Source organism: Mytilus trossulus, chromosome 14 (assembly GCF_036588685.1).
Source record: "Mytilus trossulus isolate FHL-02 chromosome 14, PNRI_Mtr1.1.1.hap1, whole genome shotgun sequence".
In the NCBI taxonomy this organism is placed as follows: Eukaryota; Metazoa; Mollusca; class Bivalvia; order Mytilida; family Mytilidae; genus Mytilus; species Mytilus trossulus.
In genome coordinates this window covers 33829087-33973265 of record NC_086386.1, presented here as the reverse complement: position 1 = coordinate 33973265, position 144179 = coordinate 33829087, and the positions used below count along the sequence as shown (strand labels likewise).

The following is a 144179-nucleotide window of genomic DNA, read 5'->3' as shown; positions in this document are numbered from 1 at the left end:
TATCAAAATTCAAACAAAATAAATAGAAACATATACAAAATACATACAGAAAAGTCAGATTCAAACTGCCAAAGTTGGTCAGCCTTATCATAAGTTTTAGAGCTACGCAGCATTCTCAAGGTGAAGGTCATTTTAGGATTCTCTATACATGATACAGATGACTGATATAGAGAGTCTACAAAATAGTAAATCATAAATCATAAACTAGTAATTAGTATTGTCATTGGTTGTACTATATATCATAGGCACTGTACCTACTTTATGAACAACATATAATAATTGTTAAACAAAAGGTAATAGTATAAAATTGAGAATGGAAATGGGAACCAGATGCTCCGCAGGGCGTAGCTTTATACGACCGCAGAGGTTGAACCCTGAACGGTTGGGGCAAGTATTGACACAACATTCAAGCTGGATTCCGCTCTAAATTTGGATTGTGATTAAATAGTTGACACAGCATAGGTTTCTGACACAGAATGAATGTATTCAAATGAACTTAACATTTTTGTTTTCTCTAAGAGCAATTCACTATGCTGTTGAATATTAATCCTCTCAAAAAAATGTTTGAAGAAATTTTCTTTTTATTTATGAAATTTCAAATGAGAAAAATTGAACCCAATTTTTTAATCACATCCCCCTTTCCCTTATTCCAAAACTAACTTCAATTAAAATATTCTAATGGAGTTTGCAACAATTACTACTCATTTAAATACATCATAAAATATTAAGATGTAAAAAAACTGCTTGTTATCACTGAATGGTAAAGATTATTTAAATTTATCAGTTGGTAGTAAAAAGTGAATATACATTGTATATTGTATATAACAAAGATTTAAGTTGATTCTGGACAAAGAAAGATAACTCCAATTAAAAAAAATTCTTGCAGATATTTCTTGCTTACTATACTGGACAAAGAAAGATAACTCTTAATTAAAAAAAAATTTGCAATTTCACAATATTGTGAAATTAGATATTTCTTGCCATTGCACAATACTGTGCGCAATTGAAAAGACTTGCTATTGCACAATACTTAATATAATAATTTTAGATCCTGATTTGGACCAACTTGAAAACTGGGCCCATAATCAAAAATCTAAGTACATGTTTAGATTCAGCATATCAAAGAGGCCCAAGAATTTAATTTTTGTTAAAATCAAACTTAGTTTAATTTTGGACCCTTTGCACTTTAATTTAGACCAATTTTAAAACTGGATCAAAAATTAAGAATCTACATACACAGTTAGATTTGGCATATCAAAGAACCCCAATTATTCAATTTTTGATGAAATCAAACTATGTTTTATTTGGACCTCGATTTGGGCCAACTTGAAAACTGGGCCAATAATCAAAAATCTAAGTACATTTTTAGATTCAGCATATCAAAGAACCCCAAGGTTTCAATTTTTGTTAAAATCAAACTAAGTTTAATTTTGGACCCTTTGGACCTTAATGTAGACCAATTTGAAAACGGGACCAAAAATGAAGAACCTACATACACAGTTAGATTCGGCATATTAAAGAACCCCAATTATTCAATTTTGATGAAATCAAACAAAGTTTAATTTTGGACCCTTTGGGCCCCTTTTTCCTTAACTGTTGGGACCAAAACTCCCAAAAATTAAGAATCTACATACACAGTTAGATTTGGCATATCAAAGAACCCCAATTATTCAATTTTTGATGAAATCAAACTATGTTTTATTTGGACCTCGATTTGGGCCAACTTGAAAACTGGGCCAATAATCAAAAATCTAAGTACATTTTTAGATTCAGCATATCAAAGAACCCCAAGGTTTCAATTTTTGTTAAAATCAAACTAAGTTTAATTTTGGACCCTTTGGACCTTAATGTAGACCAATTTGAAAACGGGACCAAAAATGAAGAACCTACATACACAGTTAGATTCGGCATATTAAAGAACCCCAATTATTCAATTTTGATGAAATCAAACAAAGTTTAATTTTGGACCCTTTGGGCCCCTTTTTCCTTAACTGTTGGGACCAAAACTCCCAAAATCAATACCAACCTTCCTTATGTGGCCATAAACATTGTGTTTAAATTTCATTGATTTCTATTTACTTTAACTAAAGTTATTGTGCGAAAACTAAGAATAATGCTTATTTGGGCCCTTTTTTGGCCCCTAATTCCTAAACTGTTGAAACCAAAACTCCCAAAATCAATCCCAACCTTTCTTTTGTGGTCATCAACCTTGTGTCAAAATTTCATAGATTTCTATTAACTTAAACTAAAGTTATAGTGCGAAAACCAAGAAATTGCTTATTTGGGCCCTTTTTGGCCCCTAATTCCTAAAATGTTGGGACCAAAACTCCCAAAATCAATACCAGGCTTCCTTTTATGGTCATAAAGCTTGTGTTAAAATTTCATAGATTTCTATTCACTTTTACTAAAGTTAGAGTGCGAAAACTAAAAGTATTCGGACGACGACGACGACGACGACGACGACGACGACGCCAACGTGATAGCAATATACGACGAAAATTTTTTCAAAATTTGCGGTCGTATAAAAAGTGTCAAAGAGACAACAACCCGAACTTAGAGCAGACAACAGCAGAAGGTCAACGACAGGTCTTCAATGCAGTGAGAAACTCCCGCACTGGGGCGTCCTTCAGCTGGCCCCAAACAAATATGCATCAAATGACAAAACATTTAGAAAACCAACTTTTTTTTTCTAATAATTCTTTATGTTCTCTGAGAATCTATCAAATTTAAGACCTGCAATTAATCCCTCGTTCCTTGGTTATGGTTATTTTCTAAAATCCATTGCAACCGTTTTCTCATCCATACAAGTTAGGTATAGTTCATTAAGAAATCTTAAAAGCATAAACAATTGTATGTTCATTGGTGTTTCCTTTTTCAAATCTTTTCTTTATTTTAAATCTGCCTAATCATATTAAACTAGTGGTATTCAATTTGCTCACCTGTTCCTGTTAAAAAGAGTATTTGAAGTTTAATTCTATATTCATTATTCTGTATGTGTGTGCCTATCCCAAGTCAAGAGCCTGAAATTCAGTTGTTGTCTTGTGTTCCTGTGATACATATTTGTTTTTTGTTCATTTTATTTTTGTAAATTAATTAGGCTATTAGTTTTCTCAATTGGATTGTTTTACATTTCTGATTTCCGGACCTTTTGACTATGCATGTGATATGGGCTTTGCTCATTGTTGAGGGCTGTACAATGAAATAAAGCTGTTGAATTTTGTGTTATTTCGTCTCTTGTGGAGAGTTGTCTCATTGGCAATCATACCACATCTTCTTTTTTATATTTATGTTCATTAAAAATATATCATACACCATAACATTTACTGCATTACTTACCAGGATAATTCATAACAAATTGTCCCCTGAATCTAGCCTTTGTTCTGAAGGTCACTACCAAACGGTTGTTAATAATTTTCATACTAGCAGGAAACAATGACCCTTCCAACCCATCTGTGTCAGATGACCTTGAAGACGATATCCCATCATCCCACATAACAGCTGTATTATATACAAAGGTCATCTCTAATTCTGTCTGTGTGTCTATATGTCTCCATCCTCTGTCTCCAGACAAAGCATGGAAAACGTATGACACATATAATGGTAGTCTCATAGTCATGAAGGACTGCTTGATATTAAGGGGCTGAAACATAAAATATAGAGAGGTAATCACATGGTCTTAAAGAATTGCTTGATATTAAACGGCTGAATCATAAAATATATAGAGGTAATGGAATGGTCATAAAGGATTGCTTGATATTAAGGGGCTGAATCATAAAATATAGAGAAGTAATGGAATGGTCATAAAGGATTGCTTAATATTAAGGGGCTGAAACATAAAATATATGGAGGTAATGGAATGGTCATAAAGGATTGCTTAATATTAAGGGGCTGAAACATAAAATATATGGAGGTAATGGAATGGTCATAAAGGACTGCTTCATATTGGGAAACTATTAAAAACACATAACATTCTGTTACATAAATATATGTAATGAAACAGAGATGACCAACACTTTTGTTCTTGACAGCAACAAATCAATAAATGCATCAAATATTTTGAACCTTTACATGAAGGCATTAGTTCAAAGGCAATTTTTTTAAACTTATAACTTAATTTTGTTATCAAGGTGTTCCTTGATGAAATCTCATGTTGCTAATTGGTTGAACACATTGCCTTTTTTCAAATAAATTGTATAAATGATGGGGGTAGACCAGAGACATAGACCATTAAGGCCCTGACTAGGTAGAATAACAAAGCTAATGCTAAGATCATATTATGGGTTTCATAAAACTTCCATCTTTCTTATGAATGAATATAGTTATACAGAAAATCTAAAATCACTTTATGACACCCTTTATTACTAAGTAGTAACAAATAAGGCCTCTTGGATCAAAATCAAAACGAAATATAATAGTTTACCTGTCCATCTGCAGCTATTTTACCCTCACAAACAGTCACAAGAGATGTCATATCAAATATACCCTGGAACTTCCACTGGCAGGACTCATAGTCTAAATTACTACAAAAATAAAAAATAAAATTAATATCAAATATACCCTGGAACTTCCACTGGCAGGACTCATGATCTAAATTACTACAAAAAATAAAAAAACTTGATATCAAATATACCCTGAAACTTCCACTGGCAGGACTCATAATCTAAATTACTACAAAAATAAAAATAAAAATTAATATCAAATATACCCTGGAACTTCCACTGGCAGGACTCATGATCTAAATTACTACAAAAAATAAAAAAACTTGATATCAAATATACCCTGAAACTTCCACTGGCAGGACTCATAATCTAAATTACTACAAAAATAAAAATAAAAAAACTTGATATCAAATATACCCTGGAACTTCCACTGGCAGGACTCATAGTCTAAATTACTGCAAAAAATAAAAAAAAACTTGATATCAAATATACCCTGGAACCTCCACTGGCAGGACTCATGATCTAAATTACTACAAAAAATAAAAAAAACTTGATATCAAATATACCCTGGAACTTCCACTGGCAGAACTCATGATCTAAATTACTACAAAAAAATAAAAAACTTGATATCAAATATACCCTGGAACTTCCACTGGCAGGACTCATAGTCTAAATTACTACAAAAAATAAAAAAACTTGATATCAAATATACCCTGGAATTTCCACTGGCAGGACTCATAGTCTAAATTACTGCAAAAAATAAAAAAAACTTGATATCAAATATACCCTGGAACTTCCACTGGCAGAACTCATGATATAAATTACTACAAAAAATAAAAAAACTTGATATCAAATATACCCTGGAACTTCCACTGGCAGGACTCATGATCTAAATTACTGCAAAAAATAAAAAAAACTTGATATCAAATATACCCTGGAACCTCCACTGGCAGAACTCATGATCTAAATTACTACAAAAAATAAAAAAAACTTGATATCAAATATACCCTGGAACTTCCACTAGCAGAACTCATGATCTAAATAACTACAAAAAATAAAAAAAACTTGATATCAAATATACCCTGGAACTTCCACTGGCAGGACTCATAGTCTAAATTACTACAAAAACAAAAACAAAATTGATATCAAATATACCCTGGAACCTCCACTGGTAGAACTCATGATCTAAATTACTACAAAAAATAAAAAAAACTTGATATCAAATATACCCTGGAACTTCCACTGGCAGGACTCATGATCTAAATTACTGCAAAAAATAAAAAAAACTTGATATCAAATATACCCTGGAATTTCCACTGGCAGGACTCATAGTCTAAATTACTGCAAAAAATAAAAAAACTTGATATCAAATATACCCTGGAACTTCCACTGGCAGAACTCATGATCTAAATTACTACAAAAAATAAAAAAACTTGATATCAAATATACCCTGGAACCTCCACTGGCAGGACTCATGATCTAAATTACTACAAAAAATAAAAAAAACTTGATATCAAATATACCCTGGAACTTCCACTGGCAGAACTCATGATCTAAATTACTACAAAAAATAAAAAAACTTGATATCAAATATACCCTGGAACTTCCACTGGCAGGACTCATAGTCTAAATTACTACAAAAACAAAAACAAAACTTGATATCAAATATACCCTGGAACCTCCACTGGCAGAACTCATGATCTAAATTACTACAAAAAATAAAAAAACTTGATATCAAATATACCCTGGAACCTCCACTGGCAGGACTCATAGTCTAAATTACTACAAAAAAATAATGAAAACTTGATATCAAATATACCCTGGAACTTCCACTGGCAGGACTCATAGTCTAAATTACTACAAAAAAATAAAGAAAACTTGATATCAAATATACCCTGGAACTTCCACTGGCAGGACTCATAATCTAAATTACTACAAAAAAACATAAACACACAACTTAACTGTAAAATGAATGTATAACAATAATTCTTATATCAATGTGATCATTGACCAAATATTCTGTTCTTAACTAGAGAAACTTTACATATTTGTTGTCATTTATATATTCATGATTTTTTTTAAAATTTGGTGCACACAGAATAACGTGCATAGCGGGTTATTTAACAGTGTGCACCCAATTGTTTATGTTATTTCGAATAGACAGAAAAAATATTACAGTCATTTCTTATAATTTAATTCTAAATTCCTTTTTTAACCGTAGAAAAACCATGAAAAAACGTTGTTGACGTCACGATCACATGACTAAATTATGTCTATGGGCTCATAACAAAATAACGTCAGCCAATTAGAAGACGCTTTACATCCAAAATTAAATTATTTTGTCAATAAACAAATTCATTATGTGATATCTTATTTTTTAATTCTGTTGAAGATTTTTTTAAATAAAATAAGTTAGAGGCTACAACAACTTATATATTAGAGAAAAGTTTAGGAATAAAATCATCATAAAAATTACTAAAAAATTAACCTGTTCTAATGAGTAGAATGTAATACCTGTAAAATCTCAAAGTTTTGGCTGTCCTCAGATCTGCACTATTCTGATAAGGTTCAATTTCACCGATCATAAATGGATTCTTTGTCCGGTTAGAAACAAATCCAAAATCAGAGCGTGATTCAGAAAAGTCTATCAGATTAGAACACTGGTGCTGGCCTTGCCTTAATGCATCAGGACTGAGAATAAATTCAAAGTTTGAAGGCTGCCATGTGGACACGACTGGGAGCATACCATCTTGGTGTGGGACATTCACTGTTATAAGAACTTTACCACTGTTGCCACCATACTGTGGTCCTACAATATCATACAACATAATTATAAATACTGTGTAGATAAGAGTTTTGATATAACATATATTGCTATGCATTCCAATCTTTTAATTCTAAACCATAAACAAATATTTTCCAAGGTCTGTCATCATAGCAAACCACCTTTGAATGACATTCTTTTCAAATGTATTCAGTCTGGCTTACTATACACAGAACTTTTTTTTTTAAATTAACGTTGTAGAAAGAAAAAAAAAGGAGTAAAATGAATTTTAAAACCCTTATGGAAAGAAAATGGCATAGCAATTTTTAAAAGATTTGATATTAAACAAAATAAAAGTGAAAATTACCTAGATATTTGAGTTTAGCTGTGAATGGATCAGCTCCTACAGTATTGACCTCTCTTGGTGGACACAGTCCTTGTTTCCCACTGACCTTGACCGGGTCACTTTGGTAAGTATGTCCAGGTTCTCCTTTGACATTGACAGCACGAGCAATACACCTAATTCTACTTCCTGTGAAGTATAATGAAGGCAGTATTATTCTTTGAGTTATTCATCTTACACAACAGAGCAGAAAAAATAAATAGAGAATTCATAAACAACATACAATCATAAATTTAAATTCTGGTATACAAATTACAAATACTTAACATATTTTTTACAGCAGGTCTGTTTTCATATTGACAGGTTTCAAAGACCATAATACGATTTTTAAATATAATATTTGAAGAATATGGAAGGAAAACAGTATATTTCTGACATTAACTGGTCTGAACAGGTCACCTTTACAACTTAAGAATAATAACTAACCACTATTGAAATAAACACTGTCCAGAGTTATTCCCCTTGTTGAAGCAAAGAATGTAGTTGAAACAATATCCTCTAATGGACTGGTTACCCCATCTGCAGTTGTAGGTGCTGCCACCTGCCACTGGAATTTGGTAAGAGTATCATTGATCTCCTGGGTTTCACACATTGGTCCTGTTGTTGGAAAATCAGGATGTCTTGGGTTACATGACTGTTTAATATAATACGAAAAAGAATTATTACAACAATTAACAAATATTTGGAAAAATATTTAAGAGAAGTTTAATGGACAATAGGTCCAATAACCAAATTTTTGCCAAGCCTTCAGGTATTTATCAATATAAAGTTATATAAAATGGAAATTTGGTATTCTATTAGAATAAATCATCAGGATATAACAATTTTTTCTCCCTGGAAATAGTTAGTTTTAGTTTGTTAAAATGTCTTTTATTAAAGAAACACTGAAAAGAAACATTATTACTAAGAGACCATATTATATACTGTCCTGTATTGCAATAACCCTTTATTAAGGTTTCAGAAAAAAAGATCTAAGGATGGTGGACTTTTTGTATTTTGTTAAAAAATATATAGAGTATGTGTTCATAGGACAGAGATGATACCCCTGCTTGCATATAATGTTATAAAAAAGAAGAATGGCAAAAATGACACACACCAAATTTGAGCTTGATCTGGGTATTTTTGTTATGGTAATAAGCACTGTATATATATTTGATAACATCTGATTGGAACATGCAGACAAACAAGGGTAACAGTTAATGCACCCTTCTTTGAGCATAACTATTAACCTCAACACAAATTGTTTTAATGTAACTTTACTTACTGAGACACAAATAACAGGGTAGCCATTAATTATCCTGTCATCAGCGGACGACACATCATCATAATCCTTAAGAGATACAATTATTGGTTTAGTAGGGAAAACTACATCAGCCATCTTACTGTTTTCTTCAATGTAGATCATAGCTCTGGAATTCTGTAAAAAAAAAAAAAACATAAAATATACAAAGAGAAAAGTGTGCATTAATTCCCTTAATTCCTTATATATCCAAATAATTTTAAAACATATTTTTCAAATATCTTTTGTCAAATAGTATTATAACAATATGATGAACTCTTGAGCTATTCCTCACTTATTCATAACCTGCATATATGGGGAAAGTATCGCTTGCTGTTGCTGAGAAAACTGTGACAAAATTTCCTATACATAAAAATTATACACATGATTAAAAGATATTACTTTTCACCAAATAGAAATTAGAATATCAAAGAAACCGAAAATGTGTCATACAGTATTGCTCAACATTATATCAAGAATCACTGACTTTCAGTGTATCAGAAAATGCCATAGATACAACATGTATATGTTATAGAATGTCAAATGAAAGGAGTCACTGACAAACAGAGGCTAAAACAAGTTTACCACTGCATAACAGAGGGAAACAAGAATGTGTCCCAAGTACACGGATGCCCCATCGGCACTATCATTTTGTATGTTCAGTGGGCTGTGAAAATGGGAAAAAATCTCTAATTTTGCATTAAAATTAGAAAGATCATATCAAAAGGAACATGTTTATTAATTTTCAAGTTGATCAGACTTCAACTTTATCAAAAGCTACCTCTACCATAAACTTTAATCAAAACTTTAACCTGAAGCAGGATAGACGGACGAACAGACGGTCAAATGAACAGACAGTGGCACAGACAAGAAAACATAATGCTCATAATTGGGGTATAAAAACATGCACTAACTTTGTTTATATTAATTTTCATAATGTTAAAAAAAGTCACTTGTTATTGTCAACAACACTAAAACTAGGCATTTCCTTGAGGACTTTAATAAATTCCAGATTTTCTTATCTTATGAACTCATAAAATTATCATGAGAATAACAATGACATAAGGTATCTAATATGAACAAAAGTGACAACTGTTTCAAAATACAAGTTACTGTAACTTGTGCATGTACCTTTTATCAATGATATTGAAGATCCTATGTTGACTTTAAAGGACTTCAAGGTTTGCTCTTCTTTTGTGTAGAACATATTTTGATTAATATCTTATCTTACTTTTTATAGTTGTATCTTTACAAAAGTTAAATTATATTGATGTGCACTAAACAATATACCTTTATTTCAGCCACATCATATCTGTCTTTGGTCAGCAGAATGATAAATGTTTCACGATTCTCTTTGATCTTGTCATACAATATTTGTATTTCAACATTGACCAGAGATATACCAGGGTGAAAGGTCAAAGCTGTAAATAAATGGTATCCATTAAAATTATGTATGCACAGTAATCTTCTAGTAGCTTAAATTTAATAACCACTTACTGTAAACCAACTTATTTTCGCGGATAATTTATTTCGCGTTTAGCCCTTTCGAGTCCATTTCGCGATTTTCTAATTAACTTGATGTTGTTAAATAATGAAAGATCCAAGTTTTACATATTCGCAACGATTTAACTTCGCGATATTTTTCTACTCGCGAAAGTCGCGAAAATAAATCGCTCACGAAAATTAGTTGGTTTACAGTATTTTTTAATTCATATCTTGCACCATTCAATATATATTGTCTCTGTCTTTCACTGCTGATCAATCTTAAAGATTTCAGACAGACAAGAAAAGTAAAATCTCTAGAACATTTATCTCTAAATTTTACACCATCTCCATACATTGCCTGATGATACAGAATCTAAATCTCAATAGACCTATCTATGACAGATATCTTTGTATTTACCTTTTGAGAATCCATTGTAATCTCTGCCTGCTTCTGCTGATCCATCTTTTGACATGATAACAATTTCAGACAGACCAGATAGGTCACCAGTCCTAACTACTGGTACCTTCAACAGGGCAATATCATCTTTGATAATAGGTTCATTGATGACATACTGTCTACTGGGGATTTCTATTGATGGCTCTGCAATAAAAATAATAAGTTGCATTTTCTAGCATAACATTGTCCAGTTATGATTTGTGTATATCTGTGCTGCATTGATTTGAATAATAGAAGATATATACGGCAGTGAGATAGCAACCTAAGCACTTGAGTATTTCTTAAGAAATCCAGCTATGAAAGACTACAAAACAAGTGAAATGTCAAGCATTTGAAACTGGTTTAAAACAACCATTCAGTTTCTTATGCTAGAAGCAACATAATTTATTCCGTCTTTATTTGATTTGATTATACTTTTTTAAGTTGTGCCATGTATAACATAAAGCACATCTCAAGGCTAAAATTTAACATGAATTTGTTGAAAAAAATATATGCGCTTGGAATTAAAATTCTATTGAAATATATTGCTATCATCACAGAGATATTATAATTGATATGATCAATGGCCATGTATATAGCACAAAAGTTCTTACTGCAATACAAACTTAATGTACATTGAGCATTATAATCAAGTCTCTTACCATCTTCAGGGTTACTGATCTTTAATATTGTACTATTCCTAGTAGCTACTAATGCTACCTTGGTTGTTGAACTAGTAGGACTACCCAGAACTAATCTGAATTGTTCTGTTGGTTCAAACACACTATCATTAACTATATCTACTATACAGTCTGCATGTCTCTGACCTGCAATAAAAATTTATTTTATTCAATTGCAATCTAAACTCTTTGGCAGTTGTTTTACATATATTTAATACATAACAGAAACAGAAAAAAATTTCAATTGTAAATGGGCATAACTCTAGAACAGTCAAAGTGATGCCACTAAAATTTAAAGGTGATCTGTGTGTTGAGTGATAAGTATTTAGTTGATGTTTTATAATATTTGGTTGAGGAAAACTTATGTTAGAGAACAGAAACCATAAGTAAAGAGCTTGCAATTCAATGGCTGTACTTGGTTAATGTCTGTCATATTTGTTTTTTTCATAAATTGTTTTGTTTTAAATCAGTTTGTTAGTTTTTTTCAATTGAATTGTTTCATTTTTTCATGTCAGGGACTTTTATAACCGACTATGCAGTATTGGTTTTCCTCATTGTAGAAGGCCATACAGTTGCCTATTATTGCTTACATCCACTTTATTTCAACTTTGGTGGATAGTTGTCTCATTTGCAATCATGCAACATCTCCTTATTATTATAACCATAACAAACAACTTTCTACCAGTTATCAATAAAATAATAAAATGTAGGATCCCTGTACCTGGTGAAAAATATACAAGGGAAAGATCTGTGTCTGGTCTCTCAATATAATCATCAGCCACTGTAGCTGTATTCTGTCTGGTGTAACATCGTACTGATGCATCATGGTCTAGGTCACCATGTCTTAAAATCACTGCTGTCATCTGGCCGTCCTTCTCATTACCAAAATATATAGATTCTTCAAATTCCATCACTGGAGCTGTAAAGTAAACAAAAAAAAGATGTCAAGAAAATATTTAGATTATTGAAAAGTTTTTGTTTGTTTTCTATTAACTAAATTATCCAAAAGTATTCTATATGCTGTTACAAAGCAGATACATGTATACTCTTTTAACCTAAGAAAATGGTTGCAATTACCAATTTGTATAATCTTTTAGAAAATTTCAATATCTCCTGTCAAGCACTTCTACTTTACTTTAGATCATTTAAAATGTCATATTCACTGTTATGATAAACTTTACTGATCAGCATTTCATCTTAAATTTTATGATGTTGTTTATAATGACAGTTGAATAAATGGGAATGAAGCAACATACTGATAAATTGTCTACCTATAGATATAGGAAGATGTGGTGTGAGTGCAAATGAGACAACTATCCTTCCAAATAACAATTTAAAAAAGCAAACTATTATAGGTCAATGTACGGCCTTCAACACGGAGCCTTGGCTCACACCAAACAACAAGCTATAAAGGGCCCCAAAATTACTAGTGTAAAACCATTCAAACGGTCTAATAGCTTAATTTGTTTACACTACCTGACACAAATCAATACCTACCATCAGAAGTAGTATCATCTATAACAACAGTAGAAGTTTTAGGACTACCTAGAGCACCTCCCATAGGCATCCTCAATACAAGTTGGTAATTCTCTGGTCCTTCTAACTCAGGTTGTCCTAGATCATCAAGGATTGTCACATTTATTATTTTTATTGACAATCCTGGTGGGAAGTTTAATATCTTGTTGACAGCTACATAGTCATCGCCAACTGTAAATAAATATAAAATTATAGAAAACTTTATACCAATAATTTTAGTTTGTTATTTGGAAAACAAATGGCTTACATTTAATAATATTAGATTTTAAACCAACACTTGCAGACACGGACATGGTTAATGGTCATCATGCTGGTAGCTAAAATTTGTTGTTTTTTCATTTGGTGTTATACTTTTACTATAAACTGGTTTAGGCAAAGGAAGAGGTTTGTGTGCATGTAAAACTTGTTTAAACAAACTCATTTTATGCCTTTACAAAATTAAGACATCTGGACCATGTGTTTTTAATCGATGTAAAAGTCTCTGATTTTACATATATTTTCTTGGATGAGTCAGATATTGGTGGTTGTTGTTGTCTGTTATACACCTATCAAATAATTTTTGGGATTCCTATTGGTTTTTTTAGAGCATGTTTTAATCCACCTTGATAGATGGATGGATGTTTAATGACCAGCTACAAATACTGTATTTTAACTGGACAACTGAATATTCAAATTAAAATTAATAAAATTGAGAGTATACTAAATGTAAACAATTGTAAGAATTAAAAGACAGACCTTCAGCAGATGTTGGGTCAGTTTGTCTTGATGTAACAGTCACACTAGATGGTTTGGACAGGTCACTTCCTTCTCTCTTCACAGATATTTCTAACTGACCAGCACTCTCATCAACATTGAACTCCTGCTGACTGAAGAAAAACTGGGGCGCTGAAATAAAATACATCTTGAAATTTTAGTACTAAGTTATCATACATAAAAGTAGTTTTTTTTTAAATCAATACTTTTTAGTGAGTGTTTCGTTGTAAAATGGTGAAATGTTGTGTCAGTTAGACAAGGATGTGAAAACAAAACAGCAAATAAAAATCACTGTTTCAGTATGACAGTCCAGTTCATGACAAACTAAACATCATTGAGATGGGTGTTATCTCTGTGGGCCCTGCTGGAAATAACATGTGGTACAAAATTTGTATGGATAAGCTGATATGTAGGGATTTTTGCATTGTTAAATAGTCTCTTTATGTGCTGAAAAGAAATTTTAATCTATGTTCTTTAGGTAAGTGTCATTTGGCAATTTAATTAAAATGACAAATCCACACACACTCTGGTGTTGGTTATCATATATGTCAAGTGTAAACTTTGAAATCATAACTATTCTCAAGATATAGTGACCACTATATATTAACCAAAACAAGAGGGTGTCAGTATGTATGCACAACTTCCTAGGTTCAAGGTCAAAAACTTTGGTTTTAGTTGACAACCTGAAGTCCTAGTATAAAGTATAAAATTATAACGGTTCTCTTCATACAGAGGGGACACAATTTGCTACAGACTAACAGACAGACAGACATGTCATTATAGGGCAAACCGCCACTACAAGGGGTCCTCATTAGATACAAGTCTTCAGAGAATTTATGTTATTTGATCAAGAGCCTAACCTGTCATTACCACTCTATTTACATACCAATTCTTTTTTAAATATGCAGACACAAAAAAAAGTGTGTCTGAAAGGTGTGAATGGTTAGAGTTCCATATCTAACTTATTAAGTGAATACTGTAAACTTTGTACTTTACAGTACTTTATTAAGTACTACTTTAAAGTTGGCAGATATTATATAACTATAACTTTACACAATATATAAAACATACTACAAATAAAAGTGCCTTTTATAAAAGTGGCACTTTGTAACTGGATTGTTTTAACTAAAGAATTTATATGCTAATCTATCCTGAAGTGTTCCTGGCAAGTATATAATTTCTGATAACAATTAAATTATTTCAATCTCTTTTCTATTGCTGTTGTATTACTTCTGAATGCATATCAGTGTTTTAACCTAGCCAGAAATGTAAAAAGATATATTAAAGTTATATGAGCTTCGCCTTTACTGCCAATACAAACATAAAACCTTTTGATTTTTAATATCTTAATCAACTTTCCTAAGATTAATCATTTCACTATTTTTGTCCATGAACAATAATAGTAGTTTCATGAAATAAAATGGGAGTTGAATAATAACACATGATTGCAATCCTTGATATATTGACACCTAACATTTTGGTTTAAAGGAGAAGTGGGGTTTCGGTACATTTCAATGATGCAGCAACCCAATGACACATATGACTCTTAAAGATTACTAGAGGTCAATGTCATTATACAGTTGTCAACAATAGACAGATATGGTTTCATTATCATTTATTGGAAACCAATTTTTGTGGATTTCTTGAGTACAGGTGGACCAAGAATTTTAATGTTCAATAAAGGACACATTTTCTTTAAGCTTGTATGAAGACTTCGGCAAAACCAAGAAATTAAATAGCTACTAAAATGTATAGTTCCCAGAAATTGGCATTACAGAATGTCAATCCCTTAAATATTAAAAAAGTCTTTCTTGTTTTTGAGGAAAATATATGCCATTTATTTCTATTCACAGTATCACTGATAGCCTACGTTGTTTCCCAAAATAGTGACCATATGCAACCTACCATCAACAGAGTCTGGCTCAATGACAACAGATGTCCAGTTCTGACCTTCGACCCTGCCTCCCATTGTTTCCATCAGTATCACATGGAAGCTTTCTTCCTCCTCGTACATAGAATCATCTATAATGGTGACTTTACAGTATTTAGTGTCTTCCCCTACATCAAACCTGATAGTACTGTGATGATCCTCTGAACGGGAGATGTAATCAGCTCCAGAGTTTATCATATCTCCTGTCGTACCTGTTGCTGTTACTGAAACAACAAGTTATTTACCATGTTTAATTTTAATCTCTTAATTCTAATTCAAAATATGCAAATTAACACAGCTTCTGAGAATTGCTGAGAGCTCAATTCAAACTGTCTGTAATGAACCAGTGACATAAATATACAATGTATATACAATGTACTGCATGGAAAAGAACAGAAAAAAACAAATTTGTGATTTTAAAATTATACATAGTGTGTTATCTCAAGAAATAAATAAGAAAACAGTAAAAAGGTTATGTATTATTGCAAAAAATTGCTGACAAATTTTCCTCAAAACATGTAATCAATCCATAACAACTTCAACCAAAGGCTTGCAAAATTATTTTTCATCTTTATAGTAGTCTGAGACTTTAGGTGAACCATGTCTCCAAATTAAACCTTGTTGTTAAATAACTTTCACTTTGGGTATCTCTTATTCGTTTTAACTGACTTTATTCAATAAGCAATCAGAACAACTTAAGAATCTCTATAAATATTTCCCTTCCAATTACATTGGCATAGTTTTTTTCTCAATACAAGCTTGAGTGTCAGGTAATTAACCCAAAGTGCCAATTCAGTAGTTTAATCATGTAATTTGGGTTTTGTTTTGTATTAATAATCCTTTTCATATTACTTAATTCAAGTGGCTTTTCAGACTTCCATTTCCTTAATGTATCAATTAACCTTGAGGGTCAACAGTCCACATATAATTGTGATACACATATAAAAATCAAAGAAAACATTAACAGAAATCAATTTCTTAGTGAATTAATGTATGTAAATTTCATTTATGACATTGCTTTACTATGAAATCAACATCAGAACCATGTAGGAAAAGAACGGTACTTATGTTTAATTGATAGTGTAATGTTATCTTTAGAATTTTATAGCCTCCTTAATTGATATTGAATCAACAAGAAGATAGCTTACATGAAGTCTAGTCATTGTTGAATTTCATGAAGAGGTTCATGTTTATCTGGGAAGTTAATTTATATCAGGGAGTTCGGATTATTTATTGCCTGAATATTTCTTACCTTTAACTTTATCTTGTAATCTTGGTAAATTACAAATCTCAAGACAAAGTAGTTTTGTGGAAAAAATACAGAATTAAAAGATAAAACAGTGCACTCTTATTTTCATTTCAACTTTTGAACATTAAATTGATGATAGTTTAAACAAGAAAAGGGTTTATTTAAGAAAAACTTGAAATATAAAAGAAGAGTGTGTCTGAGGACATAAATGCTTGCGCTCAGGCTTTGTAATTTTCCAAGTTAAAAGGGGACTTAACTCTAGAACAGAAAATGACTAAAGACACAAATTCTAAATTGTGCTGTGGTTCTTAGCATTGTGTTTGATTTTTATAAAATTTGGAGGAGACAAACATGTTAAAGTAAGAAAATGAAAACAATTGCAATTTTTCAAGTTATAAAGGGGCATAACCTAGAGCTGTAAGTGACTCAATTCCTAAACTCAACATTTGGTTCTCAAGATGAAGAAAACTTAATCAAGACTGCGGAAACTTTTTTTTTTCAATGTTTCAAGTTATAAAGGTGTCTTACTCTAGCACAGTGAGTGACTCACTGCCAAAATTTCAAACTATGTCTGTGAGTTCTAGTTTTTAGCAATGTAGATGAGTTTTTCATAATACTTAAGTTCAAGTGTGGAAACAAACATGGGATGTACAGAAAGACAAAAGGACAGTAAAGGATAACACTGCATGCCCCAGTTGTCTAAGACAGGGTATCATTAGGGGGGAGGGGGGATAAAAATAGTAAGAATTAATATTTGACTTTTTTCAATTTACAGCGCATAAATCATACAATACTTATTAAAATTACAACTGATATGATGAGTCTTTTTTTTTATGACTACCTGACTTGGTACAGCAGACGACCATTAATTCATCCAGCAGATCTCCTGTTCTCTTTATAGGGACCATTATCTCTCCTATATCTTCTGCTACCCTGTATTCAGGACTAGTGAAGGATATTACTGACTCTATAAAATATAAATACACAGAACATGTAAGCTGTTGAAGAATCTAATGCATTCTGGGTAATACTTTTAAAAGCATACAACAAAACGTTGTGATAGCTTTAAAATGTTCTAAACAATGAAAAATTCAACCAATGATGTAGTGTTATTTCAGGTTGGTGTACAGCTGAAGGACGCCTCCGGGTGTGGGAATTTCTCGCTACAATGAAGACCTGTTGGTGACCTTCTGCTGTTATGTTTTTTTCTTTGGTCGGGTTGTTGTCTCTTTGACACATTCCCCATTTCCATTCTCAATTCTAAACAGTGAGAATACCTGAAAGTTCTGATTCTGTAATGGCGAATTGAAACTTTCATTTTTTTAAACAGCTCTATTATGTTTTTAATTTTTTATTTAAGGTGTTATTTTATGAACAATTGTTATAGAAATTGCCTACCATTCAGTTTGTTAATTTGTCTTAATTTCTTTGATTGATTATTAAAATGAACTACATGAACTAAATCTCTTTGGGTTAGTCAGATTTAAATAAGATTTCAGAATAAGATAAGTTTCATTTTCTACCAAATTGAAAGATGGCCCTGATATTTATTTCTTTTTTAAGAAAACAGATAAATATTTTTTCTCAATCATTCATTGAGAAGACGAAAACTGTGCCCTGTCTGCCTGGCATATTATTTTTATGCTTCTAATTACACATTTGCAGACAGACTGTTTTAATCATTCACATCCCAATTGTTTTTAGAGCCAAACTTTATTTTTACACAAAATTGAAAAAATTGATCTGACTTTTAATAAAGTGCAACAAGAAGCTGCATACTGTCTTTTCTATTTTTAGCATGTTGATACAAGATATCTGCATCTTACATAACCTCTATAAAATTACACTTTTTGATATATCAAGTTTTTGTTGCTACTAAACATGTAGGATAAATCAGTCTTATCTATTCTACTTCTTTCTCTTACAGCTGATCTTTCTCATAAGAATCACTTCTTTTTTCTCCCGTAAATTTCAAATAAACAGCGATATCAAGTTAATTTTAGATTAATCATACCGTCTTCTTTGTCATTTATTACGACCCTGACTTCTGTGGGTTGTTCTACTACAGTTATTACAGAGTTATATAACTTTAATAAACAGCAATATCAAGTTAATTTCAAATTAATCATACCGTCTTCTTTGTCATTTATTACGACCCTGGCTTCTTTGGGTTGTTCTACTACAGTCATTACAGGGTTATCTAACTTTAAGTTGAAGTATTCCGTTCCTTCATATCGTTCATCATCTATCATGTGTAGCTTCCATGTCTTTTCTGTTTGTCCTGCGAGTATAAATAACTTTAAATACAAAATAACTATAAATAACAAAAGTTAAAATTGAAAATGGAAATGGGGAATGAGTCAAATAAACTCACCATAGATACCAAAACTAAATTTTATACGTATATGCCAGACGCACGTTTCGTCTACAAAAGACTCATCAGTGACGCTTGATTCGGAATTTTTTTTAAAAAGACAACCTGACCAAAGAGCAGAAAATAGCTTTAAGTCAACCAATGGTTTGTCTCTTTTGATATTAAACTCGTATTTTCATGAAGGAATAGAAAAGTTACATTTACTGATTTAGTTGTAGGATGTTAAGTTGAAATGGTCGGCAACGACCAAGCCCATATTGTAAAGTACTGTAAAAGTCCCTTGCATGACAAAATGTGTAACCATTCAAATATGAATACCAACAGCTTTAATTTAATGCTATAACAAAAAAAGAAAAACAAAAATAACAGACATCCCCATTGGCTATAATTATAACAAGCTCTTGACTTTGGACAGGCACATTAAGAATGTGGTGGTGTTGTGCATGTGTGTGATCACTAAACCGTAAACCCTCTGCCTATATCCTTAGACATTGGTGTGAAGGCGCAACTTTCACGCGTATTAAGGGTTTGATTTTAATCTTGCTAGTTTTTAAAAGCATAACTTTCATTCCATATTATTGCTTTTCTATAGCTACCTGGATTAAATTGTATGGTTGGTGCATACCAACGTCCAAAATCTTCATTAATTCTAGCCGTTCCATTTTCAGCTGTAATACCTGAAATGATATATATCATATATAGTATTGAAACAATATGCACTTATCATTTAAAATGATGTTAAATGAAGTTAAACCATCAAGGGTGGATCCAGCATTTTAGGGAAGGGGAAGTGACAATCTCGATTACATGTATTAAAACATTTTTTGAGGTTTAATTTTTGAAATATTCTTTGTTAAGCTGAGGACAACCAGGCTTTGAAAATTTTAAGGGGGAGCATCCTTGCCACACTTTGCCTGAATCTGCCCCTGACCATCACAGTTAGTATGTGTTATTGTGTAGATATTAGTGTTGTCAACGGTTAACCGGTTAATCGGTCAAACGACCGAATACCGAATACCAAAAACGCTAACCGGTTAACCAGACTTTTTTCAATTTCGATATATTTGATAAAAAAAATTGTGTTGAAAATCAAATCATTAAATAGTTATGTTTTATTTAAAAATTGTCGTCTTGGTAATTAGTTTGACAGATCAATTGTCCAGTATATTGATTGCTATTGTTAATCCTAAAACATAAAATTAATTAGAATTCAGGGCAGGATCTTTAAGAAACATAATTAGTAAACATGTTTTTTTAACAGTGACTTTAAATCAGTAATGAGATTTAATTTTACTAATTACTTCATTATTTCGTTTTCGATCTAATATTGTGTAAACCTACATTTAAATGTGCAACCTCCGTAGTGCAAGGGTTAGTCTTACTTTAAATTAAAAAAATGTGAAATGCAAACCAATGTGAATGTACTCAATGTATACGTGAAACTACGAGTAACATGCTTAAAGAAAAAAGCAAACACAGTGAAGAAACAGGTCGTACAGCATGTACAATGACCTATAGCTGTTAATTTCTGTGTCACTTTGGTCTCTTGTGAAGAATTGTCTCATTAGCAATCATACCATATCTTCTTTTTTATAATTAATCATTTCAAATTGAAACACACCCCATTATTTTCGGAGACAACAAGAGAAAAGGAAAGAATAATAGGTTTCAGACATATGACATATTCAATTCTACAAGATTAAGATTATTTTTTTTGGATTTTTTAATCTGAAGTTGGTACAAACGCTATAGTTGATACGGTGTATTTGATTATTGAAAGTCAAACTTCGCCAGGAATCCTCACAGACAAGCCTTATAATGATAAAGGAAAAACTTCAATTCTAAAAGCGTATTTATAACTTGGATGAAAGGTTGTCAAATTGACACTCATACCACATCTTATATCTATGTGTAGGGTTCTATTGATAAGGCTTTCAAACACCAACTTAAATTACCGACTAACCGGTTAATCGGTCGAACGATTATCCGAGTGACCGGTTAGGCAAAAGTGTACGATTTGACAACACTAGTAGATATAGGAATATGTGGTATGAGTGCCACTGAGACAACTCTCCATCCAAATAACAATCTATAAAAGTAAATGTGTTTAGATAATTATGAAAGCTAGCTACTAAGCATACAAATTGCCATCAGTAAATTTTTCCAAGATAAAGATAAGCAATAAAAATATTTGAAAAGTAAACTTTAAGAGATCACATTTATTCACCACTGCCCCTTATGTTTGATAATAAATAAATTTGGTGTTTTTACTGTCTTCTGATTGGTTAAAATTATTAGTTTTATTTTCAATGTTGTCAATTTTGATGGCGACACGCCCACTCTGACATTGTGTATTCATACGCCAACATGTGTGTACGTTGTTATTGTTAATATAAACAATATAAATTATTGTTAATATAAACAATATAAAATGTTCTTTGAGCCTTATTTTTGATAGAAATTTATTTATAATGAATGGCAATAATACTGTATTTTGATTTTATTGAACCATAAAACTATTTTTTGACTCTTCACATTTTACATAATCCGCTTCGCGGATTATTCAATGTGAAGAGTCAAAAATTAGTTTTATGGTTCAATAAATTCAAAATAGATAATAGCCATTCATTAAATGTTTCTGTTATTATTCAGTATCATACCTGATGGTTTTGTAGATAATTTTTTTAAATCTGTCACTAATAGAGAAAACAGAGAATATTTAGTTTTTAAAATACCACTTTAATATTGCCATGCCTGAAAAAAATTTAGAGAAGTGCTGTTTTCTTTTTTCTACGACCTATCTTAAAATCAGTGCTGGAAATAATGTAATTTTGTTAGGTTAGGCATTTTTTGTGAGATTAACAGGAAACATTTGTTATACAATGTAGTATAAAATCTAGGATGACACAATACAAGATTATGACTTCAGATGCATATGATATAATATTAGAGACACATTTATGTAGATTACACTTGAAAGAGAGCAGTAAGATGGAACAGCTGATAATGTCATCATTTCCTTTCTTTTAATATCTCATATTAGAACGATTTCTTTGAAGTTATTCTCTTTTATTTTTTGTTATTTTTTTTCCAAAAAATAAATCATCTTTTTCTTACCCACATAGACAGTTTCCCCTAGATAGCCTCTTCTCTGTACTTGGATTTCTAGAAACTTGTTGTTCTCTGCTACTTGGTATTCAGACTGTTTGAAGGACACCCAGCACCACTGTATGGTAAATGGTTGGTTTGATAAGTGATTTCCTCCTGGAAATAAAACAGAAGTGATTACAGATTCATATGTGACTAAACTTGTGTTTATTTACTGGTGTAAAATTTTCTCCTTACAATACAGTTGAAAATATGGATATGCGTGTGAAAAGATTTAAACAACTTGCCACCAGAGTCCAAATGACACAGATGTAAACAACTACAAGTCACAGTATAGCCTTCAACAATAAGCAAAACCCATAAGGCATATTTGGGCTATTGAAACTAGCAGCTATTGCTAGTTAACAAAATTGAGAATGGAAATGGGGAATGTGTCAAAGAGACAACAACCCGACCATAGAGCAGACAACAGCTGAAGACAATATCTTTTTTTAAATTTAGAGCCAAAATGATCAGGGTATTGTATGAAGTTTGACCTCAATTAGTCCAAATATTAACCATCCACACAAAATGAGATTTGGTAAGGTTTGACAATTTTCCACCACAGTCAAATTGATGAAGATGTGAGCAACTATATAGGTCTAACGTTTTTCAACAATGAGCAAAGTCATATCATAAAGTAAGCTATAAAAGGGCCCCACATGACAAAATGTGTAACAATTCAGCATTGAAAACTGAGGTGAATCAACTTTTGTTTTGTTTGGTTAAAACAGAACTTCTTCCATCAGCAATTAGTAACACCTAGTCTGTTATCTTTATGTTTTTTTTGTTAAACATCCAATAATTTAAGATGATTACATGCACCTTGATAAATATATCATGAACAGGTGAAGTAATTAATTAATCATGTTGATTGGTAAAGACAATAATTCTACTTTAACATTGGCTCCAACTCTCAGAAACTTTACACCGGCATTTAAAACCTGAACCCGAAACACCCTAAACAATGAAACATGAGTTTGACTTGATTTAAACTATTTGATAATATTTTGGCAAGCATCTTGAAATCTTCATTATTTTCTGCAAAGTTTTTTTTTCTTTAAGAAAAAGAGAATAACATGGATTATCTAACATAATCATTTCTCCTTATCAAAACATCTAAATATTTGCTTCATGTCAAGAATGCAAATAAACACTTAGAAAGAGAATTTTATAAACTTCAGCAGCATATCTGTCACCTCTGTACCTCAAAGCTTGTCAAATTTCTTCTGTTTTTCTACATTAGATAATCAAAGCAATAGAGATCTGGGAGATCAGTAAAACATAATACATTACACCTGGTAATTTATCTCTGTAGTTATAGCAATGACATGGAAAACAAACAAACCACATCAAACGAAAAATTATTATTTATTAATTACCTTAAATAACCCTTGAACACCTGAGAGGGTAGATTTTTCACCTGAGGATTACATATGTGTATTATGAGGTTTTGATGACCCTTGAGTTTATTAAATCTGACCCTAGGGTTACCATTGTTTATAAACAATGTAGATTGGATATGATAAAGTAATGTAGGGTGAAAAGAAACATACTAATGATGTAGTATTACGTCCTTTGATGTGGGATACAGACACAAATATATGATACTAATAACTGAAAAATAAGCTACTTCTCGTGAGAAATATATAATCACTGATACATCATTATAATTGAATCTTAGACTTGTTTCTGGTTTCAGACCACCCTTTCTTCATGGTCTAACAATAAAAGTTTCTAAGTGTAATATGGGGTATATTCATCTGCTTTTTTATTGCAACTTTTAACTTTGAAAACTTAATTTTTTAAATTAAGTTATACCTACATTGAAATAACTAAAACATATACATAAAATTGACTGTTGAAAAAGAGCATTTACTCAGATCTCAAGGTCTTAATTAACCAATGCAATGCATGTTGTCAGGCCTTTCAAGAGTTAAAGCAATGGTAGGTTTTGCTGGGACATGCATATTTTCATTTGAATAATAATAATCTTTAAGAAAGTGAAATTATTTCAGAATAAATAATTGCAATATGAGTCTTCTATATGTAGAAGTTTTTAATATTCTCACCCAAATATGTTCATGGTATGAGTTAACACTCACATTTTTCTAATCTATGAAATATCAAAAAAATCCTAAAAAGATACCAATTTTTGAATTCAGCCATTAAGATATGTTTAAAGATCTGATAATATTTTATTTATACAGTTTCTCTATATCAAACATCATCATTTGTAGGGCTTCCTTCCTACATGTAAAAATCTTATAATTTTGAAGAAATTAGCAAAAGAAGTAAACTTGAAATTCTGATTTCTATTTGTCCTCAGCTAATTTTGTTTTACCCTGATGTTATTATATAATATCTAAGAGTATTACGTTGGTTTTATATTAGTTAAAATATTAAGCAGAAATCCACTTGTTATAACATAACCAAGTCTAAGTGGTCTGGGTGGTTTCATTGTAATGTGATCAGAACAAGTGTAAGAGATCATGGGTTCAATCTCAGCCTGGGTGTAACCAACTGCAGACTTGAAAATCAGTATCCAGTGGCAGATATACTTTTCTCATAATATGGGTGGGGTGGAGGCATGGGTCAACAATCTCTGGTACCTGCTGCTTCCCTGCTTGACACAGGATATGAGATTTAGGAGTTTGAGCAAAAAGACTTTTAAAGTTATAATGGATTCTGAATATTGTGTCCAAGTTGGATAACAAGATATACTTTATTAATTATTAACAAAATATCTGACTCAGCCTATTAAGTACAAGTTGAGATCATGTCCATATCAAATTAACATGTTCTTGTCCTCAGATACATGTAATATTAGTCACTGGATCTAGACATTAAACACCAATTAATCAATGCCATCATATAACAGCAACCTTAAAACCACCCAAACATGGTCTCACGGATCTGTCATGACCAGGGAATACAAGAAATAAGTAAGATAAGAAAAATGTAGTATTAACATGGGTGTAAAGTTTCATTCAACACTTTCCAAACTACTTCAAGATAGTTGTGACAAGATATGATAATAAATAATAGTAACTTCTTCAATCAGACCTCACACAAAAAACCTCAAAACAGAGTGAAAAGCAGAAAAAACATCAAACTGGCACCAGAGGCATAGTTGCTTATCTTCATAAATAACTGCACAATTGTACAACATTCAATCTTATCTATCAGAATATAATCTTTCATATAAAATACAAACTATACAAAATATCTGTAAGATTATAACAGTTCTGATGGTCTTACAAGATATCATTGGAGATATGAAAGTCATATCAGTAATGATACCAACTATATTTCACAGCAAAAGTGATAAAGTAATACCACCACGTCTTTATTACTGTTCTCAGTTCATCTCCGGACACCTATCAGGAAAATAAAATAGGTAGGTATATTCAAAATGATTTGAAATTAAATATTTTTCATCTTTAAAAATGGCACCTGTCACATTAAGATGAACTAAATTTAAAGTTAATCTCTAACCAAAGATATATAAAAATTATAGATGTCAATCATACTAGTTAAGAGCTGCTTTCTTTAATCCCTAGCTGTCTGAAACCCCAAATTATTAGCTCTATTTATTATAAGATATTTCCTTTCTTCTTTACATTTCATGTTAAATTATCTTTACAATATATCTCAATAAAAATAAGCCATATTTCAAGTTCACATTTTTCCAAAATTTAATTTTAATAATGAATTTTCAAACAGGATACATGAAAGTTAACGGTTTTTAGGGATTACCCACTGACAATGATTTATAACATACATTTCTCTAAATTTCGGCTGGTAAACTATAAGGTTTGGAAATTGGAATCCATAAGAAATTGATGAACTCAATATATTTGGCAATTCTTTTAAGGACTATACTGGTCGTAAGTAATTAAACATCCATATTGTTCTCTTATTTTTGGTTAATTGGTCTTTGTTAGTCTTGTATTATTTTTAATTTTAATTTCTTATGTACAATTTGGAGTTAAGTATGGCGTTCATTTTCACTGAACTAGTATATATATTTGTTAAGGGTCCAGCTGAAGGATGCGTCCGGGTGCGGGAATTTGTCCCCATTCAAATGCATTAACCAGCCATAAAACGGAACCCTCCCTCTGGATCTGCCACTGAGTCCTTTACCTAATAATTAAGTCACTAAGTCAGTGCCTATGTAAATTTACAGAATGATCAACTGAATAAAGCAGACATAGTATGTACTTTAACATAATAAACATAACTATTTTAAGTCTACTTTTAAAATCATATCAGTGCCAAAATTACCATTATATATAATATAACATAATGGCTCTTGCAAAACGAAGCGATACACTTTTAGAAAAAATTTTTATGTGATACTTATTCTACTACTGAACAGATATTTTTGGCATTTATTGAACATAAATTAATTTGAAACCACTTTGTTTAAATTGTTTTATTAGATTTCGAAAGAAAAAAGTTATGATAAAACCTGCATAAATCTGAGAGAATGCAGATTTAACAACTATAGGTAACTCCCAGGTAGATAATGATATAAAAACCAACTGTTGAATAATAAAAATATCAAAAGAAGAGAAAATTATCTTCCAAGCAAAAAAGTGAACCATAAGCCAAATAAATGAACACTAAATTCAACAAAACAAAAAACCTAGGATCCTACTGAAAATTCTAACTTTTTAAGATATTGATTTATGTTGGAAAAGGTTTTCTCAATAACACAAATTTTCATTTTAATAGCATTATTTGAATGCCTCGTTACCTGAAATCGCAATATTTTTTTCCATAGTAAAAATATATTAACAATGGCGAATATGATTGTATGCAAACAATTTTTGAATTTAGTCATTACATCATATTACAGGGACTACAAAACTTCTTAACAAACAGATTTTCAAATACAGTCAAAATTATGAATGATTGCTCAAATATATCTGTGGGTTTTTTTTAATGTGTAGTTGCTTTTTCACTCTTTCATGGATTTCTCTTAACAAAAAAAATGACCTAATTTTTATGGATTTTTCCAAAATTATCAACATCCAGGGACCTTACTTTGAAATCTATAAAAGTATTGCCCAAACCAAGACAGGGATTCAGAGACAGCTTTGATGAGAGGAGATACATTAATATGTAAATAGTTCAAACTATTTCCAACAGCAAATTTCAATACACCATATCAATTTTGTCATGCCAGTACCATGTACTGAGCTGGTTTAATGCAAACAGACAGACACCTGCCAAGATACAATAATGTGACCACAAAATAAGAATAATTTAAAACACAAGCGACACTAACTAAAGATCCTGTAAAATCACAGTGCGAATAACAGGATTGACAAGATCAAAGATCAAAGAAAATGTACTTGGAATACTATAATACCATCAATCTTTGTAAAGTGTTCATCTATACCTACTGTGGCTACACAAACAAGATATCCCATGGATACTATCAACAAGCTACTACCATCCTCCCTCAAATCGTAACATTCAACTAAAAGCAATCAAATTTTTATTATATCCCTACTACTGCTGAACCCATTAAAACTACATATGCTGTACTTAATTTTATGAATCCAACTGCCAAAAAAGATCTAAGAGATTCATATCTGACTTAAACATGATGTTTTTTGTATTTGTTTAATTAATTTTGAGGATTTGTAAGTAATGAGAGCTAACACCTTGTTACAAGGTGATTAAACAACAACTCATCATAAAAAAAATATATTCAAACGACTCCCCCTGCTGAAATAAAACAAAGCATGGCAGACCTGTACCTCATAATAACATTCTAATGATTCTATTCTGCTGATAAACGTGTGGTGAAAATTAAAAACCTCTGACATAACATATGTTATGTAGTACATTCAAAAGCATAGCAGAAAGTTTGATTGTTTTTCCTCCGATTATGAGGTAAAAAAACAAATAGTACATGCATTCATAGACATAAACTGATGGAGTATTAAGAAATGATAAATTAGCTAAGAAAAGAATGAAGAAAGTTTGTTTTGGTGCAGGTTAATAAATGTTTTGTCAATTACTTCACAATGATAATCATTGCCTGTTGGGAATTTGTGTGCTATAATCTTAGACTCGAAATACTTTATTGTAAAATTTCTTAGCTGTCTTAGTGACTGAAACTTGGCAAAGAATACAAGTGCTAGAACTACGCACATAATATGATGTAGTATGATTGCCATGTGACAACTTTCTCTAAAGACCAAAGGGCAAGGATGTGAACAATTACAGATCCATGTATGGCCTTCAAAAATGAGCAAAACCCATTACATATCATAAGCTAAGTTAGGCTACTGGATCATAATGTGCTGCATGTTAGTTTATACTACATGTATAACAAAACAATAAAGATTAATCAAGTGGTCAAGAAGGGTCAACAACTCCTGCTCCAATTAATGGCACCTGCTCTCTTAATTGATCATATGGAAATTTTAAAACCAAGAAAAAAAGGTTATACCAGTATTAAGTCATATACAAGGATAAGACATGTACAGTAGATATAAACTTCTATACTTTCTTTTAACATTATAAAACCATGAGTTCATGAGACAGGATTTGTAAAATTTGTATAAAAGCATTAAACATTTTCTTTTTTCAACAAGGAACATCCTAGAAAAGGGTTGCTTTGACCCAATAGTTCTTTAAAAAAAAGAAAGACATTCAGACATCAAAGAGAGGCAACAGATACCTGAAGGGCATTCAAAATCATAGGTATACTGGACAATACTTGATAAACCATGAAGAGCATTGTACTACTGGTACTAATATGGGGACGAAGTCCCCAATAACAGTAGAAAATTCAATAAAAAAAAAAAAAATCGGGAAAATTTCCTGAATTTTTCATTGTACTAATGAACTCAAAATCGTTCAAATTTTTTTTGTCGCCGTTTTGAAATCCCAGACCTGCGCAGAAATCTACAATGTACTTCCTTTTTCCGGTTTTGTTTGTATGAATTTTTGAGTAAAATATATATTTATCAGTCTAGTATAAATAGGAAGGAACGCAATACCAATTTCATTTTTAATAATTCCTTGATATGAAAAAACGTTCTTTGTTTACATTGCATATGACGTCATAACTTAAATAACGTCACAACTAAAATCCCTAACAACAGAACCAAAATCGGAAACGTTACAGTATTTCCGTCTCTTTTTTATAACAAATATTTAAGTTACAAAAAAATAATTCATACAGACTTCGTCCCCATTTACAGGTAATGCCTGCCTCATATTATAAAGTATAAGATACAGTCAGCAATTCAATCTTTTTTCATGATAAAGCGGGAGAAATGCAGAATATCAAATATTACATTTAATGACATCTTGCATATGGTGTCAACATACTTATATGGTACTAGCTTAGAGTAGTCATGTTGCCTAAATTATGAATGACCTTTCCATGAGTTAATCAGATGTCATTTATCATCCCAACCAATACCTACCACACATTTCTATCAATGACATTAGTTTTGGCATTCAAGCAAAATTCTTCATGTAAAACATTTACTTTGGAATAAAATACTAATAAAATGTATCATCACCTCGCCATCTAGTTTATACATAATATGATTGATGTTTTGAGAATAGATTATACTCCTTCTATCAACCTTTCAGCTGCCCAGTTTATGTACTCTTAAAAAAACTCAAAACGTACTTCACAACATGGTTTAAAAAACAAAACAATTAATTATGCAGAAAATGATTTTGGCAGAATTTCTATTCATTATCCCTTGTTGTTTTCTATACAATATATCACTTTTTTTAAAGATATTTTGGCAGAAATAGGAAAATAAAAATACAAATGTATGTGGTTTGTGCAACAATTGATTTCTTAAGTAATAGCACATTGTGATTGATATAACTCAACCGTTTATCAGATTTGGCAAACAATACTGATCATTACAACGTTTTATTGCTTTGAGAGTTTTTTTATTTGCACTTCAGTGACATGTTTTGTAATATTACGGAGGTGGAATAAGATAGGGGAAAATTACTCCCTAAATGATAAATGCAGAGGCTTCTTTCTTATGTTGTAGTGTTATACCACTGACCCAGGTTAGTGGGAGGGTTGGGATCCCGCTAACATGTTTAACCTGACACATTATTTATGTACGTGTCTGTCCCAAGTTAGGAGCCTGTAATTCAGTGGTTGTTGTTTGTTTATTTGTTACATGTTTGTTTTTCGTTCATTTTTTTACATAAATAAGGCCGTCAGTTTTCTGGTTTGAATTGTTTTACCTTGTCTTATCAGGGCCTTTTATAGCTGATTTATAATGCGGTATGGGCTTTGCTCATTGTTGAAAGTCGTACGGTGACCTATAGTTGTTAATGTTTGTGTCATTTTGGTCTTTTGTGGATAGTTGTCTCATTGGCAATCATACCACATCTTCTTTTTTATATTTTACAAGTACCGTTATCAGAGGCAGATTTAGGGAGGGGGCCCAGGCCTTCTCTTTTTGGGAAAAAATTTGGTTGCTTATATAGAGAATCACTGAAGCATGACTGGAGCGGGCCCCCTCTTAGGTCAGTCAGTGGGCCCCCACTTATGAAAATTTCTGGATCCGCCACTGGTTATCACTCCAAATACTGGCTTGCCAGTCCTCCTTTTTTTTAAGCATGGATCTGCACTTCCAATATCAAATTCAGAACACAGAAAGATTAAATTAGATACAGTGGCAAATCCAGATATATCTGCTCTTCTTTTCAATCTATTTTTTATTACAATTACAGAAAAATTGTAGGAATATAACAACCCCAATTAAAGCAAAAAATATTTTTCTTGTAAAACTTCTTGTCCAAAATCAGATGATTTTCGAATTTAAAACAAAAGTAAATATTATGAAAGGAGCAACTTGACATTCTACTTTAATTCTGTATTTACCTAAAAACAAACAGATACAGAAATCCAACAAAGGGCACCTGTCTAATCAATTATTCTAATGACCTGTGACCAACAAACATGATTAATATTTCTTTACAAAACATAACAGCACAAATACAGATGTTTGAAACAAAACCCTGTTGTTGTAGAATATAAGATTCACAAGCATTGATGCATCTTCCATTCTGCACATACCACATGGGGGACGTGCATCTGTGGAAGTCATCATAATTCCGTTAATTAGCCTTAAAAACAAACTTAATCAGAGAATGATGAATTGCTACTGTTTGGTATCTGAATGTAGCAAGATAATAACAATCATCTACTGATGACAAACATGTTAACCCTTGTAGACAATAGGTACATGGAGATATTAACCCTACATAGACAATGAATAGGTACTTTCAGTTATTTTTAACCCTATGTACATAGACAATAGGTGCATAGTATCATACGATCATACAAATCCATGATAGTCCAAGTGTTGGTACAAAGTTATTAAAATTTCAAAAACTTTAAGCACAGAGTAAATATTTGTGGACATCGACGGAATGTAGGATCGCTATGTCTAGCTTTTTTCAACTTAAGTCGAAGGCTCAATGAAAATGCTTGCTTTATAACCTTTTTCCAAATTTTAGGGCCTTTTCTTTTAGATGGATGTTTTTTTTCTTTTTTCTAAAAAGGGGGAGGAGGGGAGGGGAGGGGGGTATTCTTACGCTATAAGGAGAGCTGGAGTGTCTAAACAATAGCCAGCATACACATATTTTGAGGAATTTCTACCTGACTATATTCTATTGGGCTCTCCTTATTGTTGAACTTACAGAGGCCTGTTAATATTCTTGTCATTTGGACCTTGTTGGAAAGTTGCATTGGGTATTTGTAAATACATGCATCACCTTATCTCCTTATTGTATAATGTTTCATGTTGCCTCTTTATTTATTTGTTTTATGGAGAACAAGGGGAGGGGAGTTAAATTAAGTCAAATGTGCTATTTGTCTGTAGGTACCATCAGTCAACCTTTACATTCTATATTATAATTGCTACTGTAAGAACTTACCCTGATCTTTAATTTTGAAGAAAAATATGTCACTGGTGGCATCTTCATTGGGATTCAAAATGTATTCTACTACTCTCTTGTTAATGTCATCTGAAATTAAAAGGATAAAATAAAAGGATAAAACAAATCATAGATTTATATAAAGTATATCATATTAATTTCTGAAGTCTAATCATTTGACTTTTGGTTACACTGACTTCTATTGATGTATCAAACTCTTTAATGGATGAGAACTTCAAATATATATAATTGATAAACTGGATGTATGATAACATTTGTTTGCTGTAACATTAACAATTTAATTGCATCAATTGAAGTTTCTTCAGTGATCAGGAGTGGAATCTTGATTTTTGAAAGTGGCAAGTAATTCCTGATAACTTTAAATGTGTACTCTATATACCACTGCCCCCCTGGATCTACAAACGGTGATGCTCAAAGCCTCGGCATTTTAATATATATATATATACAAAATTTCATAATGAACAAAATTGAAGTATTCACCAATGACACAAATAAAACCTGATATACATGTGTTTATTCTTTTAAGTTCAACAAAGTAGAGTCAGGGGATTATGTAGTGGTTTATTTTAAGTACAAAATTTCATAATATTTGTCAGTGCAGTTTAATTGTCTCAGTAATTGTTTGCCCTTTGTAAGGGCTCTGTTAATTACCAAACAATTATTTAAATGAAAGTTGATTTAAAAAAAGCCATTTAGTACAATGTACGTGTGACTTTCAATTACATACTTATTTTCAATTATTTTTGGAAATACAGCAAGAAAATGTTCAAACTTAACGTAATTTCGCTTCGGTTTCAAGGTATTGTTAACTTTCTATCTTAAATAAAACACTAATGATCCCTTAAGAGCAAGGTGTGAAATTAATCAAAACTGCACATGCACACAAAAATACTAAAATTCCACAAATTAATTATTGATGGCAGACAGTACAAAGTTCTATAGATGACGGGTATAATGGACATCACAGAAATGACAAAAGAAATTAAAGAAACAGCTGAGAAAAACAAACCATCAATGGCCCCACATACTTAAAGAATCAACTCAATGGGTGTTCATTGGAAAGTTGTTGTTAAATATTGCAAATAGTTCATACATTAGTTTATCTAAGCAAGGCTGTTCAGTTACCATATTACAACATGTAGTGAGCATCTTGCTATAAAAAATATGTTTGCTTGCAGAAAGCATGCCACAAGCTAGTGATGAGCATTCTGCAAGTATGTCATTTGGTTTGGACATAGATTGAATAAACCTGGATTTACTCCAAAGATTGAGTACATGTAAACAGATATTCATGTAAATGAATACATCTTATAGAGCAGGGGTATTTTTAAAGATATATCTAATAGCAAATGCGGATTTCTAACTGATGTCAATCTCTTGTCAAGATCCCCTAAGCCCAGCAAACTCTTCTGAACTTTGATGCATGAGACTTTTTATGTACAAAACATTATCAGCAAAACAAGAAAACAAGTAGTGAGTATGTCAAGCAAAACAAGAAAACAAGTAGTGAGTATGTCAAGCAAAACAAGAAAACAAGTAGTGAGTATGTCAAGCAAAACAAGAAAACAAGTAGTGAGTATGTCAAGCAAAACAAGAAAACAAGTAGTGAGTATGTCAAGCAGAACTTTCTTTGCAACTTATTCCAAAACATGACAAAGGAGAAGATATTCTAATATATATATAATACTTCCCTTTTGGGAATTCATTCATATAGCAGACAAAAGGAACAAATTTACCACAAGTGTTTTCCGAGATAAATAAAGGCAACAGTAGTATACCACAGTTCGAAATTCATAAATCATTTGAGAAAATATTTTTACATCAGATATATGCAAGTCCCATGCCAAATGGGTGACCGTTGATCAGAGTTCATGCTTTGTTGTTGGTGAGCATTCCAAAAGTGGTATTATTGATGGTCAACCAGACTGTCACATGCTCTCAATTTTATCATAATAAGTCAGGCATCTGCCTCCTTAATGGTTGCTTTTTTTATAAATTTGTTGACATGATATTTTCAGTCATCTCATTCTCACACCTTGTTTCTGTTACCTAATGTCACTCACTCGCCCAACATCTCTTTCTAATCAATGTTGTTTTGTTATTAATATTATGTCATGCTTTAATTTAAGAACATATACATCCCACATTTTGTTTGCTATTAGTCAGTTACATAACTTTGATTAATGATCCACACAATTCTTCTGAATAATAATAATAAATTAATCAAAAACTATTAGACAGAATGTAAGTAAAAGTCTATACCTAATCAACATTTAATTGCATCCCCAACAATGTGATAAAAGATATAATTATAACCATGTGTTCAAGAGACAAACATCTCCACCTGGAGGACAGAAGTGCTACAATACATTGTCTTCCACTGCATTTGCTTTCCAGTAAAACAAAAGCAAAGAGTTCCAATGTCCCTGTGTTGCACATATATATACTATCTATCCAAAAAACAAGGGCAATAATAAAGTAAATGGGGAATGTCTATGGGACACAGTTGCATGTAACATAAAAGAACATAATGGTAAAAGTGGCTCTACCTTATTGTGAACTTAAACTAAGTTTTGTGGTAATAAGCATTGTGTATAAGTGTCATAACAATATTGCACAAGTGAGAGCTCTAACAATGCAATTTTCCAAATAACTAATATTTCCAAGGGGCATAACTCTTTTGGACAAATATAATGATTCCAAATTTGAATTACCTTACAAACTTGTATAAACTCTGAATTGATTAATTAATGGGTATTTTATCCCATTTTCAACACTACTGTGCTTTTTTTCCTTGCACAGTAATTTTTTTATGGGTGGAGTAAGTCAAGAGCATAGAGGAACCCTAAGGGTTACAATCCAGTCCCCTCCTCTCCATGGGACTGTGCACGCTCATGGAAAATTGGTGGCTGAAATATATCCAGGCTAGGGAAGATGCTTATGTAACTTACATAGACATAAAGAGTACTCTAATAGTCTCCCACACCTCTGTTGAAGTAAAATACAAATAAACAGATATATTTTATGTTGTGTAAAGTGAAGAAGAGCTATAGTCATTGGATAAAAATATGCAGTGGTGTAAGAAGGGAAACCAACACTTCATCTTGATCCTATACAATAAAGGGTTGAAGAATGGGAGGATGATTCATCGTCAATATCAAAGAGATATAAAGACTTGTATGTGTACATGTACTTATGACTGTCAACATTTTTCCATCAGTATAATTCCACACACATAGCAAGCAATATGCACTAAGTTCCTTCATCAAGTAGTCAATGTCATTAATTCTGAGTATTTATAGTGATTCAGTATATATATTTATTCTTTATAGATAAGCACCTGCCCTGATACATGCCATCTCACATTTTTGGGGGAGATATGACATACATTGAAATCCATAATTTTCATTAAATTCAAAACAAATTTCTTTTCCTGAGTTTGTATGAAATATTTGCCACTGCACATTATGCAATCTATATAAGTCTTGTTTAAATGTTTAAAAAATTTGAAAAATGATCCTTGCTTTCAAAAATTTGGGGTTCAAAGGGTATATCACTGATATTGTGAGTGTCTGACATTTATACATAACTTTTTTATATACTAGAAATTTATAGAACTTATTGCATTTCAAATGTTGAAGATTAATGTAGTCCTCAAGGTGCGTGTTTGGTGTTTTAAGTTTTCTCGTTGCTATTGTGTTGCAGTTTAACAAATATCTCCTTAGAATATTCATGAAAAAATTTCAGAATTGACTTCTTTTATGACACTTGAGTGCTTAGTTTCAAATTTCATTTTTTTTTTTACAGCAAACAACTTACAAAATGACTTAGTTAGAAAAAATAGACCTTTATCATCAAAATAGTTTTTAAGTCTTTTTTCTATAAAATCGTACCACAAGTTGAATCAAGCATATACATTCTCCTTTTTTAGTACAGAGCCATAAATAAAACCCTCAAAATTATGTAATCTTCTGTCACAATGTTATTTACCACTTAAACAATAAAGCAAAAACATTGCAACATACATTACATTTCTCCCCTATTAACATGTGTTTGTCCTCATTTTATCATACAATAACATTATCATAATATGACTGAATTCATAATATTAATACTTCTTTGTGTTATGTAAACAATATCAATTCGTTTCATGTGCATTTATGAAATGTCAAAAAGATGTAGCACTTAAATCAAACCTTGTTTTTCTCAATCAAACTATTCAAAATCCTTTATAAGTGCATTGATCTTCAAAACTAGAGGCTCCAAGGAGCCTGTGTCGCTCACCTTGGTCTATGTGAATATTAAACAAAGGACGCATTTGAATTCATGACAAAATTGTGTTTTGGTGATGGTGATGTGTTTGTATATCTTACTTTACTGAACATTATTGCTGCTTTATACAATCATTCTATCTATATTTAACTTGGCATAAGAGCTTCAGTGGAAAATGTTAGTTAAAATTTACAAATTTTATGAAAATTGTTAAAAATTGACTATAAAGGGCAATAACTCCTTATGGGGTCAATTGACCATTTAGGTCATGTTGAATTATTTTTAGGTGTTACTTTGCTGTACATTGTTTCCCTTTACAGTTTATCTTTATCTATAATAATATTCAAGATAATAACAAAAAACGGCAAAATTTCCTTAAAATGACTAATTCAGGGGCAGCAACCTAACAGCAGTTTGTCCAATCCATCTGAAAATTTCATGGCAAATAGATCTTGACCTGATTAACAATTTTACTCCCTGTTAGATTTGCTCTAAATGCTTTGGTTTTTGAGTTATAAGCAAAAAACTGCATTTTACCCCTATGTTCTATTTTTAGCCATGGCGGCCATCTTTGTTGGTTGGCCGGGTCACGCCACACAATTTTTAAACTAGATACCCCAATGATGATTGCGGCCAAGTTTGTTTAAATTTGGCCTGGTAGTTTCAGAGAAGAAGATTTTTGTAAAAGATTACCAAGATTTACGAAAAATGGTTAAAAATTGACTATAAAGGACAATAACTCCTAAAGTGGTCAACTGACCATTTTGGTTATGTTGACTTATTTGTAGATTTTACTTTGCTGAACATTATTGCTGTTTACAGTTTATCTCTATCTATAATAATATTCAAGATAATAACAAAAAACAGCAAAATTTCCCTAAAATTACCAATTCAGGGGCAGCAACCCAACAACAGGTTGTCCGATTCATCTGAAAATTTCAGGGCATTTAGATCTTGACCTGATGAACATTTTTACCCCATGTCAGATTTGCTCTAAATGCTTTCGTTTTTGAGTTATAAGCCAAAAACTGCATTTTACCCCTATGTTCTATTTTTAGCCGTGGCGGCCATCTTGGTTGGTTGGCGGGGTCACCGGACACAATTTTTAAACTAGATACCCCAATGATGATTATGGCCAAGTTTGGATTAATTTGGCCCAGCAGTTTCAGAGGAGAAGATTTTTGTAAAAGTTAACGACGACGGACGCAGGACGACGGACGACGACGGACGACGACGGACGACGACGGACGACGACGGACGACGACGGACGAAGACGGACGACGACGGACGCCAAGTGATGAGAAAAGCTCACTTGGCCCTTCGGGCCAGGTGAGCTAAAAAGGGGGTTCCAACCCCTGACCCCCTCCAAATTCTTCCACTGATTTTTTTCAAGATTCTAATACAATATCACTCCCTACCCTGCCCCCCTCCTTGGATCTTCGACTGATTTTTCAGCTATTTAGCCCAATTTTAAGTCAAAGCCAGAATAAATGTGGGATATCTATTTAATAGCATCATGCAAAATAGTATAAATTTAGTAAATAATACATATGCATATATATATGTAGAATTGTGCTTTATTGTATATTTTGACTGTCCCTTATATACTGTCTGACCTAAATTCCTCAAATTAACTACAAATTTAAAATTCAAAATTAGAACATTATCAGGGCTTTTGATCAAAGTTTTTGACATTTAAAATAATAATATCGCTCCTGAACATTTAGTCAAGGCTCTGTGCATTTAAAAAATGAACTTTATAATGTTACAAATGTTTATTTGTAATGCTTTAACAGCTTCTTTATAAATCGATCATATAATAAACTACAAACAAAGAAATAATAAAATACATGCTAGACTTTCCTTAAGAGGTTTGATTCAATCAGTAACATTTTTATTTCACAAAAATGAAATATACTTATATTAATACAAAACCCTGACAAAGAGCTTTTTTATTGAAAATCTCAAATGAAATCTTAAGTATTTAAAGAATTGTACATACTCTAGGTCTGTTATTTTTTAAACCTGGTTTTAATTTTAAAATTGTCGATTGATATATTTTTCTCAATATTTGTTTACTTTTTATACATTTTTTTTACTGCCTCTTTAAATATTTTTTGTTAAAAGTGCAACTGACATAAAGTCAAACAGATGATCATTGTTAGAAATATATCTATTTTTGGAATAGTACGTTTTCTGTATCGATACATTGGAAAAACTGTTATACTCTGAATGCACTTTGTGCTCTCATATCCCTGGTGTAACTTGTAAAAAATATCGCTTCAAAATTCTTGTACACAGATTTGTAAATTTACAAAATGTTTAATGATCTCTAAAATGCACTTTTAGATCTTTCGAAAATGCAAAATGAAACACTCCTTATAACAAATCTTGTAGTAGAGGCAAAATTCTTTTGATATTATTTTCATAATAAGATAAAATATGAGTGCTTTCCTCATTTACAACATGCTTTTTGCACTTAACCATAGGTAGCTAAAATCCTTGGAATTTTTCGCTCTCTAAGACTATTGCGTAATCCATTTTGTAATCTGAAGGTAAAATCCTTATCTTTGCCAAAAATCATTAACAGTAGAGGGAAAATAATTGTCTAACAAAAATACAAATATTTTGAAAAGAAACTTAATCATGAGAAATGTAAAATACATTAATTTGTTAACATAGATTTCTGAGCTCCTGCATGTAAAATACCTTTGAAAATGAAATCATACTTTGATATGAATTTAATACATACTGTGTGAACTTAAAGGTTGTAGTTGTCAGATGATGTTTGGAAACTTTTCGTTTATATATATCATTTTAGACTGATTTTGGACATCTAAGGGCTTAAACCATTTCTTCGCATTGTAGGATTTGGTAAATATGCATATGGTAATTTTGCACAAAAGGTCACCCAATTTTTTGTTGTATAAATGGAGCAATACACCAAGAGATATCAAAATATTATATTTATATAGGCCTCCCTTAAAACCAACAGAAAAAGCACTACTAAAACTAGAATGCATACCAGGGTATTTCAATTTCTATAAATTTTCAAACTTGACTTGGCAGCATTTACAGAAATCACAGAAATAATTTGAAACTTATTAATAATTTGTTCATTAAGTGATAACTAAATTCACATTTAAAACTTGGGACTAATGTAATTTTCTATTTATTGCAATAGATAAATTCTTAAATTCTCAGAAGTTTAGTAATGTCATGAATCAAAGCCCTAAAAGAAGGAAAAGAATTAACTGTAATTTTGTTTCATAATATTACAATTTCACTGTCTTATTCAAATTGCTGTGAGAAAATGTTTATTGCTTACATCAAGTTCAACTTAGTGGAAATCAATTTTACAAACAATAATTCAATAAAACTCACACAGACACTAAACAGAAGAAGGGCAATAGTCAATAATTTATGTTGTCAAAGTCATAATAGATCCTGTCTCTATAATGGCCACTTTGTCACCAGTCCTGACTAAAAGTTTAACCTCAGGTGATATTAGACCATTGTTACACAGCTGGGGTTCACAGATGTAATGTATATTGTCTGTCATTCTCCAAATGTTTATGTCCAATTTAGAGAAAAATGGATCATTGACCTGATGAAGGGAGGGTAGAGAAAGTTTAATCTGTATTTATTTCTTATTGTTATTATTTTAATCACACTGATCTGCACTCAAGATTCCTACTCAACAAATTCCGAGATTTTCTCAGTCTCTCAGTCCGATGGCTGATTGTGGATACAATGGGTCAACCAGGGTTGTTAACCTTGGATATTTTGGAAACACATCCCTGAAGGTCAAAAAATAAAATTTTAGTCTACACAACACTAACATTGTTGTGTTTAATGGCTGATCCAGAAATTTTCTTAAGAGAGAGCCTGCTCCAGTCATGCATCAGTGATTCCATATATAATCAACCAAATTTTTCCATAAAGTCAAATCTAAGGTTCTGGCAAAGAAGAGCTTCTTTGCTTAAAAAATCCTAATTTGACCTTAAAGGTCAAGGGTGAAGGTCTTGGGCCAGTTATAATGATACAAATAAATGTGTCAGATGGTCTCATGGTGAAACATTCACACTTCACAGATTTTATATATCCTTAAAATACTGTCAAAAAATTTAATATTATTAAGTTCTTGCTAAGATGTGTGCAACCTTTAAATTGCCAGAACAAACTTAAAGTCAATGGACATCTGTTAGTTACAATAGCACTTGTACTCCACATTATGATATAAACATTAGACCTTGGCCCTTGAGATTAAAGCTAGTGTTATGTCATGTCATATTCATGGTGATTCAATGAAATTCAAAATTTCACAAGTCTAAATTCTTTGTCAAAAGATTTTGAAGTTCACTTCCAGACAGTTCTACATTTAATTTAGAAAGTTATAATATGACATTAAGTTGAACAGTCAAGGTTATCTGGTGATACATTGTACTTCCAAATATAAACTATCATGTTAAATAGAAAACAAGAAAAACAAATTTGACCAGGACAAGATCTAGAAGACAGAAGAAAAATTCACAATTAAAAGCTGGTCTTACTTCATTTAATAACAAAACATCTATTCTAAAATAGCAAAATATTTGTCCATTCAACTTTATAATTGATATAAATTGAGAACTGCTTCAAGTTTTAGTTCGACAAAAAAAACTTTCCATTCTAATCTTAGAAGATCTTAGAAAACATGAAATCCAACAGGATAAATACATTGAAAATGGAAAATACATGTAAACCTTATCAATATTTGGAATCAGCCAACCCAATGCACATTTCATTTATTATTCATTAATCATTGAAACTGCTTATAAAATGTCCATTTCTTGTTAATATGATCAATACCATGTGTCTTGTCCATTCCCCCAACAGCAAAATCAATCATTGAATTAATTTCTTCACATTAAGATTAAAACTTGTCTGATGTATGTCAATATAAGATAATAGTTTTACTGAGATGGTTTATTTCAAAACATGTCTCATCTACAAGACTCCAAAGCATGACACATCTCTCAGACTAATCATGCTTATATTCATACTGGATGCCATATACTTTGCATGACACATCTCTCAGACTTTTATTCATACTGGACTATATGACACATCTCTCAGACTTATATTCATACTGGACACATATGTTGTATGACAAATGTTCCATATGGATAAAATAACAATAATATTACCTTCATCTTGATGATGACAAATCAATTAAAACACAAAAGTTCAAAAAATATATGAATTTTGTTCTAGTAGATTAAATTGACAGAGCTCAACAAGCTTTTTATCATTGTAATTTTATCTCTTGCTCATTGTTTAGAACATAATCCTTTATACAATAAGTATTTTGTACTTTATTAATATTCTACTGGTAAACTAATAATATTTGAGATCTTTTTAGCCTAAATATTAACACATGATTTGTCTCATCTTTATTTTTCTTCCAGCTTGATTAAAACATCAATTCACTTGAAAGTGGAAAAGATAATCTAAAAGTCAATAAAAAAAGTAACAGAAAAGCATGAAACCTTCCAACCAGCAGCAAGACAATAATAAAATAAAGCAACTTCTACAAACATCAAAAGAAAACCAGCAACAGTGAGCATAAAACAAAGCAATGATTTGCACCAATAAATTTCCTATAAATTAGCAAGAGAACAGCTGTTTACTGTCACATGACTGTCTCAGCTGACTGCAGTAAAGACAGATGGTGACATGTCTCCCAAGGGATTACAGAACCACTTACAATTAAATAATATATTATTGTGTCTTCATGGTTAGCACACATGGGTAACTCACCAAAGTACCATGCTGCCTAAACTATTGATTATCTCCCCTTGTTACTAACATGGCCTCATGCACAAGTTAAAGCAACTCCTGATCTAACGATGATATTAGTAGGGTGTCTTAAAAAAATGTGTGAGTGACATTTCCTAATGAAATATCATTTAAAATTACAATTGTTTTCCCAGAAGAAACATATGTTGGTTTTGATGTGGTTAAAACTAATGTGTTATTACTCTTTGATATTGAAAATATCCTTTGAAAATTATAGAAGAAATTTACTGAATGTCATTTAATTGAATCATAATATTTATTATTTAATCAATGCACTAAATGAAATCCCATTCCCAGACACTGATTCAATTTACATGATGACAGTTGTAGATATTTAAGATCTAGGAACTGAACAGCCTACTGTATACAATCGTAATTTTTTACATTTAATATATTTCTAGCTAATAGCTATGATCTACAGTGGCAAATTCTGAAATTTATACTGACTGCTAAAGAGGAGGCCTGCTTTAGTCATACTTCAGTCATTCTCCAAATAATCATCTCGGTCAACCATTTTAACATTTTTCCCACAAACAGGGGCTGAAAGTACAGATCCTGTGTCCACATATTGCAAACAAGGAAAGTGTGGACACAGTACAATGTACCATCATCTTCGCTAGCCAAGGGTTACGATCCACTTTCGCTCTCTTCACCCTTGGCGGATTGAGCCAACATTTGTGATAACAATATTGCGCCATCTATCGGAAGATAAAAATCACGCCCATTCCGAATACATTATTCTTGACCAATGGTAGCACTTGAACTCTTCAAGTTGGAGGTAAAAACAAGGAAGCGTCTCGATTCTACACGCTTGGTAAAGCCGGAAATGAAAATATCCATCAACATTCATGCATTTGTGCATGAAACATACACAGGAACTTCTATTGGACGAATAAAAATATTCAAGTTGTCACTAAATATAGTCGTATGTTTATGTATGTAAAGACTTGTTGCACAATAAACACGTGGTAATTGTTTACAAACACTTTATACATTTACACGTGATCATGTTATAGGCGCTTTTTGATTGGATGCAGCGAGTTTTGACTGCAACCAATAAAAATCCTTACCTTGTGTCTCCGAAATTTTATCTCAATCCGCCAAGGGTGAAGAGAGCGAAAGTGGATCGTAAACCTTGGCTAGCGAAGATGAATGTACCATATGGTGGGGTTTTTTTTGTGAGTGTAAAATTCGCATTAACATTGAATAAGGTATCCAAAATATTTTGGAGGTTTTCATTTTGCGGATTCAAAAGTTATATCAATACCTTTGCACTTTTAAATTGGAAGAATTTAATTGGCGATTTTGTTCTTTCAGTGAAAATAAGCGAAAATTTATACCCCTGCGAAAAATAAACCACTATACAGGATTGCAATCAAATTGTTCTAATAACTATAATTTTTATACCCTAAAAATGATTTATCTGATCAAACAAAGGGAATTTGATTTCATCCTTTAGATACATGTATATTATATTTATGGTATACTTTTCTGCTTTAGAAATGTTTTTTGGGGCAGGAGTACATGTAAACCCTCTATGCTCCACCTAAATATTGTTATACTCCTCAAAGACCTTTCTCATTTTAATATGAGTAATTTGTTTTTTCTCACAATATGAATGATCCACCCATATTACTGTATACAAGAAGTGTACCGAATGTCTATGCCATGTGTTTATAGTAATCACTATAAGTACTTCAAAACAATAAAGAAGTAAGTCAAAGGAGGTACTGTTTTATATCTGTGATTAACTTTGTAAGTAGTAAGTAATTAAAGGGTCGTTGGTTATCATAAAGCTGTGTTTATTTACATAGACATAGGCAGTAAACTGTATGGAGAGTGTTCAGATAACACAGTAAGGTTATAGTATTGATAAGGAGTTGTAAAAGGTTCTGCTGTTTTATCTACTATCGGAGAGGTAAAGCAGCTATCTAAAGGATAATAAAACTGACACATAAAGACAAGCATGAATTGCTTAGTATACTATTAAACTATAAAATTTAAACCAATTTAAAACTTTCAAACAGAAGCCACATATCAGTCATTTTTCCAAATCCCTACAATTATCTTTGGTGTTTAGGTGTCATTGGGTTGCTGTCTCAATAACATATATATCTATTTTAAATTTAAAACCAAAAGTACATGTTTGTTGTCTATATATATAGCTAATATAATGAAGGTATGCAGAAAATAATGTTATACATGTATTACCACACCGCTTTATATATAATATTGTGGCACCCAAATTATTGAATTTTCTTTGATGTAATATAATTACCTTATAAATCAAGAACACATAAAAACTTATATTTGAAAGCCAAAGATGTAGACACATGGTAGAGGACCTGAAAAAAGGGTCGATGAAGAGTTATGAAACCAAAGGGGTGCTAAAAAGAATTTAGTAAATTTTATCTGAGGTCAACTCTCGGTCAACTTTGCTTGAGAAATTTGAAACATTAAGTCAAATATATTTTTTTAAGGTGATTCACTAAACAGCTCAATGTAAAATACAAATGTACAAGTATTTTTATATATATATATATAAAAAAAATTGTAACACAAAGTTTAATTGTTTCCTGCAGATCAAAGCACATCTTTTAAATAACAATATTAATTTTGTGCTAAAAAAGCACTTCTTTTTTTAATTTCTACAATATATGTTGCCATAGATTATCATAATAGAGCAAGGTATTTTAAGGATAAGCTTTTGCTGTTACAAAAATGTATAAATAACATACATATATATATATACAATGTATATCCAAGTCATAGAAAGCATTTAATTATAAAGATGTAAATACAGATTTCTGTCTGAAAGTTTAAGATAAGACATGTACATGAGTATGTCCCATAGGAGGTTCCTTATTCTATTTAATTTGAAAATAAATCATAACATGACATTGCTTATGTCGCAAATTACAGAAACAGATTGGACTGGCAAACTGTTCACATTTTTATCTTCCCTGAAAGGCAGCATGAAAATAATTCTATATAAACTGACCCACTTTATGTTGAAATAGTTGTGCAGGATAATTGAAAATAAATAATCATGCTGTTACTTATTTCTCTTAACATTGATAATATTTGTTCATTGAGTAATAACATTATCATCCCTCTATAGCCTGGGCCAGCTTTATCAAACAATTGTCCATTAGTTTTTGCAGATATTCCATAATCAAGTTGTTATATCACGCTCCCTATTGATCATTAAACCTCTTGCTCATTGTTGAGAGGCTGCATGGTGGCCTTTAGTGGTTATAGCTTCTATGAAATTTAGTTTCTGGGGGAATTTTCTCATTGGCAATTATACCAACATCTCCTTATTTTTATATCATGAGATTAACAAAATAACCAGTCAGCAATGCATCTGAAATTATTAAATCAAACCCTTGGATTATCCCTATACATGTACATGTATATATTTACCACTTTTCTGCAGTTATTATAAAATACTGTAAATTCAGAAATTGTTCAAGTATTTTTTTAATGCGACCAATGTGATGATTGTCTACCGTAATAATAAGAACTTGTATTCTGATTACTGAAATATAGATCTGTATGTTGATTTTTTCAAAACAATAATAATTAAACTGTTATCCATTCTTGAAAAAATGAATTATAAATTCACACAATAATTTCTGAATTCACAGTAAAGCATGCATATGGTTTAGCAAATATTTACTGAACATTAACAGTTAACATGTACATGTATGACTAACTTACCCTGTGTCCATGACGACGCCTTTACTTTTCTGACCAGGATGTAACCATGTGTTGGTGGGACTGTAATCTCATACTTCAGGGACTCTATTTCACTGTCCCTATCTACTGCAGACAACAACTGATCGGTAAGGGTTGCACCAATGGTATTCTGGTCCAAGTAGGTCAGTTCATTCAAGCCACTGTTGATCTTAAGGTAAGGTATACCATTGTCCATTGGCATTATTTCAATAGGTATTGTCTGAGGCTGTTTGGTAGGGTGCTCCATGTTGGAGAAAATATAAAAGTCAGAATGTACTCCATCGGTAACTGTGAACGAGAAAGCATCTTTTGATGTTTCTGTTCCATCATGTTGATATGTTATCAAGTTATTTTTGATATCTTCATTTGTAAACATAGTAATGATTCTTGAGTAATTGTACAGAATATTTCCATGAAGTGGAAGTTGAGTTATCACGAATTCAATGTTAACATCTATCGTATCTTCATCCACAGCTTTTAATTCAAATGGTGATATCAATTTGTTTCCTCCTTCAGCCACAAATAATGTATCAAACACCAGAGTTGGTTTCTTATTATCCACATCCGTAACGGCAATTCTAAATGTCCTTTTAACAGAGTTGTGTCCATCTGTAACTTCAAACTGGAAAGAATCCATTTTAATTTCTGATTGAGCATTGTGTATATAACAAATCTTACTCCCAGCTAAGTCTAACTGTGTAAATGAAGTTATAGGTTGGTATGGATTGTCGGTATTATAGATAAAGCCATGAGATGGAGTTTTTGTCACTCTGAAAATGAGTAGAGCATCAGGACTTTCAATGTCTTTTCCACTTAAGAAATCTGTTGTTAGTTTGATCCTACCACCTTCTGGAAGCTTTACTCCTTTATTGTAAACTTCAGGATAGTTTAAATCCATGCCTTTGATAGTTATATAGAAGTATCGGTCTATCAACGGGTTCAATCCATCAGTAACATCAAACTTAATAATGTCACGTTTACCTTCTGTACCTGTATGAACGTAATAAACTTGCTGACTGTCTATTTCAAACTGAGTAAAATTTGCACTATATGTCATATTGACAATTCTATCATGACCTTTATCTTTTATAAAATATCCTTGTGATGGTAGTCTGCGTATTATAAATGTAATGTTTGGATCATGAGAGTCCAGGTCCTCAGCTTTCAGGACTGTATCACTGATCAATTTCCTGTCTCCAATATTGTCAATCTGAAGTCCAGTGTTTATAGTTAGTCTTGGTGTTTCATCGTCCACGGGTATTATTACAATAGGAATGTTCTGCGTTACATTGTGAAGTCCATCAGTGACAATGAATTCTACGGAGTCTTCAAAGGATTCTGTATTATCATGTTGGTACATTATTGTTGACGATCTTACAATGTCAGACTTTGTAAACTGAGTTATAGGAATGATACCAGTTCTACGCTGTTGTACGATCTGTCCATGCTGAGGAAATGTGTGTATAATAAAAGTTATTTCATCTGATGGAACGTCTTCATCTACTGCTGACAAGATCGGAGAATCTATTTTAAGTTCCATTCCTTCCATAACGATAAATTCCCTGATAAAAACTTTGGGACTTTCATCGTTTTTTGGATAAATAGATATGTTGAATGTGACTGCTTCTGGTGATATGTTTACGCCATCTGTACATTTAAAGGCAAACATATCATGGTTAGGCTCTTCACCAAAATGAATACTTTGAACATAGTTCATGTGACCTAGTCTGATATCTTCTATGTAAAATGCAGTGACCGACATGCCAACCCTTGATTTCTCTGATCCTGGAGCTGGTGAGATATTTTCAATGTACCCTTTGGTAGGTTGAGTTGTTATTATACACTGAACATTTTCATCTTTAGTGTCCTGATCTACAACATCTAAATGACGTGGTAAAATTCTTTCCTTTTCACCTTCAAATACAGTAAACAGTGCAGCATCTAATATTCTTGGTGCAATATTGTCTACAGGGAGTATGTAAATATTAACGGTTACCTCTGGTCTTTCTCCTACCATGTCCCTCCCATGCAATACTAAGATAAATCTATCACTTTTACCATTATATCCCACATCTGAACCCTGATGTTTATATTGTACTTTTTTATCTAGAACATCTTGATATGTAAACTGATTTGTCGGCCAATTCCCTAAAACAACTGAACCTTCTACTGCTCTAGATTTCACATGAAATTGTATCGCTTTTGGTTCAATAATGTTTTTCATTTTAATGTATTCAGAAGATAATATTACAAATCCTCCTTCATTTACTTCAAATTCCAATTTGAGTTTCTTTTTTCCATTTAAATCGAGTGTTGGTTTTTTCTCCATTTTTTTAACAGTAATACGCACGCCTATGGGTACAACATGAACACCATCTGTTACTTCAAGGTTAATCAAATCACTTTTTTCATCATTATCCTTACTCTGATAAATTACAGTCCCTGAAAACAGATCTGCATAGGAAAATGTGTCTGACACGTCTAAAAATTGTTGTCCTTTAAGCAAGCTTCCAAAATCTGGTAGTTTTATCAATGTGAATTGTATCATGTTTGGATTTGAATCTGGATCTTGAACATCAATCACCTGTGTGTTCAACACAACTTGCTGATTTTCAAGAACAGTGGCGCCCATGTTGGTCACAATCGGTGGCTGGTTATTTACAGGAATTAAAGTTATTGTAAAACGCTGATTAGGTAATATGTTACCACTAGAATCTTCTACTTCAAAATAAAATTGTATTCTACGCTCGGTAAGTCCTTGTTCAGAAGATGGAGGACGATAACAAATCTTTTGATGGAAGATTTCCGCTTGCTCAAAAGTGTTGACCGCTACATTAAGTTGATCACACATAACTATTTGTCCAGCATCTAAATGTACGTAAGAGTCCTGATCAAATGGTGATCTTGTGATGTGGTATTTTAGTTTCGATTCATTAGTATCACTGTCAGTATAAAATAAATTCTTACGTTTAAAAGGTGTAACGTGGAATTCTGTAACAGTAAAATTGAGCTGTGTGTCTGGCGCTATTGTGGGTGGTTTATCATCCACTGGGTAGATCTTCACTAAAAATTGATAGGTTTCTGAAACAGTTTTAATTTTTTCTCCACTCATTAAAGAAAATTGTATTTTATCAATTACTACTGATGTATGATGTGGTCCTACATGTCGATAAAACAGTTTATTGTCTAAGATATCCATTTGAGTAAATCGGTCAACGGGACGTTGATATATTCCATGAATGTTCTGCCAATTTTGAATGTCATTTGGGATTTCAAATTGACGCTTTAAAATAATACCTTCTGTGGAATAGGGAGGTAGCAAAATGAATTGAATAGAAGAATCGTCACTATCTATATCTGATGCACTGAGGACAAACTGTGATATGGGTGCCATTCCATTTTTCTTTATTTCAAGGCCAATGTTGACATTTAGAGTAGCTGGTTCGTCATCTACTGGGAAAATAATGATCGGAAATAAAAATTCTACCGTGTGTTTAGAATCAGTCATACGGAAAACTATGTTATCGCTATGAGTGTCACTGCCATCATGTTGATATATAACTGTCCCTAAATTGAGATCATTTGGTGTAAAATACTGTCTCCCCCTCGGTAAAACTAATTTTCCATGTCTAGTTCCGTCAACTACTGAAATCTTAACTTTGCTGAGATCATCTTCATCAGAAATTTGTAAGTTGTGCGTAGAAGATATATTTCGTGACTGACCTTCAAACAGTTGCAGTCCAGTATTTTTCATTGCTATAGGTGCTAATGTATGCTTTGGATGAACTATTATCATTAATGAAAATGGATTGGATTTTAAGCCTTCTTCATCTATTACTTCCAAACTTAATTCAAATGTTCTTGGAATGTTTGAATCATCATTTGGTGGTTTATATGCAATTTTTAAATCGATAATATCTTTCTGGTAAAAAGAGCGTAGTTTAATATTCTGATCATCTGTGCTTACAATTTCACCTTCATTTGGTCCTAAAGGGTGTGTTATATTAAATATTAGTCTATCACTCGTTGTTTCAGCATCAGTTGCACTCAGTATTTTCGGTGAAATTGCAGTCATGATAAACTGATTAATACCATATTTGGTTGTTTCTATTGCTAGACGAGCTTTCTGATTAATATGAGGAGCAGAATTAGGTGAACCATCTTTTATTACAACCTCTTTCAAAAAATATTCCTGATTAACTAAAGTTCCATCTCTTTCTAACAATTCTAAAACTAATGGAATAAAATCCTTGTTTGGTGAATTAATCTTAGATGTATGTTTGTACTGCAAGTTCATTTGTAAAAACCTATCACAATCGATGAATGAAACTGATGAAGCGTTGTTTACAACATACCCGTAACGTGGTAAATTTTTCATTCCTGACAAAACACTTAATTTACATATCTGATTATTCCTGTCATAACTAAATTGAGTATTTAAATCTCTAATTGCATCACTACTTCTTGAGAAATGTTCTACAATCAATGGTAAATTTCTAAGCACAACCTGGAACGGTAGATGAAATGAGATACGAAAAGATAAGGTAACTGGAATGATTTGAGTATTGGAACTTGAATCAATGCGAACGAGTAAGCGCACTTTATCAAAAGAAGGAAAAGTCAATCCAAAGTGTGTGTATTTTACATCCTTAGGTCCAAAACTGCATGGAAATTCAGATGGAAACAATTTCCCAGGTAACTGTGACAATGGGTCATTTTGAAGAACTGTTACAGAACACTGTTCTCCCCTTTTAACATGTATAGTCAAGTGAGAGTCTGGATTCACGTAAAAGGACCTACCGTGCGGCACAATAATTTCATTGTTCGTTATAATCCTGTTAACTTCGGATGCTGAACTGCAACAGGTGTGCAGAAATGTCACCAGTATCCAAAGAAAAAACACAACACTGTTTCGATTCCATATCGCACCTAAAAGGCGCAGTGTCAAGTGACAGTTCGTGGACATTTTAAAACTGAATCACTCCTCTGTCTTGCTGTTCCTACAGCGCACTGCCGCATTTCAATATAAAATCAAAACAAATGCAACATGCGACAAGATTGTCTCACTCACCTCTCACCTTTAGTTAGCGGATTAATATTGAATCTTACTTGACTTCCGGATGTACACAAAATAGTTCTATTGTTATATCTCTAATAGAGGCATCTATGTTGATGTAATGTTGTATTAAAAAAATATTGAAATGTCTAACATTAAATATAAACTGTCTACAGTGTTAGATTGAATTGAAAACGAAATCATTTTGTCAGATTTTTTTCACTTGCTAAAGTGTCTATTCACGGTTATCAATGCAACATCATATCAAATCAAAAGCTTAAGAACATATGTACCGCAATATTTGTTTTTGTCCCAACAATAATTCGTTTTATGAATTCTTTCTGTTATATTACATTTTATTTTGATCATAGGGGTAAACATTGTCTGATAAATAAAGGCAACAGTAGCATACCACTGTTCGAAATTCATAAATCGAGTGAAAAAAAACACAAATCCGGGTTAAAAACTAAAACTGAAGGAACACATCAAATCTAAGAGAATAACAGCAACACAATAGAAACACTTACATACAACACACACAGAAACGAACTATAATATAACAATATATAGCAATTTTCCTGGTACAGGACATTTCAAGAAAAAGTGGTGGGTTGAACCTGGTTTTGTGGCAAGTCAATCAAATAATGTATCCTGCAATAATGATAATGTTAAATATAACATAAGATTAACAACATTACATGACAGGACTACAATACAAATAAATATCTTAAAACAAAAGCATACTATAAACTTGCCCCAATTGTTATATAATGGCGAGCAGAATTGATGATCTAGACATTCTACAAGTCAACAACATTTAGTTCTATCGTCTTCCCTGAATACACAAAAGTAATCCGCAGATGGGTTGAAAACTTTACCCTGTTATTCACATGTACTAGTATGCTATTTAGTTTTATTTGGTCTACTTCTAATTTTCACTTTTATAATGTGTTCTTGCATTCATCCATACAGTTTTACAATTTTAGAAGTTTATGTATGATGTCCTTCTTAATTGAGACTAAACATAGAAAGTATTATATCTGAACAGTACTGTTAATGTCCCTTTAAAAAAACAACCAACTAAATTTGCTATTAAAATGCGAACTTTAATGTCTTATAAATTTCATCTTTATTTTGCGATGATGTATGTTTAAAAAAGGGTCTTGGGCTTTGCTGTTTGCAGCTTGTCAATTTTTTAACTGTTCACATTGATATCTAGTCATTGCCGACTCAAGGATGTGTATAGTAAGATAGGACAATAATTTGTATTCTACAATACTTAGGTGAAAAAGAGAAAATTTGAAAAATTCTTAATTTTCGTCAAAAGTAAGCAATATTTTCTTAAAAACATCGAAAATTCAAATACTGACAATAAATTATAAAAAGATCGATGATAGGTGGCCCTATGGATGAAAATCAACACTTTTCTTTGACGTTTTCACCTGGCGTATTGATATTGTTTACAGCTTGTGCTACGGTTGTCAACCTCTAGTAGGCGTGTTTAAAAGAAATTCATCAACCAATCATTGTAAATAGAGGCGGAACACGGATTAATTGAATATTGTATGCTATCTAATATTATATGATTAATATTAATTATTATAAAACATTTTAAAGCTGAGATCAAGAAATTTATAAAAGTGATGCTTAAATTTATTTAAAGTTTCAAATAAATTTGAAGACAATAATTATTGACATTACTTAATTTAGTAGCGCTTAGGGCATGATTTATTAAAAAATTTACAATATAATATTTTAAAGGAACAAAATGATCCCAGGAAAGTTTATAAAAATGATGATAACATTTACTTGGAATTTCAATAAATTTGAAGACGATAACTATTGTTAGTTAAGTAGCTGTTGGAAATGCTAGAAAGTTTGATCTTGTAACTGTCCGCGAGCAGCTTATGAAAGACATACACTACAATTGTTTATATGCCTCTGAATGCGTTATTATATATCTGGTGATACACAAAATATAAACAACAGGTATAAGTGAAATGGGGGACCCGGGTTCTACGTTATAAAAAACAACTATGGTACGAATATGAGTTTATGAAATCACTGAGTATACAGAAGTTTTATTACGTTCTCCAGCCTTTTATACGATGAGACTATTTATTTTTTATAACTATATATTATGTATTAGATACACATTGAGTGCGTTAGCCCGAATGGGTGTATATAATTTGCGCCAAAATATTATTGTCAATGCCGAATATTAGTTTTCTATAGTGTAGGAGGAACTTTGAGTATTTCATTGATTTTACCATATGTGTCACAGTGATATGTTATTGAAAAGTATGATACATACAGGGTAACCAATGTTATTAAACGAAATATTGGTGTAAATACCATTACTAGTAATCTCACTATTTGCAAAGGTTGCATTTTTAGCTCACCTGGCCCAAAGGGCTAAGTGAGCTTTTCTCATCACTTAACGTCCGTCGTCCGTCGTCGTCGTTAACTTTTACAAAAATCTTCTCCTCTGAAACTACTGCGACAAATTTAACCAAACTTGGCCACAATCATCATTGGACGGTACCTAGTTTCAAAATTGTGTTCGGTGACTCGGCCAACCAACCAAGATGGCCCCAATGGCTAAAATAGAACATAGGGGTAAAATGTAAATGTTGGCTTATAACTATAAATCCAAAGCATTTAGAGCAAATCTGACATAAGGGTCAAATTGTTTATCAAGTGAAGATCTATCTGCCCTGAAATTTTCAAATGAATCGGACAATCGGTTGTTGGGTTGCTGTCCCTGAATTGGTGATTTTAAGGAAATTTTGCTGTTTTTGGTTATTATCTTGAATACTATTATAGATAGAGATAAACTGTAGACAGCCATTATGTTCAGCAAAATAAGATCTACAAATAAGTCAACATGACCAAAATAGTCAGTAGACATTTTTACAAAACATTTTCCTCTGTAACTAAAGGGCCAAGTTTATTATAGATAGAGAAAATTGCAAGCAGCAAGAATGTTCAGTAAAGTAACATCTACTACAAACACATCCCCATCATCAAAACACAATTTTGAATTGAATAGATTGTTGTAATCTAGTGGCAGATAATGTGCACCGATTATATATACATATTTTTCAAACTAGTACTTTAAAGTGTTGTCTTGTCAATTTTAATGGACATGCGGCAAACAGTTCGCGGCAATCTTCAATTATAGATACTGCATTAGGACAAATGTGCTTTTTTTTTCTTCGTCATTTTGAAAATTTTGTAATGGTGACATCTTTAATTAATTGGTTTCTATTGAATAAGTTTTTATATAGATTTTTAAACTCGGAACGATTTGGAGCTGGACATATTGTAAATATAATTTATACCTATCTATTGTCGAATAAGTGTTTGTTGCAATATAGATGTCTTTTTGTTATTTGTCTCATTGATGTATTGCATACATTTTCTTTTATTCATTAGTTTCAAAATACACGTGTCAATATGAAGATCAGATTCAAGACAATTATCATATTCATCCAAGGTCCGGTTAGTTCTGCATTATATTATAGATACAATCGATCTTTCTCCAATCTTCCCTGCATGGTTGGGATCCTACCTGAAAAGTCCACTTTAACCTATAGTAGCCATGCAAAAACATTCTTAAAATTTGTTTTTAAATATATCTATTTATCTGCAAATTATTTTTTTTACTATTTCTATTATACTAACTGTGGTCATATTTAATGAACAACTAGACAATCCAAAAAATAAATCTATAAGAACGAATTCTCCATTGTTATTTTTATTTTGCATTATAATTGAAAGAGAGCTAGGGGGTCCAGGGAAGACGGTCGGTATTCTCTGCTAGGTGGTATATAATCCTTTCAATCCTTTTTAAGAACCTGGCTCTGCCACAGACATATTAAGGTATATAGGGGAAACAAAAATTCTGAGACAAGTGCCTGTGAACTCTGTTGTTGTCTCTATGACATATTCCCTATTTCCATTCTCAATTTTTTTCTATTCAGTTTTACTTAAAACTCATCAACATAAGCTATCAATTTATTATAATATCATTTTCTTGAATGTGTTGATAATCATTATTCTGTTGCATAATTTTGTCACTTCCAGGCTATGCACAGGGGCGGATCATGCCATTTTTAAAAGGGAGCTCCAGCCCAGGATAAAGGGTGGTTGGTTTCAACCCAGGATAAAAAGGGGGATTCCAAGGATAAAGGGTGGGGGGGGGGGGGGGGTCCATATGTCCCTATTCAAAAGCATTGATCATCGATTCAAATCCCCCCCCCCCCCTGATGCATATATGTTGCTTTATTTGTCTTTACATGCTTTGGGAAATGTTTTTTTTAAAACGGAATACTTATAGTTAAGCCGTTAAGGGGTAGTTTTGTTGTGTGTGGACATTTGAGGTCATTGTCATAAAATTATTTCAAATGCCTATCTTTGTGCATCAAGCTATTACACAGTGATATATATACTGTGGATTTCATTATTATTCGTTGGATACCAATTTTTGTGAATTTCGTGGGTAAAGGTGAACCATGAAATTAAATGTTCAACATATGACAAATTTCCTACAGGCTTGTATGCCATCTTTGGCAAAATGACGAAATTAGATATCCACGAACATTTAAGTTTCCTTAATCTGCCAAAATTGGTACCCACGAAAACAAGAGGCTCTTAAGAGCCTGAATCGCACACCTTAATTTTTTTGGTTAAATCTCTCATCAATGATTATTTTGGCTTTTCAATTTATTTAAATGTTCCCCTTCTCAATTTTATCTTTGAATCGTCATATTTTCTTCAAAAGCAAAAAAAATAAATCTTTTTCTCCTATGTTCTATTTTAGCCATAGGAGCTATGTTTCTTGACATACAAGGAAATAAAATATAAAATTTATCCTAGATACTCTGAAACTCATTTAGCATAAGTATGACTGAAATTGATACAGCAGTTTCAAAGGAGAAGATTTATTAAAGTAAGTCAACATGATGAACAAATTGTGAAAAAAGTCTTTAAAGGGCAATAACTCCTTCAGGGGTCAATTGACAATTTTGGTCAATTGACTTATTTGTAGATCTTACTTTGCTTAACATTTTTGCTATTATCAGTTTATCTGTATCTATAATACAATTCAAGATAATAACCAAAAACTGCAAAATTTCTTTAAAATCATCAATTCAGGGGCATTATACCTGAAAAACCAGTTACCCTTTCGGCTGAAAATTTCAGGACAGGTAGACCTTGACCTAATAAATACTTTAACTTTTTGTCTTATTTGCTCTAAATGCTGGAGTTTTTGAGATATAAGCCAAAAACTGCATTTTACCCTGTGTTTTTTTTTAGCCATGACAGCCATGTTTTTTGACGAAAAAGGAAATAAAACACAAATTTTATTTTATACACCCTACTGATCATTCAGTTGAAGTTTGGTTGAATTTGATTGAGTAGTTTTAGAGGAGAAGATTTTTTAAAATTAGCAAATATGATGAACAAATTGTGAAAAATTGTCATTAAAGGACAATAACCCCTTAAGGGGTCAATTGACAATTTTGGTCATATTAACTTATTTGTAGATCTTACTTTGCTGATCATTTTTGCTGTTTGCAGTTTATCTTTATCTATAATAATATTCAAGATAATGACCAAAAACTGCAAAATTTCCTTAAAATTACCAATTAAGTGGCAGCAACCCATTGTTTGATTCATCTGAAAATTTCAGGGCTGATAGAACTTGACCTAATGTCAGATTTGCTCTAAATGCTTTCGGTTTTGAGATTTAAGCCAAAAACTGCATTTGACCCCTATGTTCTATTTTAAGTAACGGCGGCCATGTTTTTTGACGGATCAAAATTCGAAGCACAAACTTCGTGCAGAATAATCTAAGAGACAATCATGCTAAGTTTCATCCAAATCCATTCAGTAGTTTCAGAGAAGATGTTTAAACCAGATGCTCCGCAGGGCGCAGCTTTATACGACCGCAGAGGTTGAACCCTGAACGGTTGGGACAAGTATGGACACAACATTCAAGCTGAATCCAGCTCTAAATTTGGATTGTGATTAAATAGTTGACACAGCATAGGTTTCTGACACAGAATGAATGTGTTCTAATGAATTTAAAATTTTTGTTTTCTCCTGGAGCAATTTACTATGCTGTTGAATATTAATCCTCTCAAAAAAATGTTTGAAGAAATTTTCTTTTTATTTATGAAATTTCAAATGAGAGTAATTGAACCCAATTTTTTTTTCACAGCCCCCTTTCCCTTATTCCAAAACTGATCTCAATTCAAATCTCTAATGGAGTTTGCAACAATAACTACTCATTTAAATACATCATAAAATATTAAGATGTAAAAAAAACTGCCTGTTATCACTGGATGGTAAAGATTGTTTTAATTCATTAGTTGGTAACTTGGTAGTAAAAAGTGAATATACATTGTATATTGTATAAAACAAAAGATTTAAGTTGATTCTGGACAAAGAAAGATAACTCCAATTAAAAAATTTCTTGCTATTGCACAATATTGTGCAATTAGATATTTCTTGCTTACTATTCTGGACAAAGAAAGATAACTCTAATTTTTGTTTTTTTTTTCTATTTCACAATATTGTGCAATTAGATATTTCTTAAAGACTTGCCATTGCACAATACTGTGCAATTGAAGATTTCTCGCTATTGCGCAATACTGTGCAATGGAAAATGTCTTGCTATTGCACAATACTTAATATATTATAATTTTAGATTCTGATTTGGAACAACTTTAAAACTGGGCCCATAATCAAAAATCTAAGTACATGTTTGGATTCAGCATGTCAAAGAACCCCAAGAATTTAATTTATGTTAAATTAATTTTGGACCCTTTGGACTTTAATGTAGACCAATTTGACAACAGAACCAAAAATTAAGAATCTACTTACACAGTTAGATTTGGCATAACAAAAAACCCCATTTATTCAATTTTTGATGAAATCAAACAAAGTTTGATTTTGGACCCTGATTTGAATGGACCAACTTGAAAACTGGGCCAATAATCAAAAATCTAAGTTCATTTTTAGATTCAGCATATCAAAGATTCCCATGGATTCATTTTTTGTCAAAATCAAACTAAGTTTAATTTTGGACCCTTTGGACCTTAATGTAGACCAATTAAAAACGGGACAAAAAATTAAGAATCTACATACACAGTTAGATTCGGCATATCAAAGAACCCAAATTATTCAATTTTTGATGAAATCAAACAAAAGTTTAATTTTGGACCCTTTGGACCTTAATGTAGACCAATTAAAAACGGGACAAAAAATTAAGAATCTACTTACACAGTTAGAATCAGCATATCAAAGAACCCCAATTATATTTTTGATGATATCAAACAAAGTTTAATTTTGGATCCTTTGGGCCCCTTTTTCCTAAACTATTAGGATCAAAACTCCCAAAATCAATACCAACCTTCCTCTTATGGTCATAAACCTTGTGTTTAAATTTCATAGATTTATATGTTCTTATACAAAAGTTATGGTGCGAAAACCAAGAAAAATGCTTATTTGGACCCCTTTTTGGCCCCTAATTCCTAAACTGTTAGGACCAAATCTCCCAAAATCAATACCAACCTTCCTTATGTAGTCATAAACTTTGTGTTTAAATTTCATAGATTTCTATTTACTTTTACTAAAGTTACTGTGTGAAAAACAAGAAAATGCTTATTTGGGCCCTTTTTGGCCCCTATTTCCTAAAATGCTGATATCAAAACTCTCAAAATCAAACCCAACCTTCCTTTTGTGGTCATAAACCTTGTGTTAAAATTTCATAGATTTCTATTCACTTTTTTTAGCAATATAAGACGAAAAATTTTCAAATTTTGCGGTTGTAAAAAAATTGTTAACGACGACGACGGACGCCAAGTGATGAGAAAAGCTCACATTTCCTTTCAGGAAAGGTGAGCTAAAAAGTGAATCCACAGTATTGTACATGACCTTTCTGACCACAATTTTGAGCAACTGTATATAGATTACCACTGTTGTGTGCTGGGTTAGTTAACTATTTTGTATCAGAAGTAAGTCTTCTAACAATTATTAAGATGATTGATGGGAACTTGGTGATGAGATATAAAGCCTGCTTTACACAAGAGTGCACACACAGGAAAACAGACCAAAACACAAAAACTTAACACTGAACAATGAATCTTGAAAATTAGGTCACGGTCAAATAAAACCTGAGTGACTGACATATAGATCATAATATATTTCATATACAAAATATAGTTGACCTATTGCATATAGTATTATTATTAGAAAAAAGACCAAAACTCACAAACTAGTATTATAGTAACCAGAAAAACTTAACATAGACCAATCAACCTATTGATACCTGCTAGTCAGATGTACACCTTACCATCATTCTATACACCAAATATAGTTGAACTATTACTTATAGCATCTGAGAAAATAATCTAATCACATAACTTTAAGCTTGATGACTGATATATGGAATGATATATGGGGTGGGGGGTGTGTTCCAACCACATGTCTCCATTCAAATGCATTGATTGGCCAAAAAAAGGGGGTTCCAATATATGTATATAATATAGGATTTAAATAGTGCAGCCTAAATGTGCATGAAATGTATGTTCTATGTCTTTTATGTTTTAATATTTGTATTGTGTATGATTGTTATGTAAATGTATGCATTTGTCGGTTATAAAAGCTCAGAGAGCTTATGTTTATTTGTTATGTAACATGCCGACTATAAATGAAGCTTTGAATTGAATGGTATAGCCTTCAACAATGAGCAAAGCCCATGCTCACTAATAATACCCTTTCTTTATATGTAACTGTGTAATAAAATATTTCAGTCACCCTGTGACTTACTTACCTTTTCTCAAATATAAAAGTTAAGATTGGAAGCCAACATTTAAGCCATGCTCAACCAAGTGAAACTGCGAGCTACTGCTCACTGATGATACCCCTGCCGCAAGTGAATAATATTAATAGTGTAAAAATATGCAAGTGTTCGGTAAACAGGAAGTTGTCGAGTGATGAATCTGAAAACGCATCACACGGTATAGCTGACTTATATAAATCCTGAAACCAAATTTCAGAAATCCTTGTATTGTAGTTCCTGAGAAAAATGTGACGAAAATTTTCAACTTGGCTATCATGTGTAAAATCATACAAGTGTTCGGTAAACAGGAAGATGTCGAGTGATGAATCTGAAAACGCATCACACGGTATAGCTGACTTATATAAATGCTGAAACCAAATTTCAGAAATTCTTGTATTGTAGTTCCTGAGAAAAATGTGACAAAAATTTTCAACTTGGCTATCATGTGTAAAATCATACAAGTGTTCAGTAAACAGGAAGTTGTCGAGTGATGAATCTGAAAACGCATCACACGGTATAGCTGACTTATATAAATCCTGAAACCAAATTTCAGAAATCCTTGTATTGTAGTTCCTGAGAAAAATGTGACGAAAATTTTCAACTTGGCTATCATGTGTAAAATCATACAAGTGTTCGGTAAACAGGAAGTTGTCAAGTGATCAATCTGAAAACGCATCACACGGTATAGCTGACTAAGAATAAGGAATAAGATAAACCCTGAAACCAAATTTCAGAAATCCTTGTATTGTAGTTCCTGAGAAAAATGTGACGAAAGTTTCATGGGATAGACTGACTGACGGACGGACTGACGGACAGACAGAGGTAAAACAGTATACCCCCCCTTTTTTAAAGCAGGGGTATAATTATGACACAACAGTCTAAAAGATATTTGTAAACTGGCAGACTGATGATTTTGGATTAAGTATGTCAATATTCAGTTACAAGATAAACAACAGCACATGTTTTATTTTTGCTGTATGTTTTATGGACTGGTCATCCACAAATTTTATTTACAATTCATAAAAAGACAACCAGGTCCACATTTACACTAAAATATACATAGTAAGGGCCACAGACACCAGCCCCAAAGCTTCCCGACAAGGGAAATAATCCATTCAAGTATCTTTTTCTAAACAGCCACTTCCATACACACATACTGACCATTCATTTTTTTCAAATTTTAAAGACAGAAATAATAAAAATCAAGATTGTAAAAAGCAAAATCACAAATTCAATATTAAAACTAACAAATTTGCATTAAAAGAATAATTTCAGTTCACATGATTTTATAGTTTGTAAAGAAAACAAGGGGGGGAATTATATTTACAATTGTTCAGATAGCTTTTTACAGCTATTTATTGGAACTTTTAGTATGTATATTATTTTGATATAATTAGATTGAACATACATAAAACTAAATCATCTATAAAAGCAAAAACTTTTCAGAAGGTATATATATATTTATAAGATGGAAATATCTATATAATTCCTGTCAAATACATGACATGTATGTTTGATTCCAACACTCTTCAATCCTGAATATCTTAATTAAAATAGAAAAAATAAAATTAATAAACATATAATTAAATGGGACGAACTAATTTAAAACCTCCCTCAAAAAGATTGAAAGCCCTAGAACCAGAATGGTGTATGATCATGTTTAGAAAATGGAGTTAATATTAAAAACATGGAAAGTAACCTTGATATTTAACAAGCAGCTATTACTACTACTATTATAGATATTAAAAAAATTTGAACATTAATAATTTAATATGCAAATATTGAGTGTGAATTGTCAATTAAAAACTTCAATTTCTAAACATGATCAATAACCTTCTTAAATAAAAACAAATGATCTCACATGAACAAAGCTGTTTAAAACATACAAAAACTTTCTTAACTAATGGGCTGATGTCACTCAAAAGGTTAGTACTACATACAAAACTTGTATAGATGTTTTTATCAACTCTTGTCATCTTAAAAATCAACTCGAAAATCAGTTATGTCTAGATACTTCCACTGATCTTATTGAAGGAAAGTTGTGTGGAATGCTGAAAAGTATTTGAAGGAAGTAATTTGAAAATGTGGTGAGGCTGATATTTTTATCAAAAGAAAATACAATAGTTAAAATTCTTTTCTAAATATAAAAGGCAAATATTTCAAACAGTACTTAATACTAATTATATGAAGTTGAAACAGAATTACCTCGAAGTGAAAACAAAGCTGACAGATATCAGGTCATTAAATGTGTTGTCTATGTACAGTTGCCGAGCAGAAAAATGTACGACTTATTTTTGACAGTCTTGTTTCTTGTATCTACATTATACAATACAGAAACTTATCTCTCTCTAATTTTAGTAATCATCAAGGACAAAAATTTTAATTGTGAAAGGAAAAAACAAGAATTCACAATTGTTTTGCTTTGGTTTAAAGGAGATGCTTTCCCACAATTCCATTACAATCTTTCTAGATCAAAGAATTATATAATAATTTTTGCTCACGATCTTGATGACAAGACAATTAAAATAAAAACATCAATACAAGTTAAATTACAGACATATTTAGTCAGGGATGATAAAACCCAACATCTTCATTATATATATATACAAAGTAATCAGAGTTGGGTGGATACCAACATTTTGGAGAACTACAAATCAATTTGGCATAAAATTAAGCACTAAACAATACCTCAATCAAATCTTTGTCCACATAGCATATAAAAGCTTGACTCAGCTGATTTAAATTATGCAAAACAAATCTGTGTTAATTGATGGGAGGTAACTCTGTAATGTATGAGGAACTATGTAGAAATGAATTTCTGAGATCATTATTTTGCTGACCAAAAATGAAACAATTCCAATATAGAGTTATCTCCCATTTGCATAAACAGCATGTGAACAGGACGTCTTAAAATAAAGATACGACAAAAAACAAGATTACAGATATAGAATTCTGTAAATACATGAAATAATAATATTAACTTATTAACCTAAAAAATGTACAATACTGTTAGGCATTATTTATTATCATTATTAAAAGTACAATTTATAGCAATAAATAATAATTCTCTATAAATAATGATGAACAATTTAATGGATGCTATCTTTTTTTCATAGGACTGTTCGTTAAACCAATATGTTCATCAAAGTTATTTCTAAAACAAGGGAACATCTCATTGAAGCAGATAATATTTTGCATATATACTCAAAACAAATTTTAGTACAACCGCCAAAAGAAGAAATGAAAAAAATCTGATATTTTTATGCAAGAAACAGCCACAAGTTAAATTTCATTTTTAAAATATTACTCATTGTTTCCAATACTATTTTGAGTTATTTTATTCATTTTAATGATAATTTTCCCATTGTAAATCTTCACCATAAATATCAATGCTAACAATACTGCACATCTTTCTTTTTAAATACTAAATAAAAGCTAAAAGTTCATTTAAAATAAGACAGAAATCTGAAGCAATCATTCTAAAATTCCAAAGCAGATTTCCCATATAAAATTGGTAAAAACATGGCATAATGTATGTGGATTAAATTTCTTATGTCATGATACTGAACAATACATGGTAATATAAAAACCTGAATTATTTATAGCAGGAATTTGTCATGTCTTTTTATTTCGTTTCATCAATATTTTTATACAGAAGTATAAAGTTTTGAAAGTTTTGAAAGAATTACAAAATGTATAAATGATACATTTTCAGGGTTACGTTTCAATGGTGTGAATTTAACTGCTGCCGATATTGAGCAATATGAATCAATCTGAAAAGAAAATCAACTATGATTTCTTCTAAATAAGGTAACAGTGGACGTTAAGCAACCAATAACCCCAAAAACCAATCAATCTAATAGATATTGAGTCCATAAATATTTAGACAAATGAATTTTTATTAATCCATTTTTCAGTTTATAAAATTCCATGTAAGATTTAAAAACATTGATCAGCTTTAAGTACTAAAACATTTTCCCCTCAAAACAGGTCAATGACTACATATTTTTTTTACATTTATGCCTGCTTAAATTTTTTTATTTGTTGGTGTTTAACACAACTTTCCTAACTCTTGGGTATATCATGGTAGCAAGTGTATGTAGAGAGCTGGCTACAGAGAACAAAATTAGGGGGATTAATGTTTTATAGTCTGAGCATTTGTCTGTCCTGTATCAGGTTTGGTTTAAGGAAGTTTACCAGAAAGTTTGTTGCCATGACCCCTTTTTATCTAAATACTTGACCACTCTTAAAATATTGTTACATATATTTCCAGCTCTAATGAATAAGAAATAAGAAACTAGTATAGCCCCTGCATAGTGTTGAATAGTGTTTTTGCGTAATACATGTTGGTAGCACAAACAGTATGGTGTGTACAAAAGACATAACAAATTCCTGCAAATACACATATCTCATCACAATTTGATAATTCAATGTCAAAAATACAAAAAAGATCACATTTTATGACATAGGATATCCACAATGAATGAATTATATATTGCACTAGAGTCCATCATTTCCACTTGATAAAAAGATTAAAATAAAAAGTTTAGATAGACGTACAAAAATATAAAAGAAATTATTTTGGCATTATTACATGACAAGATTAAAATTGTGTAGACGATGGCGAGAAGAGGATAAAAATACAATTATCAATATATCCTTTGTAACTCTGGAAAACCACTAACAAAAGTACAGATTTATGATCAAAAACAAAATACTGCAGATTTACAAAGGGTTGCAAATAACAATTACAATATACATACAGAAATTCAACACTTCATTTTCTAAAACTGTTAACTTGAAAATTCATCAATTTTTCACAGATTAAGAAAATAATGCTTATTGACATCATGTTACTTAAATTATAACTGATACATGTATGCATATACATCATAATAAAGAAATATGTGAAAGTCCTTGAACCAAGACAAGGCTAAGACTTAATGTCAATAATAATTTTATTTATTTACTACTTTGTGTTAAGTAAATTCGATATAAGAACTCTGTCTCAAGCTAACAAGATGACAGTCAAATGTTTATATGCTTCAATCTTTCTAATATTGAATAAAAAATATATTTTCTAAAGAGATCAGTTCCTAGAAATATTGAGAAAAATTAGAAATCTGATTTAGTATCTTTGAACATACAAAAACTTTAGGTTTGAGAGAAAGAGACAAAAATCTTGATTTTTCTACGATGCAAGAAAAATTATGAGTTTTACAAATAAGAAGATCTGGTATCCAGTGAATAATTAAGATATCACCCTTTTTCAGGTCAATATATTTTACATATATCATTCAGGTCATTAACAAAAATACAATTAACAGTTCTATAGTTTTATGTAAAACATTAATGGAGTCTGATGGAAAAAATAAAAATACTGGAAACTGCTTCAATTTAAAATGAAAACAAAAAAGTGTGCTTCAGAAAAATAAATCACAAAAATATCACAGTCGCTTTAGCAATCCTCAGTAGAAACACTGATGGAATTTTAGAACAATCACTTGAGACGGAGTTATCCCCCATGCAACTATATTTTATATTTATTATCTTAAAATAGTAATACATTTAGTCATAATCATTATCAATACAGCTTTAACTTCTTTTACTTAATTAACACATTCCACATTGAATGATACTGACTGAAAGTCTACAAATATAAAGAAGTTTTTCAATATTAAAAGCTGTATCTGACAATATTTCATTTCAATAATAAAGATAGCATTCATTTATCCTATTTAAATGTCAAATATAGTTGCATGGAGATTAAATTTGATTAATCTTACATCTTTTCTTCCATCCTGTCAGCATGGAAATGTAGTTCGTACATGATATTGTGGCCCCAGTTGTGTCCCCTGAATAAATTGTCGGAGATGGTACATGATATGATGAAAGACAATGTTACAACAAAAAGTCACTTCTGTATGTCCATTTGCAAAAAAATATATTTAAGGTTAGATTCTTATGAATAACAGATTTAAGGTTAAATTCTTATTAATCACAATTGAGCAGTTGTAGTGACTGAACTGTCTAGATTAACTTTGAGTATTTTAACAAAAAAGTACTTTCTTGATTATTTTTGAGTATTTCATTAATAAAGGTACCAAAAATTCATCTGTTCTTTATGCTAGAGGTTTTGTTAAATACTTTTAAGAATGTGTAATTACCAAAATTACTATTCCCTGATATTCAAATATCTAGATGGAAATTACCATGATTACTGCTGCTTAGAAATGTCACTTCTAGTACTGCTTTTAAAAAAAATTGTTTCAAAAGGATTTTCTATTCAATGGACATATAGAAATGAGTTCATCGAACAACATTTTGAAATATCTCTATAGAAATATAGTAACCATAGTTACACCTGAGACACTTGATGACATGATGGTTGTCCCTGTTTGATTTATCACAGAAGGTCAGATGAAAGGACAAGGTCATGAACCCTATACAATAGCTGCCTATTTTCATGCTGATAAGTCACATGATCTCATTGGTAGTCCACTTATTTTTCCACGTTGTTCTTGATGTCACATGATCTTGCCTTTAACATGGTAACGACAACTCTTCTAAAGACATTCCAAAATATTGCACAGCATGTGATTCTATGAATTACTTGATACAGAGTTCGTTTCGTCGTGTGGCGTCACAGAATTATGATTTGTTGTACCAAACACATTATTATCGTAACCTGTCCCATTTTGAACATAAGATGTACCAAGTCCATATAAATGACCACAATATTTAGCATCGTCTATGTTATCTTCAAAAAACATCTGAAAATAGGAAAATCATTTATGTTGAATTTTAAGTATTTTGTTTTGTAAAGAACCAGAGGCTATTTCAGTCTTTTTTTGTCCCCTAATTGAATTAAGAAAGTAGAGATGACCTATAGTTATTAATTTATGTTGAATTTGGTCTCTTGCGAAAAGCTGTCTCATTGGCAATCACACCACATCTTCTTTTAATATTATATAAATTTCCTAAATTTTAAGATAATTTCATAACGTTCCAAAATAGTTGACATATTTGAGATATTGTTTAAATTTTCAAGTTTCGAAACAGTTTTTCTTATTCATCATAAATTAGCAAATTTCATGAGGAAAAATATTGTGTTGGGACTACCTAAACTAACCAAAATCAACTGCAATTGATCACATCACATAAAGATATTTTCAATATTTATGACAATTTGCAACTTCTGTGTTGATTTCATTGAACCATGAACATTCCTATATAAACTTTTGTATTATTTTTCTTGTTTGATAAGTCAAATAAGTCTTCTATAACTTGTCACCAAATAGGCCCCTAAAACATTTTTTTAACAAAAAAGCTATTAACACTTTTAGACTGGAACAAAGATACAGCAATATTTGTGGAGTGTGAAAGCTTAACTTGATCAATCATGAAAATATATTTCCAAGCATCCGTTGATCATTGTTTTCCCTGAGACAGCTTAATTTCTGGAAATAAAGATGCCATGTACTCTTGATTCCACCTGAATTAAGTTTTGTTAATTCTGATGGTTGAAATTTGTCTGAATGTTATTGGAATTTTTCAATACAAACAGATCCCTATCAATGTCATAAAATCTTAATTAAAAAATCTCTTCTTCAACTAAAGCATTTGCAAAAGCCGTAAAATATAATCAACTGTAAAACAAATACCTCTCTCATTTTAAAAAATGCTGCCCCTGTTAATAAACTGTCACTTCCTGCTTGATGCTGGGGACCTATTCTTTCAATCTGAAATACAACATATATAATTATTAACAAAAATATTTTCATCAATAGAGTGCTTGTTCTTGTATAACAAGTCGATTCATAGGATTCTGAAAAATCCAACTTCTGTAATCAAGATGGTTTAATACACAGTTTAATACTCAAAAACTGCAAAAAACTTTTACTTGCCATGTTTATTTGGTTTCATCTATCAATTACAGGATTTCTGCACACTCTTACTGAATTTGTTGCAGTTTACATTTATCTTTCTATTTCAGGTTTACTTTGGATTCATTATTATTATTGAAATACCAATCTGAGATTTAAACCTAAAGGTGAATCACAATTTTTTACAGCTAGTTATAGACTATTTCACTTCTTTTTCCATAAAAAAAACATGACATTTTCTACAATGAGAAATATCTAAAAATTTAGCTAGATTACAAAAACATTGACATTATAAACCTCTATTTTCCTGAAGAGCTGAATCAGTAGATACAGGTAAAAGGGAAATGCATTATATTTAATATTTAAAATCAATTGATATAATGGCACTATGAGTTGTTCGAAGCAAGGATTTTGCAATTTTACATTAATATGATAAAAGCTTGCAGATGCACAAATACTAAATGAATCTGCAAAGCTTTCTTACTATCATACTTAGTTACACATATGTTACTACATCTCCAAAACATTATACTAAGTTACCTCTAACTGTTCCGCTACCTCTTGTAAACCTCCTTTTAAGTTTTTACAGCTTTTCATTAAATATTTAACATCATAAATATTAGGGAAGTAAATCCGCAAATATTCAAAGAATTCTGATTCTTCTGATGGTAAAGGCTGATCTGTTAATAACTTCAATAAATATCCAAAATCATATCCACTGTAAATGATGAGAAATACATAATTAGTCTAAACTTTCACCACATACAAAAATGCAGTAGGACATTTAAATTGAAAAAGACAATCCTGTAATATTGTGTGTACATTCTTGATTGACAGTTTTACAGTATCCAGATGAAATGGATAAATAAGAGGTCAGCCAATGAAGGATTATAAAAATATGCTACATGATGTGCCTTGACTACAAAATGCTATGTACCAAATTACATCAACAAGTGAAGTATTTTCAGAGAAAATATTGTGGTGAGAAACAGCAGCTGAGGTTCTGAAAATGTGTCTTTAGGTGTTATAACCCTTACTCAACAATTGTAGTTACTCAAGAAAAAATGATTATTTTTCATATCCTTGTTATTGGGTTGCTGTTTCATGGATGTAAATGAATAACACCCATGTCTTTTAATTCATATTTGTGCAACGTGTAGCAGTTTATAGATGAAATGAAATCAAATATGTAACAATCTAAGTATGAAATAAATAGGTAACAATCATTATTTATCAGTATAAAGTAGTCCTTACCTGTGAAATGACAACCACTTGACATTTTCACTTAGCACTATACCAGATGTCATTAACAACTCAGCAAATTCATACACTTCAATGCCTTCCTCTTCATGTTTCTTAAACTGTATCCCAGAATTCTGTAGTAAATCTATTGATTCTTGTGCAAACATGTCTTCCCTGTGAATTCAAAATGTATATCAATTATTAATTCAAGATAAAACATGTAAATGTGGTTGTTTATTGGTATATATAGTATGCTGTGTACATAAATCTGGCTGTTTTAAAAGCTTTCTCGTTTGAATTGGTATACATTTGTCATTTCAAGGCCTTTAAGTTTTGGTATAAGTTTTTTTTAAATTTGAAGGTCATACTGTAACCTGAAATTGCTAATTTCTATGTCATTTGGTTTCTTGTGGACAGTTGTCTCATTTTTATGTATCTTTGTTGTGTCCAATTGTGATTTTACTTTTATGTGAGTAGAAGATAGATGCATCTAACAACTTCCTAAAGCATCTTTTATCTTCAATTTTTTTTTAAACCATAACAGAATTCTATATATGACAATCTGCAGTCTGCTGTTTGTCATTATCATTTTCAAATGGACAAACAAATATAAGATCAATACATAAAGAAAACTTCAAATCTACAATTGTTTTGCCACTTACACTAAACTATATTTGAAGTTAAACTGCCATGTTGATATGGGTGATGGTGTATCGCCATTCTCGTCTAAAAATGTTATACCACACTGTATGATCTTGAGTAAGTCTACATTACATCTTAATAACTGGTACTGGAAATCTGCAGCATTCCTAAACTCTCCTATCGGCCGTGCTACAACTCCAGGAAATTCTGTGTCCTGTTACAAAAATATAATGTCATTGAGTTTTAAAACAATCTTTTTCAAAATAATACATGCAAGCCGTTATATAAAATAGGAAAACCTTTTTACTCTAATAGTAAATATATTTTATCAATAAAATCAATACATTTTGTAGTACTGTTACCAATGTAGTGCAGACTTGTTAACTCACTACTGCTGTCAGAATTCAGATTGTAATCATTTATGATCATATGTCCCTATCTGAATTTGAACCAGCAGGAGTCATAAGGGTAATGAACAACATTCTTACATACATGCTTCCATTGCATGTATGTATAAGGCCATGCAATAGATTTATTTGATAATTTCCTTGATAATCTGTTGCTTTATATATTTCAAAATCTTTAGAGACCTCACTGTCACTCAGCTCACAGTCTCCAACACTACATTTAATATTAAGACGAAACAAGCATTAGCCTTTCAAAAAGGGCTATAGTCCACTCTTAGCTGATGAAAATGGAAAGTGCTCTCGCTTTGTAGATTAATTCATTTACTAGTATAGCCACGTGCATCAATCAACAAATTTTACCACAGATGTGAGGTCACACGTTATGAAGTAGTATATATCGTTGAACGTTGTTGTTTATGAAACTCCAGAAGATGCGACTATTTATAGATAAAAGTTACCTGTGTATGAATGATTAATGACCAGGCAAAATCTAATTGCTAAAATAGTGAGGACAAATCTGATACTCTACGGGATTGAAGGACATTTACTTGGTTTGGATTGTCCTAACCAATCAATAAACTTTGATCATTCACGTCTCGTAATATCTTCCAATCAGGTAGCAAGAAAAATTCACGCACTAATTGTCCATCGTTCAATTCTTAATATCGACTCCTAGGCGTTTTTTTTAGATGGAAACATTCATTTCACTACATTTCATAGTAAGCTGCATAATTAATTAATTGTTTGTTGTATCATGGGCTAACTATGTATATTTTATAGAAAATAGTTTACAATTACCATGGCAACATATCTGTATTTTTGTACAACATGGCGTATCTTCCTAAACTCCTCTTCCATGTTGTTTTGCCAGACATCTTTAATTCCATATTCTGTGTGTGCTATAGATGGCATACTGCCAGCATCCCGTGCTTAGTTACAATTCTTTAAAAGTTCACCTTTTCTTGATGTTTTTCTTTCTAGAAATAAATAAAATTAAACATGTATATGTCAATACTATAAATAGCTAATTTGGAAAATCCTTGTTACTTTTTAATACATTACAATCAGTCTATTATCCTTTAGAACTGAAAAATAACAATGTACCACACACTTTAAAAAGTATGTGTAGTTTCAGTTACATCTGAAAAAAGGTTAGATTAGGTAGGTAGGGATTTTTTTTTAAATTTTTATGTTTTTTTTTAACATTGAGTCTATGGGAGCAACATTCTGACTTTAACAGTGCTTAATGAAAAAAGACAATAAAATCTTTAGGGTAGGCTAATTTTGAGGCGAAAAAGTAGGGAAGGTAGGGTTACTGGAACCACACATGTATTTTTATTTGGCCTTACTAAGATAAATGTTAAAACAAACACATTAAGACTTTTTATCAAAATTCCTTCATGTTTGTCTAAACTTATTCTGTCTGTAGGTAAAAATGAAGTTTAATAAATGTAATTTATTTCACAAGAAAGGTAGGACTTCTTAATTATTAAATTGTTTGTTCTTTTTGCCGTATTGTTCATGAGAATTGTGTGCAAACTGAGGGAAAATATGGTAGTCAAAACCTGTTTGGTCCCGATCACAAAAATTTTGTTAGGTTATAATATACATAGACATTTAAGCCTATTTTGACAATCAATTGTCAGACATTTGGTACTGACAAAAAAAAGCTGTTGTAGTACATTTGTAGTATGTGCTGCTTTATTGGGTAGCTGTATTTTTTTTTATCAGAAATTCAAATTTACAAACTATGTCAGTTGATACACTCAACATTGAAAATTACTAATTAATTAATGCAACATCAAACAAAATATCATTGATCTATCACATGTGATCCTATCAAAGTAACTTAAGCTGAAATGTTACTTTAAAGTAAATATCAATTATGTGTCACAAGTTGTCCTTATCAAACTAACAAACACAGGGTTCTCACTAAGGATTTTTGAAGGCGAGTCCAGGGACTCGTCATTTTTGGCCATGGTGAGTCCAACGGCAAGAAGAATATATTTTGTTGCAATATAATGTAATATTTTAGTTTCCATGGCCTAACAGAGCAATGAAATGACATTAAATTTAGATTACTTTTTAAACTTTTGCTATAAAATGATGATATTTGTGTTTAACTGTGTTCAGTTTATACAAAATATTTCAATATTGATGTATCTGTGGACTCACCAGTTTTTAAAATGGTGAGTCCAGGACTCATGGACTCGCCTTAGCGAGAACCCTGCAAACAGCAAAAAACTTAACAGTAGATAACATCAGAGCCTTTGCCCAAAAAGTAATACCTAAGTCCTGTAATCACCAACTTTCACCACAGGCAACATTAACACAAAATACAATGAAAGATAAACAACAGTTCACATAACACAGCATGATCAAAGTGTTTTCATAGTTGCATTTGAAAATACTACTCAGAATGCATTTAATTCAGAATGGGGAATCCTACAATACAATATAGATCAATTTTAAGCACAAAAAGCACCGAAGAGTAAGGGAGGACATCAAAAGTTCAATGAAGGATAAAAAAACTTAATTCACATAGTTTTCTCACTGACCCCCACACCCCCTCTCTTAACTTAATTTGGGAAAAATTGAATGACCAATATGTATATATGTAAAATCGATTTTAGATTAACAAAACTTGCGGCAATGTTGACCCCCCACCCCCAAACTATTTGATTTAATTTTTTTATCCTGTATCAATCTTTTAATGTCGTCCCTAATAATATATATGTAAGAATCTTAAACACAATGGTATGCTAACATTGCTAAAGTGTGATGATTTGATATTCTAAAGTGTGATGGTCTGTGCTATTCATTTGAACAATGATAAAAAACTCTTTCCCCAAAAACTAGTCATTAATGTATGCAACTAGAGGACTTATGTATGACCTTTAACCAAAGCATTGGCTTACATGGCCCTACTCTACACATTCTTTTAGACGGGGAGGTGCGTCATTTGCCTTTCAGGCTAGAGTCCCTAGTGACCTGATACAGCTACAAGGTGACTGGGCAAGTGATGCCTATAAGCTATATTTGAATTTTACTGTGCAGGAGAAAATATTTGTTGCAGTGTCAATGGCCAAACTTTTATAACATTTTTTCAGACACAACCAACAAACATGTACTGGTGTTATCAGATTCAATCTGTAAACATTTATCTGGCATTTCTAACATGGACCTTCAAGCTTACAGTGGTGATCGTATTTCCACTATTAAGAAGAAACTGGATCAAGGTGAAATAAACTTGAGTAACTATTCTTACTGTCTTATTCATTTTGGAACTAACGATGTAAGAGACTTTTCTGTAGATCGTATCATTGCTGGTTTTAGAGTTATTTGTAAAATTTAAATCTTTGTCTCCGCATATCAAGCTTTATACATCTTCTAATTTACCAAGACCTGTAGATTTTGATTTAACTGGTTTTAAATGTGCTAATATTAATAGGCAATTACTTTCTGTATGTTCTAAATATAACATTATTTTTATAAAATCATATAAAAGGTTTCTTGTAAGAGGGCTTCCTATTAGGTCTCTTTTTGCCTTTAAGGACGGAGGATTGCATCTTAATGATAAAATTGAATTGCATAGTATTCAAATAAGACCAAAGGACCTCAGAACAAACAGTATAAAATAATTCAAATGGAGAAAAATAACAGCGGGTTTGTCAGCCTGATTTAAATACAGAACAACAAATAATTATAAGAAATAAACAATCAAACGACTACCACTTAGTATATACTAACTACTGCAATGTTACCATTACACTTTCTTGACCACTATCGCACTTCAATTAAAAATAGGAAGTAGTATGAACTATTCATCCAACCTGAAAAGTTGTGTAAGTATGAAACTAATAATCATACAGACTTCAATGTTAAGCCTTAACCCAACGAAAACCAATTCAAATCAGAAAAGCTACTGCGTCATATGTCAATAAAATAAAGGAACTTGGCAACTAAGGAAAACCATTGCCTGAACCACATAATTTCCTGTTACAAGTAACAACCATTAGACTTTAGGGTTTCCATACAATCACACTTAATCTTGATATCAGATTTCACTTAAAAACAAACAACCATAGCGATCAGATATCACTTAAAAACGAACAACCATAGCGATCAGAATTCACTTATAAATAAAAACGAACAACCATAGCGTAGACCATTTACCTAACTACAAGTATAATCACATTTTAGAATCCTACATAATGGTAATGTATATGCAAAACATGTAATAAACAGCGGCTGGTAATGATCAAAAGCTTGACCAATGCAAGACTAAGATAACTGGTAGTGAATGTATATATTGATTTACTCAACCAAGAGGCAAGATCTTGAATCAACATGCATTTGTACATGTATAATGGTTATTTTGGTGACTAAATATCTATACATTATGATACAACAGAACTCAAAGTAACAAAATAAATGACTATAGACTTGGTCTTTTTTAAAATATGTCACAATATTGAATGTATTGCACGTGGGAAGTTGCAATTTGTGTCAAGTGTGCAACAAAAATAATTTGTCTATACAAGATGCACGGGAAGTGTAGAAAGGTTTCAATGCATAGCTGTAGCATTTATGGTTTTTCAGTGGTTGATTCTTTTCAATGTTCTTTTGAATACACACCAACTTCAGTTTAGGTGAAAGACAGGAGGAGATATGCACGTACGAGCGGAAAAATGATGTATGAACTACATTTCTTTGTGATTTCATGCGCTCAAGTGCGACGCATGATCAACCGGAACCCCGTTTTTGATGACGAACAGTGACTTCCGGGAATAATTAGCACCTGTCAAACTTACTTGAGAAGGAACTGAAAAACGAAATTATGAATTGGCTAATCGGAAACAAATCCAAGTCAACAGCACAATCACAAACTAATCTCCAGGCACATCGTACTAAACAAATTGATTCATTGAAAAAAGCAAATTTAAAGTAAGGAATGCCTTTTAGTATCTGCAGAAATTGCAGAATTATCATTTGAAAATGAGTCATTACATGAATTTAGATATACGTATACTTTACTGAATTGCTCTTGTTGTCTTTGATTAGACATCTATCTCAATATTTGATTGAGGTTACATTTTTTTCTATTTGTAATGATATGTATTTATTCCTGTGTCAAGCTGTGATAGTAAACACACATTTTTAAGTCTTTTTCTTCCCACGGGTAAAAACAGCCTCATGTTGTTTTTTTTATCAATTTTCAGGAGACATTGATGATTGTGAAAAATCATCTTTGAGCGTGAGACTTAACAAAATAATTAAAAAGTTGCAAACACATCACATCAAAGGCTAGTCCGAGATTACTCTGACGTCCGACAGCTGTTTAGCCAGACAAGCTGGGGCCGTGGGACGTCAGAGCTTGTCCCATATCAAAAAGTGGATATTTGCCCACCAAAAATAGATGCGCTACTTCCTCGCTTCTGGAGCCGACTGAGGGCCTTGGAATTATATAAATCGGGCATCAATCTCTTCAGTTTTCATTTATCTCTTCATTTATGTAAGTTTCACCTACCTGCCAAACCTTTAATTTTCTATATTTTATATTCTGACATCCCACAGCCCCAGCTTGTCTGGCTAAACAGCCGTCGGACGTCAGAGTAATCTCGAAATAATCAAAGGCAAAGTAACGATTAAATTGAATTTTCCGTACTGGCATCAATGTAAACTAATATGAGGCATGCGCTACCTGTTAAAGGGGACAAAGTCTGTATCAATTACATTTTTTTTAATTCTAACATATTTTAAGTTAAAAAAGAAAAAAATACTGTAACGTTTCCGATGTTGGTTCTATTGTTACTTATAGTCTCATGTCAAACTAGACCAGAAGTAACTTAAGCAAGAAAGAAATTTCTGTGTAAATGAGGGAAATGAAAAAGTTACAAAAAAAAAGTTAATGAATTTGTGTTTATTATAAGTGCATTTGAAGTTATATCTATAAAGAGAAAGGATATATATTCATGCTTTGAATTGTATTTTAGGTCTTTCATGACTGTCTACTTTTAGGACTACAAATTATGAATTACTTTTAGATTTTTGTTTCAAAACACAATGTAAACCTTAATCATGTTAATCATGTTAATCATATCTGCTAATGTTTAAATTACTTAAATAGTTTAATTTAATTTCATGAAAGTACTGCTTAGCAGATATTTTTAATTATAATTCTGGAATGATAATTTATTTATATATACATGTATGGTTGGTGCACAATAGAAGAATGATAGATGAACATGTCAATTCTTTTTTTTTTTTAATTAGATTATTATTGTTGACAGACCCGAAAAGCAACAAATTAAGTAACCCTGGTCTTACAATGTATAAATGCTGCATTTAAAGTAAATTTCATTTTATTAGCTCACCTGGCCCGAAGGGCCAAGTGAGCTTTTCTCATCACTTTGCGTCCGGCGTCTGTCGTCGTCCGTCGTCGTCGTCGTCGTCCGTCGTCGTCCTGCGTCCGGCGTTAACTTTTACAAAAATCTTCTCCTCTGAAACTACTGGGCCAAATTTAACAAAACTTGGCCACAATCATCACTTGGGTATCTAGTTTAAAAATTGTGTCCGGTGACCCGGTCAAATATCCAAGATGGCCGCCATGGCTAAAAATAGAACATAGGGGTAAAATGCAGTTTTTGGCTTATAACTCAAAAACCAAAGCATTTAGAGCAAATCTGACATGGGATTAAATTGATTATCAGGTCAAGATCTATCTGTCCTGAAAATTTCAGATGAATCGAACAATCCGTTGTTGGGTTGCTGCCCCTGAATTGGTAATTTTAAGGAAATTTTGCTGTTTTTGGTTATTATCTTGAATAATATTATAGATAGAGATAAATTGTAAACAGCAATAATGTTCAGCAAAATAAGATTTACAAATAAGTCAACAGGACCGAAATGGTCAGTTGACCCCTTTAGGAGTTATTGCCCTTTATAGTCAATTTTTAACCATTTTTCGTAAATCTTAGTAATCTTTTACAAAAATCTTCTCCTCTGAAACTACTTGGCCAAATTAAACAAATCTTGGCCACAGTCATCATTGGGGTATCTTATTTAAAATTTGTGTCTGGTGCCCCGGTCAACCATCCAAGATGGCCACCATGGCTAAAAATAGAACATAGGGGTAAAATGCAGTTTTTGGCTTATAACTCAAAAACCAAAGCATTTAGAGCAAATCTGACAACAGGGTTAAATTGTTTATCAGGTCAAGATCTATCTGCTCTGAAAATTTGAGATGAATCGAAAAACCTGTTGTTGGGTTGCTGCCTCTGAATTGGTAATTTTTAGGAAATTTTGCTGTTTTTTTGTTATTATCTTGTTTAATATTATAGATAGAGATAAACAGTAAACAGCAATAATGTTCAGCAAAGTAAGATTTACAAATAAGTCAGCACGACCAATTTGGTCAGTTGACCCCTTTAGGAGTTATTGCCCTTTATAGTCAATTTATTACATTTTTCATAAATATTTGTAGACTTTTAGAAAATATTTTCCACTGTAATTACTGGGCCAAGTTCATTATAGATAGAGATAATTGTAACAAGAAGAATGTTCAGTAAAGTAAGAAGTACAAACACATCACCATAATCAAAACACAATTTTGCTATGAATTTATCTGTGTCCATTGTTTAATATGCACATAAACCAAGGTGAGCGACACAGGCTCTTGAGAGCCTCTAGTTTTCATTTCAGCCCAAGTGAGATAATTCCAAACACAGAATACAGAGTAACATTTCGATGTAATAATAACAATATAACTTTAGTCATGTAAGTTTATTAATATATATTGAGGAAATAATTTTCTTTACTCCATTTGGGTATTTATTTCCCAATTATGTTTTAAAATTTAGTTGACCACTAAGGGTATATTGTACCAACACTTAACTGTATATATATATTGTTCTTGTGTTTTTTAGCTGATATACTGTCTGTTCTTAAAAACCTTAGAGCATTGTGTTTTAGGCTTAGGAAAACACAATGCTCTTACTTTCAAATGAATTACACTTAACACAATACTGTTTATTAGGGTATGTAAGGTTTGATTTCAAATGAGACAAAGTTCTGTCAACCAGAGATAAGAGAGGATGTATATGTAAACAACTACATGTCACTGTTTAGTAAAACCTTCAACTATAACCACAACAAAGTTATACTGTAAAGTGCGCTATAAAAAAGCATGACCCAATTCGAAACATTTTAAAAGAGAAAACAACATATTGCCAAAAACAAAATATTGTAAACAACAATCAACAACAATCATGTGCACTGAACTTCAGATTCTGGACTTGGAATAACCACAGAGTTGACAGGCTAGATTCATGACTTGGAATATCCACAGAGTTGACAGGCTAGAGATACAATAAATGAAATCTTAGAATTTATAATCTTTTAAACTTGCCAAGTAGCAACAAAACATTCAGCATACATATTTTTTTTATTTTAGCACACTTCCTCCACAGTTTCCACAAGATCCACCTACGGTTACTGTAGAACCATTGGTTAATCATTCATGGGTGGATACACAAGGCAAGCTGATTGGTTGTCCAAGTTTAAGTTCTGTAAGTTATTAACAGTAAATTCTATCATTGTTTATAGTAAGTAAGTATCTAAGTAAATTTTATTTAGAGCCAGGCATGATATGTACAATTCATCAAGGTCAACATAAGGTATGTAGAGCTCTTAACTGACGTTAAGTTGATTGTTGGTCATAATTGTGTAAAAATGTTTAAAAATTGTCTTTTAAAGGAAAGGTGGAATTATTTCTAAATGCTTAAAAGCACTTCAAAGATTGAAATTATTTTGTGGTAGACATTATTGCCTATTTCACATTTGTAGTTTTCCTATCAGGCAAACCATGTTCATTTGAGAATCTTATTTAAAATGTTCACAACTCTTTATATAGTTGAAACCTCTGTGTTAATTGCTGTTAATTGCTGTGGAGGTAAAACGTTTAGATTTTTAAACAAACATTGTAGACAAGTGTTAGGAAAAAACTATTAAGCAAAGACCAAATACAATATTTGATTCATTCGAACAAACTGATAATAAGCTTATAAAAACAAATTGATAGACAACTTTCGAGTTCTATACATTTCCATCAAAAACTCTGGTTTTAGTGGACATCATTCTTGCGTTTAGGGGCAACGTCACTTCCATTTCCAATGTAGAGCAATTGGTTGGAAAACTGTAATACTGTTTTGCATGAACTATTCGGCAAATTGAATTCTCTTAATTGACAATCAGCACTCCGGTCATTAGGAAATAATGATTAAGTACCTACAGAATAAACATTATTTCTAGTATATCCTGCACAACGAAAATCACTAAGACGCTTGATGAACATAAATAATGCAGGGATACAGGTGATCCCTTCTATATGGTAAATGATGTCATAAAGGCGTGCATAATTGATGATTTTTTTCCAGTAAAGGATGAACTCGAAAGTGGTCTATTGTTTTTTAAGCTTTTTCATTTTCCATCATTTTGACAAACTTTTTATTTTCAGTTTACAATGCATTCTAGTCTAGGCCAGATCACACAGAGCATTATAGAAGAATTCAGAAGAAGTCCACCATCACTTGTATCTCAAGGATTGTAAGATCATTATAGCACATTTATACATACTCATTGAGGAACATTCAAATTGTCTCCCTTTCTGAGATATGTGAGAGTGATGTAAAATTTCAGGATATACATTAGCCATAATTTTATATATTCAATATAGCACACATTTCCTATATACATACGAAGAAAACAAGAGTCCACACAAATATTGGTACCCACTAAAATATTTTTTTTCAATCCAAAAACGATTGGTATCCACGAATATAGTTGGATACAGAGTAATGCAAATCAGTTACTTGTTCTCAGACAAGTCAGCATGAAGACAAATAAAGATTGATATTCAATTTCATTTGTTATAGATGCAAAAAACAACTGTAACATGCGAAATCACTTAAGATTTATGATTGGATGTTTGATATAAAAAAGGAATCAACATTTTCTAAACAAAGCATAATATGATGAAAATGTGTACTGGAATGTAAGAAAAATATTTGCTTTACTGATAAATAAAGTTTTATAATATATCTGATTTTAAACAGCAATCCAGGAGCACCAATGCAATACCCACATACTGGTCCTCAGTCAGGAGCACAAGGTGGACCCACAGGATATCCAATGTATGGTGGATATAATCCTTATACATCACCAAGTCTCCCACCACAGACAGTTTCAGCACCGACTATTCCATCAAGTAGTTCTGGTCCAAGTGTAAGATTCCACGTCTTGTTCAGTTAGATTAAAAAAAAAAACATTTTTGCTATATTTCTTATTGATATATAACATATGGGTTTGCTGAAACAATTTTGATAAGGCAAAACTACAATTTGATCATTATTAATTATATTAACAATTGAATACATGAATTTCAGAAATGAGAGAGAGTATCCTATACATTGTACCGTTGACCAAAATGCAATATTATTAAGTTTCAGTACAGTAATTGGAAGTGAAAAATCAATTTTAGCCTAGTGTTCATTCATTCACCTGTTTTGCATTGATAAAACACATTTTGGTCGTTTCTTAATCTCACCAATATGTATGAATCTAGTCTTTATAATTGTTTTATTTATTTTTACAGGTACCAGATGATGAATTAAGGTTACCAGATGTGTTTGCTGCCTTCCCAGAATTAAAAACTAAAAGGTACCAGTCAAATATGAATGAAATGAGATGTTGGTAATACCTAATCTAGACAGCAACCAAACAACACATCAAAACAAATCATATTTAAGTCAGTGTATCGTCTCCATTGATAGAAGAGTGCCTATACAACATGCCAAATTCTAAGTAGTTCCCAAATCTAAGAAACTAAAACAATGAACTTTTGTGTTAAAAATAAATCAAAGAAAAGGAGGAAAAGCAATATGTCACCCCACATTTTCATATGTGTGACATAAAAAAAAGATTTTCATGTTTGTCACATCCAAGCTTGTAATTGTTAACATACTAAATTGATTCTGTACTAGAAAAGGTTAAGTCGTAAATTGTTAGCTTTGTTGACATTGAGTGTATATCTTTTATTTGTTTTACAGTCTTACAGAATTAAATGGATTATTAAATGAAGAAGACAAAATCTTAGAAATGATACAAAAAATGTCAGAAGTATCAAAAATGAAAGAAGACAGAGAAAAATTATCTAGTGAATGTATAGAACTAGCTAGTAAGTATGCAAATGTTGTCTGTTTTATTTTTGGAGTTATCTAAATGTGGTAGAGATAGTTTTAAAGACGTGAAAACTATTTGATTAAGTTTTCAAAATACTTTTTGAATTGATTGAAAGGAACAGATAATATTTTTTCTAAGCAGGAATATCTCAGAATAAAAAAGAATCCACAGGTATGAAAATGTTTACATTCAGCAATCTGTTTGATACATGTAATCAAAACAATGTATGTTTGAAGAATAAAATGCTTAATTTTTGTATACCTTTGTCCTATTTATGTATAAGAATAGTTTTTTGAATGAATTTGAGATACGCTAAAATTCAACAAGAACTTGTTATCATTGTTCAGATAGAAAACACCTACTTTTTATCAAAACATAAATAGCTATTCATTAACTAAAGATACTTTGTACTAAATTTACTTAGCATAAAGATCCATTAAAATAATTATTTTACAGAAGAAAATTTATCGAAGAAACCAAAGATTCAACAGATGAGACAATGGGTTGGTGAAAAGGTAAAGGTGTTTTATAAAACTGTAGACAAGGAGAAATTAAATTATTTTAGAATAGATTAGAAACACTACTGTGGATTTCTAAATATGTCATTGATTTCCTTTTCGAGATATTTTATTTTGAAAATATGACTCCCTCAGACTTTTACTTTGAATTTGCATTGGTGTTTTTTGGGTCTCAAATCAAAAGAAAGAAAATCAAGAATCTGCTTAAATTTTGCTAAATGACCCTTTATGACCTATTAAGTTTTATATGAAAAAAATAAATGGGTGTCATGGGGAAAAATATTTCACCTTGTATTGTAGAGAAAACACTGAGGGGATCAAACATTTGACACAAATTCTGAAGCCTCACCTATTAAGTAAATGTACATCCATAAGTGTCATTTAACTTCATAACTTCACAACCACCTGCAATTTTTTTTTAATAATCTCTGAAAACCTTTCCATGATTCAGCTAATCTTATATAGTGTATACATTGAAGACAACTATTGCTTTCAGAATCAACTTTTTGAAAGATCAAGGGAAGAATTTGAGCGAGATCAAGAGAAGCTTATGTCACTGTCTGATACATTCCATCCAACAAACATTCAGACGAACATGAAAGTCGCATTAATGGAGGCAGAGGAAGAATCTGAAAAAATTGTAGATGAATTTTTAAATAGTAAGTACATTGTGTATTAAAATGTTTTTTGATCTTCTGGGCTTAACAATTTTTTGTATATATTCATACAAGAGCAGAGACATTTTGAGAAGTCACAAAATTTATATGATGATAATGCATTGGTATAAGTGGGAGAAGGGAATGTTTTAGAATAATTGCTTCATTATTGGGATACAATTCACTGACACCTTCTATCTACTAGTAAATAGAAATTTTCAAAGTTTGTAACTTACTAAGTTTTGGGTCGGTTGCACACAATGCAAATCTCTTATACTTCTAAAATTATTTGATAAGTGACCTCTTCTAGCTTACCATACAAAAATATGAAAGGGTCTGTGCCAATAAAAAAGTTACTTTTAGATGTGCATTTATACACCTCATATAATAATGTCTTTTATCATATACTTAGACTAAATAACATATGATTTTTACTGTATGATAATATCATTAAATCAACGTAAATTCCATATTTTTCGAATTGGTGCTTAGCGGGCTGATATGAAAAGTTTATCACATGCTTCGAGTGTTATCACATGCCTTTCCGTAACGTTATCGCATGGCATTCCGGTGATGCTCGGCAAATTCCGGAAAATATACCTCAATGCTACATTTTCACTAAAAAACTTACAAAGTAGTGTACAATCTCAATTTTATTAACGAAACAATTATTTGGATACTGGAAAGTATATTTTGTAAAATAATAAAAAAAAAAAAAAAAATCAAATTATTAAATAAATGCGTTTTTTTAAAGTTTCAAACATAATTTTTTTTCAAACAGTGTTCATTATGTATATTTTTGAATAATTTCTTTTGTCGTTTCGTCCATATTAATTTTTTTTTTTCTGTTGAGGCATCTGATAGAAAGATTTCATATCGAATGTACTAAATTTGGAGTCCGACGTCCGTGAACTTTTCACTCTTTGAACTTCTATTTGGGAACCACGTAAAATGATCAATATATGAATCTGTGATTTTTCTCCATTGTTGAAGCATATGATAAAAAGATCATAACATGTCATTTTTCATATCGCATGTATTATCAACCCTCGGTCAATATCAGCCCTCGAGCCATGCGGCTCTTGGGCTGATATTGAACCTAGGGCTGATAATACATGCGATATGAAAAATGCCATGTAATAATCTGATAATATTGATTAGATTAGAATATATGAACAGACAACCCTGAAGTTGTACATAGAACAGCTGAACCTTATACTTGAAATGAAATTCTTGTTATTTTTTGTTTTTGTTTATTCAACTTAAAAAAATGGTATGATTTTTAATTTTCAGAAAAGATGGAGATTGATGAATTTACACAAAAGTTTCTCCAGATAAGAATGGTAAGATTGCATTTAACAATATGATTTTCTTTCATTTTAGACTTTTTCATTCAACAGCAATACCTTACACTTGCTAATAGAATTAGACAATTATTTTAATGAAGAAGATACAATATGTGTGTGATTTATCACTTATTTTCTAAAATCCATATGTTGGAACAATGTACCAGTACTTAAATAAAACATCACAGTGTTGGTTTGAAATATACTGTTTCTGTTGGTTATACAGTCATTACATGACAGAAATTTCAATAATAAACTAGAAAAGTACACAAAACCATGATTATTTGACTGGTACTTATTGGTACTTGCTAAGAATTATACAGAGCACAACCATTATCAAAATAGATATTTTAACATCAAGATTATTATATGTTTATTTATTCACTGGCAAAATATTATTTTGGGCAATGATTCTATTTAAAAATTTCTCTTTACTAATTTTTTTTGTTAAAGTCATAAGAAACCTCAAGTCAAAAAAAAATAATGCATATGTTTTTTATAACTCAATGGATAGTTTTCATTATAAAACTTATGTACATATACTTTTTTCTGAAGAAAATTCTTTAATTTATTCATATTTAGAAGAAGTTTACTCTATTTGAATTGCTTCCGTATGCAAGGTGACCTCAGTGTGACCCATCTCGTAAAAATCTGGTGACCACAATACGCATGGATGTCCTTAAAATAAACTATTATCTGTATTTACATGTTAAACACGTGCTCAATTTCCATGCTGTTTGTTTATTTTTTGTCAATTGTTGACAAACAGGTGACAATCGTTAAACTTCGGCTTCAAAACACGAACTTTAATTACCTGCCATATTTTCACAACAACACTGACCGATTAAAAAAAATTTGACGATATACAAAATTTACACGAAAAAAATGATAAATTCGAGTACAGAAGACTAAGTTTATGATGTTTGTATACGTTGGTTCAAGAATTGGAAGAACATTATTTTTCACCGGTCACTCGTTTCTTATGACTTTAACATATTGCTAAAAAAATAAGATACATGTTATTATGTCTTATATAATACATTCATAAATATCTTTGATTGCAATATTACTTTTATTTCAGCAATCACATTGTCGGAGGGCTAAAGAAGAAAAATTAAACCAGTTAATTCACCAGAGTAGATATTGATGTGACCTTTAAAATATAGGGATGTGACATAAAGACAGACCAATGTTACAATATGATAGAGTTACTCGTGGGTTGTGATATGAACTTAGGGCAGAAAGACAAATTAAGATATCGATTATGAAGGATTTGAATTGAGATATTCATTGTGATAAGAAATACTTGCTGACTACTGGCAGTTATCTGTTTATATTGGACTAATATATGTATCACGTAATAGTTGTAATGGAAAAAAGTCTTTCCTGGAAATAACTATAATTAACTAATCAAGATTTGTGTTCATATTGTAGACTTGTATAATTATTTTGGAATAGTCTATTTTTCCATGTTTCCAATGACAAACATATCTACAACTATAGCATGGCACTTCATATTTCTTGACCATTTGATTTCATGATATTGCTTTAATAGGCTTTTAAAGATAAAAACACATTTATAACTTAATCTGAAGAAAATACAATAACAAGGAATTATCAATTCGGGGCCAGATATAAAGAAAAAAAAAAATTTTGCGATAAAAAAATTTGATTTTTATCTTTGCTAGAAATTAAGGCTACTTATGTATATTTTCAAGTGCTGTGATTGGTAAAAACTATCAGAAACAATAATTATTCACACAGTGAAATAACATTATTTTTCACAATTGTGTAAGATCACATAAATTACCAATAGACCTGATAATTTTGAATTACAAAATGACAGTAATTATAACTTGCCAAATATTATCATTGTAAAAGTGTTGTATAATGATAACTTTGAAGATAGAACCTTTGCCATTATAGTTTTGTTATTATTTATGACAATGATCATGTTATTATTCCATTGATCTGTATATTTTGAGCTGTTTTGTAAAATATTCATAAATTATTGTTATCAAATTCCTTTGTTGATGTTATTTATTTATTTCGCAATGTAGTATTTTTTATGAAATTCTTTTAATGTAAAATGTTTTAATGGGAGAAAATATTTACTGCTTTTTATAAATCATTGAATAAAATGTCTTGTATTGTATACAAACTTAATTTCTGACAAATGAAGACAAGAAATACTTTTTTAGATCAATTACACTAGAACCATTTCATGGAAATTCACATGATACTCTAAAACCACTAGAAAACGAAATTTTGAATGTTTTTCGGTGCTGAAAATAACTGTAATGGATAATATAGATTAGACTTATCTTTATTTATTGAAATGTATTGTTTCTCTTGCACTTGTTAAATATAAAAAGCATCTGAATAAATTGACATCTGTATTTTGTTAAAATTGTTTTAAAACATTGAGATTATCTTACTTATTGATTTATAAACCTCACCTCTTCCTCCTGAGCTTATCTGAAAGGTGTTTTCCTTTCACAATACACTTGTTATTCAAGCTTCCTGTTTAACCATACACAATCTAAATTGTTTTTGTGTGATTTAGCCCTCATTTTAACAATTGTGAAGTGTTCTAGAACCATTTACTAGCAGTTTCGACTTCTGTTTGAGGATGGAATACAGGTTTTTCCTAGAAAATACTGCAAACGACCACACATGATTTGAAATTACTGTAGTTTCATAAGACCTTTTTGGTGCACTAATTTTTTTTTCTACCAACAATTCTGTGGGAAGAAGGGGGAACGGACTATGTACCAATGAGAACTATACAAGCCCAATTACCGTACCTACTGCCAGTATTGGCAAAAATAACCATACTTACAAAGTGATCAACTTGTGAAAGTTACTGCCAGCAAAAGATTGAAAATTTGAAGCAGACGTAGTGTAAAAAACATACAGTCACCATCTGATCCTGGGATTGACTCTATGTTCTTTAGAATGTAACAATAATCAATATCAAACACACTATTTCTAGAAAGAGTTAAATATCAAAACTTCTCATTACTAGTAACATTGTTTCATTAGGCTTTTTAGTTTTAGTTATGTTTTCTTAAGATAAAATTAAATTATTGCACTTTGAATTTGAAATTTCTAGTAGTTTTATAATGTACTGATATCAAGGGAGATAATTTTACTCTAATTAATATGTAATCATTCTCATACTAACAAATAGGATAGGTTTCCTTTCATATCAAGTTTTCAAAATAATATATACATTTTTCATTCATCTAACAAATAGCTTTTCCTTCAGACCTTATGAAAAAGAGTTATAATAAATATCTTATTAACTGTCATTATGGTGGAATCTTAATATCCAAGGCATACTTTATCAAAATAGTGTTCTAATTAATTTAACCTTACTAATAATTGCAAATAAAAAATAAAGTACACTACACTTGCTTCATAGTCACACGTTTTTCATAATGATAGGCTTAATTTGTTTACCAGTTGATCAGTTTGAAGAGATTATTTTATTTGTAACATGACAAAACCTTATGTTTGTGCACATTGCTAATTCATGAATATCAAAATCAAACTGAGATCTTGCTTATTAAACAGAATGTAATATGTGAATGTTAAACTAGTCATGGGTACTTTCTTAAAATTCAAACATTAGGAACAATGAAAAGTCTTCAGCAAGGAGAATAAAACTGGATTCTGATAAAAACACGCTTAACCAAGTCATCAGTGACAATGATCTGAAAAGCTCCACTTGAGGGCAACATACAGTCTTCAACAATATGTTTGATCTTTTTTTTTTTATAATGAATTTTCTTTATTGTAACAAATAGACTAGCACAACATGTATGAACAAAGGTGTACAGAATGGCATTTTAACACAAAAGAAGTTTTATATAATAAAACAACAATTGAATATATATGGTGGTGCAATAGTAGCTTGAAAATAAATAAATATCTTATAACATTGAAGTCTTACTTGTTCTTGCGATATGCATAAGTGGTGTTTCAATCAAATTTTAACATTTATTATTTATTCTATGATAGGGGCCCAGGGACTCCAGTATTTGTTATATTCCTCTACAGAGAGGTTTTTAAATGAAATGTATTTTTCTAAATTCAAGTGTTCCTTTAAATAGTTTTTTAAAGCATTTAAATTTGGCAAAACTTCTTGTAGTTTTGTTCGGTAGATGTAGTATTTTGAAAAAAGAATAATCTTATTTTTAACAAAATTCAATTTAACATTTTCTAAGATACCAAAAAAAATAATCATAATATTCAAAGGCAGTTCAATATTTGTCATTTCAAAAATCCAAATGTTTAGTGCATGCCAGAGACTGGCGACCATCGGACAGCTCCAAAATAAATGTTCTATGGTCTCTGGTCCTTCTTTACAAAATGTACACATGTTGTTACTATTTATTTTCATCTTGTAAAGTAGTGAATTAGTTCCCAAAATTCTATGGATAATTCTATATTGGAACCAGCTAAGCTTAGTGCTTTTACTATATTTTGTACACGAAGTGTGTATTTTTTTCCAGTTAATACCAGTCATATTAAGATGGTTCTCCCATTTTTCCTTTGCAGCAAATGTAATATATTTTTCATTCAATATGTTGTACATGTCTTTTGAACCTTTTTTTGATTCAAAAAAGATACTTATGTTAAAAGGTATTATTGCATGAATTTTTCTCTCGTTTACTTCAATATTTATCGTGTTTAACCACTCATTAAGCGAGTGTGCTATTCCATAATAATGTAAAATATTTGGCCTAAATTGATATAATTGTTGGAAATTTTGAAATGACATAACTTTGCCCTGGTCATCTAACAAATCTTGCACTGTCCAAATTCCCGCATTTGCCCAGTTTTTATAGTAGACTCTTGAACCACCAATTTTAAAGTTTTCTACCTCCCATAAAGAATAAGATAGAATTTCATCAATACATCTTGGTTTTCTAATTTGATTAAGGGTTTTCCAAGCATCAAAAACTTCTTGCCAAAATTTATTTGATGACCTTTTAATAGGCCCAATATAACTTATTTCAATAAAATTTATTTGCTCCACAATAGAGACTAATCTCACCCACTTTGAATTCGAATTATACAAACGTCTCACCCATGTAAGTTTTAGTCCCTGTATAAATGCTTTTAAATTTAGCATTTTTAAACCACCCTTATAATAATCTTGACATAAAAGATCTCGCTTGACCTTATCTGGTTTATTATCCCAGATAAAAGCATACATTTTATTTGTTAAATTAAGTAACATATTCTCATCTGGACTAGGGATAGATAGAAACAGATGATTTAATTTAGCTATGACCAAAGTTTTTAAAATGGTAATCTTTCCAAAGGGGGTGAGATACTGTTTTGACCATTTTTTCAAAGTGTTGTCTATATTATCTAAAACTGGTCTATAATTTAAATTAATCATTCTATCTAGGTCGACTGAAAAAGTAATTCCAAGTAGTTTAAATGTACTGGAGCCCCATTTCAATCCCCACTTTACACAAATTTGATCCTGACTATGTTTTTTGCTACCTATCCAAATAACACTTGTTTTTTCTATATTTATCTTAAGTCCCGAGATTTCAGCATACAATTGGAGAACACGAAGAGATGCATCGAGCGATTCTGGCGAGCCATCTAATATCAAGGATGTATCATCTGCATATTGAGAAAGTACAAACTCTGTATCATCTATAGTAATACCCTTTATCTCCTTACTATTTCTTACCAAAATGCCTAATATTTCTGCACATAGCAAGAAAATATAAGGGGATAAAGGATCTCCCTGTCTACAGCCTCTCTCTATAGTGAAGAATTCTGACAGACAGCAGTTTTGTGTCACCGCAGCTGTTATATTGTTATAGAAGGTTTTAACCCAGGATATAACAGATTCACCAAAATTAAAATATCTTAATGTATCATAAAGAAATGACCAAGATATGGAATCAAATGCCTTCTCAAAATCAATCAGCAGGAGAATTCCTGGAATATTATTTTCTTCAGTAAAATGTAGAATATCATATATCAATCGACAATTTTCGCCTATATATCTACCTGGAACAAAACCAGTTTGATCCGAGCTTATTAATTTTGACAAAACAGATTTTATTCTCTCTGCTATACAGCTTGATGCCAATTTATATGTAGAATTAAGTAAAGTAATAGGTCTCCAATTTTTAAGAAATTGTTTTGGTTTACCATCTTTTGGAATACATGTAATCACTCCCTGCCTCTGGGTGACAGACATTTGGCCCTTCCCATACCCAAAATTTATAGATCTAAGGACAAATTTACCAATATCAATCCAAAAAAATTTAAAAAATTCTGCAGTGTAACCATCAGATCCAGGACTTTTGTTATTTTTCATCCTCTTTAATGCTGCAGTTAATTCAGAAAAAATAATATTTCCCTCCAATAATTGCTTTTCATCCTCGCTAAGCTTTGGTATCTCGTCATAACAACATTCCCGTGTTAAATCAACCTTTTTTAAACAATCTTGTTTTCTATAAAGTTTTTCATAAAACACCTTTGTCTGATTTAAGATTTCTTTTTGTTCCTCCACTATAACACCATTTTCTAAAGTAAGTTTTTGAATAGTCTTATTAATATAATTTCTAGTCTCTAGATTTAAAAAAAAATTTGTAGGTTTTTCTCCTTCTTCAATCCACTGACTTCTTGACCTAACATATTGTCCCTGAACCTTCTTTTGTCTATACATTTTAAGTTCTGCTTTTTTCTGATCAATCTCTTCCAGATTTTCTACTGTTAGAGCATTTTCTTCTAATTGTTTTAATTTTGAAATAATTTCATTTTCAATTTTTATACCCGCCTTTTTTTTATAAGAGGCATATGAAATAGTTTTGCCACGTATTTCTGTGAGTAGAGTTTCTAAAAATAACTGGTCATCAACAGTAAATTCAATTTCAGAGTTGTCAATATTTTGTAAATTTTCATCTCTATATATCTTGACGGCATATTGTTCTTTTACTATATTTATGAGGTTTTTTATCTCTTTAACATAGTCAGTATCATGAAGAAGAGAATTATTAAACTTCCAAAGGCCTCTGCCTTTTATAAATTCATTAATCTTGAAAGAAAAGACCACAGGTGAATGATCAGACCTGTAACTATTATCAATTTTAACATCATTAACAAAGTGAAAAATATTATCAGAAATCAGAAAAAAATCTAAACGAGATTGTTTAAAGGGTTTTTTTTTCCTCCAAGTAAATCTTTTCAGATTGGGGTATAATTCTCTAAATGGATCAACTAGATTAAAGTCTTCCATTAGCTGTAATACTTTTTCTCTAGACTTTGGGTTGTTGATATTAACATAATTATGGGTATCAAGATTAAAACTTTGAATGAGGTTAAAATCTCCACAAAGAATACAAGATTGGTTATCAAATTCCTCAATAATGTCAGCCACCTTTTGATAAAAGCAAGGAGTGTCTACATTTGGCCCATAAATATTTACTAAAGTAATTCTTTGTTCTTCAATTGTAATGTCCAATCCAAGAAGATTTCCACCCTCATCTTTTTTAACTTTGTGAATTTGAAGATCAAAGTTTTCATTAAAAAAGATGGCCACCCCTCTCTGATTGGATGTAAATGAATTGAAAAGGCATTCTCCCTTCCACTGATTTTTAATATTTAGTTCATCTTGTTCTGTAAAATGTGTGTCCTGAAGACAATATATATTAAAATTCTTCGACTTTAAATAGTTCAAAACATCTCTCCGTTTCTCCTTTGTATACAGACCTTGACAATTATAAGAAATTATTTTAAGAATATCACCCTTCATGCATGCGTTTAGCTTTATCAATATTTATAACTCTAATGATTAGTGAGTATACATAAATATACCATGAAATTTGTGAAATCAAGGGACTTTTGAAGTTCTTTTCCTTTAAAACTGTATAGTTTTTCCAGATCTGTGAAACCTTAAGACATATTTGTAATTTACAATAAATACATATATAAGAAAACATAAAATACAATAGCAAGACAAAGTCCAACATTAAAATCAAATACTAAATTTGCACTCTGAGACATTCACTGTTGTTGTATAGGATAGTCACTCTAAATGGTCTATGGGAGATAACTCAGAAGAAATTTCAATAAATACATTGGATTCAGATGGAAATTTAATTTGAGCACCCAACAGTGAATATCTGTATAGTTCATGTTATGTACATATTTTGAAAGATTATTTCATTCCTATAATTTCATATTACATTTAATTTTCTTACTGTCATTCTTTCGAACACACACAGATACTTTTCCATTATATGTGGTTATGGCAAAAAAGAAAAGATCACACAAGAAGCACAAGTATACAAATGTCCATTGTTCTGCCTTCAAATCTGATCCAGTCAGATTTGTCAATATTTTTATCATAAGATGTTGTCTTTATAACGCGTTCATTCATTTTGAAAAACAGTTTTAGTTAAATGAACTATTAGATGCATTCTAAATAAGCCTATTATGTACAATATTTCAAGACTGTCAGAGTTGTTCAATTGACTACATGTAGATATTGGAATTTCTATGTTTGTCCTTTGTATATATGTATTAAAACTCCCAAGTCAAATACACAGATTTATATAATCCTATGTCTATTTAAGAAGGCAGAGATGTTTTATACTCAATATATCTCTGATACATTTGTACCATTAAAGATCAATATTCTTTATGATATTATGAGGTGCAGTTGTAAATATATAAGATTTATCTAAATATTAATATTTCTTGCTTAAAAGAGCAGTGCGTAGTTGAGAGATGATTTCAAAAACTTAAAAACTCTGACTGACTTCAAATGTTGTGTCACTATATATATGTAGCAAAACTTTTGTATCACAGTGTAAATCAAATTAACGCATGATCAATATATCTTGAAAACTAACAAAACTATCTAACAGTCAAACACAGACTACACATTCTGAGTGTGTGTATGCATATCTTATTAATGAGTAAGTTTCAGCAAAGATTGTGTAAAACTTACTACAGTAAAGTCATTTCATTATAATGTACATGTACCATAAACACAACCAAGGAAAGATAATTTTAAACAAGCGTCTCATTCTTAAATATGAAATAAACATCACTTTAAAAGTGGTCTGTACTTTACATATTCTAACTTCAACTCATTTGTGTCAGTCTGTATTTGATAAAATAAAATAAACCATATAGCAACCACAGCATTAAGCACATTATAGCAGTTCAGAATAAAAGTAAATATAACTAGCAATAGCAAAATTATAAATAACTATGCATGTATAAGCAGCAGAGAATAAACATATAAATGAATAATAAAGGCAAAAATTTTAACTCAGTAAATTGGAAAATGAGTATATGTATATATAGATCAGAATTAGCATTTACATTGATATGTGTCTGCCAATATATTGCAGATAATCATGCAAGAAAGCATAGAGAACAAGCAAAACTAAAGTAATAAAAAGCAAATAACAAATAAAAAATAAATTAAAAAAAACACAAACCAAAAATTAAGTATTTGCATAAATAGATTATAAAGCTGGAATGAAATTCCCTGTTCTATACTTACAATTTGGTATCAATTTATTAATGGTATCTGTGAAAATATGATGAAGAAAAAGGTTATACATGTACATGTATGTATTTAAACAAATAACTATGGCAATGGCTTATTGTTTTACAAGTAAAATTTTGTATAAAGACATGTAAATTATTAGAAAAAGGTATATTGTTTTGTATTGCTGATCATTCTCTTGTGCTCCATGGTTCCCCTCTATTTTTACGGGTTTCAAGTGTCATATGTGCCCCGACATCTCGAATACGTGTTTGCAATTTTTCTTTTTTGCGTATTTTGTAGGCTACGTGAGACAGAAGGAATCTTTCCTCTTTCATGGATACGGGTAGATCATCTAGAATACGAATTTGACTACCTTTTAAATTGTGGGCACTGGACATAATGAGTTGTTTATCTCCATAGTGGATTAATCGAACAATAATTGGTTTGGGTCCACTACCCCTTGTTGGTACGCGGTGAGCATTAGCAATTGGAATGGCATTTGCTTTTCTCTGTTCAATTTTTAAATTTTCGCTAAACAACTGACGAGTAACAGAATAGATATTCTCGTCTGCATTACTGTCATCAATACCATAAATCATAACATTATATTTTCTTTCGTGCTTTTCAAGCATTGTAACCTGATCCTTTAACTCATTCATCTGGGTTTGAAGCTCATATTTTTGTTTTTGTAATTTTTCACCTTCAATTGCTTGTATTTGCAGATCCATACCTGCAACACCCTGTTCCAACTCTGTGAAATCTCGTCTCAAAGTGGTTATTTCTACCTGAGATTCATCGTATTTTGTTTTCAGTACATTAACGTCAGTTTTCACTTCATTGATCATGCCTGTTAAATTATGTTCAACTTTTTTAAGTTGCTGTGAAAAGTCACTTACTTTTTTATCAACTCCCATTATGAGGCTTTTGAGCTCTTTAAAGTCAGCTGATGCCATATTAATATTAATATGTAATTTGGATATTCTTTAAATTGTATGAAAAGATGCTATATTAGGTTGCTTACTTTCAAATATTTTCACACACTTGAAACTACATGTAAACAGTTGCTACTACATGTATACAGTATTGTTCATCTATGTACGACACCGGAGTTTAGTCTAGATATATATGGTTCGTTTCTCAAAGTTATGTGAATTCTATAATTCATATCAAGTAGTCAAAAAAGTCAAGCGTAAATTACAAAAACACTTTCAATAGTCACGATAGTGTACATGTAACATTGGCATCATAGCGATTGGGAATATCATTGAAAATCGTAAATTATATCGTTTTTTGTACTGTATTGTTTTTACACGCACTGCATTAACTGCACATAAACATATCTAACACATACATATGTGTCTCTGCCCCTCTCAACAGTATAAATGCCTCAAAAACTAACTCTTATAAAAATATCATGGGCGCATCCATTACAGGGGCGATAATTCAATATGTTTGATCTTGGTCATCCTCATACTTAAAAAAAAAACTGCCATGAATTTTACGGTAACAATGAAAGATCTGCTTACCACACCAAACTCTCCAAATAAGGAGACATTAAGATTTGACATACACTCTGTTGTCTTGTGGATCACATGAGTAATTAACCTCAGCCTGAAAACTTGTTGGTCTACTGAAACTGAAGAATGAGAATGAGTTCAAGTTTAAATTTGAGATTTTATGAACAGACCTCTACCTATAACCTTAACCCTTAGAATAGGAAACTGAGGGAAGGCAAAATAATACAAGTCATGTCAAACTTAGAAACCAATCCCAATACTTAAATATTGTTGATGTGTCATGAGAAGTTACAGAGGAAAAGACTGAACACTTAACATAACCACCTGATCTAGAAAATGTGATCAAGGCCATATAACAAGCAAGACATACATACAAAATATTGTTGATGTGTCATGAGTAGTTACAGAGGAAAAGACTGAACACTTAACATAACCACCTGATCTAGAAAATGTGATCAAGGCCATAAAACAAGCAAGACATATATACAAAATATTGTTGATGTGTCATGAGTAGTTACAGAGGAAAAGACTGAACACTTAACATAACCACCTGATCTAGAAAATGTGATCAAGGCCATATAACAAGCAAGACATACATACCACATACAAAATATTGTTGACATATCATTAAGTTTAAGTAATTGGGAAACAGACCCGATACTGAAACCAAACAATGAAGTATGTAAACAAGATCATCATCATGTGATAATGTTTGGATGACAATGTCTCATCATGAAGTAGCTGCGGTTACACAGCTAATCATGAACAACCTCCGTGTATTTTAATCAATCAAACTGTATATAAAGATAAGATGTTCCTTATAGACAGTAGTAATCAGTTATTGCAAATTGTTAATTCTGCCAGAATAGCAGTAATCTTTTCCAAAACTTTTAAGTGTTGATCATAAACTTAAAGTTAGGGATGAAACAATTTCTGAACATATTGGACAGATAATATTAATTTATATTCATGTTAATTTTCATCAATATTTGTCTAGCCACTTAGGAGTTGGACTAACATGGTGTATGAACAGACAGGAGATTTCTATAAAATTTCTATGAGATAGAGTAAAATAATCAACCATAAAATATAAAACAAAAGTACACATGCTGAAATGTCTGGCCTCCTTTACTAACCATTGATATTATGTCAATAGTCCTCAATATAAAGCTATACTACAATTTTCACAAACTTTTAAACATGATCATGGTCATGGTCAGATAAACCTAACAAGAACTACATGAACACCTTACAATCATTCAATACACCAAATATTGTTGAAATGTTGCTTATAGTTTCTAAGATATAACTTAAACAAAGAACACTATGCATCGACTACTGAACCATGAAAATGAGGTCAAGGTCAGATGAACCATGCCAGACAGACATTTACACCTTACAAACAATCTATGCATTAAATATAGTTGACCTATTGCTCAAATTTTCTAAGAAACAAACAACCATGAAAACTTAACATTCCTAGGAACCATGAAAATGAGGCCAATGTCAGATGATACCTGGCATACAGACATATACACCTTACAATTATTCTATACAACAAATATAGTTGATTTTTTTTGCTTATAGTTTAAGAAAAACAGACCACATCACAAGACCTTAACACTGATCAATGAAATGTGAAAATGAGGTCAAGGTCAAATAAAACCTGCGAAATTGACATGTTCAACATAGAATATACCCATACACCAAATATATTTGACCTATTGCATATAGTATTAGAAAAAAAGACCAAAACTCAAAAACCTAAATCTGATCACTAAACCATGAAAATGAGGCCAAGTTCAGATGACACCTGCCAGTAGGTAAGGTACACCTTACAATCATTCCATACACCAAATATATAAGAACTATTGTTAAAGTATCTGTTATTTGGACTTGACCACCAAAACTTAACATTGTTCACTGATCCATAAAATGAGTTTGAGGTCAAATGAAAACTGCCTGGTGGACATGAGGACCTTGCAAGGTATGCTGATAGTAAATATTAAGAAAGAAAAAAACATTACAAAAAATAATTACTCTTTTAAAATGGTCACTAAAACATGAAAATGAGGGCACGGACAATGAATAGATGACAGACAGAAACTTCTTAACATTAGGCATCTACATACAAAGTATGAAGCATCCAGGTTCTCCACCTTCTAAAATATAAAACTTTTAAGAAGTGAACTTTTGCTGCTACCAATGTCAGATCACTACCCCTATGTCGAGCTTTCTGCACAAGAAGTCACAGGCTCGACAAAATAAATTCTTACAAAAATCATTGATCAATAATTTTAATAACATAATCATATCATCACATTTAAAATATCTATACAATTTATTTAGGAATAAAATTCTTAAAACCTTTCCCCAAGTACATTTATCAAAATAAAATCTACATATAAATAAACAGGAATATAAAATAACAGGTAGTATGGGTGTCTATTGCCAGCATGGATTAAAATTGATTGGTTCATATTTGTTTGTAATGAAATTAACAAATTCATGCAGGAGAGTAGTTTATTTTGTTACTATTCATTTACTAAAGAAGTATATTCAATTTTATAAAGGGAGATAATTAAATTTGTAAAGGAGTGTACAGTTTAATTTTAGTAAGTTAATTTATGTATCTTTTTATGTAGAAAGAACTAAAATCTTTTTCATTTTCAGAAAACATTTGATTATAGCTCCCTTGAAATTTCATATTGAAATTAAAAAAATATAACTTTTTTTTCATTTCACATAAATTGCTTTTCTATGCATGTACAATCTAAAGTTTGATGTTATTAGAATTTCTGTTAAATAGCATGATTTAAGGTAAAATTTTGTAAAATTCTTTTTTTCTTATTTCTATTCTCCATTCTAGAAATCAAGAATAATTATCTCCTTAACATTTTTATTCATATTGTTGTGATTATTTCCCCACATAAGACAAAGATGACATAATGATAAATATTCATTATTATAGATTTCATAATATTACAGACAGTTTATTGTATGATGGATATTCATAATCTATTATATACTTATATTGTGTCCCATAATGCACTATTTGAAGCTCTTTTTTCCATGAAAGTATCTTAAATAAAATACGTGTAAAATGGATAAAATAAATCATACAACCAATCATTAGAAGCATATGACATAAAATAACCAAAACCTTCAATACAAGGTGTTTTACATGTACTCTTTAGTCTTTAGCACTAGAATATTATGTAAATAAGTTTTAAGCATCAAGAAACGTAAAACTGGGTGCAAAGTTAACAGTCATGATGAAAGTATCTAATACCAACTCCTGCCACCAAATGTAACAACATGAAAGATCTTTAGAAGTCAGCACCGTGAGAATGAATGTCGGAAGTGCTGGGCAGAACTGGCGTTGAGCTGTAATCTAGTTGAGCTTGATGAGAACTTTTCTCTTGTCAAGAAAGGCTACAGGACCTCTTGTTTTGTTGTGCTTCTTGCTACAAGAGAAAATTTTAGTTCTTCAATTCTTCTCTTATGCTGCTGATGTTAATGCCTGCTTAAATGAATATTAAAATAAAAAGAAATCAATAAAATTGCTCATTCCAGATAGAATAGACATGTCAAATATACAAACTTCAGACGGACAAAATCACACCATACCAACTTAGAAATTTGTAGGATCACATAAAGATTTAGCTTATGTTTTGTCATTTTTAACAGCAATTGATAAAAGCCATGTAGGAGATAACAAGAAAAGTTGTGTAACAATCATTCATCTATTGAATATAAAACATGCATTTTTCTGACATATTATTAAAGAAAAAAATACTGTTAGAAAACTGTCCTTTCATCAAAGAAATTGGTTCATACTCTCTTAAAACTATATTTTCATCATTGAAATTTGCTCTATATTCTAATAAAAAAATAAAGTTTCAACAACTCTTTCTTTCATATAGATTAAGCCTTTATCAACAAAAAGGCACAAGAAGATGCTCAAAAAATTTACCACAAGAATTGTGCCTAAAATATACAAATAAACTTCACAAGCTTCCATCCTTTTAGCCAACATTAAAGTCATAAAAAACGAGTGACCAGTGAAAAATAATGTTATTCCAATTCTTTAACCAATGCATACAAACATCATAAACTTAGTCTTCTGTGCACAATTTTATCATTTTTACCAAAATTTGGTATTATCGTCATTTTTTTTTTCAATCAGTGAGTGTTGTGAAAATATGGCAGGTTCGTGTTTTGAAGCCAAAGTTTAACAATTGTGACCTGTTTGTCAACAAACAACAAAAAGCATGGATACTGTTTATGTGTTTAACATGTACAATCAGATAATTGTTTATTTTAAGAACATCCATGCATATTGCAATCACTGGATTTTTACAAGATGGGTCACACTGAGGTCACTTTGCATACAGAAAATATTTCAAAAATCAAAATAAAGTAGACTTCTTCTAAATATAAACAAATTAAAGAATTTTCTTCAGAAAAAAGTATATGTACATAAGTTTAATAATGAAAACTAACCATTGAGTTATAAAAAACATATGCATTATTTTTTTTTTCAATTTGAGGTTTCTTATGATTTTAAATCCTTAATTTTAGTCCTGAAAATTCAATTATATGATAAATAATAAACAGTTATAATTTTGCTTATTTGAATCATTTCAAAGTGTTTTTTGACATACCTGTCTCCTCTGTGCAGCTTGAGCCTCTTGTTGACTGGCAGCTATAGCTTGTGCTAGGAGTAAATCTTCTTCTTCCTCTCTGGTTAGTCTACAAATAAACAAGTTACATTCAAATTTTATAAAATATAAAAACATGAGAGATAGGATGCTAAAAATAACAGTATGCGTTAAAATTAATACACATATGATAATGAGGTGATGTGGGGTATACAAAAATATATCCATTGAAGTAAAAAAAAAAGAGTTTCCAATGAACAAATATCAATTACCGGGGGTACTATCAAATTCTTATTTAACCATGACATAAGGAAGAACCCATTGGTTACAGATGAAAGCAATAAAGTAAACTATTTATATTGTAGTAACAAATACGTACGGTTTCTGTGGAGCAGATGGTTGTGATTCCTGCATTGACATCTGAATGGCGTGAGCTAAAGCTTCATCTTCACTCTATAAAGAAATCGATAGAAAATTTATACAAAATAGTGGAAAGGAGTCAACATTGTCATGACAGTTGTTAACAGATTTATTTTGAGTTCAATAAATATTTGTAAACATTGACATACTTACAGGGCAGTCAGTTGCTGACACTAATCAATTGGACATAACATAACTAACTGTGCACAGACAATAAGCAATATGGAGTTAGAACCTGTCCATAGTTGATAGTGTTTTTGACCTTGAAGAAATCGTGCAACTATTCATTCAATAAATATTAACTCATTCTCATTGGCTGTCTAAATATATCTGTGTGGTATGAATTTATGAATTGTTTTATACTTACCATTCCACCTTGAACTGAGTTAGTAGTGTTGTTGACTGTAGGTTGTGATTGTCTCTCCCTTCTGTCTCTAAAAAAGGAAAAAATATAATGTGGAAACAGTAAGTAAAAGGATCTATATCTATACCTATACAACTTCTTGACAACAATTACTGTTGAATGAGGTAGGAAAATACTGGATTATTTCACATGCTAAATATCTGTTTTAATTTGATTGGAAATCACAATATTCTAAGGACTATTCCAGAAAAAAATGTAGGGGGGGGGGGTTGGAAGGCACATTGTATTAATAATACATGGATGATTGGTATCAGAGCAACTTTTCACACTATAATGCACTATAATTCTCAATTACAATTGTCTGGGTGGCGGGTGCTGACAAAAACTGCCTTCCAATCCCCCCATTCCACTTCATTTTTTTCTGGAATAGCCCTAATGTGATAACCATTGAAATAAAGTATTTTTTCCTTACTTTTTTTACCACATATGATATAAAAAGCACCAGTCCTTTATGCTGCATACAAAAGATGATTCATAGGCCTGTTTTGTTAAGATTTTTTAAAACATGGATAATGTTAACATTATTTATAATTTTCATTATTTTTGGTAAAAAGTCGTCGCACTGTCTCCAATTTACACAAGATGCATAAGAACAGTTCTTCAACATATATTCAGTTGAAAGCAAGCTCTACAATCAATACAACTTAAATATAAGTAGCTTGCATTTATAGTCATGTTTACATATTGTACCTTGCTAGATCTTTTCCTATATAAGCTAACATTGTATTCTGAGGTTTTCCTTGGTTAGATTTTGGCTTGTTAGAAGATGAAGGTTTTGGTTGATTAGAAGTACTGGCTCTGTTAACTGCTGCAGCACTAAATTAAATAAATATTTTTAGCTTTAAACTAAGTTACAGTAAAAGAAAACTTTCAAATTCATGCACTTTCCTGTCAATTTTAATGCAGATATTAGACATTCGTATATCAATAGTTTATTCTACCTTATGTGTGGTTATTTGTATTGAAATCTAAATATACACGGAAAAAAAATACTGAGGATACAGATATTTTTTTTAAAATTTATAACAGTGACCATCGACTTAAGCTTTTTTGACTACAAAAATAAAGCAAAACATTTGGTTATATCTCATGTCAGGTTATATCAAATGCATTTGTAATTTTTTTATTGATAACTGGTATTTGCTGCACTTCAACCAAAACTAGGAATAAGTCTGGATCAATGCAAAGTCACTAATAACTGGTTTATCAGGATGAATTTCCTACTTCTAACAAAAAAGAAATTACTTACGCTGCTCTTGACACCCCTCGACCAGTTTCTTCAAATCCTTTACACTGATGATCAAGTTCATGTCTGTGTTTTAGACAGAAATTCTGATGACATTTATCACAGTTTACTGGAATTAACTGAAAAAGATGAAGGAAAAAGATGACAAATTTGTATAAAATTTTCATATTCTTTTATGACATTTGATCCAATAGATGAGGTTCTTTTCAGGCAATAAACCAAATAATAATTTATAATAAAATTTGTGCTGTAAATAAAATTATGAACAAGCATGTGTCAATAGTTCACAGATGCCCCACTAGCACTATCATTTCTATGTTCAGTGGACTGTGAAATTGGGATAAAAACTCTAATTGGGCATTAAGATTAGAAAGATCATATCATAGGGAACATGTGTACTAAGTTTTAAGTTGATTGGACTTATTCATCCAAACCCTGACCAAAAACTTGAACCTAAAGCAGGAAAGACAGACGAACAAACAAACCCACAGTCTAGAAACATTTTTTCCCTAGGTGGGGCATAACAAATGCATCCATCTAATATTAATGATTCTTGACAATATTCTAAGATCCTGAAAATAGTCAATTTATCAGATAAAATTAAGCAGAAGATAGTCATTAAAGAGAAATTTTTGAATCTTTAAGTCTGTTGATTTACAAGTTAAATCTGACAGAGATTTCTTTTACCTTACAGAACATGATCTATTAATAAATGGCGTAGATATACCGGCTAAAATGAGTATCCTATTTCTCATTGACTATTTTATTGCCAACTAACATGACATTACAAAGGATATATCAATAGTTTCAATATAATGATAAAACCTACCTCTTTATGTTTGCAGCCTTTAAATGAGCATCTGTTTGTGTAAATCTGGAAGAAAAAAAATCAAAAACATAATTATTACAATGAATACAAAGTAATCTAATGTGTAATTTTATGTCTGCAATCTTTTACAAAAGATTAGGACTGAAACTGGATTATGCAGAATAGATGTGTGATGTTGCAATTATTTTTTTAAGTGTTCATCAAGTTATATTGTTTTCAGCAATACAGAATCACGTCTCCTTGTTATGTATATTTTCATTTATCAAAATTTCTCTTGCTTGTATAGTTTACAAATTAAATAATTCATATTCTAGACACACTCTGTTTAGGATACTGGTTCTTGGTGTAAATCTTATATGCATGCAAGGTTACCAGAGGAAATGTGACAAACCGCTTTGCCAGTTGATAATATATTTTATATGACATAGTTAATTTTATGGATACATGAGTAATCCAAAAGACAACAAATTTTCTTTAATCTATAATGAATCAGGAATATTTCTGTTTTTTATTTTTGTTGTTGAATGAAATTAAGTGAAAGTAGACATTAAATTAAAAGTGGAAGATAACTGTAATATAAATTTCAATGAGTTTTTCCTTTTCTATCTATCTTTGCTTAAAAAAAGTGTTTAAAATTCAAACTGCCATTTTGTTTTCACCTTTCTTCTTTTCTTTGCTAGATCAGACTGACAGTCATTGTCTATATGTCTGCCTACTATAACATCTGGTAATTCTCCTTTCTTTACAGCTATAGGACTGTTACACAGTGGACACACAGGGACCTGATTATCCTGTAATATAGTAATTCAAAGTATATCCATATTTAAATCAAATACTGTGAATTCATTTATTTTCGTTGGTACCAATTTTCGTGGTTTGGGAAAAACTTGCATTTTCGTTGATATTTGATTTTCCAAAGATGGAAACAATATTTGGATGCCTTTTTTTTCCTCCCAAAATAAAACAAATAGAATTATCATCATGATCATAAGACATTGTAAGGGAGGATGACAAATCCAATTATACATGGTACCTATAAAACACTAAGGCATGATGATGAATTTATTGTGGAAGGAAGAGAATCAACACACAAAATAATTAGGTCTACTCATTTAATAGGTATAGATATTGGTTCCCATATATAAAGGCCAGTTTCAATATTTTTCAAATTAAAAATAATTCCAAAATGTAATTACTTTATAATCTTAAAATTGAGAATAGAAATGGGGAATGTATCAAAGAGACAACAACCTGACCATAGAAAAAACAACAGCGGAAGGTCACCAACAGGTCTTCAATGTAACGAGAAATTCCCGCACCTGGAGGTGTCCTTCAGCTGGCCCCTAAACAAATATAAACTAGTTCAGTGATAATGAACGCCATACTAATTTCCAAATTGTACACAAGAAACTAAAATTAAAATAATACAATAGATATAGGAAGATGTGGTGTGAGTGCCAATGAGACAACTCTCCATCCAAATAACAATTTAAAAATTAAACCATTATAGGTTAAAGTACGGCCTTCAACACAAGACTAACAAAGACCAGAGGCTCCTGACTTGGGACAGGCGCAAAAATGCGGTGGGGTTAAACATGTTTACTTACCTTTTTATATGATTCTGGACATTCATGTGTATTATAATGAATGTGGTCTCGACTGAAATACATAAATTGGAAAAATTGGTGAATTCTAGATATACATATGATTATTTCAGTTTTTAATTTCTGTTCATATATCTACATGATTTAATTAAAAGTAATGTTCATATGATACTTCATTTGGTGTCTTTGTTTATTTTTACTCTCATAATAGAAAATCAGTAAAATATAATTATATTTTCTGCTGAAATATTCCAAATATGTAATGATTTTTGAAGTTCATAATTGGAATCTGATTTGAAGGGGAGTGTAGTCCTATAACCTGATCCTTTAGGAGATACATTACACATTCCTTACATCAACATACATTTGTACACAGAATGGGGTTTAAATTAAGAGACTGAGCTCTTTATGTCAAATGCATGTCTAGTAATTGTACACGTACAGACAATAATACAAAAGTTTTCGCTTTATGTTCATATACAATGAATTACTGAGTTTTCAAAAAAAGTATTGTGAGATTAATTCTTGTTTGACTTCAATCATATTGGCACAATATGAAACAATTGTCTATATTTGGTTATGAATTTGATGTGAAACATTTTCCGATTATAAAAACATGATTACATTTCGGTCTTGCTCATTTGTTTTGATATGATATAAACTTTTATTTATTCATCCTTACCAAAATATCTTTCCACAGGCATCACATTTCATAGGAAGAAAATCTGTAATAGAGAAAATGTATTTCATTTTTAAGAAATAGTACTTTTATAATGCCATGCTCCATGCTGTTTAAACATGGGAAGCCATTATACGTCAGTGTCTTGTCAATATCTTAATACAAATGTACTTCAGTGAGTGCAATTTTTGTTAGTTTGTTCTTCTGTTGGACTGATACACCACTAACAGTTCCAGGGTTAAAGGAAGGGTTTGGCACACCAACAAATATCATGTTAATAGCTTTGTATGTCCCTGTCTCATTTAGGAGGCTGTAATTCAATTGTTGTTCTTTAATGAGCTGCTTTACGTCATGCCCGCTAACAAATTAAAAACTGTACCTATACGCCTTATTTTAAGTCCTGAACTTTAGTATTAGTATTGTTATCTTAGAAAGTCTTACTGATTAAAATACTACAATAGGGAACAATTTGACAATGACTGAATTAAGTAGTGTCAACCCTGCAAGAATGACCCGTGTACAAAAATGTATATAGCTAAATACATCGTTTGGTGGTGGGCCTGTCAGATACGGAACATACTGTGATGATGATACAGATACATGTAAGGTAAAAGGTGAACAGGTGAGTATACTATCTGTATCAGTATTGGATTCGACCCGGAACTTGTTAATTATTGGCAATATCAATTATGTGGAAAACAAGAGGGTCTGGAGTGCTGAAATTTTTAATCTACACCATTGTCCTATATTAGCTATATATAAAGTTAATTGCCGTTTTTTACTCCATGACGGCTGACAAATTGGACCTTAATATTTTAGTATTATAGAAGTATGTTTTAACGAATCAAGATAATTTTTTATACCAATTTGGAGCTCACAGTTGCCAAAAATTATTTATAGATGCCTGACTGTAGTTCTATTCCTTAACCCTTATCCTAGTCCAAATAATTATGACACACAGGCACTTGTTTCTATCCATATAAATTACTTGTTTCTATCCATACGAAGGTCGACTATCCATATAAATTACAAGTGCCTGTGGTCATGGTGGTCATTCATACACTGTACATGTATCACTAATCTGGGCTGACCCGGCCGCTTGAACTTTTGATGCAAACAACAATCACTTTTCCATTGTGGCGTCAGATATTTTGCTTTATGATGTCAAAATTGTACACAGGTTCCCGTAAAATTTTGACGTCATAAAACAAAATATCTGACGCCACAATGGAAAAGTGATTGTTGTAAAGTGATTGTTGTATGCCTCAAAAGGTCGAGTAGCTGGGTGGGCCGGCCAATACATAATTTCATGCTTGCATCACAGCTGAAGATTAACCAATCAGATAATTAGATTGTGTTTATCTATTTGAATGTTGGAGTTGAAGCGGTGGCAAATCCTCGGGTTTTACCATATATAGGTGCACAAACTTAAAACTCAATTTACTTTTTGTGGAATCATTAAAGTTAAATTTGATATCGTTTTTTTCAAATCTCCTTATCATATTAAACATGTGTTTGAAAAATCTTTGTAAAATCTTTTACCGTTTGGTTTTAAATTGGAATTAAAAATTTTGTCAAAAAAACAAAATCGTTTTTACTATTTTTTTGTGACCTCCGGAAATTTGACTACATAATATTAAATTTATTCGAGATTGTGCAAATGAAATAACGCCCATAACCAACTTATGTCCACTCATGTACTTTTTGTTTCTATGACATGTCAAAGGTTTTTATCTCCATCCCCCTTTTTTCTTCTTTACAGTAAAACTCATACATATGTTCAATATTAAACCTTTTCAGTTGTAAAACTTACCAAGCTGTTTGCATGATGTTGCTTGACAACTTTCTCCAAGTCCAGGAAGTTCCATTTTGATTGAAAACTGTTCTTTTATACAATTTGACTAAATGTCTTACGATGAATATGCAGAGTTGGAGATTTCCTTCTATTTATTGACATTCATGATTACGTCAGTTCCGCTTAGCCTCGTTTCAATATTAAGGGGTTGTTCGAAAGTTGGAAGTTACCGAACAATGAATTAACATATATATGATCACACAGTTGATATTTCAAATTTCATTTTTGTCTTCTTTTATTAATGTTATGAAATTTTAATCAAATCTGTGTACTACGTTGATCCCACCGGAGAGGTAAGAAAATACTATGACCAAGGAAAATTATCTTTTGAAATGTTCCCCATATATCTTAAAATAGAACATGTTCTAAAAATAATTTGAGGGATTCCAGAAAGTTCAAGAGTATTTCAAAATTGATCAAAATTTGAAAGTCACCATGAGATTTATATTCATACCAACATACTTTTGATCACTTTTGTTTATACATTCATTTTATCATGAGAATGTATTTCTGCCAATTTTTATGAAATTATAGTGGATTCCCATTTGGAGAAGTCTGACAAACATAACCAAATCAAACTTTAAGGTGACATCCCATTAGTCCGACAACTATTTTTCCGACAGCCCACCATTTAGGTGGGCCATGATTACTCCGACAGCCCACTATTCCGACAACCCATTATTCAGACAATGCATTTTTCTTATGTGTATGGGTAAATTTTCTCTAAAAAAGACCAGCTCCGTTCTCTGTAATATATGTGGTTGTCCGTTTTGATCCCAATTATTCTTTCCATGGGGGATATAAGACTCAGTATATTGGAGTTGATACACATGCTTATTGCAACTGCTCCGTCCTTGTCCTGGCTCCTCTTTCATTTTACTAGCGTGTAATTCTTTTTCTTTAGGCAGTGGCTATTTGACCGGCACCGGATAAATAGTAAATTTGCTATTTGACCGGCACCGGCAAAATAGCAAATTTGCTATTTAGCCGGCACTTAATAAAACTGTTTATTAATGTGATAAGTAGAGAATAAAAAAGCTAATTAATAATTTTAAATAATTTGTCCACAATAATAAGCATTATAAATACAGTACAATCAAAAATAAAATATTGAAGATGTTCATAAATAAATAATTTATAACTTTATGATATTAATTCAAAACATAATTTGACATTACACTGGCTTCTTTGAATCTGCACCATGTGCATGTGCATATGTTGCATATATGTTTTATTTCTTTTCTTTATATCACTCTTAAAGACTTAATAGCTTCCCATGTATCTTTTTGACAATACTTTTTAGCAATTGAGTCCAAACAAGAGGCAGTTAAAAGTTGAGGTCTTGCTTCAACTTGTTCCTTGGTTATCTTAAAAATGTTGTTATTAATAGCATTTCTTGCCAAATTGCTTCTAACAAACCAGTCTAATAAAAGGAATCTTCTTTTTTAACTTTTCTAATGAAATGGTAAAAAATTGTTTTTTTGGGTACGCTTTTCTAAAATACAAATAACAGTTTGTATCAGACCACAATTATTTCGTAGGCGGCATTTCTTTAAGAACATAAATGAAAATAAAAAAATTCCCACCCGCGCTTTCTCAAAGAAACCTTTACAGTGTGTTGTACTACTTTTGGGACAAATTATATCAAAATTATAGAAACCTGCATCGCCTCTAACTCAAAATATGGACAGTTTTATGTTTAGGGCGTCTTGGAATCTTTTGACAACTTCCGAAGTGCTAATTTATTAGGTGTAATACCACCATTGATTTTCGCCTATTAGTCTTTGTTGAATTTGCACTTTTCAAAAAAATGTGCAGAATTTATCTTTGTTTCATATAAAGAAATACTTGGCATGAGTAAAGTTTTATCCTGTCCAGTTCTATAGAAAAAGTTTCACATAACATTTCATTGCATATAAGAAAATAACCATCATTGTAAGTTAACCAATGAAATTTCTCCCCTTATTCTATCTGTGTACAAGGTTTAGTCACCATGTAATCTCAAGGTTACACAATTTTCTATAGAAATCACAAATAAAAAATTATGGTGTTTTGAAATACCCAAGACATATGTTTATGACACAGATAGTTTTACTGCAATAAAATGTAGGATAAATTACCTACAACGGTCAAATTCAAGGGAATATTTTTTTAGACCTACTAATGTGACGTACCATGATTTGGTGGTATTACACCTTTAAACCTTTTTCAACTGGACCAAATCACTACTTTCCTTTAAATTCTGGACCCAAAATTTTTTTACAGTATAAATTCACCCCCTACTTGCAATTTGAGGCATTAAACATGGAGAAATAAATTTGGAAGGGGTATTTAAATCAATGGCAAGTAACCCACTGTTAACACTTGCAACTATATGTCTCGGACCATGAAAAGCCAGTGTAATGTGTAGTTCCTGCTTTGAGTCAGAGTGGCAACAATTATCATGTGCTAGACTTAAACAACTTCCAAAGGCAAATAATTGGTTTTGTAACAATTGAAATGTGAAATCATGTGTCCATTTGAAATTCGAAGCAAACAACTTTTAATATTGTCTTTTTTATGATGTACGTAGTTTTACATATTTTACATAACACTATTCAGTTTTATAGCGTGGCAGGATATTTAAACCATAGATTTTACACAGATTTGGACATCTTTTTAATAAATATTTTAGAAAAAAATATATTCAGTAATGTATATACAAATGTGTTTTCATGCTTTGAATTAATATTATAAAGTTATAAATTATGTATTTATGAACATCTTCAATACTTTATTTTTGATTGTACTGTATATTGTGATAAAATGATTTTAAAATATTATTAAGATTGTTTCCAGTCTCTTCTAATCACATCAATGAACAGCTTTATTCAGTGCCAAATTGCTATTTAGCCGGTGCCGGTCAAATATATAGCCACTGCCAAAATCCTTTTCTTTACATTTCATCGTTTGTGTGTCCAGTGTCAGTCTGTGCTGTTCTAGTTCGCTGTGTATTTTGTGTGTGTCTTGATCTACCTTCTTTCACAAGATCGTCGGTTACCCCTTTCGCGTATCAGGGGAGTGAGGTTTCATCACTATTAACTACATCAAGAAATATATCGGAGTTGGATAACACTTCCCGCCCTCTTTGGTCACAACACTTTCTAACCCTTGTATTACGGGGCGCCGAATGGGACTCATGTGGTTTTGTACTCTAAATTCAATTTTGTACGGACAAAAGTGACTTTTATTCAACAAAAATGAGTTCAGTTTTACAAAATTTATATCATACTACAAATTTAAAATTTTGTCATACAAAATTGTCTTTCAGTGGACAAAAGTCACTTTTGACATGACAAAATTCATTTTTGTTACACAGACTTGACTTTTGTTACCTTATTTGAAAATTGGGCGACAAAAGTCAATTTTGTATTCAAATTAGTATAGTTTGGTTTCTGTGAACTAATTTGCATACAAAATCGACTTTTGTTACACAAAATTGACTTTTGTGAGACAAAATTGACAAAATTGACTTTTGTGAGACAGAATTGACAAAATTGACTTTTGTGAGACAAAATTGACAAAATTGACTTTTGTCTCAACAAAATTGTCAAAATTTACTTTTGTGAAACAAAATTGACCAATGTGATCAACAAAATTGACAAAATTGACTTTTGTGAGACCAAATTGACTAATGTGAGACAAAATTGACTTTTGTCTCAACAAAATTGACAAAATTGAATTTTGTCTCAACAAAATTGACAAAATTGAATTTTGTCTCATCAAAATTGACAAAATTGAATTTTGTCTCAACAAAATTGATTTTTGTCTCACGAAAGTCAATTTTGTCTCACGAAAGTCAATTTTGTCTCATAAAAGTAAATTTTGTTGTTACAAAATTGAATTTTGTTGTCACAAAAATGAATTTTGTCGTCACAAAATTGACTTTTGTCGTCACAAAATAGACAGAATTGACTTTTGTCTCAACAAAATTGACAAAATTGACTTTTGTCTCAACAAAATTGACAAAATTGACTTTTGTCTCAACAAAATTAACAAATTGACTTTTGTCTCAACAAAATTGACAAAATTGATGTTTGTCTCAACAAAATTGACAAAATTAACTTTTGTCTCAACAAAATTAACAAAATTGACTTTTGTCTCAACAAAATTGACAAAATTGAATTTTGTCTCACAAAAGTCAATTTTGTCTCACAAAAGTTAATTTTGTCTTACAAAAGTTAATTTTGTCTCACAAAGTCAATTTTGTCTCAAAAAATTGAATCTTACCTCACACAATTGACTTTTGTGATTTAATTTCCATATCAGGTAACAAAAGTCAATTTTGTATGCAAATATGTTTATATTTGCATACCTTTTAGACAAAATTGACTTTTGTCATGACAAATATGAATTTTGTCTACACAAATGAATTTTGTCATCACAAAATTGAAGTTCTCACAAAACAAGTCTGTAGCACATGGTTTTGTGAGACAAAAATGATTTTGTTATGACAGAATTGATTTTTGTACAAAACCACAAGAGTCCCATTTGGCGCCCCGTATGTATCACTCATCTGAGGTTTTTTTAAATTAATTTTGTCGCAGAAATAAGGGACTAATGTAGCGTCAGTCAAATTGAGAAAAACAAAGAGACAAATACATACCCAGATCCGTAAAAATAAGATGACAACTAGGACGAAATATGTGCAATTTTAATTATGAATACGGTATCATGTTCGGGAATGTGCAATCTAATTAAAATATGCAGTATAACGTAATCAGAGATCAATATTTTAATTAGATTGAGGAATGTGAATTTACAAAATACGGATACAGTGCGCAGCACTTCCAATGGCGATCGATCAGACATAGTCTGAGAGATGACATTCAATTTATTTGTAGTGATACCAATTTTATATCCCGAGCTTATTTCAAAATATAGAAAGATATGCCTCATTTATAATGGTTGAAGGAAGTGCAGGACTGATGATTTACAACAAAACGAAAAACAAATATGACGGACATGAACATTTCGGCAATTTCTTTTTTTTTTTAAATATTCATGAGGAAAAGTGATATCGGGTCGGTGACTGTTTATGACATAGAAATATACAGTCAACGTATTTTGACTGTTCAAATAGAACGAGTGCAGTTTAAAAACAATAATATCTAGTAAGAAAAATAAGACAATGTCATTTGTGTGACATTCTTGTCCTGTTTGTGTCTTTCTCAAATTTTCGAATTGTAAAAACTTACTACATTATGTGTTTTGTTGCAAACTTGACACTTATTTTTCATTTAAAGATTGTTTTCAAGGAGAAAAATATTTATATATCATTGATTTGAAGAAGGGAAGTGCATATATTAATTAAGAATCGGTGCTCACCCATTACATTAAGAATTGAAAATGACAGATATTCAAAAAATCGTATTGTACAGCAGATAAAGGTTATAGTAGTCTCAGGCTCATATTATCAAGGGAGGAACTCTTTCAGCATATTCAGTCTAGCACATGTCAGAACTTTCAAAAGTTAGATAACTATGATAAAACTTTACTATTATAGGGAAACAAATGATGATTGTATTGTTAGTTCTTTTGAATTATGTAGTACATGGTTTGATACTGACTGTTATTTAATATCAAAATCTAATGTGTAGATGTTCTTGTTTCATCTAAAAACTAGATTTTTGCAGTTGTTTAAGTCGTACATTACATTTTTAAAATTTTGTCGAGTATAAACTCCCGTTTCAGAAAGTCTGACTGAGGAGATTACCAAGAAAATAATGTTAAGAACGCCAACTTTGTCGGTTGTTTTTTTTCGTGCACTCCATTCTAAATGTTATATGTTGTATTAAGGATGCATGGATTTGTGTCCCTTGTGAAAATCAATTAAATGTATGCAAGAGGTACAGTGATAAATAATTAAAAAGTAAAGTATTCTTAATATGCTCATTTAATATCAATATATATGATGAATGTAAATCATAGTAATAGCTGTTCCAAAAATATGTGTGCATATGTTTGGGTCATTTTAGTGCCTATGCATACTAGTTAGTGCTGTCTATTCAACAGTGTATGCTTGTCTTTCGTTTTTTATAATTTGTTTCGTCTATATGCCTTTTTGTTTTTCTTTGTTGCCATATTTTTTTGTTTCCGTAGTAATTAAGATTATATCACAATGTTGTCTATTTTTGACATTTTTACCTGCCGTGTCTGTTTGTTTTATTAAGACATTGTTGTCAATATAATAGAATACAAGTTAGAGGTTAAGCTAGTATAGCTATAAAACTTTCCGTTTTGAATTTTCTCGGAGTTTTGTATTTTAAACTCTTTTAAAGTGTTGAATAGTTTCTGAATCAAAACAGAAACATTATAAGACAGTATTCTTGTTAGCTTTTCAAATGATATAAACAATACAAATTGGTTTCGAATACCTTTTTCTATAAGTTACTAATACAACTGCTTAAATATTCAAAAACAAATTATGATTTTTTTTAAGTTGTTTATATTTTTATTAGACTTTAATTTAAAGTGATATCAAACTTACAACCTGGATGAAATTTCAAAAAAGGCAGGACAGGATTTTTCAGTAAAAAGGGCAGGATGAGCAACTTGGCAAAAAAGTCAGAATAAACTAATTAAATAAGGCAGGAACGAATAGAGTGAACAATAGAAAATGAGGACAGATTACAACTAAAAAAAAATATAGGACATCATTTTTCATCTTAGCCCCCACCCTCTTTAAAATCAAATGGTAGATCCCTTAATCCACGGATAATTTAAGACGGATATGCTAAACTACATCAGCACTTACCATTGAGTCGACGATATCTTAACGGACAAAAAGTCCAACAGAATACCAACGAGCCAGAAAATGAAATAACACTTTATAAATTAAGTGCACCATAAGCACTTTTCTGGATTTAACTTCTCCATGAACGATATTTTTCTAAAACAATGAAACATAACTAATTTAATACTAGTATTCTAGGAGCTATACGAGCAAGATGTATGAAAAGAGTTTGTCACTGTAATTTTATCAGATAAATCACATTAGAAGGAAATACCAAAAAAAAATATAGTTAGTTCTGTAAAATGTACAGATGAATGTAAAATGAGCAAATGGTATGAAGTACAGATTATACACAGGATGTAGGAAAAACAGAACCGAAGAAAATTTCCCTGCCAGCAAAGAGATAAGGCTTCGTAATCTATCTGTTTGTATATTTCTCGGGTGGTAAAAAGAAAATATCAAATGATACGAAATTCATAATTTGCTTTCACATTTGGATTTTAGCTTTCAACTTAGCACCTGGTAATTTACAAATCCCCACTAAAAATATAAAAACTAAAAATTCCATTCGATATCTTTTATGTAATATCAAATAGCGCCTGAGATCACTCCTCGTTTTTGGTGGGTTACGTGTTGTTTATTGTTTAGTTTTCTATGTTGTGTCATGTGTACTATTGTTTGTCTGTTTGTTTTTTTCATTTTTAGCCATGGCGTTGTCAGTTTATTTTCGATTTATAAGGTTGACTGTCCCTTTGGTATCTTCCGTCCCTCTTTTATAGCATATATACATAAAACAATTTAAAATGCCAGTGGTAGCAATGTGGAATTAACGCAGAGTACTGCAGCTGTTCTTATTTTTTTGTATTCAAATAGAGCATTGAGAAGAAAGATAGTTTTCGAAACAGACAAAAAAAGATTCGAATTTTTTTTTCAGTCCTGTTGACCTGTTTCATGGAATTTTCTTTCTACTAGAAAATTTCATAATACTTCTTTCGTTGGTTTACTGAAACCAAAGGGTGGTAGTATAACTATCATTTTGAGATTACTCTTGTATAACATTTTTACTTAGATATTCTTAATAACAAATCAAGTGCTTTAGATGACAAAATAAGACTATTACATATTTGATTATTATTTTATCACAATAATTTCAATTTAATGCATTAAATGTGTTACAACTTAACAAAATATGAAATATCAATGCAAGTGTATGTCTGCTTTAAAAGGTAAGTTTCTATAATTTGCTAACCAATTATTGCATCACGTCATTGGCGGATCAGGGGGGAGGGGGTTCCGGGGGTTGGAACCCCCCTTTTTTTGGCCGATCAATGCATTTGAATGGGGACATATAGTTGGAACCCCTAATTTGTCCTAGGTTGGGACCCTTTTTAAAATGGCTGTATCCGCCCCTGAACGTGAAACCTATATAGATAACTTAACACATATTGAGTAACTAAGATGATCAAAAAGGAAAAAATCATACCCTTTGGATAGTCACATACTGTTTAGCCAACTTATTTTCGCCACTTTCGCGAGGAGACAAATAACGCAAAATAAATCGTCGCAAATGTGTAAAACTTGGATCTTTTCTTAATTATCGTATTGTTAATTTAAATATAAAAAGAGGTGACATAATTGTCAATGAGAGAATCCAAAATAACATAAAGTAAGCAACTATAGGTCACTCTACGATCTTCAATAATTCACAAAACCCCATATAATTCCGGATTGACATTTACTAGAAACTGAATTTTAAAACAAATGTGGGCGTGATGGAAATGTTTGTATGCGCTCAAAGTTCGTACTTTATTTGGCCTTTTTAACTATTTTGGATTCGAGCGTCACTGATGAGTCTTTTGTAGACGAAACGCGCGTCTGGTGTACATACAAAATTTAGTCCTTGGTATCTATGATGAGTTTATTTACAACCACTATGTCGATGCCAATGCTGGTGAAAAATTTATTTCCCCGATGGTATCACCAGCCCAGTAGTCAGCACTTTTTTGTGCTGACATGAATTATCATTGATATGGTTATATTTATAGATTAACTGTTCACAAAATTTAGAATTTTTGAAATACTAAGGCTTTTCTACCTCAGGCATTTATTACCTTAGCTGGATTTGGCAAAACGTTTAGGAATTTTGGTCCTCAATGCTCTTCAACTTCGTACTTTATTTGGCCTTTTTAACTTTTTTGGATTCGAGCGTCACTAATGAGTCTTTTGTAGACGAAACGCGCGTCTGGCGTACATACAAAATTTAGTCCTTGGTATCTATGATGAGTTTATTATGAATTACAATGGATGTTTTTCATGGAATATCAGATTAATGTTCTATGCTAAATAAAATTGAAAATGGAGACGTGCTTCAGATGGATATTAAACAAAAATGTGTACTTATTCAGTGATAATGAACGTAATCATAAACACTATCCTAAACTCGGAAATATATGAATGAATTAAAAGCAAAAATCACGCAAGACTAAGAAAGGCCAAAGGCTCCTGATTTGGTACAGCGCCCAATCTCATATAAGTTGTGCAAACATGGTTCATGAGTTTGAATGGGTCCACTGTGGAAAAGATAATACTTTTTGATTAGCCTCTGGGTCGATAATAAATCTCATGATATGTAAATTTACTTTTAAAAACATTTCAACTATAATAAACTTCAATTAACGTAAAAATATCGATCTTAAACTCTACAAAATTGTAAAAAAGCCATGTCGCCAATTTCGAATAAGGAATATGCAGCCGAAAAAAACTATCCTGTGCACCAATTTCATGCTCTTTCTTTATTAAATCCAAATGATCCTGATATGAACTTTCGAATATGAAAGTAAAAATAATATCAAAACTCAAAAAAAAAATGTTTATCAATAATTTACGTGTGTCGTCAGTTTCACGATTCTTCCATAACGGTAATTTGAGTATATTTCAAAATGAGCAATTGACAGGTTCAGTGCTTTTAATGTTTGTTTATGGGTTTAGTAGTGTTGAATTTTGAGTTAGTATCTCAATCTGTCCATTAAAACAAGCTATCTCTGAGAATTTCTCTTTATTTTTCCATTTTACCAATTATGCTCATCAAATGATTCCTCCGTAAACGTAGGCTAAACCATTGGTACAATATAGAAACAAGAATTTCTCTTTTTCTTCCAACCAATCATACTATTTCTACATAATACAAGCTTTGATGTTATTTGATTAAGCAGCATTTTTGAAAAAAAAACACTAAAAACTGCTTGGAAATTCCTCCGAAACGATTCTTCCGTAACGGGACAATTTTATACAGGGTACATTTTCATCCATACACCGGTTAATCATGTGTCACGTGGTTTTAAAAGTTTTACAAGCGGGGTTGTTTAAATGGAAGAAGTGCATTGACCACATAAAACGATAAAATTTGAAGAAAAGGGAACTATTTTGGAAATTCTGAGAAGGTAAATATATTATTTCATAGAGAAAAAATATGTAAGAGAGTATATTTGTATTTTAAAAGATTTTTTACCTTAAAAACATAATAACAATACTGTATAAACAACTACCAAAACGTACATAAACAACTTTTGGGTGCAGAAGGAAAAAAATACAAATAAAAAAGAGCCTACAATGTTACGGAGGAATCACGATTCCTCCGTAACATAATTGTATTGACAGTAATGATGCAAAATGTGAACTACAACTATGTATTAATGAATATAACAAGTTTATGCATATTTTATTATTAGTATTACACTGATTATCCAGATCTACACTGCTATAGATAAAAGAAGATGTGGTATGAGTGCTAATGACTCAACTCTCCATTGAAGTCACACTGTATAAAAGTAAACAATTATAAAATGTACTTGAAACAAACATATGACAGCAGAATCTCTGAGCAAGCATGTAAAAAGAAAAAAAAATCATAAACGACAAATACAAGAGCTCGCTCACCTACGAAATCATTGAAATATATATGAGACGATCCTAGTATTCCTGACTGGCTACAGGCATTTTCAAGCAATTATTATGGTTTTTAAATGGTTTTACAAATGCCAAATCACATTGTGTCTTGGATAGAGATTTGTTTCATTTGCACTCATACCACACCTTCTAATGAATATATATTTATTTTCAGCTTAAGGTAGATCACCAGTATATATTTTTTGAGACAGAATTTTTTTATAATTTGCCAAAATGAAGATTTTACTTTGCTCTTTTCAAAAATTTTATAAAAAGTATGGGTCACCGTGCTATTTTTCAAGCTATGAGTCGTTGAAAATTGCCAAAATTTGGTTAGTTTGTTCATGAAAAAACACATTAGTGTGCATAAAAAAATTTCTTTGAGATAGAATTTTGAAATAAATTGTGAGAAGAAAGGTTTCATAATATGTTTTAAGAAAATAAAAAGAAAACATGGTGTCACCGAACTTGTTTTCTTGCTACAAGTAAATATAAAAAATTTCCCTATTAGCCCAGTATAAATTTTGTACTGAAAGAGTTATCTCCCCTTAAATGGCTCATTTGAAAAAAAATGATTTCAAAACCAAAGAAAATGGTATTTGTTAAAATATTTTGTATAATATAATTAATTAACAAGTTTTATTTAAATAGAAAAAACTTCCAACAATTGAATTGCAAATCTGTCTCCAAATTTGCAGATTTAGGCAAATAAATAGACCGATTTTGTACTGAGATTGTACAATCCAAGATGGCGGTATACCATCAATCTACCTTAAATGGCACTAACCAATGCCGAAAGACCAAAAAAATTCAGAGAAAGTCAAAAGGCAAAAAATGAAAAAGAATACCTGCAGAGGGAAAGAGCACGTAAAAGAAAAGCATACATTCCATCAAAAGAACTAAGTATGTCTGAAAGAAAGAAAAGAAATAAACAAAAGCTGACCAGTAATAGGGAAAGTAGAAAAAGGAAAGCAAATTCAAATCAGGAAGTACTGGTGCTTAAACTAAGTTTTCCAGCTAAGGCAAATGGCAGTAAATCTAGAAGAAAAAAAATTTTGTTAGAAAAGACCAATGCATTACAGCGTTTAGAAGAAGAAAATTTGAAACTGAAAAGAAAATATCAAGCACTAACTAGAAAGCAACAGAGGATAAACAAGAAACTAAGAGACACAGATTCCCCAAGAAGCAAGGCTAACAAAGATATTCAGGAAGTAATCTCAAAGAAGACCAGTGCTGATAAAGTTAGAAGAAAACTAGTATTGTATCATACAATGACAAATGAATTAAAAGAAACTAACAAATTGTACAAGTTCAAAGCTAAACCCAAAAGTTCAATTTATTCAGTTAGCAGTGTCTGTTACCTGAAAAAATATAGAATGTTAAGTTGCACAGCTCAAGAAACAGGACTGACCAGAAATACTTTAGCAGGAATGGCCAAACTGAAGATAAAAGAAAACTATCAACGTAAAAGATCACTGAAAGAGCAAGGAAAATATCAGATCGCAATCATCGAATTTTTAGAACGCAGTGATAATAGTACCACCATGCCGAATAAGAAGGACGTCAAAAAAGTTAATGACCAACAAAAGCCAAAACGAATACTGAATGATTATATAGACAATTTATATGATAAGTTCCGTTTGGAAAACCAGACATTCAAGGTCAGTAGAGCTACATTCTATAGATGTCGTCCAGGTAATATTATGCCAGTCTCATTCACTACAAAAAGATCGTGCTTATGTATAAAACATCAAAATATGGCCCTGATGACAAGCAAAGGACTAAATGAAAGTCTTGGTAAAAGTGACAGAGCCCTAGACAAGTTTTATTACAGAAACTCAAATGAAGATCTTCTAAGGATAGTTGATGATATGGACAAAGAGAAAATAGGGTTTAGTAAATGGCAGAGAATTGATATTGGTGACGGACGAAAAAAGATAGGATTGGTAAATGTTGAGCTTGAAGCTAATGAATTCAAGAAAGAATTAGTAAAGTGTGCTGATATCTTTAGGCAACACGTTGACATGGTTACTAATCAATACGATGAGATACGCAAATTGAAGGAAAATCTGCCAAATGGCCATGTATTAGCGCAGCTTGATTTTGCTGAAAACTACACCTGTACCACATACGACGAAGTACAATCAGCATATTGGAACAAAACCATGGTCACTATACATCCTATTGTTGTCTACTTTCGAAATATTGAAAACGGCAAAATAGAGCACAAATCATTTGCTATGATTTCAGATGAACTATCCCATACAGCAGCAGCAGTGTTGGCCTTTCTACGGTCATTGCTTCCTAAACTACATGAGCTTGTTCCTAATATGTCATGTGTTCACTATATATCAGACAGTCCGACATCCCAATACCGAAACAGATATATCTTCAATGTAGTTGCTGATCACGTAAAACTGTTCAGTGTTCCTGCTAGCTGGCAGTACTTCGAAGCAGGTCACGGCAAAGGTCCTTGCGATGGTGTAGGTGCCGTGGCAAAACGAATGGCGGACAATGCAGTTAAAAGGGACAAACATGTCATTCAAGATGCCAAGTCCTTTTTTGCATGGGCTTCACAGTCTGAATCATCAATCAATTATATGTGGGTTGGAAAGGATTCAATCGCTCAAGCTGATATAGACATAAAAGCTACTGAACTAAAACCTATTAAAGGAACAATGTTGTTGCACTCAGTTTTTGGACACAATGAATCTACTATAATTACAAGGGAAAAGTCCTGCTTTTGCGAGGAATGCTTTGTAGATGGCAAGTTGTGTTCAAATAGTGTTTGTGGGGGGTGGCAACAACATGAAATCAAGTCTGTGTCTACACCAGTGGCAGTTGAACAAAATGTCCAAACAGAACCAACAAATGATGAATACCACAATGGTGACTGGATTGCAGCAGTATACCAAAAGGACTGGTATATTGGGCAAGTAATTGATATTGACATTGATGAAGGAGATTACAACATATCCTTCATGACAAAAACCAAACTTCGGGGAGCATATAGTTTCAAGCATCCATCAAAATCAGACATTATGTGGGTTTATTCTAGTCAGATTCTTTGTACAGTAGAAGAACCATCACCTGTAGGAAAAAGTGGACGTGCTTTCTCTCTTCCACCGGACACAGTCATCGAAGTTGAAAGACTTTTTCTTGCTAATTCCTCCGTAACAGAACATTGAACTTAAATGGCTTTTTCTGACACATTGTTTTCAATTATTACATTTCTTTGTTTGTCCATGTTTATTTGTATTAAAACTTATAACGTTGCTATTTTATACTTGCAACTATATATGACTGACATGAAATATTTGTTCTAAAAGTGATATGAGATTCCTCCGTAACAGAAATTGATGTGTGAATAAATGAGTAGATACTATCAAACATGAAACATAAAATAGATTTATGAACTTCATCATGTTTAATGTTCAATAATACATGCATATAACAACAAGGACGTCATATTATTTCACTCCCAAAAAAGTTGATTAAACTGAATTCCTCCGTAACAATATCATTGATTACTTCTTGATTATCATTTAAGTAAAATATGTTTAAAATATGCATACAATATATCTATATCAGATAGAGGGTTATAACCGAACTTTAAAATGTTAATAATCTTATAGTGTGCTGTTAAACCAGTAGTGTACCAATAATGACATATAAGGTTTGTTTTATAATCCAAAAATACAAATTAAATTAAATATTCATCTATTAAACTCATAAATTTTACTTTTTTAAACACCATAGCTTACTTTTTTCATCAATTTAGATCAGTTCTATACATATACAAGTTTAAAAATCAGAAATTGGCTTAGCATTTTTTGATTGTTTTAAAAGAAAAAAAATGCATCCTAAAGGGTCATTTCGTTGTTATGGAGGAATCTGATGATAAAAGTTTAGCAGAAAGCGCTTGTCTTTGGATATTCGTATCTTAGAAAGTAGTTGAGATTTGATCAAGATATTTTACAATTTTAAAATTCAATATATTTCAAAAATAAAAACGAATACAGTTTGTAACTATTGAGATTTTATTTCTTATGCATTCAATATATCCCATTGCATGACTTATATGAGATTGGGCGACAGGCGCAGAAATGATTCGTGGTGTGCCTTTTTCTTGAGATCTTAACCCTCCCCATATACCTCTAGCCAATGTTTAAAAAACAAACACACAGCAATATGCACAGTAAAACTCAGTTTAAAAGAAGTCCGAGTCCGATGTCCGAATTAGTAACAAAGGAAACTAAGCAAAATGACAATGATACATACATTTTTTAACAAACGACTACTTTCAGTTACTGACATGCCACCAATGAAACTGATTGAAAATTATGTCTTCATAATATGAATTCCAATCACAATTCCTCACGTCAGAGGTTAATTATCATACCATCATACATAGATATATAAAAAGATGTGGTATGAGTGTCGATGACACAACTCCAATTCACAATTTATAAAAGTACCATTATAGGTCAAAGTCGGGTCTTCAAATAAATAATGTATATCATATCACAACTTAGATACTCCAAAAGTTTGTATCTAAAATATGATGTATCATCAACGATTAGTTGAAACAAATTTCAGTCCGAACTCTACTTGCCGCGACATATGGACAATCAAGAGCACGTTTGGTCCCAGAACTAGATTTCTGATGAGCTTTTGGGAACTCAGAAAAGCTAAAAAATATATAAACATATCCAGACCGTCATCCTGCTTGTCTTGTCAGCACGGTTATCTGTTTAAGTAAAGCGTTCTCTCCTTGCTTCTGTGATAATGTGTATTTGCATCACTAACCAACCCTCATACTACTCTTCTTCAACTGACATGTTAAAAGACAAATTTCTTTTCCTCATCATTAATCTTATTTTTACTATTCTGTTTGATCAAGTTTTATAATCATGTTTTTTTTAATAACGTCTTTTTTTAAAAGGGTCATGACAGAAATGGGACGTAACGAGCAATTGCAACTTCTGCTTAAGACAATAGCACTTCTAGTATTATTGTGGTTAGTTAAAGAATTCATAAAAAAGACCACACCAGAAAATCTTGGACAATTTACTAATAATATTTACACGGAAGAAGACGCTTTTGGTAAAGTGATAACAAGGGACTCGCGAGGATGGGTTATAGATACACGCCTTAGTGATGGTAAAATTACTGACGACTTTGTCTTAGCTCATCTGAACAATCCACCAAATACTCCAATCTACGTTTATCCAATGGAAATTGATGAATATGTGTCAAGCGATATTATCATGAAAGGTGAATATGAACCGTACAACGTTAAAATAATGATCCAGTACATGAAACGTTTTCCTAATGCTGTTTTCTTGGACTTGGGTGCATTCGTTGGGTCGTTCTCAATTGCTATAGCAGCTCTTGGATACACAGTTGTAGCGGTGGAATGTTTGAAATCAAGTGTAAAGCGATTGTATGCCTCGATGAAAAAAGCAGGAGTAAGTGATAGGATGTCTATCATACACAACGTAATATCAGATAAACGTAAACCAGTCGTAATTGAGACGGAGCCAGGTAATATGGGATTGACTCATGTTGACTTACGCAAATCGGAAGGCATAGAAATCGTTGAGTCAATTGTCCTTGATGATCTTTTAGAAATTTTTCAATTCAAAGAAGCTATTATAAAAATGGATGTTCATCAATTTGAAGATATGGTTCTGAATGGTGCATACAAATTCTTCAAAAAAGTTAACGTTGAAGCAGTGCTAATGGAATTTATTCATCATCGAAGTGATAATTATGACAATGACGGCAAATTTATAGTAGATTTTATGGAAGCTCATGGTTTTGAGCCAGATGTACCAGAGGACATTAAACAGGATTATAAAAAATGGACAAAGGCTGAAATTTTATTTAAGAGAAATAAGCCGTTTAGTGATACCCTATAGGCACATACTGCTCATAAAACTATTTCACAAATGATTTTGTAGCGTTTGGAAAGCATATCCCAAAAAAGTAAAAATACATGAAACAGTATGAGTTTGGAAACCACTGTGTTAACATTATATGTTGAAAGTTGTCATGCATCACTCCAGCGAACAAATCTAGAACCTTGTGTATTGCTTTCATCAACACACAACTATATGCTTTGGGTACTCTACATTGTAAGGCAGTCTTTGCATTACAAGCATACGAATACGTATCGTATATTATATTGATGAACAACAATGTATAAATTAAACAAGTTAAAGTCATGTTTTCAAATACCATTAAATTATCAAGTTATTAAGGAACTTGATTAATACTTGAAAATTTGAAAAGCTTATTCTTCTGGGAAGAAAACTGTTTCATACAATATCGTATCGTAACCATGATAACCTGCCCAACAATTGGCGCACAACAAAAGGATCATAAGATCTTGTACTTTTAACCTATTTATATAAAAAAGGAAGATGTGGTATGATTGCCAGTGTGACATCTCTTGAAAAGAGATCAAATAATACAGAAAGTAACAACCATAGGTGACAGTACGGCGTTCAACAATGAGCAAAGTCCATACCAAACAGTCAGATATAAAAGGCCGCGAAATGACAAATATAAAACAAGTAAAACGAGAAAAACTAACGGTATTATAAAAAAAATATTTAAAAAATAATTTTTAAACAAATTTTTAAAATTTTTAGTGCTTCATATACACGTTTTGGTTTGTTGCAAGATACCTGTATATGCTATTTGGTTAGAGTTAATTTTTGATGCTGCTTTTTATTATTTATTGCATGCTGCATGCCTTGTTTATTTGTTATTGCATATGTTTTTATGTTCGGTGAAAAGCTCATTAGATTGTATTGTTTGTCAATATGCCGAATCCAAATAAAGTTTTACTTACTTACTTATATATACTTACTTACTTATAATTTATGTAAAAAAAAGAACGAAAAACCAATATGTAACATAGCAACAAACGACAACCATTAATTACAGATGTGAGTAGAATTTTGGTAAGTTATTTAATTTATTGTGATGTTAAGATTGCACACAGGTCACTATCGTTTACATCTATCTGAGTGTGCATCAATTACTCACAGGTCACTGTCGTTTACAGCTACCTGAGTGTGCATCAATTACTCACAGGTCACTGTCGTTTACAGCTACCTGAGTGTGCATCAATTACTCACAGCTGATATTTACTCGCTTGTCAGTTGAACCATGGACTGTATAGGCTATTCTAAATATACTCAGACTAATAGACGGCCGCCTAATCATTTTCTATAAATTGGCTACCCATTCTTCATCGATTAGCTGATGACAACAAAAGCAACTTTTACAATGGGCTGTAAACAAAGGTAATGTTAATATGACGGTTTACCTAGCAAATAAGAAATGTATTCTTATGGGCATCAGTTGCACCGCTTTGAAATCAGACTCGGTAATTTTTTTGTAATAAACTACAAAGTATAATAAAACACAGTAAAGATTCGTATACATTCAATTTTATTGACAAAGTAAAAAAAACCTACCTTTATCGTGATGATATTTTGTCCTTAAGTATATAAAAATTCAATAAATTTTCTGCCAAAATTTACCCAAAGTTACTTAATTTCATTAAAACTAACAGCAATAACAGTCCCTTCCTACATTATAATATATCCGTAACAAAAAAGACGATTTCGGTCTCGATTGTATTCCTCTTTCCTTTTTGCTAATATGCTTTGTCTATATGTCTTTATTCTTGTATCTTTGATATATATGACGTTGCTCTGTACTTAAACATCCCATCATTGTGTAATGATTCTATGTATTCTTGTCTTTCACTTTTGCGTATGTGCTTTATCTATATGTCAGTTTGTGTTTCTGTATTACATGTGGCTCTGTACTTATTCACCTCATCATTATGTCATTCTGCTATTATACATTTTTTTATTCTTGTCTTTTATTTTTGCTAACGTGATATTTCTGTATGCCTTTTGTGTTTCTTTGTTACATATTTAAAATTGACAATGGAAATGGGGAATGTGTCAAGGAGACAACAACCCGACCGTAGAAAAAAACAACAACAGAAGGTCACCAACAGGTCTTCAATGTAGCGAGAAATTCCCGCACCCGGAGGCGTCCTTCAGCTGGCCCCTAAACAAATATATACTAGTTCAGTGATAATGAACGCCATACTTATTTCCAAATTGTACACAAGAAACTAAAATTAAAATAATACAAGACTAACAACGGCCAGAGGCTCCTGACTTGGGACAGGCGCAAACATCCGGCGGGGTTTAACATGTTTGTGAGATCTCAACCCTCCCCCTATACCTCTAGCCAATGTAGAAAAGTAAACGCTTAACTATACGCAAATTAAAATTTAGTTCAGTTGTTTACTTGTATAGTGATTTGGATTAGAACACAATGTTGACTGCTGTAAACCCATTTTAGACATATTTACTTATTATGGCTGTTTGTTTTGTTCACACATCGTTTTCAATATAAAATAATTTGATACGACTGTCATGCAAGTGAGAGGTTTAGCTAGCTATAAAACGAGGTTTAAGTCACCTTTTTCAAAATAAGAAAATGCTGGTACCAAGTCAGGAAAATGACAATTGTTATTCATTCGTTTGATGTGTTTGTACGGGGCGCCGACTGGGACTCTTGTGGTTTTGTACTCAAAATTCAATTTTGTACGGACAAAAGTGACTTTTGTTCAACAAAAATGAGTTCAGTTTAACAAAATTTGTATCATACTACTAATTTAAAATTTTGTCATACAAAATTATCTAACAGCGGACAAAAGTCACTTTTGTCATGACAAAATTCATTTTTGTTACACAGACTTGACTTTTGTTATCTAATTTGAAAATTGGGCGACAAAAGTGAATTTTGTATTCAAATTAGTTTAGTTTGGTTTCTGTGAACTTATTTGCATACAAAATCGACTTTTGTTACACAAAATTGATTTTTGTGAGACAAAATTGACAAACTTGACTTTTGTCTCAACAAAATTGACAAAATTGACTTTTGTGAGACAAAATTGACCAATGTGAGACAAAATTGACAAAATTGAATTTTGTCTCAACAAAAATGACAAAATTGAATTTTGTCTCAACAAAAATGACAAAATTGAATTTTGTCTCAACAAAATTGACAAAATTGACTTTTGTGAGACAAAATTGACCAATGTGAGACAAAATTGACTTTTGTCTCAACAAAATTGATAAATTGAATTTTGTCTCAACAAAAATGACAAAATTGAATTTTGTCTCAACAAAATTGACAAAATTGAATTTTGTCTCAACAAAATTGATTTTTGTCTCACGAAAGTCAATTTTGTCTCACGAAAGTCAATTTTGTCTCATAAAAGTCAATTTTGTTGTTACAAAATTGAATTTTGTCTCAACAAAATTGACAAAATTGACTTTTGTCTCAACAAAATTGACAAAATTGACTTTTGTCTCAACAAAATTGACAAAATTGATTTTTGTCTCAACAAAATTGACTTTTGTCTCAACAAAATTAACAAAATTGACTTTTGTCTCAACAAAATTGACAAAATTGACTTTTGTCTCAACAAAATTGACAAAATTGATTTTTGTCTCAACAAAATTGACAAAATTGAATTTTGTCTCACAAAAGTCAATTTTGTCCATCAAAACTTAATTTTGTCCATCAAAACTTAATTTTGTCTCACAAAATTGAATCTTACCTCACACAATTGACTTTTGTGATTTAATTTCCATATCAGGTAACAAAAGTCAATTTTGTATGCAAATATGTTTATATCTGCATACCTTTTTACACAAAATTGACTTTTGTCATGACAAATATGAATTTTGTCTACAAAAATGAATTTTGTCAACACAAATGAATTTTGTCATCACAAAATTGAAGTTCTCACAAAACAAGTCTGTAGCACATAGTTTTGTAAGACAAAAATGATTTTGTTATGACAGAATTGAATTTTGTACAAAACCACAAGAGTCCCATTCGGCGCCCCGTAGTTTGAGCTTGTGTAATAATGATCTCTATTTATGTTCTTTTTCACGGGTTTAACCGAACATAAAGCATTTCTTTTCTATACAAGGCTTAATAACACAAAACACAATATACTATGGGATGTAGGTTTGCAGCATCCAGTCTTTTAATAATTTCATTCGGAACATAATATCACGTGAAAAAACTTTTTTGCATTTTGAATGGCAGGCATTACGCCAAAAGACAGTCCTTATCACATTATCTTCACTAGAAGTATGATCAACAGCCTGAACAATCTACAAAATATAATTGCAAAAATTAGAAACAATTCACAACTACATGTAAATGAATGAAAAGAGAAAATTGATTAAATACTGTAACTTTGGACAGTATACATGTGCATCTTTTGAATTGTACAATTCTATAAGAATAATCTTAATATACGTGTGAAAGACAGTACCAGTCCTAAAGAACAACAATTGTTTTTGTTTCAAAACAAAAAAATAAAATAAAAGTCAAACAGACCTTAACAGCAATTGAATTAAACGTGTAGACTGATTGAATGCAAACCGTCGAATGATTTAATTCCCGCTTAGGTATGGATTCACCCGTGCAAATTACTACGCATAACGGTATAAGTTAAGCCTTATAACGAAAAGAAATTTATTTATGTTCTTTTTCACGGGTTTAACCGAACATAAAGCATTTCTTTTCTATACAAGGCTTAATAACACAAAACACAATATACTATGGGATGTAGGTTTGCAGCATCCAGTCGAGACAAAAGGCGAAAGAGTGCCAAGGTATAAGAAACAGAAGCGCCTCCTCTTCGTAAACTATACAAACTAAATTATTTTTGTCTAACCCTATTGCGCTTAAAGCTATCTGGTTCTAGTATAAGATGAAGGCTTATATATTTTACACAATACTAAGGTATCTTCTTGGGGCTGCAAAGAGCAAAGATGTACTCCGAAGAATCAATCTTAAGACTTGATAATTAAGTGAATAAGTCGGTTTATCAGTACTTGCTATCATAACTATACTACCTTGTCAATAAATATCGGTCTTGCTATTGTGAACTATATATAGTGTCACCGTGTGTTTTATGAAAACTGATATCACTCATTATTATAAGCGAGAGTTCTTTGTATCTAAAATATCAAGTATAAGCCAATTATAACATACAAATTAACATACAGTTGGACAGGTTAGAATTATCATGATACAGGTTAAATAGAAAGTTAAATTCTTTCTTTTGTATTGGTTTCGCCTATCCATCAAGTACAGAGAATCACGACCAGGTTCGTGATACCGTGAAGCGGCCAGGTCCGCATATTAAAAACACATGTACATTGTACAATCTACAGTTACAACACCAAAAAACATAAAACGGCAAGGTCCACATAAAGCATCAAGTTTCAATACAAGACATGGAAAGATATGCAATATCCTATCCTTCAAGGACAGAAAATCACGGCAAGGTCCGTGATACAAGCGGCCAGGTCCGCATATTTAACACATGTACAATGTACAATCTACAGTTACAAAATCAAAAAACTAAAAAGTATCAAAGTTCGAATCAAGAAAATGTTTACTCAAAATTCATTCATTCATTTTAGCATCAAGTTCCAATACAAGACATGGAAAGATATGCAATATCCTATCCTTCAAGGACAGAAAATCACGGCCAGGTCCGTGATACAAGCGGCCAGGTCCGCATATAAAACACATATACACTGTACAATCTACAGTTACAACATCAAAAAACATAAAAGCGGCAAGGTCCGCACAAAGATATTTTTACTCAAAATTCATTCATTCATTTTAGCTTCAAGTTTCAATACAAGACATGGAAAGATATGCAAAAATATCCTATCCTCCAAGGACTGAAAATGACAGCAATGTCCGTGATACAAGCGGCCAGGTACGCATATAAAATACATGTACACTGTACAATCTACAGTTACAATATCAAAAAACAAAAAAGTATCAAGGTCTGCATAAAGAAATTTTTACTCAAAATTCATTTGTTCATTTTAGCATCAAGTTCCAATACAAGACATGGAAAGATATGCAATATCCTATCCTTCAAGGACAGAAAATCACAGCCAGGTCCGTGATACAAGCGGCCAGGTCCGCATATAGAACACATGTACACTGTACAATCTACAGTTACAACATCAAAAAACAAAAAAAGCGGCAAGGTCCGCACAAAAATATTTTTACTCAAAATTCATTCATTCATTTTAGCTTCAAGTTTCAATACAAGACATGAAAAGATATGCAAAATCCTATCCTTCAAGGACAGAACAACATCACGGCCAGGTCCGCATATTACACACATGTACACTGTTTAATCTACAGTTACAATATCAAAAATTAAAAAGGTACAAGGTCCGCATAAAGAATTTTTTCTCAAAATTCAATCATTCACTTTAGCAACAAGTTCAATACAAGCACATTTGAAATAAACCTATATTGGTTTAAAACCGAATTCTCAGCACATTATACATAATTTACCTATTACGGGTGATAATACAATGAGTTTACCAATATCCGCTGCAACTTTCCTTGCAGTCGTATTACAAAAGATTTATAAGTGCTAAAACAATACTATTCAAAATATTCGTACATTTTCTGTTCAGGTACACTTTAAAGTACCCCTATCATATGTAAATCCCACACAAAACCAATCTAGTCTAATTTTGTATGGCTTCCACACACTTTTTTCCATAATTTGGCAAAAACACAGCTGACAATATAAATCGGACAATATTTCTTTTGACACTTTTAACATAAATGTTTCAGTATTTTCAAATCCAAGTCCATAATCTAGATATACAATTATATTGAATCCTTTACTATGCCAATATTTTACAAGAGGGCGTACCATTTTAGTGAAAATGGAACAAGCTGAGCTCAGCACAAAAGACAAAGCTGAAGTGTTATATTTAACTTTAGTGTCACTTTTCTATGAAAACACAAGAAACTTTTGTGATGCAACATGCATATCTATATGTAGGTACCCCGATGATGTCTTTAATCAAACTTAAATGCAAATTTTTAATTTTCTGCATACGTTTTGGACTCTTTTACAACCTCTTATTTAATTTTAAATAACATTTCGTATTGAAGTACGTGTCTGATGTCAAGAATCAACACCGATAAAGGATGAACAACAAAAGGGATGTGCTAGCTTCCTTAGCGACTCCCGTAAAATACCAAAAATACAGAAGCATGTGCATCGGTAATTTTCAAAAAATATAATTGACCTTTAACATTATAAACTTGTACTAACTCATTGTCATACTCATATGTGTATAAACATAAACTAAAGTCAATCAAAGATAATACCTCATTTGCAACTGCTGGTGTTGTAAGATCGCTTATTTCGGGACAGTTAGACGACCAATGTCCAGTAGAAAACAACGATAAAGCATCAGCTGTAGGGTTGCTATTAGGGTTGTCATCTTCACTCCTATGATGACTTCTTGCAGGTGCACGTTCATGAGTACTTAGGATTTCCTCGTCAGACATGAAGGAGAAAAAGTCAAACAGACCTTAACAGCAATTGAATTAAACGTGTAGACTGATTGAATGCAAACCGTCGAATGATTTAATTCCCGCTTAGGTATGCACGGGTGAATCCACCCGTGCAAATTACTACGCATAACGGTATAAGTTAAGCCTTATAACGAAAAGAAATTTATGTAATTTATTATAGGGATTTCGTATTAAAAGTTTTTTCCCAAATTTTTTCCTAGGCACAAAGATGTAGTTTGTAAAATCTTCTCATTTTGTCGATGGTGTAGTTTTTAGAGCCATCAGATTTTAATACGATCAGCGTCAACTTTTGTATCTTTAATTGTTATCAAAATGATGATGATGTGTGGGTGTTTAGAGTCCGACTATCCTGTCTGGATATCGCGGACTGTAGCAACCTATTCTATAGACTGGAGTCTGTCTGTCTTTTAGCCTTCATTTTACTCCGACTGCGTTGGTGTTGCTGGTACGGAGTATCAGGTCGTGATGCTTGTATGGCTGATTGTATTGCGTCTTTGGATTGTTCAGTGATGACGGGCGATGTGTGTGGTGGTGTGCGCAGTAGGTCTGGGTTGTCAATGTCGAACCCATCTTCAAAGTCGATCCTACTGCGCTTGCCTCTGTCATTGGTGGAGGTGTAAAATACCAGGCGGTGACAGGCCTTTTTGTAGGGTTGTAGGGACTGGAGACAATATCCCTATTGACTACAACCCAAGCTATTTCCCCTTTGTACTTAGTTGGAGTTAGTACATGTCCAACCACGCTGTCTCTTGCCTCTGTTTGTGTGATGGATGTTTGTTGTTATCAAAAGTACCAGGATTATAATTTTATACGCCAGACGCGCGTTTCGTCTACATAAGACACACCAGTGACGCTCAGATCAAAATAGTTAAAAAGCCAAACAAATACAAAGGTGAAGAGCATTGAGGACCCAAAACTCCAAAAAAATGTGCCAAATACGGCTAAGGTAATCTATTCCTGGGGTAAGAAAATCCTTAGTTACTGAGACTTGATCTAAATGATTATCACTGTTATAAGATTTTTTTTAAATTTTGTGTGTTTATTGGCACAAGTATTGATCTTACTGCAATGCAGCTTTGAACATAAATGGTTCGATATTCTTTCGATAGTTATACATGCACAATATCATATATTTCTCTGATTATTTTGGACATCTTTATACTACACACATTTAATAGGTATGTGCTAATTAATATTTCAGAATTGGATTCGTTATAAGTTATTGGCTTTAAACTAGCTTTCAGTAACTGTGAGTGATCTCATTGGTATTTTGTATGTTAGGCTTTTGTCTAGTCGTTTCTTTAAATGCTTCGTGTCGATGTGATCAACCAAGCATTTTCTGTTTTTTTACAGTTTGTTTTCATTTGTTCTGTTACACCATTGCCCCAGGTTATGGTTTTATCATTATCTTGACTCCTTTCTGGGAGTAAGTTGTAGTGTCAAGGAAAATTGCTTTTTTGTTAATGTCTCTTGTGTTATATAAATAAAAGGTGAAAAGAGATACAGTGTTCTGTGAATCATTAAGGTAGTCTTTTGAATCTCTCCATTTAATATCAATATCATCGATGAATCGGAATTATTATTTTGGATGATATGGAACACTTGGTACGAGGCTTTAGTTTAAGTGTCTATTTAAAAAATGGCATACCTTACTACTAACGTGTGCTCAAACTACAAATTCTGTTACCTTTTTACGAATGTGACCTACCGAATTTGACATAATACAGGGTTTGTAATAACATGAGCAACACGACGGGTGCCACATGTGGAGCAGAATCTTCTTACCCTTCCAGAATACATGAGGCTTTGGTGGGATTTCGTGTATTTAGTCTTTAGTTTTGTATGGTGCGTCTTGTGTACTATTGGTTTTTTTTGTTTGTCTTTTTCTATTTTTGCCATGTTGACAGTTTATTTTTTAATGTTCCTCTGGTATCGTTCGCCCCTCTTTTGTGTGACAGACAGTTCGTGATTCTGTTGTGCTGTTTTGTATACTGTCCAAAGTTGTTTTATGTGTTTGTTCTTATTCTGTGGTAAGCATGTCGAAATGCACTATTGTGTTGTTTATTTGTATGTTTCGCTGTCCTTGATGTTCTTGTATTTATTTGTCCTGTTCACTTGTCATTTAATCTGGTTACTTTAGTGTTATATTTAACATGGCTATAAAAGCGCAAGTTTGGGTAGCCACAAAACCAGGTTCAAACCACCATTTTTTCTCTAAATGTCCTGTACCAAGTCAGGAAAAATGGCAGTTGTTATCTAATAGTTCGTTTTTGTGCGTGTTGCATTATTTTGTTTTTTTTGCACTTGTATTTCTGTAGTTTCGTTGCTTTCCTCTCATAGTTAATGTGTTTCCCTCGGTTTAAGTGACTAGGTGGGCAAAAGGTTGAGTACAATGGGTGATGATTCACTTAGAGTTTATTGTTTTTTTAATTCTTTTCCCCAACACTAATCGAAAAAAGGTCCATTGATGTAAAATGAATATAAACCGAAATAGAAGTTATAAAGAACACCGTAAAGGGTCCACGATCTTTGTTATATAAGATGAAAATTAACACTTTATAAATTGAGAAGGGTACACTGTGTATTTCTTGATCACATTAATTGGAAACGGTAAAACCCTAAATATTGAAAGCAAATGCGACTGCATTGAAGAATCGAAAATAATCAAAACGGAATTTAAAAAGGATAGTAAAATCCACCTTGACAACTTGCCTGAGGGAGTTAGTATCTTAATTATTCATTAATTCATTTACTGCAGATATAAGAAAGGTAGGTTATAATTCATGTCATTACATAAACGAAACACTGAAACTGAGATGATGGTCCCTCAGTCCTTAACAGTTTATTATCAGCCGTATCGATCCTCAGTGTTAAACAGTTTATTATCAGTCGTATCGATCCTCATTGCTAAACAGTTTAGTATCAGCCGTATCGATCCTCAGTGCTTAACAGTTTATTATTCGCCGTATCGATCCTCAGTCCTTTTAAAACAGTTTATTATCAGCGATATTGACCCTCAGTCCCTAATAGTTCATTATCAGCCGTATCGATCCCCAGTCCTTAACAGTTCATTATCAGCGGTATCGATCCTCGGTGCTTAACAGTCTATAATCAGCGGTATCTATCATCAGTCCTTAATTTTTTATTATCAGCGATATCGGTCTTCAGTCCTTAACAATATATACTTCATCTTTTATATATGCTTTGGATTTCAAATATTTTGGCCACGAGCATCACTGAAGAGACATGTATTGTCGAAATGCGCATCTGGTGCAACAAAATTGGTACCGTTGATTATATTACTACCACTGGGTCGATGCCTCTGCTGGTGGACTATTAGTCCCCGAGGGTATCACCAGCCCAGTAGCCAGTACTTCGGTACTGGCATGAAAATACGGATATTTTTTTTTTGTTATTAAAATTTGCTGTTACAAAATATTATAAATTATTATAAATTAAGGAATGTATCTCCCTCATGCAAAGCTCTGATTCCTTTCACGAATTTGGCTATACTTTTTGGACCTTTTTGATTATAGCTCTTCATCTTTTATATATGCTTTGGATTTCAAATATTTTGGCCACGAGCATCACTGAAGAGACATGTATTGTCGAAATGCGCATCTGGTGCAACAAAATTGGTACCGTTGATTATATTATTATCAGCCGTATCGATCCTCAGTGCTTTAAAACAGTTTATTATCAGCCGTATCGATCCTCAGTCCTCGACAGTTCATCATCAGCCGTATCGATCCTCAGTGCTTAACAGTATATTATCAGTCGTATCGATCCTCAGTCTTTGACAGTTTATTATCAGCCGAATTGATCACCAGTGCTTAACAGTTCATTATCATCCTGATCGATCATCAGTGCTCAACAGTTTTTTGTCATCCGTAAAGATCCTCATTCCTTAACAGTTCGTTATCAGCCGAATCGATCCTCAGACCTTAACAGTTCATTATCAGCCGTATCGATCACCAGTACTTTACATTTTAGTATTAGCCGTATCGATACTCAGTCCTTAGCAGTTCATTATAAGCCGTATCGATCCTCAGTGCTTAAAGTTCATTATCAGCCGTATCGATCCTCAGTGCTGAACAGTTTATTATCAGCGGTATCGATCCTCAGTCCTTAACAGTTAATTATCAGCGGTATTGACCCTCAGTCCCTAACAGTTCATTACCAGCCGTATCGATACTCAGTCCTTAGCAGTTCATTATAAGCCGTATCGATCCTTTCAGCCGTATTGATCCTTAATTAGTGCCTATAACAGTTTATTATCAGCGGCATCGATCCTTAGTGCTTAACAGTTCATTATCAGCCATATCGATCCGCAGTCTTTCATCCATAGTTCATTATCAGTCGTACCAATCCTCAGTGCTTCACAGTTTATTATCAGCCGAAACTATCCTCAGTGCTTAACAGTTTATTATCAGCTGTAACGATCAAATAAATAGAAAATAAAATAACACCACAAAAACTTGGTGTGTCGAAAGCCTTTTTCTCATTGTACATAGATCATAAAAAGGGCAGGAACAAAAAACAAAGTAAAAAACTTGAATAAAGAAAATAACTTGCCATTGGGAAACAGGCAAGATCGACATATTATCAAGGGTGATTATTACTAAAATATGATGTTAAAGATTTTGGATAACGATTATATCTGAAGCTCGCTGTATTTCTAAACAAATGTGTCATTCATTTTGACTGTTGAAAGTACATCCTATTTTGTTAGAAAATTTCGCACTACGTTTTACTTGTCCTTAGCTCGACAAGTATTGATCTACTAGTATGTAATATGTATAATTGTAAGTTTATTGATAAATAATAGCTTTCAACATATTGCCGTTTTTGAATTTTTTATCCCTTAAATGTGAAGTACCATTTGTCTTTGTATATTTTCAACCTTTACATTTTAGTCCATTTTTTGTAATATCCTTTTGGCGTGGCTAGGTATTTGTACATCCCGCCATTGCGTTATGGTGCTAAGCTTATATTTTATAATTTTTTCTTTCAGTTTTGCTTATGTGATTTGTCTATAGAGTATCTGCATGTCATTTTTATTTCTTTGATGGCAAAGTTAGTTTGTCTGTATAGTGATTAAGATCGTAACACACTGCTGACTCTTGTACTCGGTTATGTCTGTTTGTTTTGTTCAAAAAATGTAATCAATATTTTGGCATTTTGTGCGAAAGATATCTAAACCCGATTTAATCCACCATTGTACCATTGAAATGTCTGTACTAAGTCAAGAATATATCAGTTGTTTTCTATTCGTTTGGTGCGTTTGGGCTTTTGATTTTACCCTTTGTTGACGGACTTTCCGTTTTAAATTTTCTGGCGTATTAAATTATAATCCTGGTATCTTTGAACTATTTACACCACTTGGTCGATTCTACTGCTGCTGGACGTTTAGTCCCCGAGGGTATCAGCAGCCAAATAGTCAGCACTTCGGTGTTGACATGAATGTCAATTATATGGTCATTTTTATAAATTTCATGTAAACAAAACTTTGAATTTTTGAAAAAAATAAGGATTTTCTTATCCCAGGAGTATATTACCTTAGCCGTTTTTGACACAACTTATTTGATTTTTCGGTCCTTTATGTAGATGGGGTGTCTAAATTATAATCCATAGATTTTTTTAATAATCGCCAAAATGTAGTTCATATCATGCTTTTAAAAAAATAGTAATAAAAGAATGGGTCACGGTGCTTTTTTTCACGCTTCACGGTGTTTTAAATGATGAGATTTTGTATTGATTATGCATGGCAAACCCAATTTTCTGCAATAAAGCGTAAACTACACCATATAATTTTCAGATAACATATAAGAAGATTGCTTTAATAGTATGCTTTCAGTTAAGAAGAAGAAAAAAATTGGTCACCGGACCTGTTTTCTTGCTACATTTAAAGTAAATTCCTAACACATGCTATTGTTAAAATACCTTAATCTGAATTATCTTCCCTTGCATTTGAGTTGCCTCCCCTTATGTGGCAAACCTTTGGGGGGGATAATTAATAAACTCATCATAGATACATGAACTAAATTTTGTTTATACGCCAGACGCGTGTTCCGTCTACAAAAGACTTATCAGTAAAGCTCGAATCAAACAAAAGTTTTTTTGTTTTTTGTAAAATACAACCATGAATATGACAAATCACCATTGGTCTTTTTCTATATTGAACTGAAAATTCTTACACAAGAATTACCTACTTCTCTAAAAATTTGCACATTCTATTTAAGATCTAGACCTTGTTTTCTGATATTTCCAAATCTAAGATGGAGCAAGACATCTTATCTACCTTAATGCTTTTCAACTTTTTACTTGTTTGGCTTTTTAAGTTTTGATCTGAGCGTCAATGATGAGTCTTCTGTAGACGAAACGCAAGTCTGGCGTATTAAATTATAATCCTGGTACCTTTGATAACTATGTCATTGGAAATCGGTATTTTGTTGTTTGATAGTTTTATTGATAAACCTTTTTCCATTGATATGTATTCTGATTTAAATGGTAGAAGTAGAACTATTATTTTGATATCACTGAGAAGTTCTTAATATTAGATTAGGCGTTTAAGATGACAAACAATTACAATTTAAAACGTAGCATCCGTTGTACGGAATATTACTGAATAATAAGCTATGAAAGTGTGTATCTGATTTGGAAGGTAAGTTTCTATAATTTATTGTTGCGTAGATATCTGGCTCAGTATGTTGCACCCTAGTGAGTATAATATCTCTGCATACAGTCAAAGGATAAAAGTGAGTTACCACTAAAAAATGTCCTTTTATTTCAGCTAAAATCTATATTTTTATCAAAAAATATTAGCAAACTTTTATGATATGACCAATTTATATTAAATGTCTGAAGTGTTATTGTTAATTTGGCTATAACTTTCGTGAGGGTCTTTTTAGCTCACCTGGCCCAAATGGCCAAGTGAGCTTTTCTCATCACTTGGCGTCCGTCGTCCGTCGACTGTAAACTTTTAGAAAAATCTTCTCCTCTTATTATATATTATTATTAAGGGAGATAAACTGTAAACAGCAAAAATGTTCATCAAAGTAAGATCTACAAATAAGTTTAATGACCAAAATAGTCAATTGACCCCCTAAGGAGTTATAGCCCTTTTTAGTTAATTTTTAACAATTTTTGTAAATCTTAGTAATCTTTTAGAGAAATCTTCTCCTCTGAAACTACTGGGCCAAATTTAACCAAACTTAGCCACAATCATCATTGGGGTATCTAGTTTGAAAATTGTGTCCGGTGACCCGGCATACCAACCAAGATGGCGGCTACGGCTAAAAAAAGAACATTGGGGTAAAATACAGTTTTTGGCTTATAACTAAAAAACCATAGCATTTAGAGCAAAACTGACAGGAGTAAAAGTGTTTATTAGGTCAAGATCTATCTGCCCTGAAATTTTCAGATAAATCAGACAACCCGTTGTTAGATTGCTGTCCCTGAATTGATAATTTTAAGGAAATTTTGCGGTTTTGGGTTATTATCTTGAATATTATTATAGATAGAGATAAACTGTAAACAGCAAAAATGTTCAGCAAAGTAAGATCTTCAAATAAGTTTTATGACCAAAATGGCCAAAATGACCAAAATGACACCCTAAGGAGTTATAGCCCTTTTAAGTAATTTTTTAACAATTTTCGTAAAATTTGAAAATTTTCACTTACATTTCCACTGAAGCTATTGGGCCAAGTTCATTATAGATAGAGATAATTGTAAGCAGCAAGAATGTTTAGAAAAGTAAGATCTACAACCACATCCCCATCACCAAAACACAATTTTGTCATAAATCCATCAGTCTCCTTTGTTTAATATTCACATAGACCAAGGTGAGCGACACAGGCTCTTTGGAGCCTCTAGTTTTATTTTCTAATGGGTTAAACACAAATGCTAATATTTTAGATTTAAATTTAGCTAGAATGTATAGCAAACGTTTTTAAAAAACAATTTCTCTGTGTTCACCACGTCAGAACATAAAATAGTTGTTAAAGGTACAAGGATTATAATTTAGTACGCCAGACGCACGTTTCGTCTACATAAGAGTCATCAGTGACGCTCATATCAAAATAGTTCTAAAGGTAAACAAGTACAAAGTTGAAGAGCATTGAGGATCCAAATTTCCAAAAAGTTGTGTCAAATACGGCTAAGGTAATATATGCCTGGTATAAGAAAATTCTTAGTTTTTTGAAAAATTCAAAAGTTTTGTAAGCAGGAAATTTATAAAAATGACCTCATAATTGATATACACGTCAACACCGAAGTGCTGACTACCGAGCTGGTGATACCCTCGGGAACGAAACGTCCACCAGCCTGAGACCTCGACCCAGTGGTGTAAATAGTTATCAAAGGTACAAGGATTATAATTAAGTACGCCAGACGCGCGTTTCGTCTACATAAGAATCATCAGTGATGCTCATATCAAAATAGTATAAAGCCAAAAAAGTACAAAGTTGAAGAGCATTGGGGATCCAAATTTCCAAATCGTTGTTCCAAATACGGTTAAGGTAGCCTATGACAGGGATAAGAAATTCTTAGTTTTTCGAAAAATCTAAAGTTTTGTAAGCAGGAAATTTATAAAATGAGCCTTAATAATATCATTGTCAAACGAGTAATTAGAATTTGAACTTTTCTACATAATATGGTATTTATTCAACATGGTAAAGCATCAATCGTCAGTTGAAACACATTTATCAAACCGCTCACCTTCTCTTGGCAGAGACGTTTAGATAAAGAAGAGCACCATAGTTGACAGGGAAAAAGTCGATTTGTCTTCCTAGGACATTTATCTGCCTATGGACATAAGATGATGTCGTATGAGTGCTAATTATACAACTCGTCATCCAAGTCATATATATGAATACACACACACACACACACAGAAAGAATTATTCTATAAAGAAATATTTTTTTTCACTTTTAATGGAAAACCATTTATTGTGAAAAGCATGTTTTTATTTTACTTAATTGGACAATGTTTTTAAAGAGCCAATGACGAAATGAGAAGTAACAACCAGAAGAAAATTCTGTTCAAGATTTTACTACTGCTAGTATTTCTATGGTTAGTTGAAACATTCATAAGAACAGCCACACCAAAACATCGTGGACCATTTCCAGATTTTCTTTACGAAGAGAGAGAGACTTTTGGTCGAGTGATAACTAGGGACGTGCGAGGGTGGGTAATTGACGAATACCTTTGTGATGGTAAAATTACTGACGACTTTGTCTTAGCTCATCTAAACAATCCACCAAATACTCCAATCTACGTTTATCCAATGGAAATTGATGAATATGTGTCAAGCGACATTATCATGACAGGTCAATATGAATCGCAAAATGTTGAAACAATAATACATTACATGAAACATTTTCCTAATGCTGTTTTCTTGGACTTGGGTGCATTTGTTGGATCGTACTCGATTGCTATAGCAGCTCTTGGATATAAAGTCATAGCAGTCGAATGTTTGAAATCAAGTGTAAAGCGATTGTATGCCTCGATGGAAAAAGCAGGAGTAAGTGATAGGATGTCTATTATACACAATGCTATATCAGATATTCACGAAAGAGCTGTAGTTGAAACAATGCCGGGCAATGTTGGATTAACTTATGTTGTTCAAGGCAAATCTGAAGGCACTGAAACCGTAGATGTAATTATTCTTGATGATTTCTTAGAAATATTTCAGTTTAAACAAGCAATTATAAAAATGGATGTTTACCAATATGAAGATATGGTTTTAAATGGAGCAAACAAATTCTTTAAACAAGTTAATGTTGAAGCAGTATTGATGGAATTTGTTCACCATCGTGCAGATACATTTGACAATGACGGCAAATTCATAATTAATTTTATGGAGTCACATGGTTTTGAGCCAGATGTACCGGCGAATATTAAACAGGATTATAAAAAATGGACAAAGTCTGAAATTTTATTTAAGAGAAGTTAGCCGTTTAGTTAAACCCTTATTTCAGATACAACTCAATAAACTAGTGTGCAAATGATTCTTTTGAGTTTGAAAAGCATATGAAAGAAAACCACATTGAAAAAAGTATATTTTTTTTAAACCACTTTGCTAAAATATCATATATTGAAAGTTGTCATGCATGTTAAGCAAAATAAACTAGAACCTATTGTATAATTTTGATCAACATACAATAACTAGATATGCTTTGCTTTCAATTAAGAACTTATATTGTACATATATTGTTATGTAGTTTTAACATTAAAAGTTAGAGTATTGAGTGTACATTTCATTTTCAGAAATGACTTAATGTGATTAGATTAGGTTCGCCGGCATTTTAATTAAAAAGGTATGCTCTGAAAAAATGAAAATCTTATTTTTCAGGGAATAACATTGTTTTATAGCTTTTCGTATTACGATCTTCCCAAAAAGGTAATGAATAACGAACGAAAGAATCATAAGATCGTGTACATATAAAATATAACCTTTATACGAATATAAGTATGAAAGTAAGTACTGGTTATGTTTTTTTGTGACGTGAAGAGTGTACACTGGTCGTACGTATTTAGTTTTCAGCTATCCGAGGGTGCTGATTTGTGCCGGCATCACTGTTCACAATTGTTCAACCATGGTGTGTTTGAACTGTTTTGAATATAATAAGACTGGGTCAGACAGTCTTTCTATAGTCACTCGTTCGCCATTCATTTTCAAACGATAACACAATCTATTCTTTCAACAGATTCTTAACAAAGGTAATATTAATATCCTGGTTTACCTATCAAACAAGTTAACTTATTCCTATGAGCACCAATTGTGCTCCATGAAAATGCGGCATGCTCTCCTGTATTTTTATACAGTGTACGGCCAAACTCAGTTAAGAGCTGCATAATGTAACTGATGAATTCAGAATAACATACCGTTGATGTTTGTCGTTAACTGGTTAAGGATTCAATAAATATGATACAAAAAAAAATTCTGAAAGGAAGTTACTTAATTTAAACAGCAACAGTTTATTTGGCTATATCTATAGAAAATCTATTAAAACAGATATTCTTTTTTTACATTAAGCATTTTGATAGAAACAGTATATATAACTAAAATCAGTATAGAAGGTAAATTGGCAAAAATACCGAACTACAAAGAAAATCATAAACGCAAATCCCTTATCAAATTGCAAAATCAAATCCTCAGAACATCAAATAAATGGAAGACAACTGTCACTTTCCCGACTTGGTACACACATTTCATTATGTGGAAAATGGTTGACTGAATCAGGTTTATAGCTTACAAAAAAGTAAAATAACAAAAATACCGAAAAATCCCAAAAAGAAATCCCTAATCAAACAGCAAAATCAAAGTTTTGGCACATCAATGGAATAGATAACAACTATTATATTTCTCAATTGGTACAGAAATGTTTGTAGTATGTAGAAAATGGTGGATTGAACCAGTTTTTATAGCTAGATCCTTATCTGTATGACAGACGCATTTTATACCATTATATCGACAACAATGTGTAAGAAGAAAAACAAACAAATAAATACAATTGTTAAAAATTAGGGTACAGCAGTTAACATTGTGTTATGATCTTCATCGATACAAAAACAAGAAAATTTTCAACTGATATATCTTCAAAACAAAATATTCTTAACATTTATCAATTTGACACTGTTAATTTAACTCATCATATATACCAGGACCAAATTTAGTATATACGCCAGACGCGCGTTTCGTCTACAAAAGTAATAAGATCTATAAATACTTAGTATTGGATTTATCGATACACCATTCATTGATTTTCATGCTGTATCTGACATTCTTTTCATTTACATAAGGCTGAACACGAATAATTGGCTCATGAGTTTAATTGAAGGTTCATAAATTAATATTATTGCAATACAGCTTTGAACAAATATGGTCCTACATTTCACCGATACTTAGAATTCGGCTTGTACAACATCATGTTTTTCTCAAAAAATATTAAAAAGGAGATGTGGTATGATTTCCAATGGGACGACTATCCACCAAATTTCAAATGAAAAGGATTAAGGCAATTATAGGGACCCGTCAACAATGAAAAAATCATACCGCAAAGTCGGCTACAAAGGCCCGGACATGAAAAATATGAAACAATTCAACTGATAACAGCTATTCGATACAAGGTTGTAGCGGTGGAATTTTTTAAATGAAGTGTAAAACGAGTGTATGTCTCGATGAAAGAGGCAGGAGTAAGTGGTGGGATGTCCATTATACACAATACTGTATCATACAATCTTTTTCTTTTAATGGCTGAATACGACTATAATTCATGCAAAACCAATCTCTAGCGAATGGATGAAATTGATTGTCTCATGAATACGGATTAAATAAGGTAGAATTATTTACGTGCAAGTGAATAATTCATCGACGATGTTTCTTTGCTTTTTTAGACAAAATTTAACCAAGTTAGTTATTTCACTTTTAAATAATGATTATACTAAACTAAATCAAATTCTATTTTGTTCGTAGGTCGTAGCTAATGAAATTTTAACAATATACACACTATATAATAGCGAGCTCGAGAACTTTTTCGATATGTGAAAAAGTGCTCAAAGGAGTACAAAATCGATCCAGAATCCAGACTGTTGGAATGTTTGTGCTATAAAATATTTAACCAAGGGCATCATATTTCAGATTTTTTGTTATTTTCACTTGTTATATTTATGCATTTATTTCATAGTTTTTAGAGGTATATATAAAACTGTTCGAACTTGTCAGTTGTTTCAGAATTGTTCGAACTCGCAAGTTGAAAACGTCATGGCAAAAATTGAAGAAAAAAAAAACATCAAAAAGAAACAATTTAGCCTTAAAACTTTTTTGATTCAAGCGTCACTGATTAGTCTTTTGAAGACGAAACGCGCGTCTGGCGTAAATATCAATAATTTAATCCTGGTATCTATGATGAGTTTCTTTGCAACCACTGGGTCGATGCAACTGCTGGTGGAGATTTATTTCCCTTAGGGAATCACAAGTCCAGTAGTCAGCACTTCTGTGTTGACTTGTGTTATCATT

General features: G+C 31.6%; 5 protein-coding genes across 7 annotated transcripts in view; 2 read left to right on the top strand and 3 right to left on the bottom strand.

The window, feature by feature from the left end:
* Positions 1 to 51425, bottom strand: part of LOC134696328 (extracellular matrix protein 3-like) — a 56570-nt gene extending 5145 nt beyond the window's left edge. Inside the window, exons 1-20 of the mRNA XM_063558051.1 lie at positions 46287 to 51425; positions 32430 to 32519; positions 22446 to 22592; positions 19925 to 20005; positions 19086 to 19235; positions 17796 to 17921; positions 15681 to 15929; positions 13758 to 13907; positions 12984 to 13193; positions 12208 to 12405; positions 11469 to 11633; positions 10789 to 10971; positions 10176 to 10306; positions 8871 to 9023; positions 8033 to 8240; positions 7571 to 7735; positions 6954 to 7248; positions 4421 to 4520; positions 3337 to 3640; positions 48 to 175 (exon numbers count right to left, since the gene is read on the bottom strand). Of these exons, the coding sequence (XP_063414121.1) occupies positions 48 to 175; positions 3337 to 3640; positions 4421 to 4520; positions 6954 to 7248; positions 7571 to 7735; positions 8033 to 8240; positions 8871 to 9023; positions 10176 to 10306; positions 10789 to 10971; positions 11469 to 11633; positions 12208 to 12405; positions 12984 to 13193; positions 13758 to 13907; positions 15681 to 15929; positions 17796 to 17921; positions 19086 to 19235; positions 19925 to 20005; positions 22446 to 22592; positions 32430 to 32519; positions 46287 to 51270 (8217 nt within the window). The 5' untranslated portion in view covers positions 51271 to 51425. The remainder of the gene's footprint in view (positions 1 to 47; positions 176 to 3336; positions 3641 to 4420; positions 4521 to 6953; positions 7249 to 7570; positions 7736 to 8032; positions 8241 to 8870; positions 9024 to 10175; positions 10307 to 10788; positions 10972 to 11468; positions 11634 to 12207; positions 12406 to 12983; positions 13194 to 13757; positions 13908 to 15680; positions 15930 to 17795; positions 17922 to 19085; positions 19236 to 19924; positions 20006 to 22445; positions 22593 to 32429; positions 32520 to 46286) is intronic.
* A 9751-nt stretch (positions 51426 to 61176) lies between these two features.
* On the bottom strand, positions 61177 to 75156 carry LOC134697230 (CCR4-NOT transcription complex subunit 7-like). Its single transcript, XM_063559371.1, has 7 exons — positions 75030 to 75156; positions 71190 to 71368; positions 70005 to 70198; positions 69355 to 69516; positions 68641 to 68818; positions 67879 to 67956; positions 61177 to 66987 (listed from the first exon to the last, which is right to left on the bottom strand). The coding sequence occupies exons 2-7, from the start codon at positions 71301 to 71303 to the stop codon at positions 66817 to 66819; spliced, it is 897 nt and encodes a 298-aa protein (XP_063415441.1). The 5' UTR covers positions 71304 to 71368; positions 75030 to 75156; the 3' UTR covers positions 61177 to 66816.
* Positions 75144 to 86558, top strand: LOC134697229 (vacuolar protein sorting-associated protein 37A-like). The gene is made up of 11 exons (XM_063559370.1): positions 75144 to 75338; positions 78096 to 78170; positions 78847 to 78961; positions 79909 to 79997; positions 80507 to 80675; positions 81046 to 81110; positions 81500 to 81627; positions 82089 to 82147; positions 82647 to 82809; positions 84100 to 84149; positions 85234 to 86558. The coding sequence occupies exons 1-11, from the start codon at positions 75232 to 75234 to the stop codon at positions 85297 to 85299; spliced, it is 1086 nt and encodes a 361-aa protein (XP_063415440.1). The 5' UTR covers positions 75144 to 75231; the 3' UTR covers positions 85300 to 86558.
* A 10939-nt stretch (positions 86559 to 97497) lies between these two features.
* On the bottom strand, positions 97498 to 107063 carry LOC134695728 (AN1-type zinc finger protein 2A-like). 3 transcript variants are annotated; one of them, XM_063557115.1, is made up of 11 exons: positions 106896 to 107063; positions 105086 to 105128; positions 104407 to 104458; positions 103459 to 103590; positions 102800 to 102844; positions 101974 to 102089; positions 101415 to 101540; positions 100668 to 100734; positions 100260 to 100333; positions 99884 to 99971; positions 97498 to 98742 (listed from the first exon to the last, which is right to left on the bottom strand). In XM_063557115.1, exons 1-11 carry the CDS (start codon positions 106948 to 106950, stop codon positions 98719 to 98721), a joined length of 822 nt encoding a protein of 273 aa, XP_063413185.1. In that variant the 5' UTR covers positions 106951 to 107063; the 3' UTR covers positions 97498 to 98718. The 3 variants fall into 3 exon arrangements, with proteins under 3 accessions (XP_063413185.1, XP_063413187.1, XP_063413184.1); XM_063557117.1 differs by having other exon boundaries at positions 97498 to 98739; XM_063557114.1 differs by having other exon boundaries at positions 97498 to 98683.
* A 15543-nt stretch (positions 107064 to 122606) lies between these two features.
* LOC134697689 (uncharacterized) lies at positions 122607 to 123748 on the top strand. The gene has a single exon (XM_063559973.1). The coding sequence runs from the start codon at positions 122607 to 122609 to the stop codon at positions 123579 to 123581; it is 975 nt and encodes a 324-aa protein (XP_063416043.1). The 3' UTR covers positions 123582 to 123748.
* Positions 123749 to 144179: the final 20431 nt, after the last annotated feature.

Bases quoted from the DNA above. Each gene is read 5' to 3' on its own strand.
- LOC134697230 (XM_063559371.1), bottom strand. From the start codon at position 71,303: ATGCCATCTATAGCACACACAGAATATGGAATTAAAGATGTCTGGCAA. The intron at 70,199-71,189 runs GTAATTGTAAAC...TTTTTGTAACAG, and splicing joins AATACAGATATGTTGCCATG to GACACAGAATTTCCTGGAGT. The intron at 67,957-68,640 runs GTAACTTAGTAT...GTTGTATTTCAG, and splicing joins AGGTAGCGGAACAGTTAGAG to ATTGAAAGAATAGGTCCCCA.
- LOC134697229 (XM_063559370.1), top strand. From the start codon at position 75,232: ATGAATTGGCTAATCGGAAACAAATCCAAGTCAACAGCACAATCACAA. The intron at 78,171-78,846 runs GTAAGTTTATTA...TTTTTATTTTAG, and splicing joins AACAATATAACTTTAGTCAT to CACACTTCCTCCACAGTTTC. The intron at 79,998-80,506 runs GTAAGATCATTA...GATTTTAAACAG, and splicing joins TCACTTGTATCTCAAGGATT to CAATCCAGGAGCACCAATGC.
- LOC134695728 (XM_063557114.1), bottom strand. From the start codon at position 106,950: ATGGAACTTCCTGGACTTGGAGAAAGTTGTCAAGCAACATCATGCAAA. The intron at 99,972-100,259 runs GTACGTATTTGT...GTTTATTTGTAG, and splicing joins CCATCTGCTCCACAGAAACC to ACTAACCAGAGAGGAAGAAG. The intron at 98,684-99,883 runs GTATGTCAAAAA...TTTCTCTTGTAG, and splicing joins AAGCTGCACAGAGGAGACAG to CAAGAAGCACAACAAAACAA.
- LOC134697689 (XM_063559973.1), top strand. From the start codon at position 122,607: ATGACAGAAATGGGACGTAACGAGCAATTGCAACTTCTGCTTAAGACA.